The sequence below is a fragment of the Rhinatrema bivittatum genome, chromosome 5 (assembly GCF_901001135.1).
Source record: "Rhinatrema bivittatum chromosome 5, aRhiBiv1.1, whole genome shotgun sequence".
NCBI classification, from domain to species: domain Eukaryota; kingdom Metazoa; phylum Chordata; class Amphibia; order Gymnophiona; family Rhinatrematidae; genus Rhinatrema; species Rhinatrema bivittatum.
The window spans coordinates 50,245,731-50,367,626 of record NC_042619.1 but is presented as its reverse complement, the minus strand read 5'-3'; the positions used below and the strand labels follow the sequence as shown (position 1 = coordinate 50,367,626).

At 44.0% G+C, this 121,896-nt stretch overlaps 1 protein-coding gene across 1 annotated transcript; it reads right to left on the bottom strand.

Annotated features, from left to right (window-relative positions):
* Window positions 1-1,010: 1,010 nt before the first annotated feature.
* MTNR1B (melatonin receptor 1B) lies at window positions 1,011-66,050 on the bottom strand. Its single transcript, XM_029601707.1, has 2 exons — window positions 65,867-66,050; window positions 1,011-1,985 (listed from the first exon to the last, which is right to left on the bottom strand). The coding sequence occupies exons 1-2, from the start codon at window positions 66,048-66,050 to the stop codon at window positions 1,117-1,119; spliced, it is 1,053 nt and encodes a 350-aa protein (XP_029457567.1). The 3' UTR covers window positions 1,011-1,116.
* Window positions 66,051-121,896: the final 55,846 nt, after the last annotated feature.

Sequence of the window (121,896 nt, the reverse complement as noted above, 5' to 3'; positions counted from 1 at the left end):
GCTAAAGTTAATTATATATTATAAATTATATATTATAAATGTATTATGTCCCAATTATTATGTTGTGATTTAGGGGTAGGGCTGTGAGAATTCATCAGAGGTGGGAACACAATAGGATCATTTCAGAAATCAATGCAAATTGTAGCATAGTATTGTGGTTATAAACTGCCATCACTTGGTGGTGTACCATCGGCTCTACCATGGTCAACAGCACTGCAGCAGGTTACCGTAACGACTTATAATAAAGTCATAAAATAACCATGGAGCACTGTGCATAACACAGAATGATGATTCAGGGGGCAATGTCTCTAAATGGGTTTGATTTTCACATAGCTTGACAGGCAAAAATCTCATTCATAATTAGAAATGATCTCAACCTCTCAAATTTATGGCTAATGCCCTTCTTATTATTTGCATTGTGCCAAAGAGAGCCTCTTACTGGAATTCATAGGTGTAATTTTTATAGGCAACCTATTAAGGTGCGCTTGGAAAGTCTTCTTAATCAGGCCAGTGGCACCCAATGTAATTGGCACTATTTCTGTATCTTTCTGTCACATTTTCTTGGTCTCTGATTGCCTCTCTTGGTACTTCAGGATTCTTCCCAAATATGATGCCCAAATTAGTCGCTGGGTACTGTCACCTCTGTCAAGCAATGCCATTCTTGTGTTTTTCTCCTTCATCACGCTGATTTTCTGGCATCGACCTTCCTGTCAGTGGGAATAGGAATGATTCACAGTGAGTAAAAGTCAATGTTCAGATAGGAAACATTAACTTCTAATGGTATCAAATCGCATTTGACAATGGCAGGCTTTGCCCGGAAATAAATTAGTATTGCAGTTAACACAGACTCATGAGCTTAATTGTTAATGTTTTATGTAAAATATTGGTAAAATAAAACTATATTCAAGTTGATCAGTGTATATTTTAACTTTATTGCAGCAGTTTTCTGTCTGAAGCACTTTTGGGGATGACTGTAACCAACTCAATTCATCAAGAAATGCTGACTGGAATAAACTTGAGTCTGTAAATGTAATGAAAAGCAAAGGATGTTAATCATGAAAGATTACCAAACGGCACTTTATAAAGTGGCACACTGCTGTTTGTCTGATATATAATTTACATTGAATCAGTTTTCATTTGGTCATTGTTATTTAAAGCAGGAGAAGGCTTGCTCTTCAGTCCTTCTGTCCCTCCTTTAGATATTTCCTGAAAGAAGAACCTCGGCATCCACAGTAACATTAGGATTCGTTTATATTCGTTGCGGAAATTCTGATTAAGAAGTCCATATATGATCGCATTGAGGCAGCTGTTGAAGTACGCCATGAAGTAGCTGGTGATGAACAGCCACTCAGGAATGTTTGGTGCAATTTCCGAAGGGCTGATAGCCACCGCCAGCCCAATGAGGTTCAGTGGCGCCCAACAAAAAGCAAAGATCACGAAAACCACAAACATTGTGAGAAAGTTTCTGAAATCACTTGGCTTCAGTCGTGGTTTTATTTCAGATTTCACTTTCCTTCTCACTTGAATCACTAAAATCCAGATCCTGAGGTAACAGAAAGTCACAACAGCGATGGGTACTATGAAATGAATGACCACCACAGCAATGGTATAGGAGGAGCTCGCTGTCTGAACAAAGGTACAGGAATAGATCCGCGGATCATATTTTAAGGAGCCAACAAAAAAATTCGGCACAATAGCAACAATTGTTAGTGCCCAAATGAGGCAGACATAAATCATTGTGTTCCGAGTACTATAGAGTTTATCATAGACAAAACTATGGCAAATGTAGCAGTATCTGTTGATTGCAATCCCAGTGATGTTGAAGATGGACCCGATCACACTCAGTCCCATCACAAAGCCACTGACTTTACAATGGATTTCACCCAATGACCATCCATTGCTTGAAATGGCTACAAGCACCAGCGGATATGGGTACAAGGCCACCACCAGGTCTGCAAAGGCCAGGCTGACCACAAATGCATTACCTAAGGAAAGAAAGAAACAAAATATGTGAAACTATGCAGACATTTTCATTCAAAAAGACATCGGTATTTCAGATTCAGAGTTATACATTCATATGGACAGAAGAAAAGTGCAGAATTAGTTATTTGTTTCTAGTTATAGTAATGGAAGCAAAATTGCCTCATACAGTTCCAAACTTTCAAAATGTGTCAAGTGGGCAAACGATGAAACCAAACCATAATGAAAGTGCTTAACTCTTCAAAGAACACAAGTACTACCTTATAGTGAAATACAATGAATTTGCAATACTGGGACAGATGGTTCTATTATAGAAAGTAAACTACACAGATGCCCACATATTTGGTCAAACTGGGCACTTAACTTGGAGATTTGCAAACTTATTTCTTTAAAACTTCATAATTCAAAAGTTGCATGCATTAATAAAATAGTGTGCTTGGAAAACATTAGGCACACTAATATCCCAGGTAAGTGCACAAGTCTGCACACCGTTGGAGAAAATGGTTGGCTTTTTCTTTTGAAAACAGAGACTAGGAAACATGTATACAGGGTAATTTTGTAACACTGCACGAAAGTTATCTGGCAAATATGCAGCTAAGTTATTTTCAAAGTGGACTTAGGCGCACATGTCCACTCTGAAAATTATCGGGAAAATTTTCAAAGGCCTACATGCGTAAAAACCGGGGTTTACGCGCGTGGCCGGGCCTTGCACACGCAGTGCGCATTTTATAATGGGCCCGGCCACGCGCATAAACCCCGGTACGTGCACAAGTGCCGGGCCACTCCAAAGGGGCTAGCCAGGGGTGGGATGGGGCGGGGCAGGACGGAGGCCAGCCGGGACAGTGGCCATTAGGGAAGCGCGCCCTGGCAGCTGGCCGGTGCGTGATTATTGCTGCTCCAGAGGAGCAGTAAGTAACAAAAGAAAGCATTTTGGGAAAGTTAGGATAGGTTTAGGTGGTGGGGAGGAGAGAGGGAAGGAAGGTTAGGCAGTGGGGTAGGGAAGTTCCCTCCCAGTCCGCTCTTTAATTGGAGCAGATTGGGAAGGAACTGGCGGACGCCCGACTGCGTTGGCGTGTGTATTTAGCGAAAATTTGCCCCCCCTGAATGTGCCACCTGCACATGCACGCCGGATTTTAAAATCTGGCACGCATGTGCGTGTGGCCGTCAGATTTTATAACATGCGTGCGCCAGTGCACGCATGTTATAAAATCAGCACGTCCATGTGCACGCACCAGGAACCGTGCACACATGGACATGTGCACATTCCTTTTAAGATTGACCCCTATCCTGGCAAAACTATGGGCACACAATTACACCTGCTATTTGGTGCATGCAGTTTTATTGAGAGAATTTATGTGCATATGTTTTAGAATCAAAAAGTCCCAACAGCATCCAGACTCCCCTCCCTGGAATGCCCCTCCCCTATGTGTATATAAGTGTGGGTATACGTGTACTTTTACGTGTATATTGGTCACCCAATTTTCCAAAGGGCCATTTCCGTGGGTAAAGCACTACTTTACTGCTAGAAGTCCCTTTGAAAATTACCCTCCTTAACCATGCATACAAGTGCTGTCTACTGAAACTATGAGCAATCAAATTTTCTGTAAATACAGGGGAATAAAAATCGGCCCCCTCCTCCCAGATTTATGCTGAGAAAAATAGCCTAATGTAATTGGATGCAGGGTGGTTGATTTTAGTGAGATTCAGGAGTTGCCACAGAAGTGCACATTAACATTTATCGGGGTCAATTTTCAAAGTCATTTACATGCTTAAATAGCAGTTTAGGTGGGTAAATTGCCTTCTTCGGAACCACTAAAATGTTTGACACCAGGGTTCACGATGCTTGTGCTTTTAGCTGCATTGAAAAGGGGCATTCCTCTGGGCACGCTTAAATCAGAAAGGAAAAGACTGTTCAGACCTGCGAACAACAGGGGGAAACCAACATGGCCAGTTTTTAACACATGAATTTTTAAAGGGAAAGTACCCATGTGGTTTTCCTTTGAAAATTTGGGTGGCAGATGCTTATTAGAGCTGCCTGCACAGTTTGCAGCTACATCAACTGTTCAAAAATCATCCCTTTTTAATTTTATTTATTTTATGTTTTTATTCAAAGTTGTTAGTCACCTACCTCCAGCAAAATACAATATAATTCAAAATACAATATGTAAACGTAGTTTTTAAAAATAAAAATATCGAAGGATTTAGTGCAAGTGCCCTTATTATAAAACGTCTTATTAAATAATCATGTTTTGCAAGTTTCCCTAAAAAACAAGATATTCCACCCACAACCGACGGTCCGAGTGCAGGAGGTCGCTCCTGGAACCCTGCTGGACTTTTGGTAAGTCTTGTGGGGGTCAGGAGGGTCCCCCAAGACTTGCCAAAAGCCCCTGGTGGTCCAGCGGGGGTCCGGGAGCGATCTCCTGCTCTCAGGCCATCGGCTGCCAGTAATCAAAATGGAGCCGATAGACTTTGCCCTTACTATGTCACAGGGGCTACCAGTGCCATTGGTCAGCCCCTGTCACATGGTAGGAGCACAAGATGGCGTGGGCCATCCAGTGCTCCTACCATGTGACAGGGTCTGGCCAATGGCACAGATACCCTGTCACATGGTAAGGGCAAAGGACCATCGGCGCCATTTTGATTAGTGGCAGCCGATGGCCCGGGAGCGGGAGATCACTCCAGAGACCCCCACTGGACCACCAGGTACCTGTAAAACGTTTTTTGGGGGGAAGCTAAGGTATTAGTTTTAAAGGGTCGGGGTGGGTTTTTTGTTTATCGGCTCAGGCGCAGCCGATAAACAAAACCGCGATCGGGCCCGATGAAAAAAAACCACATGTGAATCGGAACCGGAATCCGAACCAATTCCGGTTCCGATTCACATCTCTACAATACAACAGGTCACAAAGTTCAATGCTATAAAGTTCAATGTAAAATGTTCAATGTAAAATGTTCAATTAAACTGTCACAAAGTTCAATGTAAAATGTTAAAAATGTTTAATCTTAAACGACACAATGTTCCATTGTAAAACAAGAAGTCTACTCTAACAGACTCCTCTGTTTCCACTGTAAACCGGTGTGATATGTCCGATGAACATCGGGATAGAAAAATAAATAAATAAATAAGTTATATCTTCTGTTTTATTTTACATTCCTTTCCGAATAATATCTAACATTCTATTCAATTCTTGATCGCCGCTTCCGCTAAAGCAAGGATTTCAAAGCATGGTCCACAATGACTCCAAGATCCTTTTCCTGGGTGTTGATGCCTAATATGGAATACAGCATGTGTACCTATAGTTTGGATTATTCTTCCCTATATGCATCACTTTGCAACTGTCCACATTAAATTTCAGCTGCTCTTTAGATGCTCAAGTCCCCAGTCTCACAAGATCATCTCACAATTTCTCAGAATTGGCTCATGATTTAACTACCTTGAATAATCTTGTGTCATCTGCAAATTTGATCTCCTCACTCATTGCTCCCTTTTCCAAATCATTTCTAAATATATTAAAAAAGCACCAGGGATACTTTCTCCATTGAGAGACTTGATCATTCAGTCCTATTTTCTGTTTCCTTTCATCCAATTACCAATCTACAATCGGACATTTCCTCCTATCCCATGACTCTTTAATTTCCTGATGAACCTTTATCAAATACGTTTTGAAAATTCAGATACACTATATCAACAGACTTATTATCCTTGTCCTCATGTTTATTAATCCCTTCAAAAATAATGCAACAGATTTATTTCTATAATTTGTTATACATCTTATACTATAACCAGAGACTCATATATCATAATCATTTTTAATTTACTCACCCAAGGCTTAACATTTCATTAAAAAAAAAGAGATTCAAGATTGTCATTAAACACACTATATACCACTTCTGCACTCCAAAGAGCTTCCATCTAGAGCTAATGATAATTGGCCCCAGTCCAGCAGATAGCAGCAGGAGGAGACTAACACTGACCCAATTTAACATCAGGGCCTCAGCTCTATAATCCACTAGAAAGGGAGAACTCCTGAAGTTTACAAGTTCAAATATTGCTGCCCAGCTGACTGTAAACGGGGACAAGCTATGTTCTCCTCATGATTCAATTTTCCAACTGTTAGTAAGTAATTTCACAGTAATACTAAAAAATGATGAACATTTTGTCACTTCCTTTCTCATCTGTTTGCAAGCTGTCATATGGATCAGACACTAAGAATAGTACATTATTCTTTCTTTCTCAGACCTGGTTTATGCATGTTTAAGGTTGGATTGTTTACTTTATCATTAGATGTGACACGAAAAATAATCCAGAGCCTGTGCACAGTTCTGAATAGGAAATCTACACTTCTACCTTTGCAAGAGCACAGTGTCCTTGATTAGTGGTTTTTCTTTCAAATTCAATACACGGATCTTTATCTAATACAATACCCTGATGATGCATCAAAGGATTGGTGTGAATTTCTTATTTAGCATAAGAACTTGCCCCACACATTACAGAGAAAGAGCGAGAGAGATCAGACACTCACATTTTGAGAGTTGCAATCTGTGTACTCATTTTTTTTAGCAACTAACTGCAAAATATTTGCATACAACAGGATCAGAAACTTTAAATGCACCAAATCATGGGCATATTTTAATGTTACTCGTTTTATCATGGAAGCCAAATTGAGATACAAGCCTTTGCACAATAACCTCACTAGATAATCTCACTTTCCTAGGGCATGCTCAATCAGTGGCAGAGCATGACTTCACACTCCAGCTTCTAATTTCATTCTTCAACCACGATACCATTCTCCCTTTCTCCCACATTATGCTCAAGAATGAAAATGATGATTACCAGAAAGAATGTGTACTGCATGCATCATAAATCAATATTCTTTATGACAAGGCTGTCAAGCTACTCTACTCATGATCTGGTAATATATGCACTGTATGAGCGAAAGCATGGAATTGGTCTCTTCGAGTCACATACCGCATCTCTAACTTTTATATTGCTGTGAATCATGAATATCGGCAAACAAAATGTCATATGAATTTTGCTAATTTACAAATAATCCCCACTTTGGAATGAGAAGGGTTGTCTTATACTTTTTAAAATTATCTTGTTGAAGTGAGTATTTCCCAATATGTGTAGATCATGTTGAACGAATGCTTCTGATAATTATGTTAGGTTAGTGTTATCACGTAACTCTCTCAGTGCAGTTCAAAGTCACAATTTGCTCAATTTGTTTAAGGCACGCTTTAATTCCCAAAGCATAACTGTACAGCAGGCTTCTAAATTTCAGTACCTTCAGGTAGAAGGTCATCCTTATTAGAAAACAGTTTCCTAGTGGAAATACTAGTAATAAGAGACTGATAAAGGCGGATGCACACATCATGTACTTGTGGCATACCAGATTTCATAACACGTGCAATGCACTTTAACATCTGGTGTCTGTTATCTTGGGAACAGTAGGAATGTTCTAAACGTATCCCATGTCCAGGGGTGTGCGATAATAAGCCGCACCGGGTTTTAAAATAGCGCGTAATGGCACACGTGCTATTTTACATGCACGTGTGCTATTTTTCACACACGCATCACTGAAAAATTCCCCTGAAAGTTGCTATAGCACATTGCAAGTATAACATGCTTTTTTTCAAAAATGTGTATTTGTACCATAGAACCAATGGTTAAATCTCACTTAGAGATAATAGAGTTTCTCACCGCACCCATTGTCACCCTGTAAAACAGGGACCACACACACATTGGTGTGTATTAAAACGGGGTGGGCCAGGGGCGATCCAAGGAAGGGACAACATTTATGCTCATAAGTTGCTATTTTAAAAGCTGCCAAGTGACATGCATCAGTCTTTTACTTGCGTATATTTATTTACTTCTCCTCAGTACCTGATGTAAGTGATCGTAAAGATCTTAAAAGTGCAAAAATGTCTGGGTAATATGGGGAGACTTTGGGCTGAAGAGCCAAGAGGGTCTGCATGAGCGGCAGATAGACTGGGCAAACTGGTGGACTAATTGGTAAAACTGGTAATTTCCTTGTCACACACATATTATAACATTAGAAGATTTATGAGCGTAAAAGCCAGCAATTGCTAAGAAAAATATGCAAGCTAAATTTTCTGTGTAAAGGATTAAAATTAGGAGCACAGATATTCACATAGGGGCAGATTTTCAAAGGCTACGTGCGTAACATACGCGCGTAACCCGAGAAAATCTGCCCCTGTGCGCGCTGAGCCTATTTTGCATAGGCTTGGCGGTGTGCACAAGCCCCGGGGTGCGCGTATGTCCCGGGGCTTGAAAAAAAGGGGCATTCCGGGGGTGGGGCTGTAGGTGGGGCACCGGCCCAGGGGCGTGCTGGGGTGGGACGAGGCCTCCGGCACAGCCGCTGTGCCGAGGGATGGTGCACCCCGGTGCGCGCAAGTTACGCCTGCCCAGAGGCAGGCGTTACTTTCAAGATAAAGGTCAGGAGGGGGTTTTAGTTGGGGCTGGGGGGCAGGTTAGATAGGGGAAGGGAGGGGAAGGTGGGGGGGGGGGGGGGGCGGAGGGAATGGGGAAAGCCATCAGGGCTCCCTTAGGGCTCAGCGCGCGCAAGGTGCACAAGTGTGCACCCCCTTGCATGCGCCGACCCTGGATTTTATAACATGTGGTTTATAGCGCTGGTTTTAAAATCTGGCCCAGTGAGCAGATTTGTGCCACTTATCTGGATAAATTTTGTCTTCTTTGAATAAGTGGTGGCTTTGCTGCCACTCAGCCAGATAAGTCTAAAAAGCCACTACATAAGAACATAAGAACATAAGAAAATGCCATACTGGGTCAGACCAAGGGTCCATCAAGCCCAGCATCCTTTTTCCAACAGTGGCCAATCCAGGCCATAAGAACCTGGCAAGTACCCAAAAACTAAGTCTGTGCCATGTAACCATTGCTAATGGCAGTGGCTATTCTCTAAGTGAACTTAATAGCAGGTAATGGACTTCTCCTCCAAGAACTTATCCAATCCTTTTTTAAACACAGCTATACTAACTGCACTAACCACATCCTCTGGCAACAAATTCCAGAGTTTAATTGTGCATTGAGTAAAAAAGAACTTTCTCCGATTAGTTTTAAATGTGCCACATGCTAACTTCATGGAGTGCCCCTAGTCTTTCTACTATCCGAAAGAGTAAATAACCGATTCACATCTACCCGTTCTAGACCTCTCATGATTTTAAACACCTCTATCATATCCCCCCTCAGTCGTCTCTTCTCCAAGCTGAAAAGTCCTAACCTCTTTTACTGAAATCCAAGTAGATTACATTAAGTGTTCTTCCTCAATCCAATTTTCTAGTCACCCATAGGTCTCAGTGTTTAAATATTAACTATCATCTGTTTTATGCTCAGTTCCGATTTGCTGTTGGAGTAGAGGTGGATATTTGGTGTAGGACGTTACAACTGTCATCAGTGATTTATATGCTCTGTCTGTAGTGAACTGAGTTTTCTTATCTTTTGACTTCCAATAAGTATACATGCACTCCAGTATGCACCTGCAGTCCAGTCCCCTGGTCTGACCATTCACTTATAAAAACCAATCTTTCCATAAAGAAAACTACTAGCCCCCAACCCACACACAACAATATTATACATTTCAGAAAACCCTGCTCCAAAGATGACCTAATGCTCTCCTTCACTAACGCCCTTGATAAACTAGACCTCTCAAATGCAGACTCTGCCCTCTCCTCTTGGAATAATATTACCAGCAACATTGCCGACAAAATCTGCTCTTTAATGTCTAAAGAACTAAATCCTGCTCGCAAAAACAAAAAACCTTGGTACTCGTCGGGACTAAAAAACCTGAAACACGAACTAAGAACTAAAGAAAAGAAATGGCGCAAAGATCCCTCCCCTACCCTGAAGGCCTCTTACAAATCTGCCCTCCACACCTACAGAACTACCATCCTTAAAACTAAAAGAGACTTCTACGCCCTCAAAATCCACAATTTTCAATATAATGCCAAAGCCCTCTTCTCATATGTCTCTGATCTCATGAAAACTGCTCCACCTCCCATCTCTGATAATGACACCAAAAGCAAATGCGACGAACTTGCTGACTTTTTCCATGACAAAATCTCCAAGCTTATGTTACGTTTTGCATCTTACATCCCTCACCTCAATACCAAATCTAAAAACTCTAACGCTACTCTGGACTCCTTCGAAACCACTTCGTCCTCTGAAATAGAATCTCTCTTAAAAAAAATGAAACACTCTTCACACCCATCTGACACCATCCCCACAAAATCACTATTGACCATCCCAAACATAATAGCTAAACCCCTAGCGGAAATAATCAACTGCTCCCTCTCCCTCGGATATGTTCCCGCCTCATTGAAACAAGCAATTCTCAAATGCATACTGAATAAACCTAATCTGGACCCCTCAGATCCTGCAAACTTTCGGTCATTTTCAAACCTTTCATTTTTAGCAAAACTCATTGAAAGGGTAGTCAACCTCCAACTCTCTGATCATCTGGAAAAACATAATATTCTATTCCCATCCCAGTTTGACTTCCGTAAATTCTTCAACACTGAAATCCTCCTAATATCCCTCACAGACACTCTCCTCAAAGGATTAGATAAGGGACAATCTTACATTCTTGCAATGCTTGATATCTCCTCCGCATTTGACACCATCAGCCACAACATTCTACTAAATTGACTCACTGAAATTGGCATCACAGGAACTGCCCTTCGCTGGTTTGAATCCTTCCTCAATAATAGACACTACAAGGTCAGAATAGGTAACAATGAATCCAGCCCCATTAACTTAACTCGTGGCATCCCCCAAGGCTCATCTCTCTCTCCAACTCTTACCCCTATGCCAACTCCTTGCTGACCTAGGTCTCACCCACTTTATCTACACTGACGACCTCCAAATCCTTATTCCCATACAGATTCTATCTCCAAATCTCTTCAGACCTAGGGGTGTGCATTCGTTTCCTATGTATTTGTAATCTGCAACGTATAGGGCCATATTCGTTGTATTTATGGGGAAGCGAAACGTATCGCGATTCCCCACGAATACAATGAATCTTCACTGAATTATTCGGCCGTCTAAAGAGGCGAATTTAAACAAACTCCCCCACCCTCCTGACCCCCCCAAAACTTACCAAAACTCCCTGGTGGTCCAGCAGGTGTCCGGGAGTCATCTCCTTCACTCACACCCTCGGCTGCTGGTATTCAAAATGGCACTGATAGCCTTTGCCCTCACTATGTCACAGGGGCTACCGGTGCCATTGGTCAGCCCCTGTCACATGGTAGGAGCAATGGATGGCCAGCGCTGTCGTAGCCCCTGTGACATAGTGAAGGCAAAGGCTGTCGGCGCCATTTTTAATAGTGGCAGCCGACGGCCCGAGTGCAGGAGGTCACTCCCGGACCCCCGCTGGACCACCAGGGACTTTTGGCAAGTCTTGTGGGGGTTAGGAGGGTCCCCAAGACTTGCCAAAAGTCCCTGGTGGTCCAGTGGGGGTCTGGGAGCGATCTCCTGCACTTGGGCCTTCGGCTGCCAGTAATCAAAATGGCGCCGATAGCCTTTGCCCTCACTATGTCACAGGGGCTGCCGGTGCCATTGGTCAGCCCCTGTCATATGGTAGGAGCACAAGATGGTGCCGGCCATCCATTGCTCCTACCATGTGACAGGGGCTGACCAATGGCACCGGTAGGCCCTGTGACATAGAAGGTCAAAGGCTATCGGCGCCATTTTGAATACCGGCAGCCGAGGGCGTGAGTGCAGGAGATGGCTCCCGGACCCCCCACTGGACCACCAGGGAGTTTTGGTAAGTCTTGGGGGGGGGGGGTCAGGAGGGTGGGGGGTTGTACTTAATTCAATTTTAGCTGGGAAACGAATAAGAATTAACGCATGTACATATCAGGGGCCCCCCTTGCCGAATATAACGTATCTGCCCCCCGACGAATACGAATCCTGAATGCAACGTATGGCAACCCTCTGCACATCCCTATGGGACAACTGTCTCACATCGATTAACACCTCCTCACAAATCTCAATCACACTCTTAACACGTCCAAAACCGAGCTCCTTGTCATCTCACCTGACCTTAACAACCCTACCCCCCATCGACCCTTCCGTAACTATTTCCCATCTGTGAGAGACCCTAGATGTCATTCTAGATAGCCAACTGAACCTAAAAAAATTCATCAACACCACCATGAAGGATTGCTATTACTGCAACATCCTTCTCCTAGGCCTCCCCACATCTTCCATCAAACCTCTCCAAACGCTACAAAATGCTGCAGCCAGAATCTCTCTAATACCCCGCAGAAAAGATCATATTACGCCTTTCCTCAAAGACCTCCACTGGCTCCCAATCCCCTTCAGAATTCCTCCATAAGAGTCTCACAATCATTCACAAGACACTTCACAACCAGAATGTTCACTGGCTAACGATCTTACTACACTTCCATACCTCGAATAGACCCACCAGATCCGCTTACAAAGGATCCCTTTACACACCCTATCCCAAACTTTACCCATCACATTTCCACAAAAGAATGGGCTCTATCCATAGCTGGACCTTCAATCTGGAACTCTATGCCCCCCAACCTTCGCCAAGAACACTGCACCCAAACTTTCAAGAAAAAATAAAACCTTGGCTATTCAAACAGGCCTTTACACAATCACCTCCTCTCCCCCTCTGCACTCACCATTGTACATATTCCCTCTCCACCCAATTGTACTCGCCACCGTACTACATTCCTTCCTTTAGTCAACCCTTATTCACCGTTCTTCCTCTCCCACTCTCCCCTCCAGCCCCCAGCTCCATACCCTCTCCCTTATTTCACTTAACCACCAAGTTTATTTACGCCTTAAGTTTTAATTGTTAACACCTTATTATAACCTTCTAGACGTTCGCTTTACCTTCTCTTCTTATACAACCAATGTTCCTTTAACTCCCTGTTCCATGTAACTTCCTTTTCTTGTCTTCCCAATGTTATTTTATTCCCGTTCTATGTAACCGATGTGATGTGCAAGCGAATGTCGGTATAGAAAAGTTTTAAATAAATAAATAAAATAAATACATTATAAGGTGAATTATCAAAGGATCTAGCCGGCTAAGTAAGGACTTAACTTACCGGAATAAAGCTGTTAAAAACCGTCAGGGCTAACCAGCTAAATTTAGCCTCCAAAGTTTCACTAAGTGGCTGACTTTAGCAGACTAAATTCTGGGTGGGTCTAGGAGTGGTGTTAGGTCAGTGAGAAGAAGCGAAGACTGCTGGCACTGAATTTAAGCGCCAGCCATCCAGCTTGACCTGCCAAATTTTAGGTGCTGCAAGAGCAAGCCAATTATTTTCCCATTCACTATTCCTTCTTACCTTACTTAGGAAAAAAAAACCCCCAAGCAGGACTGTCTGATCTTCCCTCCCAACTGTACTTAAACAATAAAAGAGTTATCTGTGGCTGCTCCCCTCCCTCCCTCTCTCTTGACTTGCTGTCATGAAAGAAAACAGGTTACCTGCAGGGGATCCCCTCCCTCTCTCCCTGCTGTGCAAAAAAGGAGGGTGCAGCTTGTGGATCGTCTTGCCTCTGTTCTGTAGAGAGCCATTGTGTGTGAGATTGTGTGTGTGTGTGTGCGAGATTGTATGTTTGTGTGTGTGTGTGTGTGCGAGATTGTATGTTTGTGTGTGAGATTGTGTGTGTGTGCGAGATTGTATGTGTGTGTGCGTGCGAGATTGTATGTTTGTGTGTGTGTGTGAGATTGTATGTGTGTGTGTGTGAGTGTGTGTGTGAGATTGCGTGCGTGTGTGTGTGTGTGTGTGTGTGTGTGTGAGAGATGGAACTGTTATTTCATCAGGAGTGATGTGGAATAGCGAGGTGGAAAATGCACTTCCTAATTCCTGTTGCTATGGTAGAATTCATGCCTTGGGATTACTCGGTAGGAGAATTGTCACTCTACAGCCTCCCCCCCCCCCCCTCACCGCGTATTTCTATTGTCCCACGTGATCAGGAAAACAGCAAAACAATTGCAACGTGAATTCCAAATTATCAGTGACAGGAGGAAAGTATTTCACAGTTGCTGCCACGGTTCCTTTATTTTTCTGTCACTCAGCCCGTGCAGGCAGTTATAAAGGGGTTTGCTCTCTTCTAAGGGACTCTGGAAATTGCTGGTTTATTGTATCTTTCAAGGTAGAAATATAATTTCATCCATTACCGAAGAAAAAAACAAGCAGGAGAAGAAAATATCCATAGTGAAAACAGCCAAAAGTTCAGGCGTAGCCAGTTCCAGTCCTCAAGAGCTACAAACAGGTTTGGTTTCCAGGACATTCATAATGAATATGCATGAGATATATTTACCTACAGTGGAGGTAGCGCATGCAAATCTTTTTTTATGCATATTTATCATGGATATCCTGAAATCCTTTTGAGGCTTGAAGTTGGTCACACCTGCAATATTTCAATCTTAATAAGTACTTTACATTTCCTTTAGCTGCACCATTTCTGTTCATTTACATTTTATATCGCAGTAGCAGCAAGAGAAACTCTGAAATAAACACTATAGTTAGAATAATTGACTGATAGGGATTTTTTATTTTTTTTTAAATAATTATGAGCGATGTGTCTGGTTGTGCTCGGGATGTTCAGATATAGCATGGCATATCCAGGGATTTTTTTGCATCTCCCCTTGCATATTTGGAAAAGCGTGTTCTAAATTCGATAAGTAAAATACAAATTGAGAAGTAAAATGCCATAATGCTGGACATTACCGCTCCAGTGCTTCTTCTCAGGTACTGCCCTGATGCAGTCTGTCAGACTTCATCTTTAAAATCATTCACTTTCATTCTAGGTTATTAGTGGCTGAATCATATCGTGCAAACCAGAACAGCCAATTGTCAGCTCTTCTGGCAAATGGAGCTACAGTACAGAACTCTGCTGTAAGATAGCCACGATCTGTGACAACTAGGGATATGTAGGGGGCGTGAGGGAGATTAATTGCTTCCTTTTTCATGTAGGGGCAGGGAGTTGTTTCGTTCCTTTATTTAAATATTTTTTCAATTTGGCAGAACCCAAATAATAAACTGGAACACAAATACCTTAAAACTTTTTCCTCTAAAATTGGATGCACCCTAAGGATCTCTGCTGCCACCCATCCTATTCAATAAGAACATAAGAACATGCCATACTGGGTCAGACCAAGGGTCCATCAAGCCCAGCATCCTGTTTCCAACAGTGGCCAAACCTGGCAAGTACCCAAAAACTAAGTCTATTCCATGTTACCGTTGCTAGTAATAGCAGTGGCTATTTTCTAAGTCAACTCAATTAATAGCAGGTAATGGACTTCTCCTCCAAGAACTTAACCAATCCTTTTTTAAACACAGCTATACTAACTGCACTAACCACATACTCTGGCAACAAATTCCAGAGTTTAATTGTGCGTTGAGTAAAAAAGAACTTTCTCCGATTAGTTTTAAATGTGCCACATGCTAACTTCATGGAGTGCCCCCTAGTCTTTCTATTATCCGAAAGAGTAAATAACCGATTCACATCTACCCGTTCTAGACCTCTCATGATTTTAAACACCTCATGCCACTTACAATTATCATAAGACAACAGAGCTTCAAAGTGAACATCCACACTGAGGAATTCCAAATTCTTATGCCAACATTAGACACCTGGGAACAACCAACAGCAGTCCTGGAGATATGCCTTATGAAAATACAAAGCTGGAAGTCCAACAATAGACTTTTTATAAAACAGGGACAAAACAGAAATCCTATAGATAAGTAATGCACTGAGACCTGATAAGCCCCCACTTATCCTAGACAATGTCACCTTACATCCTCAATGCAAAAGAAAGAACCTAGGAGTCATCCTAACATAGAAATCCAAATAGCAACAGTGACTAAGAAAGTATTCTCATGAGTCTGAATGGGGAAACAACAATGCCCCTTTCTACAACCAGATGACCTCAAACCATACATGCAAGCAGTGGCACTCAACAACCTAGACTACTGCAATCAATGTCACCTACAGGTTCTTATGGCCTGGATTGGCCTCTGTTGGAAACAGGATGCTGGGCTTGATGGACCCTTGGTCTGACCCAGTATGGCAATTTCTTATGTTCTTATGTTCTTACACAAGACTACTTAAAAAGACAATAAACAAACTACAGATAATCCAAAATGCAGCCTCCAGAACTAACACAGGTAGCAAGAAATGGGATCAAGCCTCCTCCATCTTAATTTTCTACACTGGCTGCCCATATCCCTGTGCATTCAAGATTCTAACCTGACATTCAGGGCACTTAACATTGGCCCCATGTACCTAACTGAGAAGGTAAAATGATATCATGCAAGCCAAGCCAAAAACAACTAACTGCTCCACCCCATAAAACTCTCTGACTGAAAAAAACACAAGGACCAGAACCTTCACAGAAGGAGCACCAGAACTATGGAACACATTTCTTCCTAACTGCAAGGAATCAATGAGTAGTTTTGAGTACATGGATTTTTGACACCAACTAAATGAAGGATTTGACACCAATCAATGGTGGATTTTTGACACCAACTAAAAACCTGGCTATTTACCCAGCAGACTTAACTCCCCATAGGACAGCATATCACACTTGTCTTCTTGTCAATTCAATAATCTATACTTTGTAAATAATTGTAGAATTAATTGAATAAGCTATCCTTTCTAAACCTTTGCTGTCAACTACTGTTCTTTGTAAATCATAACTATCATCTATTACAGAGGATGCTCAGATCAGTCCTTTGGGCCCCCAGCAGTCGGGTTTTTAGGAAACCTCTAATGACTATGCATGAGATTTAGCTGCATGCACTACCTCTTATGTATGCAGATATTTCTCATGCATATTCATCAGGGATATCCTGAAGACCTGACTGACTGTGGGGGTAGGGGTGGGGGTACCTAAGGACAGGTTTAAGCACCCCTGATCTTTTCTATGAACATATCATTGTTGCTCTGGAGGTGGACCCTTGGCCTGGTGCAGGATTGGTACGGCCCTCTGGTTGGACCCAGAGAGCGGCTGCCACCAGGAGGTGGAGCACACAAGGAGACAGAGGCTAACTGGAGCTTCACCAATAACAGTCCGGGGTTTCCGCAGGTTGAGCCCTTGGGTACCCGGACCGCCTGGACTTAGGTGGGCCTCAGGTGGTCTCCCGGAGAGGTAGCGGAGGGGTGTGCCCACCACAAGCAAGGGTGCGCAGCTGATGTACAGTGGATGGACTAGACCCGAACTAGAAGCTCCAGATACCTCAGGGAGGTACGGTTCAGGAAGGTTCTCCGGGCGAGGCAGGCAGCACCTGCGGATCTAGTCAGGTGGAAGCCGCGGTTAGTTTCCAAGCAGGTTGGTCTGGTAGTCACAGTAGGCCAGAAGAGAGTGTCCGAGTGAAGCTCAAGGGTCAGAGTCAGAGTATCAGTCCAGGAGTAGTCAGCCAAAGTAGGGGCCAATACCAGAGTCAGTCCGAGCATAGTCAAGGCAAGCGAGGGTCGGTTCCAGGTGGAAGACAAGAGAATGGTCAGGGAGGCAGTGGTCAGTTCCAGGCGGCAGGCAGGAGATTGGTCAGGCAGGCAGAGGTCAGTACCAGAGGACAGTCTGAGAAGGATACAGGAATACATGGAGACACTGGGAACAAGGAGACGCTAGAACAAAATAACACTGGAACACAAGAAGGCAAACTAGTACACCAACGGTGTCGACCCGATTGCCAAGACGAGGTCCTGGGGACAGGGGCCTCGCTCTAAATAGGGTTAAGCAGTGATGTTATCACTTTGCGGCTTGTTTGGGTCTCCCGCGCTCGGCCCTTTAAATACAGAGACGTCGGCGTGCGTGCGCCTAGGGGTGGGACCGAGGTGGCCGAAGACGCAGAACCCCAGCGGGAGCTCCGCTGCGAGGCCTGGAGCGAGAAGGAAGACGAGGCAGGCTGCAGTGAGCGTTGGGGACGCCGGGAGCTAGCGGCAATGGCAGTGGCGAGGCCGGCACAGGTTGAGGGCAGCGCAAGGTGAGCAGGCCCGGTCGCAGCACCCACGCGGCCGGATGCGCAACAATCATGGTACATGCAAACTACCTATAATATAATGCCTCCCATTGTTTCTTAACCAGTAATATAATGCATTAATTTTTTTTAACACACTTTATTTAGCAAATGATCTACACACCCAGAAACATAGACTTCATACATAATAATGTGCCCAGTTATATAAAATTAAAACTACCAGAATGTTTATATACACAAGACAATTTCCAGTTCCTTCTTAAGATAGTAGCCATCCCCACCAAAGTACCTCAATGAAACAACACCAATCAGGTTCGTAAATACTGCCAGTCCTTCCCCCAAATTTGATCATATTTATCCAATTTCCCCTGAAGGGAATACGTAATCTTTTTAATGAAAGCAATATCAGTTAACATTTAAAGAGATTAGAACTCCTCTTCCAGAATAATGCTAACGTGTGTCGGGCAGCATAGATACAATGATTAATCAAAGTCATATCTTTATCTCCCAAATTTACATTTACAGTCCGCCAATAACCTAACAATCTCAAACAAGGTGACTAATCAAACACTATGTAATCTGTTAGTGGCTGATCAGCTACGAAAAGATGGAATTAAAATGTGAATATAAATTAAATTAAAAGTGTAAGTTGCTGTCAATAATAAACTTTGAGATTGAGAGCTCCTAAATAATCCTCCCTTAGGCCTTGAAATTCTGCCGTTGTGCAGCTCTAGTCTTGTAATAGCCTATACCTCACACTGATGCCCTCATGTCTTCGGCTGCAACGGCAGAGTTTCCTGGCCGAGCCGGGATTATGTGATACTGTCCTGGCAGAATTAAAGCACCCAACACAGAGAGACCTTTGCGACCATGAAGAGAGGAGCAGGCCATTTAGGAAATATCATAGAAATTGTGCCTACAGTAAGAAAGTAGTGAAACGGAGCACTTTTCCTCCTCCTAAAGACTGGAAATGGAGACCTGCAAGCATTAAATAAGACTTCCAGAGGGGCAGCCGTGTTAGCCTGTAGCAGGAAGAAGAAAACCGCAAAGAGACTGGCGGCACCTTATAGATGAACAGATTTATTGGAGTAATCAGATGCTCGTAGATTATAATGGCAACTACATGGGCGCAGCTGTGTTTTTGCCAGAATATACGAGTTGCGAGAAGAAGTAAATATATTTGGGTGTGACAGGTGCTGGGGGAAGCCCATATGTATAAGTCTGAATGTCTATTTGTAGGCAACTCTGTAGTCCAAATGGAGTGAATTAATGGAACAATTAGGGTGGCTTCTCTGCTTATATCTCCCAAGTATCTGTTGTTGTTGTTGCTGCATTTTTGGGTTTTTGTTTTACGACAGTTGCTGTTTACGACAGTTGCCCTCCAGAGGCCAAAGGAAATGGAGGGAATGGAGACCTGAATGACCATCTGCTAACGAAGCATGTTTGTAGATGTGTTGCTGAGCTATTTATGGAATGATGATGATGTAATGGTTGTTTTCTTTAAATGCATTCCATGCACCTTTCTGTTTCCTGAGACCCAGCTCCAAAAGAAGGAGGTAATTTTCAAAAGGATTTGCCCGTGTAAAGCTGGGTCTTACGCTTGTAAATGGACTTTTGAAAATTGCTATTTTTATATGCGTGACTCCTTTGAAATTTCACTGAATTTTCGCAAGGGTTTACATGTGTAAATGGACTTTAAGCATGTAACTGGGCTTTTGGAAATTGCGATGATATATGCAACTTTTACGCCCGTGAACCCTTTTGAAAATTACCATCTATGCTTTTGTTGTAACCTGGCCTTTCTAGTCAATACGTTTTAAAGAATAATAAATAGAGAAAACCATTGAGTATAATAACTTACATAATGGAAAAGTAATGGTACATTGCCTATCTCCCTCTGCAGTTGATCCGCATAACAGTACGGTTCAATAACTGTAAGAAAAGTTTTAGAAAGTGCCAAGTTCAGAGTTTCTCCTGAGTACTGAAGAATATCTATCTGTATGCACTGTGTAGATAAAGCCTGAGTTACTGGAAGTTGCTTTCTTTGTTCAGTGACTCCTGATCCAGATGTGCAGATTAGGGCAAGGCACCAAAAAATACACACACTAACAGCTGTCAAAAAAGGTCAGACCAATAGCTCATCATGCAGCCTCAGAGGGAAAGCTGAGCTCAAAGCTAAAATCTGGATGTCATAGCATGTCCAGGGGGGATTTCATGCATTACCAGAGATGCTTTTAACCACTAGGACAGTGGTTGCCAAAATGTGTTCCTAGGACAACTGGGAAGATTTCCCAAGAGTTATGTAGGAGTCCTCACCTTGAGCTGGTGCCAGTCTCACCCTGGAAGAAGCGAAACTGGAAATGAAGTCAAAAGAAGAAGGTGAGAAACAGGTTTAGGGAAAGCCACGCTGCATTTTCTGGGACATACGATAGAACCAGAAATCACATTGCACTCACCAATATGCTTAACTTGCAGAAAACTGCAAGCAATGAAGAAAGCCGAAGAGACCTGACAACAGTGCAAGCATGGCAGATTTTTTTTAACCCCCTTATTGTTGTTGCAGAAGGACTACCAACAATTGTTGGCACTTCTCAGCACCAGAAAACATTGACAGAAATGTCCTCCTCCTGTTCTTTGCTGATCCCAGGGTGAGTAAAAACCCTAGGCATTCTGCTGGGCCTGAGAGAGGGCATGGGCTGAGCCTGCAAGGTTTGAAAGGTCCAGGAAATGTAATCAAATGAGAGAGTGGTCCTTGTCAGAATGAAGTCGCAGTAGAAGAAGGGTGAAAGCTTGAAACAGACCCAGCAGCTCCAGCATCTAGAAAGCTAGGGACAGACATCAGACTCACTGGTCTTTAGTTTCCTGGATCACCTCGGATTCCTTTCTAAAAATTCCTTTGGCAACCCTCCAGTCTTCAGGTACCATAGATGATTTTAATGATAGTCTACAAATTACTAACAACAGGTCTACAGTTTCATTTTTCAATTCTTTCAGCACTCTGAGATGTATACCATCTGGTTAAGGTGATTTGCTACTCTTTAGTTTGTCATTTTGCCTTTTTACATTCTCCAGGCACACTGAGATTTGATTAATTTCTGCTGAATCATTACTTTTGAATATAATTTCTTCCTCAGTGAAGAACAAAGCAAAGAATTTGTTTAGTCGCTCTGCTATGGCTTTTGTCATCCCTAAGTGCCCCTTTTACCCCTTGATTGTCTAATGGTCCAACCGACTCCTTCGCAGGCTTTCTACTTTGAATGTACTTGAAAATGTTTTTATTATGAGGTTTTGCTTCCATAGCAAGCTTCTTTTCAAATTCTTTCTTTGTCTTTTTTATCAATGCTTTGCTTCTAACTTGCCAGTGCTTATGCTGTTTCCTGTTTTCTTCATTTGTATCTCTTTTCCATTCTTTAAAGATGTTCTTTTAGCTATTATAGGCTAACTCACCTCACCTTTTAACCATGCTGGTAGACATTTAGCTTTCCTTCCAACTTTTCTAATGCATGGAATACATCTGGTCTGGGCTTCCAAGATGGTATTTTTAAACAACCTCCATGTCTGATGTAAACCTTTAACCTTTGCAGCTGCTCCTTTCAGTTTTTTCTTAACCATTTTCCTTATTTTATCATAGTTACCTTTTTGAAAGTTAAATGCTGTTACAGTAGATTTTTTAGTGTCCTCCCTCCAGTTATTAAATAAAATTTGATCATATTGCAAGTACTATTGCCAAGTGGCTCCAACACTGTTATCTCTTGCACCAAATCCTGTATTCCACTAAGGACTAGGTCTAAAATAGATTCTTCTCTTGCTGGTTCTTGTACCAGCTGCTCTATGAAGCAGTCATTTATTTTATCTAGGAACTTTACTTCTCTAGCATGTCCTGAGGTGACATTCACCCATTCATTGCTGGGGTAATTGAAATCACCCATCATTACTGTGCTGCTGATTTTGTTAGCTCCCTAATTTCTTTTGGCATTTCATTTTCTGTTCATTCTGGCTAGGTGGACAGTAATATACCCCCACTGCTATTTTATTCCCCTTTCCACCTGGAATTTCTATCCATAAAGATTCAACATTGCATTTTGTTTCTTGGTAGAACTTTTTTCATGTTTGACACAATGTTCTCTCTAACATATAGTGCCATCCCTCCATCCAATTTTATCCATCCTATAATTTCGATATAATTTCTACCACGGTGTTCTCGAAGCAGAAGGCGGACCTCCTACCACCTCTTCAGAGATTTGATTGTCCCATCGATCCTCTACCTTGGACCTCGCCCCCCCCCCCCGAGGGCGTATCTATCCTCTGTCTCTTCCCAAGACCAAGGCCATGATGGAATACATCCTTCCACCCTTCCACATCCCCTGCTGGCGCAGGGTTCTTTTTCATCACAAAAAAGGACTGATCTTTAAGACCGTATATCGATTACCGTGGTCTGAATGCGATCACTCTCAAGGACAAGTACCCTCTGCCCTTGATATCTGAATTGTTTGATCGGCTACATGGAGCTTCTGTCTTCACCAAGTTAGACTTATGTGGAGCCTACAACTTGGTGCGTATTCGCCCTAATGATATCTGGAAGACTGCTTTCAATATCAGAGATAGGCATTACGAATATTTAATGATGCTCTTCAGCCTTTGTAACACACCCGAAGTTTTCCAGTGAATGATTAATGAAATCTTCAGGGATCTCTTGTACATCTTGTACCTGGATGACATTCTTGTCTTCTCCAAGGACCTGGCTACGCACCATACCGATGTTCATACTGTATTTCAATGTCTTCAGGAGAACCATCTGTTCGTGAAATTGGACAAATGCCTGTTTGAAAAATCCAGCTTGCCCTTTCTGGGGTACATAATTTCCCAAAAAGGGTTCTCGATGGATCCTGTGAAACTCAAAGGAATCCAAGACTGGCCACAACCCATGGGCCTGAAGGCACTTCAGCGTATCCTAGGATTCACAAATTACTACCGCCACTTTATACCGCACTACTCTACGCTGGCGGCTCCTCTTACAGTTTTAACCCGTAAGGGTCAAGACACCCGAAACTGGACCCTGGAGGCTATCTCTGCCTTTCATCATCTCAAAGAGGCTTTCTTAACAGGATCCTGTCTCCATCATCCAAATCCTGACCACCCCTTCCTGGTTGAGGAAGATGCCTCCACAATTGGAGTGGGGGAGGTCCTGAACCAATGTTCTGCTTCTGGATCCGTGGTCCCGTGTTCCTTCTACTCGCGCAAATTCTCCACTGCAGAACAAAATCACAGCATTGGAGACCACGAGTTACTCGCCATCAAGCTGACCTTGGAGGAATGGCGCCCATGTCTAGAGGGCACTCAACATAAATTTATAGTGTTCACAGATCATAAAAATCTGGAACACTTGTGCCAAGCCCAATGTCTCAATGCCCGTCAAGCCCGATGGACTCTGTTCTTTTCCAGATTTAACTTCGAGCTTCGCTACCGCCTGGCAGAGAAAAATCTCCGGGCAGATGCCCTATCACGTTCATTTGAACCTGAAGACAAACCCAATGAACCCGGTCATATTATTGACCCAGCCTGCATTAGTCTTTCGGCTACTCATCCTGTTCCTTCCGGGAAAACTGTAGTGCCCCTTCGTCTCCGTGAAAGAGTCCTCCAGTGGGCACATGACTCTAAGTTTGCCGGTCACCCAGGGTGAGCGTGAACCTTATCGCTGCTCCAGCGATTCTTCTGGTGGCCCACTATGGTCTCTGACACTAAAGTGTATGTCGATTCCTGCAGTACCTGTGCGCAACAGAAACCCCTGGTTGGGCAACCTTGGGGTTTACTCCAGCCACTTCCAGCTCCAGAAGAACCGTGGACACATCTTTCCACAGATTTCATCATGGATTTTCCACCATCTAAAGGCCACATGGTCATATGGATTACAATTGTGTTGTGAACTAGCTCCTATGGGAGGAGGAGTTAGCAATCTGTAATGAACTACTCTTCCAGAAGGGAGGAGTTAGCAATCTTGTTATGAACTGGTTCCTATGGGAGGAGGAGTTAGCAATCTGTTATGAAATGGCTCCTGAAGAAGGAGGAGTTAGCAATCTGTTAGGATATCCGTGAGGAGTTAGCAATCTTGTTATGCTTCGGCTCCTGTGGAGAGAGGAGTTAGCAAACTGTATGGGTTTAGAGTGCGGAGTAGCAATCTGATATGAGTCTGTTGCTGAAGACTCCTGATGGAGAAGAAGTAGCCATCTGTTACCAGCGGAGTGCTTGGAGAGGGCATTCAGCTGTAGAGGAATGTAGATAGGTGGATCCTCGGGCTGATGGCAGATGACTGCGACCCCAGGAAGATATTCTGAGAGGGACCACCGGCTAGGCTTGAGTACGGAAACAGACACAGATAATTCTTTTATTAGACAGGTTAGTAGAACTACCAGAGGTGGCAGTAGTGAGCTGATATGCCCGGCAGGGCTGAAGTCCCTCAGGTACTGGAACAGCGATCCCAGGATTGAGCTGTAGAGAAACTATAGATAGTGAGTAGACAGGGTATGCTGTGTTCATAGCCAGAACTGGATGACAAACTCACATAAGGTCTTTAAGAAGCTCAGTAGAGAATCTTCAGAGTGTTCAGGAACATGGGCCTCGAGGAACGAGTACCGGTTCCTATCTTCAATTTGAAATAACGATAACTCACAAATATCTGTATCTGCAATAGCTTCCAGGCAGTAGAGAATTTTCAGAGTGTTCAGGAACATGGGCCCTCGAGGAGTAGGTACCGGTTCCTATCGGCAATCTGAAATAAAGATAACTCACAAATGTCTGTATCTGCGATCACTTCCAGGCAGTAGAGAATCTTCAGAGTGTTCAGGAACATAGGCCCTCGAGGAGCGAGTACCGGTTCCTATCGGCAATCTGAAATAAAGAAAAGAAAGTGAGGCCCCCGAGGAGCGAGTACCCCTGGTAAGTCCGAGGAGGCAGAGTAGCTTAAGTATAGTAACACCCTTGCTAATTCGATGTACTAGTAAATACTGAGACCTTTTATATTGGAAGTGGATGACGTCATCTCAGGGGGACGCCCCCGAGGTTTGCACCCTTGCTGGTACATCAATCAGAGCGCGCGCGCGCCCTATGTCATCAGGAACATGGTGGATCTGCAGCGTCGTGCCGGTCTGGAGACGCCGGAGGGGAGACGGCAAGAAGACGCCACGGCAGCTAACCATCCATCAGACCCGGAGGGAGTCGCCACAGAGGTAAAGAGGGCGGAGTGAGGGCGTTGAGCAGCGATGGACGCAACAAATTGACAGATTCTCCAAAATGGCCCATTTTGTTCCACTACCGGGCCTACCATCTGCACCCGAATTGGCACGCCTGTTCTTTTCGACACATCTTCTGACTACATGGCTTACTCAAGGACACTGTTTCTGACAGAGGCCCACAATTCATCACCAGATATTGGCACGCTCTTTGTAAAAAGTTTGGCATTAACATTAGTTTAACAACAGCATACCATCCTCAAGCCAATGGACAAGCTGAGTGTACAAACCGCTCCTTGAAGGCCTTCCTCTGCGCATATACAAACGATCATCAGGACAATTGGTCTGAGCTTCTTCCTTGGGCGGATTTCTCCCACAACTCCCACATTGCCGCTGCCACAGGTACTTAGCTTACACCAAGCCGCTTCCCGAGCCAAGAGATCTGCTGACAGCCATCGACGCTCGGCTCCTGAGTTCCTTTCTGGCCAGAAAATCTGGTTAAGCACCTGTTATATTCGACTCAAGATACCTTCTCAGAGGTTTGCACCAAGGTATATTGGACCTTTTCCAATCATTCGTCATGTCGGACTTACCAACTCTGGCTGCTGCCTACTTTGGTAATCCACTATAAGTTTCACGTATTACTCTTAAAGCCTGTGGTCCTATCTTGGCCTTCACGAAAGGCTCCTGCACCTCCTCCACTAGTCACGGAGACCGACACCACTTATAAGGTCCACAAAGTCCTTGACGTCCACCAAAGGCGCTGCCAGTGGGAATACCTCCTTTCCTGGGAGGGTTACGGCCCTGAGGAAAATTCGTGGGAGCCAGCCGGTAACATCCTGGATAAGAAACTCCTCCTCCAGTTTCATCATGCCCATCTGGGCAAACCTAGACCTCTAAGGGGGGGGCATAGAAGGGGGTACTGTTATGCGTGCCGGCTGCAGCAGACCCATGGCTCGGCCCCCTATCTCTTTCAAAGTACTCCAGCATCTGGTCCCTTGTCTCTGGCGGCTGTGGGCCGCTGGCTCCGTCCTCAGTCCACCCCGGTGCCTCCATGTCGGGGTTCTGATGCTCCATGTCGGGCCTCTCCGCGTGGCCTGCGGAGAGACGCTGTCCCAACCAGCACCACACCCCTCCCTAGGCGTGCTCGCTCACAGCTAGTCGCGGGAACCTGGCCACGGGCCAGAATGATGATGTCGGCAGAGCTCCGGTATATAAGCCCGGGCTCCACTCTCTTAAATTGCCTTTGCAACAGGTCCCATCGCTAGTCGAGTACTCGTTGCATCTTCGGTCCCTGGTTCCCGATCCTGATTCTTGTTCCTTCATTTCTCCTTCGGATTGCTGACATGGTTTGACCTCTGCATCGCCTGATGACTCTGTTGCCTCTCTCCAGCCCTGGACCTCTGCATCGCCTGACTACTCATTGCCTCTCTCCAGACCCGGAACTCTGCATCGCCTGACTACGCCATTGCTTCTCTCCAGCCCTGGACTTCTGCTTTGCCTGACCATCCTTTGACTCTCTCCTCGTCTAGACTTCAGCCTTGCTTGCCACTGCTCCCAGATTGCCGCCAGCCCTGATTCCATCTTGCTTAAAGACGCCTCTTCAGCCCTTGTTCTGGACGTGGCTTATTCAGGCTTCGGCCTGCTCTTGCTCAGACGCCCCCGTCTGACTGTGTTCCTATTGGCGCCCAAGTCTCTGGGACTCTGCCTCGTCCAGTACAGACTGATACCTATACTAGTTGCTGCCTCTGGGCTGACCTCGATCCACCCATCGACAACTACTGACGGAGGCCACCTAAGTCCAGCCGGCCCCGGCACCCAAAGGCTCAACCTACAGGGAACGAGAGCTGGTACTGGTGAAGCACCAGCTAGCCTCCGTTCATCAGCCCACTCTGCCTGCCAACGTGGGGACCCATAGGATCCCTCCTATGGGTAGTGTCAACCCCACCTCGGCCCAAGAGTTCACCTCCGGCACAACACCTTTCTACAGTTACTCTTATAATATTTCAACCTCTGGGATTAGGCAGAGGAAATGATCTGAACTTATCATATTGTTACTGTGATTTAAGCTCAAACAGTAGGGCAAGAAGCTGAAACAGCTTCAGCTATAAAAACACCTCCTTTAATTATTCTCAAGTCACTACAAATGACTATAGGGGCTTCTATCAAGTTTGCTATAGCTACAGACTTGAAGAAGGACCCAACTGGGGAAAAAACAAGCACATGCAAAAGGAATATCTTTATTTGATAACCGTGCCAAGAGCTGGAATTGTGCCAAGGGGCTGGAAGACAGATTTGAGAGTCATCCAGGTAAGAGGCAAACTTTTGTAGAGCAATATATTTCTCTATGATGACAGTCACATATAGGTATCACACCAAGGCTACACGTAAATCAGCAAGTTATAAGGTGGTTAGAAAGAATAACTATATGGTATTAGAAAACCCACTCAGACAATAAACTTTAAATTTTAACTAGTATGAATCGTTGTAAACTTTCTTTTGAGAATCTTGGCAAAAGTTGGCAAACCTTTCTTAAGGAGTTCACAAAATATAGGACAATTCAAGGCAGAATATATGAAATTCAACATTTTCTCTAAGGAGAGTTGGAGAAGAAAGGGAGATTGCCTTCCCTTTCTAAGATGGAGAATAGGACAAGAGCCCACTTGTCCTATGACACAGAAGAAGTTTGCAGATGTGTTTACTGAGGTATCTGCAACTGCATTCCATGGAGGTATCCATTCCAGATGAGAGGATAGGGCAACCAATCCAAGGAGCTGCAAGGGTAGGCAACTCCGGTCCTGGAGTGCAACAAACAGGTCTGGTTTTCAGGATATCTGCAATAAATATGCATGAGGCATATTTGCATGCACTGCCTCCATTGTATGCAAATATACCTTGTGCATATTCATTGTGGATGTCCTGAAAACCAGACCTGTTTGTGCCATTCCAGAACCAGAGTTATCTACCCCGTATTAGAGGGAGAGTCTGTAAAAGCAACAGTGATCTTTTCTTAAAGATGTCTTGGAAGGCAAGAAAGGTCAAAGGGACTTTAGGAGCACTAAGTGCTGGATATTTGTAAGGTTTTCATGGTGACTGCAAAGCCTAACATTTTTTAACTGTTACTCTGGAAGAGAAGAGTTTGTTATCACTACCATTTCTTGCAACAGTAAACTTTCTTTTATTTTCCACAACGGTCTTGGTGCGAGTGAGGACTTTTTATTTGAATGACTGGGCTGGGGCAGCTCAAGGCAATCTGCTGCCTGAGGCGAGGAATAGCACTCCCTCCCCTCCCCCCGCCAAATTACAGCACAAGTCAAATCATCGAGAGGGTCAAAGGGGAGGGGTCTCCTTGGAGTTTGGCCCTTTTGATGAATTGAAATGCTACAGAAGGGAGAAAGCAGGGGTTAAAGTTTCCAGAGGAGGGGCAGATAGTAATAATATTTCTAGGAAGCTGGCAAACCTGCCACACACTCCCAGGAACCCTACAGCCTACGTCCATTTCCCCAGCATTTGCCCCTGTGTGTGGCGGTGCCCTAATGAACTTTATTACTTTGCACCCCTTTCCTCCCAGTCCTCACCATACATAATAAAAAAGTTACACATTTATAACAGATTTTACACGGAAAAGAATATTCGTGATTTTGAGGTACAATATCACAACAGTGTGCATTATTTTTACATCCACTGCTATCGTGCCAACCAGAAAATACTGCAAAAAAGACATTTTGAATGCATATGGTATTAAGCGTATTGTAAAGTGAGTCTGATGATGAATGGCCCTCAGAATCCATATGTAAACTAAATTACAATGATAATTTAATAAACCTCCCATACCAAAACTGAATTAAATGCCAGCACTCAAACAGTAGCAACCCTACCTATGAAAAGGCAACACTGCAAATATTCCAGCAGGCCTTAAACCATCAATAGACCTCGTATTAGGAAAACAAAGCAAGCCAGGCTGCTCTAGATCCCTACACAGAAACTACATGCCAGCAGAATACCTCACCTTGGTCACTCATGCAGAACACAGTCGGACCCAAACCAAATACAGAATACAAACACTGAGGTAGATCTTCAAAAGATACGCGAGTGCGTACTTTTGTTCGCGCAGCAGGCGTGAACAAAAGTACGCTGGATTTTATAGGATACGCGTGTAGCCGCGCATATCTTATAAAATCTGGGGTCGGCGCGCGCAAGGCTGCGCAAAATCGGCAGCCTGCGCGCGCCGAGCCGCGCAGCCTGCCTCCGTTCCCTCCGAGGCCGCTCCGATTTCGGAGCGGCCTCGGAGGGAACTTTCCTTCGTCCTCCCCCCACCTTCCCCTCCCTAACCCACCCCCCGGCCCTATCTAAACCCCCCCCTTACCTTTGCTGAAAGCAGGCGTAACTTTGCGCGTGTCGGCCGGCAGCCCCGCTCCGTCCTCCGGTCCCAGGGGCTGGTCCGGAGGCCTCGACCACGCCCCTGGGCCGGCACCACGCCCCCGGGCCCGCCCCCGAAACTCCGCGGCACACCCCTGAAACGCCGCGTCGTTTCGGGAATGCCCCTGGACACGCCCCCTCCCACCCCTTTTCGAAAGCCCCGGGACTTATGCGCGTCCCGGGGCTTTACGCGCGCCGGCGGCCTATGCAAAATAGGTGCGCCGGCGCGCAGGCCTTTTAAAATCCGCCCCACTGTAAAGTAAAAATAGAAATATGCAAAGAAAAAGTGAACTGGAAGCCACAAGACATCAAAAAGTATGCAGCATAACAATGGAAAAACAAAACAATCATCTATCCTCTTAAAACAATAATAACATCTTACTAGATAAACGAAGCTTGACCGACGTGCCGCAAATGCGCAGTAGAGACCAGCTCTACCGCGCATGTGCGGGCGAGCACGTCGGTCTGAGCAGCGTCAGAAAGAAAAAAAAATGGCGGCGTCCAGTGGCAGCAGCGGGCGGCGACGGCGGTAGCGAGCGGCGGCGGTACGGGCAGCGGGCGGTAGCGAGCGGCGGCGGCGGTAGCGACGGCGGTAGCGGCGACGGCGGTAGCGGGCGGCGTCCAGTGGCAGCAGCGGGCGGCGACGGCGGTAGCGAGCGGCGGCGGTACCGGCGGCGGTACCAGCGGCGGTAGCGGGCGGCGACGGCGGTAGCGGGCGGCGGTAGCGGCCAGTAGCGAGGGAGGGAGAAGAGAGAGAGAGGGAGGGGACGGACTGAGTGGGAGGGAGGGACGGAGAGAGAGAGTGAGAGGAGGGACTGAGTGAGAGGGAGGGACTGAGGGGGAGGGACTGAGTGAGAGGGAGGGAGTGGGACTGAGTGAGGAGGTAGAGGGGGGGACTGAGTGAGAGGGAGTGGGGACTGAGGGAGGGAGTGGGACTGGGAGAGAGAGGGAGGGAGTGGTACTGAGTGAGTGAGAGGGAGGAGAGAGGGGGGAGGGCGTGACTGAGTGAGAGGGAGGGACTGAGTGGGAGGGAGGGGATTGAGTGAGGGGGAGGGGACTGAGTGAGGGAGTGGGACTGAGGGAGAGGACGGAGTGAGTGGGACTGAGTGAGAGTGAGTGGGACTGAGTGAGTGAGAGGGAGGGAGAGAGGGGGGAGGGAGTGAGTGAGACTGAGTGGGAGGGAGGGACTGAGTGAGAGGAGAGGGAGGGTGGGGAGGAGTGGTTGAGGGAGGGAGGGAGGGAGGGAGGTAGGGGGTGGTGAAGAGTGAGGGGAGAGAGAATGAGGGGGAGGTGAGAGACAGAGGGATGTAGCCCATTTTAACGGGCTTAACGGCTTGTATTGAAATATAACACACCAATCATAATGGTAAAACTATAAAAAAATATTTCAATAAGAGCCAATGAACAGATCATCATTCAATAAATAAAACTCAAAAAAGTTTTAAAATGTTTTCAAAACCCAATAAAATGTTTCAGAACAAACACATCAAATAACATCCAACAATTAAAACTATAAGAAAAAACATTCTCCACTTCATGCCTGGGATCTTTTGATTTCCAGTCACCATGAGATTGTCATGGATTGAGGAGGGGGGGGGGGGGGGTACACAAACTTTATTCTCGCTCTCTCACATACACACACACACACTCACAGATATACACATAAACTCTCTCTCACACACACACAAACTGCCTTCTCTCTCACACACAGCACACACACAAATTATCTCTCTCTCTCTCTCACACACACACACACACACACACATACACACACAAGAAAGCTGCTTGTCCCTCCCACACACACACATGCAAGCTACTCTTCACACACACAAGCAAGCTTCTCCTCACACACACACACACACACACACAAGCAAGCTGCTTCTCTCTCACACAAGCAAGCTGCTTCTCTCACATGAACACACACAAGCTGCTTTCTCAAACACACACAAGCACGCTGCTTCTCTCTCTCACACACACATGAAATCAAGCTGCTTCTCATACACACTCACAAGCAAGCTGCTTTTCACACACACACACAAACTGCTTCTCTCTCTCTCTCTCACACACATACAGGCAAGCTGCCACTTTCACACAGACACAAACAAGCTGCCGCTCTCTCACACATACACAAGCTGCCTCTTCCCCCCCACACAAGCTGCCTCTTCTCTCCCCCCCACACAAGCTGCCTCTCCCCCATACACACATACAAGCTGCCGCTCTCTCATACACACACACACACACACACACACACACACACTTATGCAAGCTGTCTCTCCCACACATCTACAAGCAAACTGTTTTTTCTCACACATACACACAAGAAAGCTGCCTCTATCCCCCACACACAGGCTTACTCTCCATCTCAGACTCATACACACGGCCTCACCCTTTGCCAGGCTGAAATGAGATCCCCTGCAGGGTTGTCTTCCAACTAGCAGGAACTTCATCCATTGGCATCCACAAGGTTGTCTTCTTGCTGGCGGGGAGTGGGAACCCCCAGTAGCACATCAACCCATGGCATAGGGTCCTTTGCTGGTAGGGTGTGGGAACCCCCACCAGCGCAACATCCCGAGGCACCCACAGGGTCTTTTCATTGCTGGCAGAGAATGGGGACCCTGCCAGCACCTCATCCTGCACAGCCATGATCTTCCTGCTAGCGGGGTGTGGAAATCCCGCTGGCATTAGCATCCCGAATATACATGGAGGATGAAGTGGCCATAGCAGGGGTATTTTGAGGGATACTTGTTGCTGCTCCCAAAATTTTCCCTTCCTCATTATAGAACTGCCCTTGGACTGGACTATTGATCATCTTGGGTCTAAGAGCAAGTTGTTCTCCCCTATTTGGAAGAACTCCCAAGACTGTATTATGTTTGTCAAAACCTGTGCAGTGTCCAAAAGTGTGACTTTTATTCTTAGTAAATACCCTGAAAAGGGGTTACAAACATGTAATAAGAATCCTAAACAATGCCATCCTGCAATGTGCTGTGAGTAGACAAAGAAAATGAGAAAGGACAAGCTATGCCACCATTATTAAAATTAGATGGTATTAAAATTAACTATGTTTTATTCTTTTTTACAGAAGGATTATAAAAGACTAATTAGAATGGAGGAAAATGGTTGCTACATCAACGTTGACCCAATAGTCAGCCATGGGACTAAGAGATAAAAGTAACATCTTTCAATAGTTGTGTCCCAATGTATCTTCATAATTTTAAGGTCAGGAGGACCTTAAAATCTAATTCCCTAAAACAGAAGAACGCCTGATGGATCATAATGCTCTTTGAAAGCTCCTTCGAATATGAGAGAAAACTGTGCCCAAACAGCGATTGTCCCTTTTATTGAGGCCAATTTCAACCATGACCCATATATCCAGGGATGCACATTTTCTCTCATGCTGACACAAAGACACAATAAGGCACAACAACAAAAATAATGGGTGTACTTTTAAACTTGCACAAACCAACCTGGTCTTCAAACACAAACAACCTACATGCTAGTTGTGGTATGCAGATAACATTGTGAAAAGCTTTAATATGTGTGTGTGTGTAGTTTACTCCCTCACCCAAGCCATGCCTGTTCAGAACACCTCCTTTTACTGCAGCTAAAATTAGGCATATTCTACCCATGCACCCCTGATTTTATCTCAATGGGTCCCAATTAAGGCTTTGAAAATGTACCCTATAATTTATTTTACTTGCCCACATCTTAAGTAAAGGTTGCAGTTCTCCTCTTTCTTCTCTGCCACCGTGGAATGTCTTATTTATTTATTTAGATTTTTTTTTTTTATATTCCGCTTTTTGCCACTTCAAAGTGTACATCAAAGTGGATTATATTCAGGTACTGTAGGTATTTCTCTATCCCCACAGGGCTTACAATCTAATTTTTGTACCTGGCTATGCTGCTGAATATACGCATATAATTGAGTGCTTACTTATGTGGCTAAGTCTGAATATTGGTAGTTAGCCGCATAAGTAGAATGGCTAACTCGCTCCACCCTGATCTGCCCACTGCCTACCCACAACTTATGCAGCTAACTTTTTAGCCATATAAGGGACTTATACAGCTAAGCAGCAGCCACAGAACGTGGGCACATATTCAGCGGCCGCTACTTTGCTGCATAAGATCCACTTATCTGGCTGAATATGCTTTGAATATCGGGGCCTAGATTATTATAAGGTTTATGTTTGATATATTATTCAAATTATAATGTATCTTAGGCTACAATCCCTAAAGTGAAAACAGTCAAATACATCATGACTCTCTGTTGCCACCTAGTGTTCAATATAAAAAATACATCCACTGCTCTAAAAACTATAGGCAAAAAAATGTCATTTTGATCAGGGAACAGTTTTAGAACAGGCAATCGATAGACACATATGTAATCTTCAAGTCCAGTATGAAAATGTTTGCTTTTAAAATTATGCAATGTCTATCAGGTACAATTATGTGCATTAACAACCTGATAATTTCTATTCATCTTCAAACAGCTCCATGTTTTTTTTGTGTTCAGTATGGTCCTATTTCCTGCTGCCTGGACTTGTTATTTGTTTACCAGAGCTACACAACAGCTGCTGATCATACCAGGCGATAAGTAATGGGACAGCATCCTCAAATGCTAGACCTATGAATGCAAATTTTCCAGGAGACAAATGGAGCTGATAGCTAATTGGATAAATAGCACAAAACAATTTTAATCAAGAGCCAGGAGGTGTAGAAATGTAAAAAAGACATAGGCAGGTCTAATAGCAAAGTTCAATAATCTGCCATTTACTGTATGTTTCTGCAGAAAAGGAAATGGTTAGTGCATCCAAATGCAATTTTCCACGAATCCTTACAAAAGCACTTTTGTTTCCGTACTCTACTGCTGGAAATTCAGTAAAAGAAGCTTTTCACATTGGTTTCTAGCAGACAGCAAATGAAACACAAAAGTTTCATTCTGCGATTTGTCCTAAAAGCTAGCTATGTGGGGATGCACCAAGGCACTGTCCACCGCCCCTCAGAAGAGGGGTCCTAGCTGTCACCCTGCAGCCAAACCCATTGCTAATACAGAACGGATTCATACTGGTCTCCAAAGAGGCTCTCTGTCTGTGTCTCTAAGTCAACTACCAAGGCTATGAAAGCTAGGCCCCGGGGGTGGCAATAAAAACAGGAAAACTTAGAGTTGTGGGGGAGGGCTGCCAGGACACTGAACAGCAGGAAACTGCAGGGCAGTACATAAACCGGAGGGGCTGGGGGGAAGAGGAAGACGAGGAGAGGGAAAAATATTAATGTTATTTGAGGGCAGAGTCTTAAAGCAGCAGCGTTACCTAGGCAGATGGAAATATCAGTTTACCTGTTTTTGTTTTTCCTTGTATTGCTTTCTCGGACACCTTCATTTCCACTAAACATTACAGGGATGAACAGACCAAAGTGAGGTCTGCACTGGTCTGAGGGCTTCAGTAAATTCTTGGAGGCTATCAGGGAAGCAGGAGATGGTATCAGCCAGGAAAGAGAGGACTTGATGCTTAACTTCACAACATGGTCTAGCACTCAAAGAGAAAAAAGAAAAATCCAGTGAAAGCAAGAACAGTATGTGACAGAAAGCTGAAGACACCGGCAAGGCAATGCTCAGAATTAATGCAGCCGCAGAAGAAAAACCAGAAAGGGCCCAGGGGCTAAACAAAAGGAACATTCATAACCTCGTCCTTCCCGACAGGGATTTTCCTCCAGGCAAAACCCGAGGATATTCCCCTAGTAAAAGGGAAAGGTTAGGTTTTAAAGTTTCTTCTGTATATCTCTGAACTCTTCTTTTCAGTATTGGTCTCCTCCTTTCAGCTTTGTGAGCTGTTTGCGTTGCGTTTTACATTTAGATGAAGATTCTCTCAGCTAGAAATTTCAGCAGTGAAGTTTATGATGTGTATTCAATATGAAATCCATTTTGGGTTTAGTCAAAAAATACTATGGAGCCGAAAGTCCTTATGACTCATTGCTTAATGCATTTTATTTGTTATTGATTGTGCATTTTTATCACTATATAAATTACTTTTTAATAAGCAAAATAAAATACAGAATGTCTTTAAGTATGATGGCATTCTGCTCATGATGAATTCGTAGAGGTTTGAAAAAGTAGTGTTCTCCACTAAATTAGCTCTGAGGCACTTGAGAGTCCCTTTTCAATGAGCTGCAGGGCAGATAAGATCATTCAATAATTTTATTCCTTTATCTTTGGGCCAGGTAGGTTTTCAGCAGAAAATGTACTTAAATCTAGTCAGACTGCTAGCCAGTTTGTGCTCTCCAGCAGTGAGATGGGGGCCTTCTAGTCTTTTACACTGAGTGCCACTTGCATGATTATCTGCCAGTTGGTAAGAAGTTGTATGTGTGCACTCAGTGGGAAAAGCTCCTGACTGGAGGCTAGAGTGACAGATTTGAAGGAGCTGGGGAGGATAAGGAGGGGTATATAGAGGAGACCTTCAGGGACATTGTAGCCAAGTCCCGACTCTAGTCTGGCAGCCCCTGTGCTGCTTTGGAGGAAGAAGGTCACCTGGTCAGAGAACATTACCCAGGTAGCAAGAAATGATCCTGTAGCAAGAACCTGCTCTCCAAATGATGCATTATCCTCTTGTACCAAGGATGAGTCTCCAAGGCCTGGTGCCCAGGAAGGAAGGGTTAGTTCGGCCGCCATAGTTAGTAATTTGATTATTAGGAATGTAGATAGCTGAGTGACTGGTGGACATGAGGATCACTTGGTAACTTGTCTGCCTGGTGTGAAGGTGGTGGAGCTCATGTATCACCTAGATAAGACTTTAGACAGTGCTGGGGAGGAGCCGGCTGACATGGTCCATGTGGGCACCAACAACATAGGAAGGTGTGAGAGGGAATTTCTGGAAGCCAAATATGGGAACTTAGGTAGAAAGTTGAAATCCAGACCTTCCAGGGTAGCATTCTCTGAAATGCTCCCTGTTCCATGTATAGGACCCCAGAAACAGCAGAGCTCTAAAGTCTCAATACATGGATGAGACAATGGTGAAGGGATGAGAGCTTTAGTTTTATTAGGAACTGGGCAACATTATGGGAAAGGGGGTGCCTTTTCCAAAGGGTTGGACTCCACCTTATCCACGGTGGAACCAGTCTTGTGCTAACCTTCACAAAGGAGATAGAGCAGCTTTTAAACTAGAACAAGGGGGAAAGCTGACAATGCATGATTCAGAGGGAGGATACTTCAAAGGATACTAAAATAGTAGAGGGCATCCCAATAGAGAGGTTCCAAAAAAACCAATAGAAGCCCATGTGTCTATAAGAAAAAAAAACACCTGAGTTAAAAGAATCCAAAATATTCCCGTCAAGTGATAAGCAGGTTGTTAACACCAACAAAAAACATACTTGGAAATGTCTGTATGCTAATTCCAGAAGTCTAAAAAGCAAAATAGGAGAGTTAGAAATGCATTGAATGAAGAGGTAGAGACAATTAGCATCTCAGAGACCTGGAGGAAGGAGTAAAATCAATGGGCACTGCTATTAAGGGTACAAATGATTTCACAATGATAGGGTGGATCAACCTGGTGTGGCGGGTGGGGCACCTTATGTTAGGGATGGCAGAGAATCCAACAGGATAAAAATCCTGAAGGAGAACAAATGCACAGTAGAATCCTTATGGATGGAAATTCCATGTGTGATGGGGAAGAGTGCAGCGGTGGGGCCAAAAATGAACGGATGGATGATGAAATACTAACAGAGATTAGGGAAGCTAATAAATTTGGCAGCACAGTAAAAATAAGAGGATTTCAAATACCCAGTTATTGACTGGGTAAATGCAACATCAGGATATGCTAGGGAGGCAAAGTTTCTAGATGAAATAAATGACTGCTACATGGAGCAGTTGGTCTGGGAACTAATGAGAGGGAGAACCATTTTAGACCTAATTCTTAGCGGATCACGGGATTTGGTGCAAGAAGTAACAGTGGTGGGGCTACTCGGCAACTGTGATCATAGTGAGGTCAAATTTGACTTAATGACTGGGAGGACATTAAGTAACTCTACAACTCTAGCATTAAACTTTCAAAGGAGACTTTGATAAAATGAGGAAAATAGAAAAAACTGAAAGGTGCAGCTTCAAAGGTTAAGAGTTTAGATCAGTGTGCTCATTGTTTAAAAATATGATCTTAGAAGCCCAGTCCAGATGTATTCCACCCATTAAAAAAGTAAAAGGAAGGCCAAACAACTGCTGGCATGGTTAAAAGGTGAGGTGAAAGAGGCTATTTTAGCTAAATGAGCTTCTTTCAAAAATTGGAAAAAGGATCCATCTGAGGAAAGTAGGAAAAAGAATAAGCATTGGAAAGTTAGATATAAAACATTGATAAGGCAGGCTAAAAGAGTATTTGAAAAGAAGCTGACTGTAGAGAGGAAAACCTCATAATACAATCTTTTAAAAAATATATCCAAAGCAGAAAGCCTGTGAGGGAGTCGGTTGCACCGTTAGATGGTCAATTGGTTAAAGAGCATTTAGGGAAGATAAGGCCATCACAGAAAGACTGAATGGATTCTTTGCTCCACTGTTTGTTGAAGAGGATTTTGGAGAGATACCTGTGCCAGAAATGGTATTTAATGATGATCATTTGGAAGAACTGAAACAAATCATGTTGAACATGGATGATAATAATAAGGCAGCTTGGCAAACTAAAGAGTAGCAAATTGCCTGGACCAGATGGTTTATACCCCAGAGTCTGAAAGAATTCAAAAATGAAATTTCATATCTATTACTAGTAATTCAAACCTTCCTGCTTCAGATATATTGAAAAAAAAGATTTTATTATGATTTTTTGCCTCTACAGCAAGCTTCTTTTCAAATTCTATTTACATGCCTTATCAGTATTTTACATCTAATATGCCAATGCTTATGCTTTTTCCTATTTTCTTCAGTTGAAACCCCTATAAATTAAATGAATGAAGGTAAATTTCATTTAGATATTATTATTTCACCTTTTATATGTTACTTTGATCAGCCTGCCCTTACAATAATGATAGCAAGTATAAAGAGGTACAGAGGTACATGATAGGTAGAAAAACAATTTGGCAATTGCTTTCCATCACTAGCATCCTTATCAAGGCCTTCTTTGATAAAAGTATCACACCCCGTGCCTAAAGATGGCATACAGCTGTTGTACATGATAACAGCTGCTCAAACCCATGGCTGTTTCCTCCTGCTCCTTTGGGCTTCCACATCAATTGTAATTGGCCACTACTGGGGCTGCAGTTCCATTTAGAACCAATCAGGGGTTACCCTTCACTCCTATTGTTAACTCTTGATCCTCCCCTTCTATTTAGGCCAGCCATTTTTGGCCAATGGGCCCGGGTAGACATGTACCCTGAGTTTACACTGTCTCCTCAAGATGATCTGCCAGGACAACCTAAGGAAAAGAAGCTGAGCTCAGGAATCACACCCTCATTCATTTCTTGGCCATATGCAGCTCTTACATTCAGTCATTCCGAAAGTCCATTTTACGTATTATATCTGTAACTACCTAAAAGAATGCTGATGGGCAATCTGGAAATTTGCACAATATTTTAAAATATGAGGTCAAGAGCATGGCAGTCAATCCACTGGTCTGACTGGCTGATCACCCCCTAACGATACTAACAGAGATTAGGAAACTATTACATTAACTTAGTCTGTTCTTGATGGGTACTGAAGGACTGGCTAAAAAGTACATTTTAAATGCATCACTGTCTACTCATTCATTTAAATGACCAAGTATGTATTAACAAAGTTAGACTATGGAAATGTACAGTAGGACTGTAAAAAGCAAAATATGTATGAGACACCAATCAAGTTCATCCCTTGGCAATCTTTCAAGCTTTGGTGCCTTGGATACCCATGATAGCTTTAGTTTAAACCCTATTTCCTCCAGACATTTCCAGAGTTGTTGTACCATAAATACTGCAAGTAAAAACATTTTGGGTTGCTCTACTTTGATATTAGAGGATCAGCTTCTTGACAAATTCAGCAAATACAAGGACAAATTAAAGCAAAAAATAAAACGGTGCTAATACCAAACTGATTGCAAAATGTCTTCAGAGCAAATTATTTATTCAAAGGTTCTGTGAGATGTTAGTGGATAAAGTATATGGCAAAGCTCCTTTCTGCTTAGGAAAGATACAGTGCGATGAAGCTGCTCAATAAACTCATTCCTCTAAGTGAATGGAGGTCTCAGGTCAATAGCATGGAAGATAATATCACTTACAGCTTGCTGGGAAAGAAACAGCTTTGTGCTCCTTGAGTTTCCACTTCTTCAGAGAATTACAAACATTTACCAAAAAAATGACATCCAGAGAGCATGGGATTGCAATAGCTAAGTATTTCCTTCAAAGGTTCAGTGCGTCTCTGTCTACCTCTTTCCTCCATTTCTCACTCTGCTATGTTTACCCCAGGTTTACTTGTCTCTTTTACTTCGCAAAAGCAGCCAGAAGTGAGGTGTGCTAGGCAGGCAATCAAAATCCTGCAAGACCGGGGCTTCTCATGATTTTAAATAAAACCCAAACATCTTTTCATCCAGCGGTTTCAGGTGTATGGGATGGAAAAAAGAATCCAGGCGGGACAAATTTTGGGGAGTTTGTACACATTGAAATGCCCCTCTAATGGTTCCCACATGCTTGGGTCAACCTCACTGATATTTTAGAGCAGTGTTTTAATTATTTTTTTTTTATCAAGTTTCCTTTTGCTACTTTGGATTTCCAGCTTAGTCAAAATTGGCCTCTATGTCACCTTTTTCCCTTAAATTTCCCTGTAAATGTTTAATTACCTATCAGAAGAATAGGTTTTGTTTTATCTGACCCATTACATCTAAAAATCTTTACTAATGATAAGGAAGTGGTGGTGCATTTTGCACAAATTGTGGGAGATATTTTCCATTTATAGGTTAATTGGGTAGTAGGTGTAATTAGAGTTAGCTTGCCTTGCACCTATTTTTTTTTTTCCTTTTAGTTGTTCCTTATTCCTCTCCCCCTATTCCTTGAACATGAGGGCCAGCCATGATATTTTCATTTTGGGTTTGAGTGTTTATAATCTTGTTTGAGATTATTTTTCTTGCATTATCATGATTCTTGGGTGTTTATTTATTTGATGTAAATGATTTAAATACCAATACAAATTAAAAAAAAAATAACTGGGACCTATGAACTTTGGTTTGCAAGTACCAAGGGTTTTTCCTCCTATTTCATAACTTCCCACCCAACCCAGCTATTGAGGTAATGCTCCTTAACTGAAGGCCACAGGGCACAGTTCCCTTTGGAACCTGATGTGTGAGATCCCTGAGTCCAGCCACTAGGTGTCACAGTTAAGTAATGGCTGGAATTATCTCTCACTTTCATGGCTGTGAACGCAGCCTCTGAGACATCATCAGCTCCAGCTGGCCTGAGAAATTGAATTGAACTCGGGTCCTCTGCACGCCAGCGCTAATCACTGCCACTGAGCCACCAGGCTGGAACCGTTGGAGCAGCTTTCAGTAGCGGAAGCCTCTTCAAAGCTTTAAAAGCAAACATTTCCACGCCACCTCAATGATGCAACATGAAATGTACTTGTATATTTCAGCAACATCATCTGTAGCTCATTCTGCATTGACCTGATGCAAATCTGTGGGGTGTGTGGATTGCCAAGTAACTTTCTTAGGCTAGAGGCCCAGAAAAATCAGACTCCAGCCTTTCTTCATGCAGCTTTCAACTTTATTACATACGTCTCAGCATATACAATGTAGAATGCCTCTTAGCAGGGTACTCACAGCATAACTTCTACCAGAGGTGGTTCAGGATCTGGCCTCTTGTGGAGCTGCGGTGGCCTCCTGTTTCCAGCTGGGCTGTGCCTCTCACCCTGCCCAGCAGAGTCCCACCAACAGAGCCCTCTCCATCTAGCCTGGTCCTGCACAAGTTAAGGAGGGGTTGTAGGGCCTTTCCTTTACTGGTGTACTTTAGGACCATTGACAGTACTACCAAACAACAGATCTGGAAACAAGACCTGAGTAGGGTTGCCAATTGGCTCCAGATTTTCAGGACAGGTTGATCCAGTGCTGAGATCTGGTGCCAGGAGCCTTCATTCACAATTTGCTAAGGATTTTTCCCCTATTTTATATTCCCTCCAACCCAACTCCCAATGTATCTAATCTGGTCATTGCAGTGATAGTCCTGGGTTATGGACGATACACCAGAGCTCCTTCCAGAACCTTGAAATCATGGGCCCTGAATCTGATCACCCTTAGCAATGACTATGACTACCTCCCTCCTATTCCTTTTCCAGGGGCTATAAACAGTGCCTCTGCAGCATCTCCAGCCCCAGCCAACCCAGGGAACAGAAAACCCAACTCAAGATTGAACTGGGAACCTTCTATATGGTAATGCACAGCACTCACTACCTGAGTCACCAAGTCAGTCCAGAAAGGACTTCCCTGTTAGATGATATTGGGACAAAACTACAGGACAAAGACAAAATAATTGCTGAACTGAAAAGGGACTTCAAAGATGCAAATAGAAGTCAGACAAACAATCTGAGAATTTTGGAGATTCTAGAAGTAATTGTAAATGATGGTCCAGAATATATTTTATGATATACAGAAGATACAATATTTCAACTTTTTAATCAAAATAAAAAATGCAAAATACAAAATATATAATCCAAATATACACTCCCACATACAATCACAAATAAACAATCAACATACTATAAACATGTTTAAAAAAACATAAAAAGATAAAACAGAAATATTCAAACACATTTACTCCCTCTCTAAAGCATCCCCAAATAGCATCCCAACCTACAGTATATAGCATCCCCTATCATAATTTAATCATCATAAATCATCCCAACATGTTTTGCTAATCAAAGCTTCTTCGGGACAAAATAAATGTTAACATTCATCAAACAGAAAGAATGCAGTCACATATTGCATAGATTGTAAGTCCTTCAACAGAAGAAGACAACAATCATAAACCAAAGGAATGCAGTTCCAAAATCTTATGTGTTGTGATGTTGCCATCAAGCCCTCAAACAAATCAAAGGCCACCGAACTAGCTCCATTTGTCTCTTCATCTATAGGAGCATCATCAAGATGTAATACACATCCAGCCATACACAAGCGAAGAGCAGTGAACATTATGTTGCAATCTTTTCTCAACCCCTCAAAATCAGCGCATGAATAAATTAAACACACAGCAAATGCTATTTTCAAAATGTATTCACATGCTGAATTTGAAATGTGATTGTATGTGTGTGTGTGTGTGTGTGTGTGTGTATGTGGGGGGGATATGTGGATTTTATATTGTGCTATATTGTGTTTGTTTTATATTGTGTTATTTTGCATTTTGTATTTTTGATTAAAATGTTGAAGTAGTGTAGCTAAAGCTGGAAGAATGCTGGGCTACATAGATAAAGGAATATCTAATAAGAAAAAGGAAGTGATAATCCCCTTGTACAGGTCCTTGGTGAGGCCTCACCTAGAATACTATGTTCTGTTCTGGAGACAGTATCTCAAAAGGGATAGAGACAGGTTGGAGGTGGTCAGGAAAAGGGTGATCAAAATGGTGGGAAGTCTCCTTTAAATGACCTATGAGGAGAGGTTGAAGGACCTATATATGTATACCCTGGAGTAGAGGAGGAGAGGAGGAGCAGAGGAGATATGATACAGACCTTCAGATACTTGAAAGGTTTTAATGACGCACGATCAACATCAACGACTCAGAATCAATGTCAGGAAATATTTCTTCACAGAGAGGGTGGTGGACGCCTGGAATGCCCATCCAGAGGAGGTGGTGAAGACAAAAACGGTGAAAGATTTCAAAAGGGCATGAGATAAACACTGTGGATCCCTAAAGGCAAGAGGAGGGAAATGAAGTAAGAGGCATGGGAGTAGCTAGCTGGTTGGGCGGCTAATACCCTAAACCAATAAACCTTCATACTGATGATGCAACTCCATCTTTGCTCTCTGCTTCAATGGCAGGGGGTAAAGAGGAAAAGAGAAATTAGATTCAGACAACAACCAACAAGGACATTGAACTGTACAGTCGGTGAAAACAAATAAGCATGGAGGTAACTTGCTCGATGTGGCAGTTACTACCCTTAACCTGTAAGCCTGATACTACACTTCTGATGCAACTCCAACATTGCTCTCTGCTTCAACAACAGGGGATGGAGGGAAAATTGGACTCAAACTTTAACCAACCAGAGCCCTGACCTTGGCAATCTAGGATACTGATAAGTATGGGAGACTGATAAGTATGAGAGCTTGCTGGGCAGTCTGGATGGGCTGTTCGGTCCTTTTCTGCCATCATTTCTAGGTTTCTGTGTTTCTATGTTTCAATATCATTGATAGTATATTGATTGCATATTCTATTTTTGCGTGCTATATCTGGGGGTCTTTTTGATTATATAAGTGCCACATGATGATGCAGTGAAATTTATGGAGACATGTCTGGCAAAAGTACAGGAAAAATGAAGGACTTTAAGAATGAAAGCATGCATAGGGCGACTTTCTCATAAAATCAGTAACAAAAAATATCAGCGCCTAAAGGTGATTTTGACTCCCTCAATTAGTGTTAATACCAGAAAAAAAAAGTCAGGGTGCCAGGTCTCTATACTTAGAGAAGGAAAGAAAATTCCGATTCTCATGGATCTAAATAAAGAAATAGCAAAGGAGAGAAAGAAGTTTATAACAATGTGAGAGAAACTAAGAAATACGAAAGCAAAGTTGAGATTGTTCTGCCTAGCAAGGATGGAAGTCACTGGGAGTGTCAGGCTGAACTTCCAAAGCCATTTATACCCATTAAACCCAGGTATGTGCATGCAAATGAATGTTATACAATAGACCTGCTGCTCTTTGCATGTAAAATTAAGCACATAGGTTGGTTTCACGCATATTTTTTCCCGAACAGCTGGGAGGCATGCCAGGGGGCTGAGTTGGGGGTGGAGTCAGCACCTACGGGCGTCCTTTTTGATCTTGTAAAATATGCGTGTAAGTTATGCCCTCCAAAGAGACATTGTAACTTTACATGAGTGAATCTGTGCATGAACTCATACACTTAACATGCACATTTTCAAAGCAAACACATGGGCAGAATTCCCGGTAAAATCAGCACTTACAGGCAGACTTCATTCCTGTGCTAGGCTCTTCGAAAATTTCCCCCATTAAGACCAAAACATTTGAGCATCCTGAAACATGACAAGGTTATATGAATTCTTTTTAGGAAAGCAAAATGCAGATTCTGTGATTTGTATGTGCAGAAGGACACAGAGTGCACCAGAGGGAGGCAATGAGTGCTGCTGGGTGCCATTTTCAGCTTCTGTGAGCCTACAAGTCAGTTTTAAAAGAAAAGCTTCCTATGGAATTAAAATGTAATTATGGAAGATATTTGTGTCTTTAGTAAGAATAAAACGGATAAATCTTTTACTTTCTCATCCTTAATAACTGGAAGAATAGATTCTTCCCAGGTATGCCATAGTCTGAAGAATACTTAATATTTAACATGCCAATATTAAGCTGCTGAAACCAAAAAATGTAGTCAGCTTAGAAAATTTCAGGAAATCAGGAAACCTGTAGCTCAATTATGTATCCCGGGTGCCATGATTGCAATCTTTTTGTTGTATATTTATATATAAATGTGTTATCCAACATGGTATTTATAGCCTCCCAGATGAATCCATGCCATTGTTCACTAAGTGGAACTTGTATAGCACAAATTATTGTGAATTTAGTCAAAAGATATAAAAACATAAATCAAAATCTAGTTTGGATTAAAAAAACAAAACAGAAAGCAGGCGTATTCAAAGTGATCTCTAATTAGCATAGTAAATATAAGTAACACATTTACACATCTGAACTGGATTGGAAAATCGCTCATCCATAACCTGAGATAGTACTGTATACATTTTAACAGTGAAAGGTAAGTACAGATGCTTTAGGAGTCCTTCACATAGCTGTATTATTATTCAGCTAGTTATTCAGGGTCAACTGCTGCCTGCTATTGGTGGGCAATAATTGCTAAGATCGGTCTCATTGCAAATGTGACCGACTCTGCTGGCCATGCCTCCATCGCTATCCGAAGAACAGCAGCATGCTTTCCAATACTGTACCTTGGTATGGGTGGCACCCCTATCGGGTCTGGCCACTAGATGCCACTATCCCTGTATCCCTGTCCTTACAACACACTTAGAAAGGGAGCCATCCATATCCTTTAGACCCTCCCCCCACCTGGAGATCCTGATTGGATGACTCAGTGCTATTTAGCCCGGCCATTTTAACACTCAGGGGGTTCAGTTAGAGAGAGCAGCTGCAGAGACACCGTGTCATTTTTCCACTCTAGCAGGGCCTCCCAGGCTTGCCCAGAGGAGTTTCTTTTAGAAGAGACACCTCATCGTGCATTCCCTGCCAGAGGGTCCTTCTTGTAATTTACAGTGAGATAGATTTTTAAGCCCGATACCCCTTTGGGGCAAGCGGCTCTCTTCAGGGGACCAAAGATCTGAGGCCTACTCTACTGCCTAGGTAGCAAGCACCAGTGACGGATCCTGCTGCAGAAAAGCTCTCCAGATTAGGAGTTAAAGTATTTTTTGGACTAAAAAGAGTAGGGGGGGGGGTTTGGATCCCCTTCCCCACTGGGAGTGCAGTGCTGTGAATAGCCTGGTCCCCAGATTTTTCCACCAGATAAATCCTGTAAAGTAACAGAAGGAGAACAAACAACTTAAATCCAAGGAAGAATGCGAGAAGGAGAGCCCATCTGGATTTCCTCCCAAGGAATCAGGGCAGGCTGGGTGTCCACGGGAGAGAAGATCTCTAAAGTTAGGATTTTTGCAAAGCAAAGGGGACCCCTCCACTTGGATTCCCACAGCACAGCCGCTGGGAGAATAAGTGCATTTCTACCCAGAGGTCTGTAATAAGGACACCTACCTACACAGAAAGAAACCCTGTAACTATAGTCAGATGCACACTCATCATTTTGGACAATGGATGTTAACATTTATTGATTCTTAAAGTCAAAATAACACCCAGACCTGGTCCTGTCTAATTCTTACAGCCTCTCACCTCATGGGAAGCACTTAAAGCACAGCAGACACACTGGTGACCTTCTTTTTGTTATGCTTGCCTCCCGTGGGAGGCCCGCAGCACGGCCCTCTCTCCTTCCCAAACGGACCTCAGTTGCCTGCCAGCTCTGACCTCGGGCCCCTGCTAGTGTCCCTGGTCCTACCGTGCTGCCCGGGACCTCCAGCCAGGATTCCGCCTCTGGACAGGCCTCTCCGCTTGCTCCGCGGAGAGACGATGCCGATCGCGCCACGCCCCCTCCTAGGCACACGCGCATCCTTGATCCTTTTAAAGGGCCCGCAGCGGGAACCTGGCCATGGACCTGGATGCTGACGTCACCACTCTCAGCGTACTTAAACTCAGGCAGCGCTCCTAAGCATTGCCTTTGCAACAGGTCTCCTCGGTTCCCTGTTAATCGAGTGCTCGTTGCCTTTAGAGATTCATCTCAGCCTTGTGTTCCTGATTCCTTGTTGTTCCTGGTTCCTGTCTCTTCGTTCCTACCCTGCTCCTTGCCTCGGATTGACTTCACAAACTCTAACCTTGCTTTGCCTGACACTGCCTTGTGACTATCTCCAAGCCCGACCTCCAGTACGTCTGGCCTCGCCTGCCTTCTCCAAGCCTGACCACTGCTACATCTGACCACGCCTGCCTTCTCCTTGCCTTGACCATTGCTATGTCTGACCTTGCCTGCCTTCTCCAAGCCTGACCATTGCTATGTCTGACCTTGCCTGCCTTCTCCAAGCCTGACCTCCGGTACATCTGACCTCGCCTGCCTTCTCCAAGGCTGACTATTGCTACGCCTGACCACGTCTGCCTTCTCTGTGCCTTGCCCATTGCTATGCCTGACCATGCCTGCCTTCTCCGTGCCTTGACCTTTGCTACGCCTGACCACATCTGCCTTCTCCGTGCCTTGACCATTGCTACGCCTGACCATGCCTGCCTACTCCGTGCCTTGACCATTGCTACGCCTGACCATGCCTGCCTTCTCTGTGCCCTGATCATTGCTATGGATAACCTTGCTATAGACTCTCTCTTGTCCAGAGTTCCATGTTGCTTGCTACAGTCTCCTCTGGCCGCCAGCTTCTATCCGAGTCTATCAGTGACTTTTCTGCCTCTGTCCTCTGGACGTGGATTTACAAGGCTTCGGCTTTCCTTTGCCCAAGCACCCTCACTCTTTCCTTGGTGCTTGGGTTCCAGTTCCGTAATCTGTCTTGGATAGACTTACGCCATCTGCTGGCTGCTGTCTCTGGGCTGAACCATCTACCTTCATTATCTATCTCGAGACCCGCCTAAGTCCTGCCGGCCCTGGCACCCAAAGGCTCAACCCAAGGAAAACGAGGGCTGGTATAGGTGAAGCTCCAGTGGCCTCTAGCTTCAGCCCACTCCACCTGCTGATGGTGGGGGCCCGTAGGTCCTTGCCTACGGGTTGCGTCAACCCCACCTATGGGTTGCGTCAACCCTACCTCAACCCAAGAATCCACCTCCTGTGCAACACTTTTATTGTCTGGGCCATAAGCGAGAGCTTCCCCCCATAAAAAGAATTCCCCCCCCCCCCCCCCCGAGATTAAGAGACAGTGTAGTTGGCCGGAGCTGTCTTTGGGACTTAACACATCCCGCTAAGGGTTACATATGTAACCAGAAATTACTTGTCACTGAGGCAAGATCTACTATCTTTGATGGATGGGGAGAGGTGCAGGGGTGGTTGTCTTTTCATTACTTTTAAAATGATAATCCAAGATGTTAAAATGATATTTGATGCTCCTGTCTCAATTGAAATTACACTCATGGAATTTTTCCTAAGCTTTTCACTTGTAACATGAGTTTTTATTGCATTTCCTATGCATTGACATATTCTCGGTAAAATGCTATGACAGATAAACTACATTAAAGTAACAGGCCACTTCTGGCCTGTGGACGGTAGTTTGGCCACCCCTGCACTATACAGAGCCAGGTGCTAGGGCTAACACATGGATAGAATGGTTTGGCCCAATATGGCATGAACAACCTGTCACATTTTAAAAGGAAGGTAATAGAAGAGAAATTTGCAGCTGCAGTGGGACAGAAGTATTACTTTAGATAAATCATTTTTTGTGCAACTCCCAGGCTCAAAATGTATTAACTGTTTTATGAAGGCTACTCACTTTTATATCTCAGAATTAGAAGAGCTTCGTTTATCCCTTATGGACTATACTTCAATCAGATAAGAGAACAACCCAGATAACCGTAGAAAATGCATTATGCATTCCTGTAGACATGATATTTGTGTCTAGTTTACTTAGCTTAACAGGGGGGCAGAATGAGATGAGAAAGCAGACATATCCCAGCAACCGAATAAGATGCAGTTCATGTTGTATAAGCAGAAATTTTGCTTTGTGCTATTAAGGATGCGCATTGATAGCAAAACTGTTTTCATATTGTTTTTTCCTTTTGTCCCAAAATGGTAATCCGGGAATCCGTCTTATGTGTGAACAATCATAATTGTTTTGACAGAGATCTCATTAAATATATCACTGTTGTCTTTTTTTTAGTAAAAACACTAGATTTGCCTCTTTTCCTGTACATCTCTGCTGATATTTTGAGTATTAGAGTAGGTTTGTAAATTCTACTACTCGTGATCCATACGTGAACTATTAGTGATTCTAAGCAAAGGCTAAGACAACATAGGAGATCCCAGTCTAGGCAACGGAGAGGCTGCTGGCACCTTATAGTCTCAGCCAATGTATTGGGCTCTGAGCTTTCAAGGACAGGAGTCCATTTCATCAGATACATGAAGTGTGCTTGAGAGGCTGGGGTATGCATCCACGAGGATGGAGCAGGTACTTCTCTCTGGGCTTCATATTGCCTTCTCTGTGCTTTCTATCTCTCCATCCCGTCATCTGCTTCATCTTCCTGTATGCACATAGCCACCTCCTCAGCCATACTTCATGCATTGCACGGAGCGGGCTCTTGTTCTCAAAAGCTCAGGCCTCCAGAAATCCTTCTAGTCTGTAAGGTGCCACCAACCTCTTATGTTTCTGCTGCCACTGACGAACTCGACTTCTCTGCTGGAGGTAGGGAATTTCAAGCACCTAGCGTTTTCTGTTTGCAAGAGGAGAAGAAATACCAATATTACAAAAGCAATCAAGTTTACTTCTCTTAACCCTATAACTCTAAATAATGCTTTGACATTTCTAGCTTCCTATTGTAAAGCTTTGTGCTTTTCCAGTTAAATAGCGAGAGTTTTGTCTGGCTCTGCAGAATTACATTTTCTCTTGCTCAGCATTTTCCTTTCACTCTTCGACTGGTAACAGTTTTAGTAGGCATTTTGTCATTTACCACAATAATTACTGCAAGGTTCTTAGAAGGTTTATTTTGTTAAAGCTGAGTGCTTTGAATAAAATAATAGATGGTAATCAGGTGGCCCAGTTTTCATTTTAAAAGATCACAGGCATTTCAAGTTATTTATTTTATTTTGGGGGAAATGCAAGGAGTTGGACCTCATATACAATGACGTACGTGGCACCTTGAACCATATAAATCCACTTTGCAGGTGGCAAGATGGAAAGAGGTGGAGTACATCGCCAAATAATCTTTTTTATGGTAACTTGAAATATTCTGGTGAATATTATTATGTTCATTGGCAGCCTCGCTCAGGATGTTTTTCTGGAAAAAAAAATGCTTTTTCTCTTAAATAACCATAGATGGCAGCAGTGAGAAAATCACAGTTCATATGGTGATTTGTAAAAAGGAGATTTCAGATAATTAGTTACAAATAACTTTAAGCACTTCCACACATCAACATGGGGCAGCTCAGCGAGGGGCACCATAGAAGGACCCCATCACTGCATCATCTGTCCTGCATCCCCAGCAATTGGGATAAAATAAAGGGAACAGGGGAAATCAACTTTCATGCACCCCATCCCTGCCAGCTCCCTACCACCTTCTACATCCCCCATCATCACACATACTGGGGCGGTGTCATCTAGGATGTTAGGTACACCTCCTGCTGCTGTTGCTGCTTTGCATAAGCATGCATGCCTGTGCAAATGTCTGTAACCATATCACGTTCGCACAGATTGACATATCTGGGGAAGAGAGGCTGTTGTTACCACTACTAGCCATTATTTTTAAATCACTATCAGACATATGAAGCGCTGTGCAGATACATATAAAAGAGAGTCCCTGCTCAATGGAGCTTACAGTCTAAGTCAAGACAAACATACACGACAAACAAGAGTCTGTGGGAAGTGTATTTATTGTATAGACGTGTTCGGGATTCTAAAAGAGCTTCAAAAAGGTGTGCTTTAGGACTGAACTTGAGTATGGCCAGCGAGGAAGCATGACACACTGGGTCAGGAAGTCTGTTGCAAGTATATGGCACAGCCAGGTGGAACACAGATTATCAAATCACAGACAATGCCCAACCTCCCGGATTCCAGCAGACAATATCAAGACAATCCAAGGTGGAAAGCATGGTCAGGAATTGGCAGTGAAGGAGAAGGGCACAGACAGAAGTAACTTGCCTGATTAACGGAGTTCATGAGGAAGAGTGTAGAGAAGAGCCAATGTAGTGACTTGAGAAGAGAAGCTACATGGTCATAACAATTTTGAAGGAAGATAAGTTGTGTGGCTGAATTTTGAACAGATTGCAGAAAAATGGAGGAGGCCCTCCAAGAGCAAGTTGCAGTAGTCTAAGCAGGAGGCGATAAGATTCTTTCTGATTAGAATTGGTAAGCTGCTACTGATCTCTGATTGCATGATGCCATCCTAATAAGTTGGACCCCTAGCTTGGGCGAATTTTTCTTATTTACACAGGCAGGTAATAAATCCAAATAATGTAATCATTGATTGATTAATTAATTAAATAATCGATAAGGTATAGTGAATGAGCATTTTGGTAGCATGCTCAGAAAGGAAAGGATGGATTTTAGCAATGTTGTTGAGGAAGAAATGATATCCTTTAGCAGTGGTTTGGATGTGCATAGAAAAGGAAAGAGGCAGTGAAGATGATCCCAAGGTTACTGAGGGAACCGGGAGGATGAGAGCCCCATCCAGAGAGACAGAAGAAGAGGGAAGAAGAGAAGCAGGATTGGGGGTGGGAACAAGAAATTCTGTCTTGGCCATGTTAAGTGTGGGCCATCTAGGCAGTGATGTCAAACAAGTAAGCTGAGATTCGTCACTTACTCTTCCCCTGTCTCTAAATGCTACTGTGTACAGTCACAAAAACGCATAGCAAGGCAAGGCAGCACAAACAGACATGATTCCTTTAAATACTGGTAATGTACTGCCCTCGAGGTGGCACTGGAGACAGTATGAACAAGCAGGCTTCACATGCTCATGCTCCCTTTCTGACGGAGAGAAAACATGGCTAGCACCTTGGCTGGCAGTTTAGTCACCACCAGCTTCCTGTTAGCCTTCCTTCAGCTGGACCCTCAGTTCTGATACTGGCAGGTTCTGACAGGTCCTCCTCCCAGGTCCGGTAAGTATGGCATGCATTGTCTACTACCTTCCTTGTCCCCACATATTATTGATCCATTCAGAGGAGCCAGGACCTGGGTACATAGCAAGGTCTACAGCATGACATGGCTGTGGCACTCAACATCCCTGCTCCAGCCTGAAATGATCAGTGCCTCATGGCCTGCACTGTCTGGCTCCAACATCTCCTGTTGATGACTCTTCTTTCCTTGGCACCTCCCCCCCCCCCCCCCCCCCACACACACTCTTATACTCTCATAGGAGGCACCAAGAGGAGAAGAGGGTCTAGAATTCCCTACTATTAATTGGAACAATTGGCAGCAGGTTAGTGGGGGTAGACTGACAATCCGAGTCACACCAGCTGCCCCCTGCCATCTTCTGCTTCCCAGGCCAAGCTCTTCACTCTGCTGATATCCACAAGAAGTGGCCTCGATTGTCTGATCACGCTCCTCTTCCTTATCTGTTTCCCCCAGACATGGTCACTGCCTTCCACATAGGCTTTTCAAACAAATGGTTTCTTTTCGACCCTTATTTCTATGCATTCAAATGGGCTTGATATGGCAACCACAATACTTCAAACAATAAACAAAAAGGAGAAACAGAAGGTGGAGGCCCTTGTAGCAGGACTGTGCCTCTGGCCACTGATGTTAGCAATTCAATACGATTCACTTCTCCCCCAGCTGAACTTTTTGAACTTTATTATGATAGGAAGCTACTTTCTCCTGCCTTCTCTCTGCCTGGCTTCTTTGTGACTCGCCAGTCTCCCACCTACTCCACTCTGCAAAGGGCAGACATTCAATCCTCTGGCAGCTGGTGGTGGTAACTATTAAAAAAAAAAAAAAAAAGAAATCCATGTAGTCCTATTGCCTGCGCTGTTGAAGCCCGCAGGACCATTTTTTCCTATGGTTCCTAATGCTTGCTGTGTGTAGGGTTAATTCTAGGCCTGGCCACTGATTTTCTTAGTAGCATCATTTCCCAGATCTTTCTGTGATATTTTCCAATGATATTTTCTCAATGACCCGATGAGAAATCAGGCCAAGCAACAGAGTAAAGTGTGGATATAGAACCCCAGACCAGACCACTGTCCATGAGCAAGAAAAAAAGCACCTGCAGAAAAAGTGAAGATCAACATCTATGCGGAGTGAGGGCAGAGTCCCATGGTCAAGAAGGAAGCATGTAAGGCAGGGCTTCTCAAACCTGTCCTGGGGACCCCACAGCCAGACGGGTTTTCAGAATATACACAATGAATATGCATGAGATAAATTTGCATATACTGAGTCTCCACGGTATGCAAATATATCTCATGCACTATTTAACTATTAATCAAATAATGGTCCATGGTCGGTTTCTATCACCGAGGCCCAAGCCTAGGCCTAGGTCAAATGCTGGGGCCTGTCCTGAGGCCAGTTACCATCACTGAGGCCCAAGCCTGGGCACAGTCTCAATGCAAGAACCCATTCCATCTTGGAAGCCTGGGCCCAACACCAGAACCCAGCTCAAAGTTGGGTGCTGATGCATAACCCCGGGCCTAAGCTCAGGCCTTTGCCTGGGCCCAGTTCAAGGCCGGATCCAGTCTCCAAAGCCCTAGCAAAGATTGGGTCCAAGATTGGGTTCAAGGCTGGGTCCAGTTACTGAGGCCTAGGCCTGGGCCAGGCCTGACACCAGGGCCCAGTCCAAGGCTAGGTCCCATCACCAAGGCCTAGGCTTGACACCAGGGTCTGTCCCAAGGCTGGGTCCTGTTGACAAGGCCTAGGTTTGATGCTGGGACCAAGCCTTGGCTTGGACCCAATCTTAGGTATCTCCCCACACTTGCTTTACAACTGTAAAACATAAGGGCATAAAACAAAAAGGACCAGCTGGTGCCATTTTATTGCACAGCCTTATGTTTGTACTGCCGCACAACAAAATGGCACCAACTTGAGGCCTTGCCAGCACCATTGTGCATTGGGAGATGGCAGTGGTAGGTGGTAGGATCACCCCATAGACCCCATAGAAGGGTTAAGTGGGGGCCAGGAAGGGAGAGGGGTGGGAAGGTTTGGGGAAGTCCCCTTTTTTTGTTAATGAACAATGAATGGATATTTTTGAGTAAGTCAATTTTTGGATTGTTCCATTTGTAAGGAACCAAAAATTGACTGTTTTGTTATGAAAAGTTAATTCCTTTTCAACAAATGCACATTCTAGTAGATAATAAGTTGGTGACAACGCTTGCTTACACAACAGTGTGCTAGCATAACCTAGGGAGATTGTAGATCTGATACTCCAGGCAGTTTGCTTGTGAAGGATAGGTGCCAGGAAACAATAGCTGTTTTGGACCTAAGGGGAGGATGTGCTAGAAATGTCTGCAGATTACCTATCCCAAGAAAGGCATAATTTGAACTGGTTTTGTTTGAAGAAGTACTTTTTTTTTAGTTGGGACTAAGTTGAGAATGTGTTTATTTACTTATATCTGTTCCCCTTTTTTGACAACACCCAAAGTGGATAACAAATTCAAAAACACAAAAGCATAGATAGAAAACAATAAATACAAAGGCATAAAAACAAGGTATATAGTCATTCTGTAACAACAAAAAACAAACCAAGCAAAACAAAAGTAAGACACAGATAAATCAAAAACCTAAAATCCCAGTTTTCATTCTCAAAATATTAAAACATCAGATAATGTATAAGGACAGATCAACACACCCGCAAACAACAATCCTTGGGTATAAAACCTAAAAAATATAAGCAAAAATTATAATAACTGATGGTGTGATAAAGTTAAAAACTGATATCATTAAAGAAATCTTTACTATGAAACAAAGATGCAAGCACTTACTCAAAGCAAGTTTGCAAAGCCAAGTTTTCACCTGACATGTGAAGACTAGATAGTTGGTCTCCAGATGGATTTCTTTAGGCACACATCCTAGAATACCAGCACTGCACACAAAAAGGGCCAAGGAGAACAAAATGGATAAACAATAAGACATAGGGTGAATGTTTTCAAAACAGGATATTCAGTGTAAAGAGAGGCACACCCAGAGTGCCAGTCAACAGGGACACAAAGGAGGATCAGCAAAGTAAGCAAAGGAGATCAATCACTTCTCCAGTGTTTCGTTAGATGATCATTAAGCAGGCAGTTTTCAAAGGGATCCTCTATGGATAAATGAGCTTTTACTTGTGGAGAAGGCCTCTTTGAAAGCCGCCACCCCCCTCTGTGGGAAAAAGGAGTGGCACTTGGGGTGAGGGGGGGGGGGGGAGGCTTGACAATGTACACATAAGGAGTTTATTTCTAACTCTCTTCACATGCTTCCCGGCGGGGAGTTTGCAGCCTGCAAGCCCTGCCAGTACATTTGTACCTATGGACCCTACTGGACCACCTATTTTCAAAGGGAAACTCTGCAGAGAGACTGAAAATTGCCCTCCCCATATAAGCAGTGTGTACAGAAAGAGTCGAAGGCTGATTTGCAGCGCATCAGTCCTATGAGATTTCTTTTTTTAAGGCATTCAAATTGCATTGCTTAGGCTCTGTTCCAGCCCTGAAAGCCATGTTATATTTAAGCAAACTCCCAAACATGTTTTAGAAAGCAGTTGGAATCCAGGTGGCAGTACAGACTGGGGGATGGGGGTGGTAGGCATGGGCAGCAGCTGCTAGTGATTAGGCGGGGACAAACGAGGCATCACTGACTTTGATGTTGTTGAGGGGAGTGGGGTAGGATCCTCCCCCAGGCTTAGCCTAAGGACAAATCTCAGTGAGTGGCCTTGATCAATGACCCAAGTACCATCTTGGCTTTCAGTGGCGCCACTGATGGCATTTATGGGTGGCCAATGAAGACCAAGTTATTGAGGGTGAGTGTACATGACTTAGTGGTGCCGGATTCTTTCAGAAGCCTACTGCCAAGGAATCAACCAAGTCACGGTGGCAAACCTACTGTAGCTGCATTCGTACAGCAGGCTCTCAAGATGAAGTAGCAGTAGTATTTCCAGATGGACCGCAGGTACAGTATCTTTAAAATGACATTATTTGCGCTGTGCGAGGGATGCGTTTGCCCAGCCACCTTCCATCTATTCTAATCAAGCTCTCTGTTCTGCCGTGCTTTGCTTTGCTATTTTGTGTCGTGCAGCTGTATCAAGGTATGAACAAAGAAAGCTGCAGCTTATTGCTTCCACCAGGTACTGTCTCCTGAGGCCTGGGATCGTGGGGAGGCGGGGGAAGGATGAGAATGGTCAGAGCATGCATGTGGCTTCTCTCCATGTTACTGGTCATCTAATTTCCTCTTTGGTTTAAATAGCTCAACTAAGGCAGTGGTTTTCTGGAGAAATTAGTGTGAGCAAGTGTTGGGCTGCAGATTCACAAGGCAGTTCTCGCGGAAGCAGGACTGCACTTACAATATGGCCAAACATCAGAATACAAGGTTAGACTGTTTCACGGATCAACTGCTGCTCTAATGAGCCGACGAAGCTGCAACAATTCCTTTTCTTCCGTTCTTTCTTTCTGCTCAGTGTCACAAAGATTGCTAATGCTTTCTCTCTTACTGCTTTGTTTTAATCCACTACTGAGGAGGATCTATGGGTATCTGTGACCCGGACTGGCCTTGGTTGGAGACCCAGCGCTTGGCTCGATGGACCTTGGTCTGTCCCAGCACATGGCACTTCTCATGTTCTTATTGTAACAATTTAATGTAGTGAAACCACTGACACTGGAACTGTAGGCTCGTGCTCCTAAACAGGGTCCTAATTTGAGACAGTTTCAGCTTCACCTCCACGTTTATTACAACCCGCCTAGGGTTGACATCTTATTCCTACTCCAAGTTGACTCTATTGCTTGCTTCAGGTGACAATCCATGATTTCCGTTTTTCCATTAATATTGCACCAGGAGTTCCTTTTCCTGCATCTACCTGCCATGATCTTTTAAGTCAAAGAATACATGGTATCTTTGACTTGAAAATATGGAAGACAATTTTCAGAAAGATCCAGGTGCCTAATCAGGGAGTTGGGCACTTAGATCCCTGGGTGTGAATGTTACCTTGGGCATTGCAGCCAAATTCACGTGGTTTCATTACGGGGGAGTGTTTAGGTCAAAGGAGAAAAGTGCGAACAAAGAATTACATTTTTTAATTCTGCGTGCATCATTTCTCCCTTAGAACCCCACCAATTGCACAGCTTGCAGATGCATAATATGTGGGTAATTTTATTTACACATATCTTTAGGAAAGTTTCAAAGTGAAACTCCCTAAAACTGACTAAAGGTTTACAGGTACTGAAGATCATCTGCAGTTTGCCACTTTGCCACTGGGTGGCTTAAGACCGAATTTTAAACGGCCTATGCACCTGAAAACTGGGAAATGTGTGTGTGGCCGGGCTGCGTGCGCGCCACTGGGATTTTCAAAGTCCCGCAGCTACGAGCATATATCCTGGTATGTGCCGAAGAACCAGAATCGAAAAAAGGGGCAGCCCGGGGGAGGGCCGGAGCGGGATCTGGGGCGGGGCATGAGTAGGCCCGGGCAGTGTATTAAGGCACTGTCCCATTGCCGCACATGCCGGGAATGCCGAATCTGCGCAACTTGCTCCTGCTCTGGAAGAATTGAAACAAAAAAAAACCAGATAGTGGGGTTTCAGGGGTCGAGGCAGATAGGGGAAAAGGGAGGTAGGTTAGCTAGGGGGTTTAGGAATTTCCCTCCCAGTCCGTTCCTTCCCAGTCCACTCCTTGGAGCGGACTGGGAAGGAACTGGGGAAAGGGCCTATCGTGTCACCGCTTGCATCTACCAAAATCCTCCCCCCCCTTACGCGGACGAGTCGGCATTTCTTCACAGCCAATATAAAATCGGGCACATATGTGCACACGGGTAGCAGATTTTGTACTTTGCGTGTTACCACGCACATGCTATAAAACCAGTGGGTCCATGTGCGCATGCTGGGAACCACGCAAACATGGACGCCCGCACGCAGATTAAAAAATCTACCCTTTAGTGAATATTGCTGTCATGATTCAAAACCTATAGCTTTTTATGTCAAGTTGCTCCCAACTCTTAAAAACTAATTTGAAAAAAGTCTTTCAAAAAACGTTTATTCATGGTGCACTCAGTGCTGGAAATGGAAACTAGTCACAACAGGAATATGTTTCTTGTGACTTACCAATACTCTGGTCCCTCTTTGCCCCATCATTCAGTCTTACATAGACACCAAACATTGCACACAGCAAGATTCACTCCTGTCCATGTATGCAGAAATTTAACCTACGTGGCGACATTACCCTGGAGGGTAATTGTATAACCTAAAGTCTGTGGGTATACATGTGCATAAATTTGCATACGTTTGCTTTGAAAATGCTCAGGTAATCATGTGATAAGGGTATAAGTTGAATAGCGGCCAACCTAGAGGCTAGGGGGGTGGTCCAACCGCACTAGCCCATCAGGGATGCAATGGTAAGACTGGGAGGGAGGTCCAATGGGGTGGGCTAGGATGGGGGGTTTTGTGGCCTGGGGGCGTTTAAAGGCGGGTGCATATTATTTTACACAGGGGCAAGGTTGAAAATGGGAGGGGAAGGGCCAGTGCAGTACAATTTTAAACATTTTTGAAAATGTGTATCTATTGTGGCAGCCTCTAGAGGCTGTGGGATGGAGGGGGTCTCACAAGACTCCTGTTTTTTGGGTTTTTTTTTTACAGTTTGGAGGGGGCTTTGTTCAGACTCTTTAACTAAATGGTGGCTTTGGGTGGAAGTGCTGCCATCACAGGACAATTGTAGGCCACCTAACCCATGGTATCTTACCACTAGGAAAAATGCAGTGCAGTATCCTAAGCTACAGTATTGAAACCCGCCGCTTAGTAAACCCCATGTTATCTTCCTCCTCTAGGGGAAAGTACCACAGCCTAGCAAATGACCCCCTAAGTTTGTGCCTGACGCAATGGAAGATAAAGTGACTTCCCAAGGTCCCAAGGAGCAAGCACTAGGATTTTAATCCTGGCTCCCCTGGGTCAGAGCCTGTTGCTATAACCACTAGGCTACTCCTCCACCTGTGGGGAATCCCAGTTTGTGTTCATTCAATTTAAACCCATGATTGCTATGGAGGGAGAGCGAGGGAACCTGAGTTTTATCTCTGTCCAACATCCTCATTTTTCTCCTGCATGGTTGCATTGCTTCTGCCTCCTCATTTCCCAGAACAGTCTGAGGCTGTTTTCATAGCTATCGGAACCCCAGTCTAGCTCATTTTAAACATTTGGTATCCTATTTTTAATTCAGCGTAACAAAACATATGAAACAGTATCTATCATTACCTCAGTACAAAATACAGACAATGAAGACAATTTTCCAAGTGATTTGCATGGGTAAAATGCATTTTATTCCTGTTAATTGGTTAAAAAGCCATGTATTGAACTGGAGGGGAGGGTGTGTGTGTGTAGAGGTAGGCAAGGGGAGGAAAAGTGTGTATACAAAGATGACATTTTTATATTTTTACACATTGAGAATTGTTATAAAACCCACAGGTAAAAAGCATATGTGATTTTGCCTCAGTGAGGACAGTTTGAGAATGATAAGAGTACATACATGGCCATACACTACACTACTTAAAGGATTCTGCTTGCAACTTAATTGCTAACAGTGGGAAGGTAGCACAGAGGCATGTTTTATATAAATGCTTCTTCTACATAAATGCTTTAGCAAGCATTTATGTAGAAGAGTAAATGCTTGCTAAAAGCAGGGGAACCTCCAGAACTCTGTTGTCTTTTTCAAGGGCTTTCAAATGAAACAATAAACAGCTTGGAGAAGAGACAGTTTAGAGGGGATTATGACAGAGGCCTACAAAATCATGAAAAGGACTTGAACAGGTTAATGTAAATCAGTTATTTCCTCTCTCAGATAATAGAAGGACCAGGGGGCACTCCATGAAGTTAGCAAGTAGCTCATTTAAAATAAATTGAAGAAAATTTGTTTTCACTCAGCGCATAGTTAAGCTCTGGAATTCATTGCCAGAGTATGTGGTTACGACAGTTAATGTAACGGGTTAAAAACGGTTTCAATAAGTTCCTAGAGGAAAAGTCTATAAATTGCTATTAATCAAGTATTGCTGGCAGTAGTAGAATGGGATCTACTTAGTGTTTGGGTATTTGCCAGGAACTTGCAACCTGGATTGGCCACTGTTGGAAACAGGATGCTGGGCTTGATGGACCCTTGGTCTGACCCAGTATGGCAACTTCTTATGTTCACATTTATCCATTCTACACCTCTTCTGATTTTATACACCTCTATCATATCCCCCCTCAGCTGTCTCTTCTCCAAGCTGAACAGCCCTAACCTCTTCAGCCTTTCCTCATAGGGGAGCTGTTCCATCCCCTTTATCATTTTGGTTGCCTTCTCTGTATCTTCTCTAGTGCAATTATATTTTTTCTGAGATCCGACAACCAGAATTATGCACTGTATTCAAGGTATGGTTTCCCCATAGAGCGAAACATTTGCATTATATCATTTTCCATTTTATTCACCATTCCCTTCCTAATAATTCCTAACATTCTGTTTGCTTTTTTGACTGCTGCAGCACATTGAGTCGACGACTTCAGTGTATTAGCCACTATGATGCCTAGATCTTTTTCCTGGGTGCTAACTCCTAATATGGAACCTAACATTATGTAACTACAGCAAGGGTTATTTTTCCCTATATGCATCACCTTGCACTTGTCCACATTAAATTTCATCTGCCATTTGGATGCCCAATCTTCCAGTCTCAAAAAATCCTCCTACAATTTATCACAATCCACTTGTGATTTAACTACTCTGGATAATTTTGTATCATCTGCAAATTTGATTACCTCATTTGTCGTATTAATCCGATTTTCAGATGATACAAAATTATTCATTTTGTCTGAACATTTCATATTTGTGGTCACTTGTTCTGTATTTGGTGAATTTCTATACATGTTGTGCACGTGTGACCGAGGTGAGGGATTCGCCTAACATGTGGTTTCTGTGTAGGGATCTGTCACAGTCTGGCATGATACTTTTTCTAAGTAGGAGGTTGTGAGGGAATGTATAGGAAACTCCCTCAGGCTACCTTAAAGGACTGGGCACAGCTATCCTGCCCAGTCCTCCTTAAGATACGGAGCCACAGGGAATCCTGGGTAAAGGAAGGAGCCCTTCCTCAGAGGAGAAGACCTCAGGCCCTAGAAGGGTTAGACAGGTCTTGGGTTGCTGATGGAGTCCTAGTGTATATTAAGACTTCCCTGTGTAATGACGGAGGTACCTGAGGCTAACAGGGGAACTCTTGAAGTGTTTTGCTGTCATTTGCTGCCTGTTTTGAAGTGGTGAACTGCTGAAGCGTTTCGTTTTCCTTTGCTGCCATTTTGTTTGAGTTTACTACCACTGTAAGTAAAGAGCACTGAAGCACAGTCAGAGTGTAACTGTGATTTCCTCTGACTGTTCCTAACCCACTGAATACTCAAGCTACCACAGAGGTGTATTAGTGTTCTAGGCCCAGTGTCATTTTGCTGTTCTTCCTTTTCCTAGGGAGGGTTTTGTTGTTTTGATATGGCAGGTTTGTTATGTATGTGCTTGGGTGTTTTTGTGAACATGATTTTGCATTTCAGAGTACCTGGAAGTGAAGGGAGTTTGATTATTGGGAACTATTTTATCTGACAGAAAATGTTAATAATTCATCAGTGTAAAATATTGTGGAACTTAGTTCAAAATCTCAGGACCAGGACATTGAATTTACATGTTGGGAACAGCAGAATTTCGTCTGATTTGACTCTTCTAGTGCATAATTCATTCTTTTTTTTTAATGCAGGACGTATCTGCCATCCTCAGATTTTTGCATTGGATCTGAAATATTTTGTGTTAAAACTTTGACTGTGATGCCTATTTTCAAAGGGGCGGATTTTAAAACGAGCGCGAATAGCCTACTTTTGTTTGCGCTCCAGGCGCAAACAAAAGTACGCTGGATTTTAGTAGATACGCGTGGAGCCGCGCGTATCCGCTAAAATCCTGGATCGGCGCGCGCAAGGCTATCGATTTCGTATAGCCGGCGAGCGCCGAGCCGCGCTGCCTACCCCCGTTCCCTCCAAGGCCGCTCCGAAATCGGAGCGGCCTCGGAGGGAACTTTCCTTTGCCCTACCCTCACCTTCCCCTCCCTTCCCCTACCTAACCCACCCGCCCGGCCCTGTCTAAACCCCCCCCTTACCTTTGTCGGGGGATTTACGCCTCCCTCTGGGAGGCGTAAATCCCCGCGCGCGAGCGGGCCTCCTGCGCGCCGGGCCGCGACCTGGGGGCGGGTACGGAGGATGCGGCCACGCCCCCGGACCGCCCCGGGCCGTAGCCACGCCCCGTACCCGTCCCCAAAACGCTGCCGACACGCCCCCGAAACGCCGCGACGACCAGGCCCGCCCCGACACGCCCCCGACACGCCCCCTCGGAGAACCCCGGGACTTACGCGAGTCCCGGGGCTCTGCGCGCGCCGGGAGGCCTATGTAAAATAGGCTTCCCGGCGCGCAGGGCCCTGCTCGCGTAAATCCGCCCGGTTTTGGGCGGATTTACGCGAGCAGGGCTCTGAAAATCCGCCCCAAAGTGTTTAGGCTCTTAACTTTTGGAGTTAGGCTCCTAAATTGGTCCTTATGAAAATTAACTAGGGCTGCTTTCTATCTTTAAGGTCCTAGTTTCATTAGGATCCTAAATTTAGGAGCTTAAAATGTGGGTGGCTACAGGGGCGGGGTTCAGGTAGGCAAAATGAGTTAGGGGCTTAGCTCTGATTTTTCAGCACCTAAATGACCCCTAGATTCATTAAGCAGCGATGTTTATTGCAGAAGGGGGTCCCACTGTCATGGGTGGGGGTCACCGTGAGAAAGGGGCCCCCTTCCCCCAAAAAACATCGCGACTGATTGGGGTGTGTTCGTCTTGTCTCATGGCCAAACCCCGCGGAGCAAAAGAACGCACCTAGCAGCCCTTTAATGCGATGGTAGCCCCATCCTGAAGGGATCACCATGGCCTTAAAAGGCTATTGGCCCCCCCAAAAAAATGTGTTCCCAAGTGGGGGGTCAGGGCTGACCCCCTTCTCAACCACCACTCAAGACGGCCCTGATTCACACAAAGTATTAAAAAAAAAAAAAGCCCGCATGCGACAGTGCCAGCCCTCCATCCCTCAGTCCATCAAATAAAAAGGTTGTCCTGCTCCTGGCCCCCCACCCCCCCTAGAGTTAAAACCATAAAAATGAGGATCCTGGCTCTCTTCCCGTACTCATCCGCCACCCCTGAGAGGAAAAAAAAAAAAAGTAAAGTAGGGTCCCAGCCCCATATCCATACCCACCCCCAGCCCCAATTCTAAATTACAGTCCAGGCCCCTGGCATCCCCCCCTCCCTCCCCACTCCATCAAATAAACATCTAGACCAGGCCCCAGCCCCCTTTACCATACCCACCCCCCTCTCCAAAAGGTTAATTAAAAAACAGGGTCCCGGGCCTTGCCCCCCCTTCAGCCACCCTCCCTCTGAACCTTAAAAAGGATCCTCTGACAGGGCTGGTGCCATTTTCCAAAATATCTCCGACTGGACCTTTTCCCCAGCATTATGACCGGGGTAAGGTCCGGGGTGGGCAACAACTGATCTCTTCACCTCTCCTCTGGGTTTTAAGAACTGTGCTGGTAAGCAGAGAGCATAAGAAATTGCCAATCTGGGTCAGACCAAGGGTCCATCAAGCCCAGCATCCTGTTCCAACAGAGGCCAAACCAGGCCACAAGAACCTGGCAATTACCCAAACACTAAGAAGATCCCATGCCACTGATGCAATTAATAGCAGTGGCTATTTTCTAAGTCAACTTAATTAATACCAGGTAATGGACTTCTCCAAGAACTTATCCAAACCTTTTTTAAACCCAGCTACACTAACTGCACTAACCACCTCCTCTGGCAACAAATGATCATTTGCACAGGGCAGCAAAACAGATAGCACCAGCCCTGCCCCACCTGACCTACACCTGCCTATGGGAATGTGTTTTTTTAACCCAGCCAAAAGTGCACATAATACAGAGGTCCCATGCATACTTTCAGCAGGAAAGAGAAGGGTAATTTTCACACATCCAGTTTACCCTTGTAAATACCCATTTACCTGCTTAAATGGCTTTACAGGTTGTCCTCCCGCATGTTTAAATAAGATAAGATGCATAATGAATATAAAATTTTAAAAAAACCCCTTCTAGTTGTAGCAAGAAATCAAATTAAATTGTTTAAGAATCAATGTATAATTCCACTTACAAAATGCAGTTGAAACTTTCCAAGAATGCTACTTACTCATGATACAGTCATATCACATCTTTAAGTGGTTTATTACTGAACTGTGACTTTACAAGTTTCAAATACATGATACCTAACCATGTGCCATGTACCATTAAATCTGTACAATTTATTTGACAGTAGAGTCATTAGAGAGCTACAGATACCCAGCATCAAACTTGGTTTTGGATTTCAGAAAGCTTAGTTTGTGGGCATCACAAGGCATTGCATTTTAGTGCTCCACTTCGTCCACTCTTTCAACATCCCGATGTTGGCCTGATAGTCACAAGTATTACCAGGAATGCTTGCTGGTTTATGAATACTTAAATTACTTTGCTTCTGTCCTTTGCAGTGAACTAAAAGTGGCTGCCAATAATTAAAACTGAAATACAATGAAAAGAGAAAATTTTTAACCCTTTTAAGAGCATATCAGACAGAGTTTGCGTTTCTCAGTCACATTTATACAGTAAAACAATGTTGTAAAATATGCCTATGCACCTTACGTGATGGTCAGACTCTACACAACAGTGCAGAAATCACAGATATATATGCTGGAGAAAAAATAATAATGATAATTTGAATTTGTACAGTATGTCAACTTTCATCAATGCACTTTATTTTAGAGACATTAAGGTAGCCATTTCTGGAATTAATGGCCTGGTAGCACATTTTTTGAGGTCTGGACTGCATGTAAGCCTCCAAGGGAGACATGTGAAAAGGAAACCCTGTTGATATTGTTATTATTATTATTACTACTACACAATTACAGTTTGTAGACTGAGGTACATGAGGATTAGGGCCTGTAGACATGGAGGGGGTAATTTTGTAACACTGAGCATTCAAAGTCAGCAAATATGTGCATAAGCTACACCAGTTTTCAAAGCAAAACTGCCTAAGTCTGCTCTTAAAATTATGCCACCAAATCTTCCCACACAAGTTACAGCTGCTGAAATATCTGCACGCATATTTTCCTGAAAATGTGCGTGCATGCTTGTTGAAATCCACAAGTATGCAATTAAATCCAAACCACTTCCCAACTTTGTCCCCCAGAAAAGCCTCTTCCCAGCGGAGGTAAAATTGTGCACTAACAGGACATGGGCTGGACGATTTTCTGAAAGGTCATTTTCTGCCTTTAAAGAGCTGTTTTACCCACAGAAGACCGTTTGAAAATTACCCTCAAAGTGGGGAAACCCCTTTAGTAGATCGGGCCCTATGCGAGTTGGGTTAGGATGTCAGTGACAGAGAGGGACCGTTTTAGGTGACCAAATAGCCTTTTTGTCAAGTCGATCGCATGCTTAAAGAGGGCTTTTTTTTCTTGTGTGTCCACGTTGTTAGACCGAGCTAGTTATTCCTCGACCTCAAATCATATTCAGAATAGTTAATTGCTGCATACATTTGTTACCCAGACTGAAAGATCGTTAGGAAAGATTGTTCTAAACTTTGACAAAAGAACATTTCCAGCCGTGTAAACCTAAGGAAAGGCCACCCTCTGCCAACTGTGAGGTGCAGGATCCCTTCCCCCCTTGCCCGGTCTTACCTGAGTTTCTCAGCTTCTTATTTCGGAGGACGGAGACGATGACCAGCAGGCTGCCTACAATGTCCACCACGGTGATGAAGATCAGCACGCTGGACAGCGCCGTGACCGTCCCGACAGCCCGCGGAGCCTCGGGCCGGCCGTCCGGCTGGCAGCAGTTCCGCGGGTAGGACGCGTTCTCCAGCATCGCGGAGGCTTCCGCTCCTCTTTTCCTCTCCTAATCCCCCCCTCCCCCCTCCCCCTAGAGCATTTAATTCAAATCTACCGCCAGCAACTTTGGAGCCCGAGCTCTTGCCATGCTGCCGCCGCCGCCGCTGCTCTCCCTCAGCCCTTCCCTCCGGCTCTCCCAGGCAGAGCTGCGGAGCCCCGGCGGCAGGCGGACCGGCAGCCAGGGCTCACTGCAAGGCGCTGATGGTTTTATTGCCTTGCCTGATCCCCGTCAGTTTAGAATTCACTTTCATGTTTTCCAGGGAGGGGGATCCGGAGGAGCGGGTCGGATAGAGAGAGAGAGAATGATAGTGCAAAAGAGCAAGAGCAGCAGAGAAGAAACTGGAAGAGAAACAGATGATAGCGGGGGGGGAGACAGTGAGGGGGGGGGGGCTAAATCAGAGAAACAAATTGAGTGAGAGCTCGAGAGCTCCGGCCATCTGCTCTTCCTCTCTGACGACTGGCGATGAGCCAGAATCCAGGAAACAAAGACGCCTGACCTGTCCTTCTCCTAAAGATCCAGCGATCAGCAAGGGGGGACGCTCCAGCCCAGGAGCCTGAAGGGAGACAGAAGTAAGCGCCGCCCGACAGACTCATACACCCAGGTTCTGGCTGCCCCTGACCAGCGGATCACCTGAGCCTTATATGAAATAAAAAAAACAAACTGCTAAAGAATTCTGGGGCTGGGGGAAACGTCAAGACTGCCCTAGTGAAAGCTGAGTTCGCAGTACTCTCCTCGCTGTCAGGAACCGTGGCCGGGCTGCTGTTAGGCGTGAGTTGAATGCACTTCTTAGGAACTGTTTCAACCAAATGGAAACTGCAGTGAAGAAGTGAAAACGTGGATCAAAGAGTTCTCCCTCAGATTACTCTTCAATTAATGAGTAACTACCAAGGGTGGCTAAAATGTTTGCAAGACTTGGTAATGGAATCTAGATAACAGTATTAAGGAGATCTAGAAGTAATCAATCACTGGTAATGTCATGTTGGGAGCTGGCAATTGGTATAGGAATGTACTATTTTATTATTTTGAATGTTACATTGTATTTTGTGTTATAATTGTACACCGATGAATAAATAAATACATGTTTAGTGAAATTACCTAATATCATAGTCTTGTTTAACTTTAATAGAAAAAAAAAAAAAGTCCTCTGGACCACCAATCAAAACATATTCATATACCAACAACCAAATCAAACGTGAAAAAAATGAACGAGAAAAAAGTTATGTTCATACCAATCTGTCGCAACCCTAAGGTGAGGATTTTCAAAGGGGCGTACCCCCCCGTGCGTACCCCCCGAAAACCTACCCCAAACCCCCCCTGCACATGCCGAGCCTATCTTGCATAGGCTGCCGGCGCGAGTAAAGCCCCGGGACACGCGTAAGTCCCGGGGCTTTCCTGGGGGCGTGTCGGGGGGGGGGGGGGGGGCATGTCACGGCTTCCGCGTCATCGGGGGAGTGTCGGGGGTGTGGTCATGGCCTCCGGACCAGCCCCTGGACTGGACCATGGTGCGCCGGTGGCCGGCCCGGCGCACGCAAGTTAGGCAGGCGTAACTTGTGCAACAAAGGTGTGTGTGTGTGTGGGGGGGGGGGTGTTAGGTAGGGGAAGGAAGGGGAAGGTGCGGGGGGGGGGGGGGGTGGAAGGAAAGTTCCCTCCAAGGCCGCTCTGATTTCGGAGCGGCATCGGAGAGAATGGAGGCCAGCTGCGCGGCTCGGCACGCACCGGCTGCCGATTTTGGGCAGCCTTGCATGTGCAGACCCCGGATTTTAACAGATACGAGCGGCTACACGTGTTATCTATTGAAATCCAGCGTACTTTTGTTTGCGCCTGTGCGCGTACTTTTATAACATCTACCCCTAAGCTTTTTACAGGAAAAGTGAATTTTTTTAATGGTTTAACGGTTTTTATTATTTTCCAACAAAAACAACCAAATAAGCCGGAGGTAGGTGTGTCCTTGAGCCCACCCCCAGCATCCAAGTACAAGCAGAACAACAACAAACGGAACCCCCAACCCCCCCCCCCCAGATTCTTCCAAAAAACAGCATCATCAAGAACTCGAAACAGCATTCAGTCTGTAGGGTCCACATTACTTGCAATGCACCAAACAGCGAAGGTGCCACTCGCTCAAGCATTTAGAATCAAACTTCAAGTGCAATGTGGAAGCGACTGGATGTATGGTTGCCACACCGAGAGGAATCGCCGTCTCGCGGTAGGAGATTGCCTCGCCATCATGTTCTCCATGTTCATCATCGAGTGGAAACTGTTCCTCCAGGCCCAATAAGATGGATCATCTGCTGCCCTCCACTTGGAAAGAATGATTCGCTTACCAACAACACAAGCCTTCGCCAGGAGCAAGCGTGAGCCAAGATCTCGGATTCGTATCGGCGATATACAGCCAAATAATAGCCACAATGGGGTGACAGGGATGACCACATTCAATAAATCCGCCAAATAGTCCGCAATAAGTCCCCAGAAACGTTTAATCGGTGGACAGGTCCAAAAGACATGCGAGAGGGTGCCCAAGGCATGACCACACCGAGGGCACCCTGCCGCAGACGCCAATTTAAAATGGTAGGCTATCTGAGGTGACACATACGCCCGACTCAAAAATTTATACTGCATTTCTCTATAATATTGGTTAACCGAGACCTTGGCTACACGACAGAAACAAACCTTGACAATAGTCGGCGTAAGGACAAAGTCGCCATCAGTTGTCCAACGGGAGGCCAAAAGTGCAAACAGATCTCCTCCCGCTTCCCGCCGCAGTCAGACATAATAAGCAGACAAAGAGGGGGTCACACGGCCCTCCATTTGAAACAGACGTTTCATGGACTCGAAGGTGGCCGAGCTCTTAAGGTCTTCAAGGAGGGACCTTAAGTAATGCGTCAATTGTAGATAGGAAAATGTATGCTTGGCCCCCAACCCATAGGTCTCCTTGGCCTCCCGGAACGAGAAAATCCTCCCATCCGCAGCAAACAGGTGCCCCAAGTGTGTGATACCCTTCGCCTGCCAGGTCTGAAAGTCTGCGGATTGCATTCCCGGGGTAAACTCCGCATTCCCCCGAACCGGAAGGAAGTAGGCACATTGAGGCAAGATATTCAACTTCCCTGCCACCCGCCGCCAAGACATGCGTAGGGGGCGGACCAACGGGGCACCCACCAAAAACGAGGGGAGCTTCACCGAGGGCACTTGTAACTTATTGGATGGGGTGTATGGCGCCTGTAATGCATGTTCAGCATCAATGGAAGTAAAGGTTCCCGTATCCAACACCCAGTCCCTAATAACCCGCAAATTACACGCTAGATTGTATGCTCCCAGGTCCGGGACCCCCAGCCCTCCCCGTCCCCACTTCAATTTTAACCAGGATAGGGGAACACGCGACTTCCCCCCTCGCCAAAGAAATTTCCGTATCATTCTATCTAGAAGACATAAATCGACCCGTTTTAATAGGACTGGGACATTTTGAAGAAAGTAGAGCCACCGAGGCAATATGCACATTTTAAAAAGGTTTATCCGACCGCTCAAGGAAAGTGGTAGGGTCGTCCATCGGGTCAGACTGTCGGATGTGCTCCGCAAAAGCCCTGGGATATTGGCCTGATAGACTTTATCCGGGTCGACAGGAATATGCACCCCCAAGTACCGCAGTGGGCCAGGATTCCAACGTAACGGAAATTCCCCATGCCAAGTGTCCGAGAGGGTCTCCGGGTAAGCCAGCACGGAGGATTTATGGTCATTCATCTTCAAACCGGAAAAAACCCCAAAAGACCCAATCAAGGACAATAAGCGAGGGACGGAGTCGTGGGGATTTGTGACAAGGACCAGCAGATCGTCGGCGAAGGCCACTCCCTTGAATATCTTAGGGCCGAAACAAACACCACGTATCCCCCGCTCCTGGTGCAGCGCTACCAAAAGAGGCTCCAATTGGAGTATAAACAACAGCGGGGACAGTGGACACCCCTGTCGTGTACCCCTCGTCACCTGGAACGCCTCGGAACGAGCGCCGTTCAATAAAATCACCGCCCGTGGATCAGCGTACAATAAGCGGACGGCCTGAAGAAAAAAACCCCCGAACCCCAACCGTTCCAGCAGGTGGAAGAGATAACGCCATTCCACCCGATCGAACATCTTTTCCGCGTCAAAACTGATGACTAAATGCGGTTCCCCCAACCGGCGGCATATGGTCATCGCCGTCAGCACCCGACGAATATTCGCGAGGGCGTACCGCTGGCGGACAAAGCCCACCTGGTGATCGCCTATAAGCGTAGGCAGAACAGCAGCCAATCGATCGGCCAGGATCTTCGCTAAAAGCTTATGGTCCAAATTTAAGAGAGATATTGGGTGGTAAGATTCAGCCAAAAGTGGGTCCTTCCCGGGTTTTGGAATCAGAGTAATGAATGCCATATTTTCCTGAGACGGGAAAGCACCCCGAGAAACCATATCCGAGAAAGCCTCGGCCAGGGGACCCGCCACCTGATCCCTCAGAACTTTAAAAAATTCTGCCGTGTACCCGTCTGGCCCCGGCGCTTTAAAAGCTTGCAACTGCTGTATGGCCAAAAGGACATCCTGGGAGCCGATAGGCTGATTAAGGGCTTCCCGTTGCAGCGCCGTGAGCTGAGGTAGAGGCAACCCTGAGCAAAACCGCGGGCCCTCCTCCCCCCCACTATCCATAGCCGAGTACAAATCGGCATAAAAGGTACGAAATCCCTGGAGAATGGACTTAGTATCCCGAGCAACGTCAACTGGAGAGACCCGCAACGCTGGGACATAGCGGCTCGGACGTGTCGACCGGATCAAATTAGCCATCAATTTTCCGGCCTTGTCACTGTAGCGATATAACTGATATTGGTAGTATACATAGCTCTTTTTAGCCCTTTGGTGAAGTAGGGAATTGAGCGCCATCTGGAGCGTACGAAATTCAAATCGGGTTTCCTCGGCTTCCCTCCTCGCCATCGTCTGCCTGACCTTTCGTAATTGGTTATTAATGGCCACGATCTGCTTGTCCAGCATCTTCCTATGATGGGCAACATAGGAAATAATGTCCCCGCGAATAACCGCTTTAGCAGTATACCAAAACAGGGAGGGCTGCTGTACATGGTCACGATTGTGGGCCAGATAATCTGCCCATTTGCTGCGCAGATATTCATGAAACTTTTTATCGTGAGCTAAAAAGTAAGGGTATCGCCAACTGGGACAGCCCCTCCCCGAGGCAGACAAACAAACGTCAATCCAAACCGGGGTGTGATCAGAAATGACTATGTTGTCAATACCTGCATCCTGCACCCTAGAGAAGGCATGATCACTGATCAAAAAATAATCCAGCCTCGCAAAAGAGGCATGCGCCCGAGATACATGGGTAAAATCTTTCTCCATGGGGTGCAACACCCGCCAGGCGTCCATTACATGTAACATGTGCTCTAAAAGTTGGGGCCCCTTACCCATAGATCTCTCCGGCCGGCGGGTAGTGGAGGCATCTAACTCCGCATCCCGGATGGTATTAAAGTCGCCCCCCAAAATTAAGAGCGCGTGAAGGTAAGGAAGAAGATGGGCGTATAATGCCTTGTAAAAAGCACCATTATAGACATTCGGGGCATAGACATTGCAAAGCACGACAGTCTGACCATGGAACTCAGTAATCAAAATAAGGTACCGGCCCTGGGGATCCGCTATTTCCTTAACAATATGGAGAGGGAGACTTTTATGAATTAAGATTGCTACTCCGGCGGAGCTTGTAGAGCCCGCAGCACCGCGCACCTCCCCCACCCAGTCTCGTCACAGTTTCGCGTGTTCTAGTGAAGTCAGGTGGGTCTCTTGTAAATATGCCACTAATGTCGACTTCCGTTTAAGCCACGTAAGGATTTTAGTGCGTTTAATGGGCGAGTGTATCCCACACACATTCCATGACACAAATCTAGTTGGTTGAGTCATCCCAGCCCTCCTGAAAGAGAATAAACGGATGAAAAACCAGTTATCCCGTGGAGGGGTCTTCCCAGCTGAGACCGCCCCACACTACAGGTTGCAAGAATGGGAACCACAATACACAAAAAGAAGTCATACATATAATGCTGTACAAGGTCCTGAATAGAAACAACCTCCCCTATCTGAACCACCCCCCCTAAATCCCGCCCCCCACCCAATCCCCCCGTCCTCCCCAATATGGCCCCCCCCCAACGTCCATGACCGTCTAACGGTCTTGCACCCATGCTAACCCGAAGAGATAGGAGTACACGTTCTGATGTGCTCCCACCCTAACCCCTAATGAGCACCCCCATAACCAGCTCGTCCATACCGCCTTATGAACACCCAACCAACAAGGAGTTAACCACAACCGCCCCCGTTACCCTAACAACCAACCAGAGAGTTCCTGGGAACAATCTCAAACAAAGCCCGGCTGGTTGCTAATCGCAAAAGAATAGTAAGAAGGATACATTAAAAAAACAAACAAACAAAACAACAAAAAAAACCCCGTGGCCGGGAAGGAGCTCCGGCCATCCCAGTCCTGACTAGAACCAGCCCCTCAGGAGCCGCCATGCAGGCACTGTCATCGCAGGGTGGTGGTAGTGCAGGGAAGGCACCGCACCACCCCGAACCAAGCACTGAACAAGAAATTGGGAGGCTCCACTCCCTCCCCCTAATCAGGTCCATTACGGCAAACCCCAGGTCCCCTTATGCCAGGGAGCCTAACCTTCCCAGTCAAAAAAAAGAAGGGGACAGGTAAAAAGTACGGTTAGAGAAAGAACTATAATAGGAAAGAAACAATAAAAAATAAAGAAGAAAAAAAATGGCCATTAACAAAGCAGCGCCGGCTAAAACTTCGCCAGCCGCCTCGCGGTAAGGAAACAGTTCACGCTCGGGAGCTGGGGCAGTCAATTAGAGAGAGAAAAAAAACAAAAACAAAAAGAGAAAGAAAAAAAAACTGGTCCCAGAGACGAGAACTGGTACAAATGAGGTGCCTCAAAAAAAAAAACCCCTCCCAAGAAATACCGCAGCAGGGCACCGTGTCAGTAAGGAAGAACAAACCACACACACAAAAAAAAACCCCAACGTCTTTGGAGGGTGCTGCAACCAATCGCGCTCATAATACCCTGAGTCCATAAAATCAAAAGTTTGAACAAAAACAAAAAAAAAAAAACCACACCGGGAGGTTCCGCTGTAGGTCCTTGGGGTAATTCCAGGGCCCACGGGTCAAGCCCGGCCACGTGCAGGCAGAGCAACAGTCGTCGCCACTCAGGTGACCATGTGGTCCATGAATTCCTTGGCTAAGGTCACCGAATCGAAGTTATGTACCTTGTCCGCCGCCCAAATCCGCAAGCGTGCGGGAAAAAGTAAGGCGAACTTTACTCCTCAGTTGTGCAAAGTGGTGCAAATCGGGGCGAAACCACGCCGCGCTTCCGAGACCGCTGCTGAAAAGTCCTGGAAGATCCGTATGCGATGCGATTGATATTGCAGATCAGGCGCAGCACGAGAAGCACGCCAAATCTCTGCCTTATGGGCAAAATTGTGAATCTTCGCAATAACGATGCGAGGCCTCCCAGACGCCGCGGTTTTGACCCCCAACCGGTGGGCCCTCTCCACCACGAGCTTACCCTGTAAGTGCGGTAAGTGAAGCGCATCCGGGAGCCAGGTCTCCAGCAATGAGCACAGGGCATTCTCCTCGAGCTGCTCCGGGAACCCAAGAAATCGCAAATTATCGCGGCGGGCCCTATTCTCGAGGTCGTCCACTTTGGCCTGTAGGGCCAGGATGGACTTCTCCTGCGCGGCCATTTTGGTGGTGTGAGTGAGCGCTGCATCCTCGATATCCGATACCCGGGCCTCAACCGAGTCTAGCCGGGGGGGCAGCGCCGCTATCGTCTCCCGGACCGCCGTCAGCTGCGTCGTGAGTAGAGTCCATTTTTCGTTCAAGGCTTCCTTGATCGCGCTTTTAATGTCCGCCAAGGTAAGGGGTAATTCAAGCTGCACGCCCTCACCCTCGGGAGGAGCCGCCATTTTTGGATCCGGTTTGCGTGGTCTCTCCTTCTCTCTCCAGCCCAGTTTAGTCGGGCTCGCGCCGTGGACATAGAGAACCCCTGGGAGAAGCCAGCACCCGAAAAAGATTAATTTTTCGCCGGTAAAATTAGCGCGGTTTGCGGGGTAGAGCAGGAGCTAGGAAGCGACACGACTTCCCAGCTATCACATCACGTGACTCTCTCGTGAATTTTTATATAATCATTACATGCCTATCCCCACCACTCCACTCTCAATGTTCTCTTCCACAAAATGAATTTGTAAACTGCAATATTTCATAATCAAAAACCCACTTAACAAATCTTATAAATAAAGGAAAGTACTTAAATCAAAAATAGGCTGCTGAGGATAAAAGATCCACTTTTCCTGTTAAAAACCTTATGGTCGAGACAGATTTCTATGTACATACTGTACCATATAAAAAGTGAGGAGAATTATCTTTATATATCCAGTCAATAAACATATATACAGATGCTTATTACTGTCAGTCCTTTGCCCACCCAAAAAAGCCTTCAGCAATCCAAACTTTCAAAACTGACATATCCCCTAAATCTATCTTATCCCATCCACAGATCAAAATGCCTAAATTGTGCAGACGTGATCCACAGGTGCGCCTGCCCCACCTACCAGTACGTAGAAATGGTGCCAGCTGGGCCCTGTATCGGTTCCATTTTGTTGTACAGAAAAACATGCAGTTCTGTGGTGCCACCTAGAAAACCCTGCAGAAAAAGACACATGGAACCCATATGGTATTAGGCCTATTTTATTGCATTTTAGGCGTGGTTTTGACCCTCAGAAAGCCATGAGTAAACTTCATGACAATAACGATATAGTAAACTTCCCATATCAAAATAAGACGAATTGCCAGCACTCAAACAGGAACAATCTATCTATGAAAAGTCAACTCTGTAAATATTACACCAGGCCTTAAAACACCTCCCATTAAGAAAACAGAACAAACCAGGCTGCTACAAATCCCTGCTTAGAAACTACACACTAGCCAAATGCCCCACCTCAGTAACACATGCAAAACACAGACAGAGCCTGGCCAAATACAGAACCATAAAATATAAATTGAATTGTGTAGACATTGTAATGTTTTGGCCAGCCTTGGGATGACCCACAACTGGCCATACTTACCCCCGAATGCCGCCAATGCGATCGAGATGCTGCTATGCCCCCAGGTCTCCCTAGGCACTTATGTGTGCGGCACATCAACTCTTAAAGGCCCAACGGTGGGAAACGGAACCACCAGCACTCAGTGACGATGTCATGTGGCTGGGTATTTAAACCCCAGCTGTACTCCAAAATCTTGCTTCAGCAACAGGTCCTCCCGTCTTGCAGTGCATTTTGCTTTCTGTGCATCACCTTACCTTGTCTTGCCTCATTGTTACTTTGCCTTGCCCTGTTGGTGTCTTGGTTCCCAGTGCCTTGTCTTGTCTGTCTGTCTCTCTCTACCTGACTCCTGGTTCTGATCCTTGCTAAGGACTTGGTTACTCTTCTGGACTGCTGCCTGCTCAGTAGAGAGCAGGTTAGCTGGTAGCAGTCTGTAATCCTTGGCGAGGGAGACCCGTCCCACAATGGTGGTGTAAGGCCCCGATGCAGATGTCCAATAAGGCACTTTAGGAGAGACAGACTGGCAGATGTTAAACACACTCCCGTAGCTGAGTAGAGAGAATCCCAATGAGCAGTAGAGAGGTGTTAGCAGTCCGTGGTCCTCGGCAGAGGAGACCCGTTCCACAATGGTGGTGTAGGGCCTGATGCAGAGAGGTAGCGAGGAACTGATGAGAGACAGACTGGTAGAAGTTGTACTCACTCTCTGTAGCTGATAGATGGATTTCCAGCAGGTTGAAGAATGGAGCAGGCACCAGGATAGACACACAGGCCCTCGAGGAGCAAGTACCTGTAAGAGGATAGGCACCTGTAAATAAGCAGAGGGCCCCCGAGGAGCGGGTACCCAGGTTAGAGAACCCTGAAGGGTGAAGATAGCTTCCAGTGGATAGAAGCGGCAGAATAGCTTCAGACAGGGGCATACCGATCCTTGCTAACTTGGCGAGAGCCAGCAAATGGGCAACCTTAAATATGCGGAAGCAGTGATGTCACTCGAGGAGGAAGCCCCCGAGGTTCGCGCCAACACTGCTACAAAGGTAGGGACGCCATGCCAGAGCTGCTCCAGGGAAGCCGGAGGGTGCGGCAGGGAGACGCCACGGACGCCATACTCCCGAGGCTGGTGGAGAAAGCTGAGAGAAAGCTGAGGCATGTCGGGCGAAGTCGTCTGAGCCTGACGGACGCAACAGTGGGTTCCATTACCATTTGTTTGAAGAGATCTCCTTGCAGTACATCCACTATCTCTCTACTTCTGGTAGATTCCACAGAAGGAATTCTCCAATCTATGTCTGGCATATTAAAGTCTCCAACAATCAGCACTTCTCCTTTCTTTCCCACCTTTTGGATGTCTTTGACCAGATCTCTGTCCAGTTCTTCCATTTGAGTTGGAGGCCTGTAAACCACACCAGTAAAAATGGATGAACCATCATCTTTATTTAGGATGGCCCATAATGCTTCTTCTCTATCCCACTTTCCTTGCAATTCAGTTGCTTGGATATTGTTCTTGACATAAAGATCTACTCCTCCCCCTTTTCTGTCCTCTCTGTCCTTCCTTAACAAGTTATAGCCCAGTATGGCCATATCCCAGTCAAGAGAATCCGTGAACCATGTCTCTGTGACAGCAACAATATCCAAGTCCGCCTCAACCATTAGGGCACACACACAGAACCCAGGAATGCTCCCATTCGCACACACACACACACACACACATACACACACACACACACTCCTCAGGCAGGCTCCCATTCACAAAGACACCCCCCCCCCCCCCCCCAGACAGGCTCCCATACACACACACACACACATACTGAATCCAGTTAGGCTCCCATTCTTTCACACACACACATAACCCAGGCAGATTCCCATTCACACACACACACACACCCAACCAGGCAGGCTCCCAATCACATACACACACATACACAGCTTATCTGGTTGCACACCAACGCACACGAGCCAAAGCGTGTCCACACACCAGTTTGAAAGTTACTGTCCCAAGGAATAATTTTCAAAGTTATTTATGCACATACAGTAAAACATGGGTTTATGCATGCAAATGACTTTTTATAAAACTGCCTGGGGACTGTGTACAAAAATGGTATGCCCCATAATCCTATTTCATGCATGCTTTTATGTGTACAAAATAATAGGTGTTCCAAAAAACAGAGTTAGGATTTTCATACATATGTTTGATTTTTAAAAGTTTGTGGTAAATTAAAAAGCACAAAGAGCAGGTGTAGTTTTGTGCAGGTTCATTTGTGCACGTTCTTAAGGATAATTTTCAATGCAAATGTCTGTGCAAGCGGCGGTAACTTTCAAAGTGGTGTGCGGGCACACATGTGTGCACATTTGTCAGCCTACACCGAGGGATGCAGCCATTTTATAACGTATGCGCATATATGCGCGCATGTTATAAAATAGCCTGGCCGCGCGCATATGTATGCTCAAGTTTAAGCGGGCTCGCTCCTGTGTGTGCAAATGTCACTTCTACTATGAAAGTGTGGGAATTTTAAAAGGCACATGCGCCAACGCCATAGCCTGTTTTACCAGTTTATTCCCAGTTCACCCAGTTAAGGGATAGGACTTCCAAACCCCCCTAGTTTTTAATAGCTTTCCTTCCTCCTGTTAGCCCTGACCTTTAAAATCCTGTGGCTTTGCTTAGATTTTTTTTGTTTTATAACTTACACATCATCCGTAGCAGAAGTAAAACTTACACAGCAGAGGACCCCAGTGTGCGCCAGCGCACGTATTTATGCGCAAATTTTAGGTTAAAATCCCAGAATGCCCATACCTTGCCCAGAACACACCCACCCCTGCCCCATTTGAAAACTTTCCATTTGGTGCACAGCTGCATTTCGGTGCATATCCAGGCGGCTTTTAAAATCCGCTCGGCATGTGCCGGCCCAACATATTTGCATATCCTCTAAGTTATTTATTTATTTATCTGATGCACACGTCAGATTTTTAAAATTCACCTTTAAGTGGGCAACACATAACTTATGTAGGCTGCTATAAAATTATGTTTTCTAATTGCCCACATTGGTGCAAAGTCCATGAGTACTTTGTGGTTGCAAATTTGCAAAGGGGAACAATGTGCATTGTCTTCTTTTGAAAATTGAAAGGTGTATGGACTAAAAATGCCCGTATACGCTGATCATACATTTGCCACTTCCAGCTAATGCTGATCAGAGGGAATCTGCTCAATGAAATGAGGGGTCTGATTCATCTAGATTCTTGACTTAAAAAAAAAAAATGTTTCCAGGAAGGATGACATTGATCTCAGCCAATAAACATTTTCCAATTTAATGTAAAAATAAATACTCAGTTCTTGTGTATCTCAGGAATACTGAATGAGCTACCTGATTGTGTCTTATTGACTGGTCCCATTCCAAACTGCAAAGTCTATGATTAGATGTCTTGCAATATGCATGAAACTTGACTATCCCTCTCGGACAGGCCCTGGATCTTCTGACGTCACCAAGGTTTTGAATCCGACAAAGAAAGCATAATGGGTAGGCTCTAAAGTAGGCAAGAAGTCTGAATCTTTCGCTCGCACTTCAGTCGCCACAGCGCTGCCGTTATGTGCACTTTCTACTTCTGAGAGGGTAATTTCGCCCACAAAAATTGGGAGTTTGAAAACAAGGCACACACTTTTGCCCACAGCTTAATAAGGAGTAAGGGGTAGGTCAGGGGAGAGAGAGTGCATGCAGGGATTTAATTTGAAAGCCTTGTGCATTCTTTTTCACAAGTACTTTTCAAAAAGGGATGAGCTGGGATTTTTGATTCATTTCATTTTGATTTAATGCGCCTTAATTTATTTTAGTGCATAGTAAACAACTTAGTGCACACTAAATGGCATTTAGTGTGCACTAAAACAAATCAAAAGTGAAAAAAAATGGTTTGAATAAAAAAAACAAAACAAACTGAAATGAAAAAAAACCCCAAACTGTTTTGGGCTGCACACCCCTATTTCACAAGTGCTTGAAAGCAGGGGCATGGGTAGAAAGTACTTGCTTTCTGGTGACTGGCAGAATTTTCCAAGGGAAACTCTGTGGGGAGTTTACCTTTGAAAATTAGCTTGCAGGCTTGACGATTCAATTTACCTCTTGGACTGCAAGCTCTCCAGGCTGTTTCATTATTGAGAACTGGCAGGGGCAGAGCAGGGGAAGACTGGAGGTAGGAGAACAGGGGAAGAATGGGGACTGGGGGGGTGAGAGAGAACTATGCCTGAACCCTCCTCACCAGTCACTGCTCTCCCTGCAGCCGTCCGATTGATCCAGCATCCTGCATGCAGCACCTGCAGATATCCACCTGCACTCCCGATCAGCTTCTGGCTCTGCTAGGCCCGTGTTGGCTGTAGTGATGTCATCTCTATGCACCATGGGACCTGGAGGAAGACAAGGCCTCTTCGGTTGGCCCCCGCTGAAGGGCCTGCCCCCTTTTTTCCCCCTTAATGGGCCATTGGAGACTGGACATTGGGCGTGGGACTCTGTACACTGATTTTTTATGTTTTTGGGGCTGTTTGAGTGTGTAGACAATAAGAGTGGTTATTTGGTTGCACAGATGCTAGAAGTTTTCATGATGCCACGCTGTATTCCCAGAATTATAAATCAAGGGAGGTATGCTGGGTTATCAAAACACCGAAGAGAATATTGGTTAATATCCCAATGGATCGAGGAGAATATCTAAATGTATATAGGAATAAGGATGGAGATAAGTTAAAAGTAGGTTATGTGAATGCTCGGTCAATTAGGGAAAAAGAAAGTTATATTTTGAATGTAGTCTTGATGTATTATTAATAATGGAGTTCTGGCCCAAAGCTCATGGATTTATTTTTATTAAATCAATTATGTCCACGGGGTGTTTGCTATGTACAATGTGCTCACCCAGTAAAGTGAGGAGGGGGGATGATGATTATATATAAATGACAATTGTCAGCAAAAAGATTGGAGTATGAGTTTCCTTCTCCCACCGAATCAATGATTATTAGAGTACAGAGCTGGACTCTGTCATGTGAATTTTCAAAGAGTTGTGCACAAAAAAATCAGTGCATGTAAGCTGCATATGCGTGCATGTAGGCTGTTTTATAAACCTCAAAATACATATGCATTTAAGGTAAATTTGTGCCTGTAGAAAAAGGGGCAGGGCCAGGGCCATTCTAGGGCAGGGGTCTACATTTATGTGGGTGAGTTGCTATTTTATAAGCAATTTACGCATGTAAATTTGGCAGCTTGCTCTTGTATATTTATACGCCTGATTTGCATAAATTGGAACTGAGCCAGATAAATCAGAATTTATTGGGATAAGTGTAATATGTATTTAAACATTACTTTTACATGTGTGTGCATGCTGCAGGGTGCATTTTATAACCTTCATATATTATATATGCGAAGGTAATAAAATACAAGAATAGATTTTCACTCGTCCATATATGTTCGTATATGAACGCGCGCATGTTTCCAAGTTATCCTCTCTTTGTACCATATTGTGGCCCTGGGTACGCAGATGGTCAGATAAATTCTTTAACTGACTTATTCATTTCTGTTCATTTTAAGTTCTCTAAAGTTTTGCTTATTGGAGACTTCAAATGTGCATGCTGAGGATAAAGCTTCCCCTCATGCTAGTGAGTTGCTGACTTTGATGGCTGCAACAAATTAATATGGAGTTGATAAATCCCCAACACATATGGGAGGTCATATAATTGATCTAACATTCAGCTTGGAAGATTAGATTAGTTTAGTAAGTGAACTTGACTTTAAAAAAAAAGTATTATGGTCAGGTCATGGTTTAATTTTTAGTTTGACTATTGCGCCAAGATATGTCATATGCAATATGATATATTGTCATATGCAATATGAAAAGAAACTTGTGGATCCTCCAGTGTAGACCAAAGAATTTTTATGTCAAATAAAAAAAAGAGCAGGATAGTCAGGCATGATGCAGTTTGCAGGTAGGTGACCTAGTTCACAGATTGTATGACAGTTTGTCATCCACATATGCTAAAGTGTCTATACCATGAGAAGTTATGGTGTGGAAGAACAGCAAAAAATCTAGTTGGTTTAGCCTCAAGACGCTTAGGAAAATAGAGAGAATGTGGCAGAAATATCCTGGGGAACATAACAAGGCATCTTATGAGATTCAATTGCAAGAATATAAAATAAGCTGTAGAAAAGCTAGAGGGGAATATTATGCTTTTAAAATAAAAAAATCAATAATTTGCCCATTAAAACTCTATGCCACTGTAAAGAAAGTAATTGCTTACCAACATGTAATAGTTGTGAACATCCAACATGTGACAAACCAGCATATTATTTTGAAGAAACATTAAGATTAGTTTACAAGTTACTCTGTATATTGACCCTGTATCTGCTGAGGTGGCAGGGGAAGAAAGCTCAATAAAATGGTCTACATTAAGGTTGGTTACTATTTATGAGTTGCCCTCTATGATAAGCCAATTGAAATCTGTTTTCTCTCTATTAGAACCTTGCCTATTTCCATAATACATAAAAGGAAGTCTGAATCATATGAAATCTTGAAGCAAGTTGTTAACGCCTCCATGAAGCTTGCCTGGTTTGAAGAGCACTACAGTAAGACCAGTAGTGAAAGAAGAAAGGTTACCTATGGGAGATCTGACAAATTACAGACCCATATCTAATGCCCCAACTCTTCCTAAGGTGATCGAAAAATTTGTCTTGATGTAGTTGGAAGAGTTTTTAGATGAGCATCAGATTTTGGATGAAAACCAATTTGATTTTTGAAGAAACCATAGAACAGCGCTATTACTGCTATTACTGACAGATAAATTGTACTGGGGAAGTCCAGGATACTTATGCAATTAGATATAGTGTCTGCTTATGACATTATAAAACATGAGACCTTGATTTCCCGATTAAGTAAGATTGTGATGGGGGGGTTCATATAGGAACTGCCCATGCTACTTGGCGAACACTGTCAGTAGGTGTGCCTCAAGGACCAGCACTATCGTCTGTGTTGTTTAACATATATTTGTCACCTTTGGGGTCTCTGCCTCAGTCTTATATATTATACCTTAGCAGATGACATTCAGTTATATATTCCTTGTGCTAATGATGGCACATTGCCATTGATGTTAGTGCAGGAGTTCCTTAATAAGAACAGGGGTTGAATGATAAAAAGTGGGCTTTTGTTGAATGTATAAAAAACAAAAATGTTGGAGGAGAGTAAACAATCACCAAAGGATAATGTAATGAGTATTTCATATTAGAGGATTTCAATTTCCTTGTTAACTGAAGTTCAGAATTTGGATTTGTACCTTGACTCTCCTTTAATGTTAGATCCCATGCTCAATATTTATTTATTTTATTTTTAGATTTTTATATACCGGTGTTCCTGTATTAAAATACAGATCACATCGGTTTACATTGAAACATAAAAATTACGCCAAGAGGCGGTACATATAACAAGGTTATAGAACTTGGAAAACATGGAAAACAGGTTCGAAAAATAACATTGAGAAAATTGTATAGTCTCTTTGAGAAACCAAATCATAAAATAAGGCGTAATTGTCTAAGATAAATGTGATCTGCAGAAGGGATTGCGATGGTGAGAAAATCTTGATAGCTGGAGGTAAAAAATAATCAAAGTTCTGGAAAAGCTTGGCTAAATATGTTGAGATTGTTGAAACCACTCAGATATATTCTGGTCCCTGATTTATTTAGGCCTGTATTACAATCTCTAGTGCTAGGCCATTTAGATTATTGCAGCAATTTACTAGTTGGTCTTCCAACAAATTTATAACATGCATGCAACTAGTGCAACACGCTGCTGCTAAGTTGATAAGTGGAGTTAGATATCATGAACATATTAACCAGTTTTGCACTGTGTCTATACTGGTTACCAGTGATATGAGGTCTCAATTTAGATTGCTGGTTATCATTCACATGTTGCTGTATGCTGATACAAATTGTAATTTAGCCCATACTTTATGTTGGTACAATCCAGTGCATACTTTAAGATCCTCTGGTGTTAGATTATTAGAAATGCCAGCTGCCAGTACATGTAGGTTTCAGAGCACACATGCTAGATCATTCTGTTACACAGGTCCGCAGTTATGGGAATTAAAGGTTGAGTGAGATATTAAAAGGTTTAGAAAGTTTAGGCCAATGTTCTACCTCTAAAAGATATTCCTATCCTGCCAGTGACTCTCGAAGGTAGTCCCCCCATCTTAACACAGCTGGTGCTCTTCAAGACTAGGACCCTGATCTCTGTGTGACCCATCACTACCTTTAAACTTGTAATAAATCACACTCTCTGTTCTCTGGCCATCAGGTGACCACCTACTTCACACTTTTTATTAGTAGCATAAGATAGGCACAAAACAACAGAATAAATATTAACACATCAAACAGGTAGGCCAGAGTTCAAGATAAATGCAGTGGGATACATCCATATGCAGATAAAAATAAGTATATAAAAATGCATCAGTAGGTAAGTCACTGATCCACAACTTATATCTTCCAAATCTTTATGCTGTCACACACCCCATATGTCATTAAATAGCTGATGGATATACACCCAGTTGTAGAAAAAGTGCCAGGGAGTGCGTGCCTGCAGCTGAAGAAGTTCTGCACCAAGAGAGTGGCATTAGGAGCCTTTGCAGTATTGAACCAGAAGAGTGATTTCCCAGGATAAATAACTGGAGTGGGAAGGATCTCATTTTGATGTAGATGATCTGCCTCGTGCTCTCAGACACTTTCAGAGAAGGAGTTTCATTAACCAGTACACAGGCACCACCCCAAAATGGGATTTTCACGAGATGAGCAAGTTCCCTGGGAGTACCTTGAAAGGGGGCTTGTTGTCAGAAGATGTCGCTGATTGCTAATGGACTTCATTTATGACTGTTGACATTTTTGTTCTGCTGTGGGTGTTATCAGAAAAAGCTATTCGTGTTTGTCAAATAATTACCGTTCCACAAGTGCCTCAGAAAACTTTTGTTTGTGGAACAACCCAAACCATTGTTGTTTTTATTACTGGAGGTAAGGAGAATGACCCAGGTCCTAAGGGTCCTCACACAACTTCTTCTCACATCTTTTGGAACAACCCAGGGAGCTACATGGGTTGTAGTTTAGTCCAACAGCTCTCGGATGTGCCCCCTTATTATCATCATTGTTTATTTGTTGCATGCTTTTCCAGCCTGGGAGATCAAAGCGTGTTACAGTCTGATAGATGATTACTCTGTGGAGTCTTACGGAAAAGAGGGCACAATATGCAATGAACATAGGTGTTATAGTAAAAAAGGAAAACATGCAATAACATATATTTACACTCTAAGAGCCGGTTACATCAAAGAGGGCTTAACATGCAATAAACACAAGTCTTACAGAAAAAGAGAGGATGATCTGCAGTAAACACAAGTTAGCATCAGGGATTCTGCAAGAGGGACAGGAGCTAGACCAGGTAGTAATAGTATTAATAGCAACCAATAATTAACAGCCAAGATAATCATTTCAAAAAACTGCTTCAAATAGCCTGGTCTTCCCTACTTTTCTGAAGAAGGAGAGATCCCGGGCTAGTGGTGGAGTGTTCCAAAGAGTAGAGGCAGATCTTGTTCTTTTCCTGGTGTTGGTGAGGCGCATTTCCCTTGGGGAAGATACTGTGAGGTGGTCCTGAATAGTAGAATGAAGGATGCAGGTGAGTACATATGGAGTTAGAGATTTATTTAGGTAGGTGGGTGCCAGGCCATAAAAGGTTTTGTAGGCTAGGGTCAGGAGTTTGAATTTAGTGCTGTATTGTACTGGAAGCCAGTGTAGCAATTTTAGAATGGGTATTATATGTTCAGATTTGTCCATTTCCGTGAGCATGCAGACTGCTGCATTTTGCACCGGTTGTAGGCGGTGGTTCAGGGTGTTAGGTATTCCGCCATACAGTGCATAACAATAGTCCAGGCAGGAGATCACAGTGGCTTGGATGGCTGTTGCAAAAGCTGCCTTGTCCATGTGGGAATGGAGATGTCGAGGAAGGCGGAGTTGGATAAAGGCAGTTCTGGTGACTGATTGCACCTGGGGTTTGATGGTAAGTTGGGAGTCTATTATAACCCCTAGACTCCAAACATGGGTGCTGGGGGCATGCCCTGCGGGAGGAGGTGACTGAGTTATTTCTTTCTTTCCGATCCACAGCATTTCTGTTTTCTTTGGATATAAGCTCAGTTTGGATTGCTAAAGCCAGCCAGCAATTTACAATTTATCTAACCTGGAGGTGGAAAAGGAGGGGGGAGGGGGTTTATACAAATACTGGGTTGATACCAAGTTTTCCCTAAGGGGAGTCACTGTTAATATCTGTAGACTAATGAGGGGCCCATGAGATTCAGCAACCAAGCTACAGGCCCCTGTAAGAGTCACTCTATCATGCTTCAGCAATACTTAGTTCTAAATTCAGCGTCTAAAATCTCCTTCAGAAATGGTTTCAGATAGCTCGCCGCCCGCAATTTATATTTATTTTCCCCATGCACTGAATAAAAATCTCAGAACCTCTGTGACCTAGAGAGAAGAACTGCAGGAGCATAGTGGGATTCTGTTTTCTCTGCAAGGCTATATTTACTTGGTGAAGAAAGCACCGAGGAATTGTCTGTATGATGGAACAACTGTATCAAATATTCTACCCATCAGTCTGAAGGCTTGAGTACTTCACTGTGTCCATTACATCCTGGGGATGAATAAATATATCCCAAGGGATGCAGTTGTGCCACTACATGTTTTCTATTTTTGTTGTCATACAGAGAAATATCTGCAACAAGTAGTCAAAAAGTATAAACTGCCCTGAAAATAAATAGACCTTTCAGAGGACCAGGTTTTGCTGCTCAATCTGCCAATAAAATAGAAGACATTTTCCCTTAGCTAACGTATTACCCTAACCCCTTTCCCTACCAGGTGAATAATAATTAGAGATGGAACGCATTGAGTGGCAGAATATGAAGCCATTTTACTCTTTTCTGCTTTGATAGTTTGGCACTAACTTGTTGATGGTATTTTTCATGACTGGGCTCTAAGACAAGAACTTCAAGGAATGCTTTCATTTGCTATTACATTTTTTACTAAGACAGGTCTAAGGTGACCAGGGACCTGCCGAGACAAGAACAGCAGGAAAAATAGAAAGACGTTCTCTTTTTAAAACTGTGCAGGAAATCTCGCTGTGCTCCTGACTAGAGATTGTTCTTGCATTCCAACGTTGTTGCATTGCATGTGGCTGTTAGCAATCAGTAAAGATATCTGGCATTTAGTAAAAGTAAAAAAAAAAATGACATCTTCTACAATGCAAATAATGGTTTTCATGCTGAGTGTCTTTATGAGTCATGAATACACAGTGTAAGGTAAGACCGATCTATTTGAATGCCAGAAAAATTCATAAGAAAGCAACTCAACCTCACAAGTACATACTACAACTAAATACAACTAATGTAGCAGTAATGAATAGGCATCAGACAGCAGCATTCATGGCAGGCAGGAGGAGGGAAGGCAAAAAAAAGTTTGTCCTCCCGAGCCTCTTCCTTTTATTGTACATTCATACAAAGGCAGATGATGTGTCATTACATGATTGGCTACTTTCCCATAGCAACAGAAGAGTCATTACACCATTGGCTTTGGCTCAGGGGGTGTGCACGGATCATATCATTGGCTGCTGAAATCTATACCTCCTGACTTTGTCCTGCCTCTGACTAGGGAACACCCAGCCCTACTTTCAGGCTATCAGGATTAATTATAAGCCAGAAAATACATGAAGTCAGGTATCCTTTCCTAGGGAGAGACTTAAGCACAAGTGATGCTTTTATTCAGGCAAATGTCAGGGAGAAGGGAAGTTAATGTTTAAACCCTGAAATGGCTTGCTGGCAAGCGCATATTTCCCACATCTCACCCTTTCTGTTTTTGTTTAGGGCAGCTCAGTAAAGCTTTAGACCCTTACTGAAATCTGTTATGTCTTGGTATGGGCTGGAAATAGGGGATGAGGGATTATGGAGAGAAGAAAGCTGATTCGGCGTGGTGTGCCAGCTGCCGATGAGCTTCTGAATCTCCATATCACCCAGAGCAGGTGCAGGTGGTGTGCCAACTCTGCAGGGCTCATGATTCCCCATTAGGCATCTTACAAGACATCTTTATATCCGGGCTGAGAGCAAGGTTTCAATATGGATATGAGGGTTGGGTATGCACTGAATACAGCATCACAGGCAAACAATTAAGATAATTACGCTCATTATAATAGAAATCACCCCTTTTGAGACCAGAAATATCAGGGAGTCAGGACCATAGCCAGTCCCATGGAGAAGTAGGTATTCTGCCTGAAAATGGTGCATCAGCAACCATGGTTTCTATCTGCTCTATGGTATGTGTGAGGTTTGCTTTATAGTCTGATATGTACACACAGCAATGAGATCCAATTAATGCACAAACACCACCCTTTAAGGCTAAGATGGTTTCTAAGATATAGCTGTTCTGTAATGCTACTTCTCTAATCTGAGAGACTTTTGTTGTAAGTAGTTTTAATGCATGGACTGTCTGATTAAATATGGCAGTCGTCCAGTTAGCTAGGATGTTTAAGTCTCTGTAATTCATATCTGTCCCCATTGGGGGAAACTGGCTTCTAGCTATCTGAGTTTCTGTATACTTTTCTATGGGATTATTTATCGCCTCCCTTTTGTTACGGAGCCTTGCTTTGGGTAAATTTTTGACTGCATAGTATGAGGGGAGGATGTAGCCTAAAGTGCATCTGTCTTTCCATCTTGGGGAAATGTACATATATGCTCTACGCCCACATAACATCCATATGTTTCCTAACAGATTAGTGGACATGTCATTGGTTATCATTTGGGCTATATAACTACAAAAGGTAAATCCTTCATCCCCTCTATACTTTCTGTACCTGCTTGGGTCTCCCACTGCACATCCTGAAATCTGCCAATTGCATACATATATGTGGTATAACTATGCAAGTGTTCAGTGATTAATACAAATTTTCGGTTACAATATGGATATTTCCCACCTGAATTCCCTTTCCCATCCCCTGTATCATAGTCCCAACAAAGAGCGGCAGTCTCTTGAATACAGCTACCAATGTGTAGTATGGTATTACCACTGGAGAAGTAATGAAAACCTCTCTGTAAAGGATAATTAGTCCATACTGTAAGGTTAAATGGTACAGCATGCATCAGTAGTTCTCCGCAGGCTTGGGTTGGCATGTGTGTGCAGATCCAACAGTCTGTTCGATTCAACAGGTGTGAAAAGTTCTGATTCGAGGATGTACATGTTGTCCTGTCAGAGTCCTTGTTCTGAAATCGCCATAGCTGGAGAAATAAGGCAAAGGAGGAGGATGCAGAACACAATTGTTAATGAGTTGGCATTCAGGCAAGAAAAAGCGGCTAATAAGTTCTCTGGAGTTTTCTCAAGGCCTTGCTGTTCTAAGAGTTGTGCAGATTGGTTGGATAGGGCCTTGATCTGTCTCCAGGTCATGTGGCGCAGCTTTTTGCAAGGAGTCCAGTCTCTGTCCTTCTGAGGGCTGTGGAGGCTCAGGGAGAAGTTGGGGATCGGGTCCTGTAGACCTGGACACCTTTCCATCTTTCCACGGCTTGATACCTGTGGAAGCAAGCAGAGAAACATATCCTCGTTCCCCATTTTAAGGGAACGGGACCATACCAGACATTAAATATTCTATACAAAACTGATGGCTGTGGGTGACTAACCCTAGTCCCATAATGATTACTCATGGCTGTGGTTTTAAATTTGATATGTTTGGATGATTTAAAGTGATTTAAAACAATACTTTGTTCTTGTTCAGCCAGTCCTTCTTAGGGGGAAGTCCAGGGGCAATTATCCCTCCTTTTTGTTTTTGTTTTCAAGAGCTCTTAAGGGTATGATTGGCTCTCTCCACAATGGCTTGCCCTGTGGTGTTGTAGGGGATGCCAAATAAGTATTTAATGTTCAATTATTGACAAAATTCATGCAAAGGAATGGCTGCAGTAAGCAGAGCCATTTTTCAGAACAGAGGGAACCCCATTATCAAGAAAGTTGTTATGCAGTGATCAATTTTCATTCAATAAATTAGCATAAATGTAAATTAATCGTTTAAAGGAAAAGTCATTTGCAGTAAGCTGAATCAAGACAAGTATATTAGACATTACATTAAACATATGTTACACAAGACTGACATATATTCATTCATCTTGCAAATATTAATTTACACAAAACTGACACATTCATCCATCCTGCAAATATTCCTTGCATCAAGACAGACAACAGATAACACATAATATGAGCTAAAAATCTTATCAAAAAGTTATCAAAAACAAAATTAGATCAAGGATCAAAAGTCAAAAGGTGTTTAGAAAAATGTTAAAATAAACTGCAAAGTGTCCATCTTCACATCTCCTCATGGCAGTGTCAATCTGGAAAATATTAAAAACTGGCATACAGCAAAAAATTACTAAGGTAAGGATTAAAGTGAAATTCTTACTTTTTTAACCTTGAAGAAATCAATTCTATTATTCAATTTAATAAAATCAATTTGGATTTGCAAGAAAAGGTTTGGGAGGGATTGCTTTATATGTAGCAACCTCTATCAGTAAAAATTTTAAGGTTCAGAATTCTGTATAAATTTTTGTGAAAAAGAAAATAAAACTGAAGTGTCCTTAAGACATGAGGACCGCAGATCTGAAAAATAAAAACTATTATACAACAGAATTATTAAAACAATAATATAATATAACTTGTAGAATAACATAGCGCCTCCTAGTGGAGACCCCATCATTACTTTATAGATTGCAACTATTGTGCCAGGTTGCAATCCATAATACTCTGAGCTTAAATTCAATGTGGAGTATCAGAATAGAATTTCTTCATATAATTATTAGAATAGGAAATTAAACACGCTGTTTGCTCAGCTCTGTCTGCAGCATGCTAAAGTTTGAAAGTATTAAAAGATTAAAGACATATAGAAAGTAGAGAGAGAAATTGCAGGACTAAGTCCAGGTTTTTTTCTTTCTTTTCAAAAGTTCTCCCTCCCTCCCCCATGAGTGGTTAGCAAGAGTTACAGAAAAGGGGGGGGAGGAGCAGTGTTTCTCAAAAGAAAAGAACTGCACCCAAGGAATTAATCCTTCAGTCAATAGGAACTTAAAGATAGCATTGTTTAACAAATGACCACAGACAATGGCTGGCCCAGGATTTGCTGATTCTTTGCAGACAGATACTATTTTTTAATTTACTTTAGGGAGAATCACAGTAAGTTCTGTACGCTAGCAATTCAAACTATAAACTTAAATCTCAGAGAAATGGAGTCATTTTAAATGTGAGCCAAATAAACTTTGCAAAAGGGAAACTTTCACATGAAATTTATACAGTATATTATTCAAATTTCAGTACAGTTTTTAACATAAGCTGTGCATACACTTTGTGTGGGAAAATACTCTCAAAGTATGCAGATTTTTTTGTAACTGAATTCAAATACTAATAGAAACCATTTTTTCCAATTCTGTACTGTTAGTTAATAGAAACCATTTTTTTTTCCAAATCTGTACTGTTTGTAAAGAGAAACCATTTTTTTTTCTTTTCATAGTGATATTTTCTTTGCTTGTAACGCATGAGTCTAATTAAATCCTTTTTTTCATATTGATATTTTTTTTGCTTGTAACACAGGAGTGCAGCTGCCTGGCCCAAGGTCTTATACGCTGATTTCTTTGAAGACCTGTGGGCATAGTCACTGCACATGGCACTTACTGCCACACCTAGTTCTTTGTTTCTTTCTGTAATGGGAAAGGCTTGAATCCCTTTCAATAATTCCTCCCTTGTGAGATTTCCATGTTCTAGGTGGAATCCCATGCTGACCGCTGCACATAAATTGTTACCGGGAGCAGTGGTTTGAGATAGTAATTTACCTGCACAAATTGGTGATGCAGAATTAATGACTGTCTCAGGCAATGGCAAATGAATGTTCAGGGAGTGGTTAGTGGGGGAAGGGGTTTGCAGGCAAGATGGAGGAAGGCTAGTTTTTCTGACCTCAGTGTTTTCTATTTCCTGGGGTCTTTTCTCTGAGGTGGATGCAGAGGAAGCCTCAGGAGCCATGTGATTGTGTGTCCCCAGATGTTCTATTTCATTTTCTGTCCCCCTTTGTTCATGGTTCTTTTCTGAGATGGGGAATGCTTGAAGTCCTTCTAATAATTCTGTTTCTGTAAGGTTTTCTTTCTGCAGTTTCTGCTGAAATTCAATGCTAATCGCCCCACCCAGGCCAGGTGGTGGCTCTATTGTTCTCAAGGGTTGCTTTTCTGAAGAGATGGGGAAGGTGTGAATTGCTTGTGCTTTGGGTGTAGGTATGGGGAGCTGAGGATACAAAGAATTTGCTGTCTTTGAGGAAGACTGAGAAGATGGGGGAAGGGTATGTCTGCCTGCTTCTAAAAGCACATGGTTTGAAACTGCTGTTTTTAAACCTTTTTTTTTTTCTGTGCGTTCGATGGCTTCTGTACATTTTTGCCAAATTAATCTTTGCTTTATGGGAGCTCTGGGAGCCGTATGAAGATAATTGCCGATTGAGATCCATTCCTGGGTATTTAGAGTTCCAGACTCCATCGAATACCAAGGGCAACGGCAAGCTATTTCACTTATTAATTTTTCTAAGTCCCCCAGGCTGACTTGCGCTATTTTTCTTCTGGTGATGAAATAATGATTATTGATGATTTGCTGCAGCTTTCTGGCATGTAGCCGCTGCTGTACAGTCAAATCATTACCCATTCTTACGAGTGTGGGGAACAAACTTGCTGAGAAATACTTAAATATACTAAAAAGTACTTTAATATACTTACGATTGCAAATCTGTTGAACGATACGTATCTAGGCTATGACCAGCCAAAATAAGCATGGAGTTTATCATCACTGTCGCGGGTCACCAGATGTAGCAGTAATGAATAGGCATCAGACAGCAGCATTCATGGCAGGCAGGAGGAGGGAAGGCAAAAAAAAGTTTGTCCTCCCGAGCCTCTTCCTTTTATTGTACATTCATACAAAGGCAGATGATGTGTCATTACATGATTGGCTACTTTCCCATAGCAACAGAAGAGTCATTACACCATTGGCTTTGGCTCAGGGGGTGTGCACGGATCATATCATTGGCTGCTGAAATCTATACCTCCTGACTTTGTCCTGCCTCTGACTAGGGAACACCCAGCCCTACTTTCAGGCTATCAGGATTAATTATAAGCCAGAAAATACATGAAGTCAGGTATCCTTTCCTAGGGAGAGACTTAAGCACAAGTGATGCTTTTATTCAGGCAAATGTCAGGGAGAAGGGAAGTTAATGTTTAAACCCTGAAATAGCTTGCTGGCAAGCGCATATTTCCCACAAACTAAAGCACAGAAGAAAAAAGAAAATTGTTTTTACCTCACAACTTTCAGAGAATTTATGTTCCAAAAGACGATTCACTGTGGCATGCATTAGGATAGGCAACTGTTCACAGGCTAGAGACTGTAGAAATGAAAGTTAAGTAGAATAATACAGGAAGGATAAGTGGTCTGTTCACACTTGCAGGAAATATTTGATAGCAAGCTTTGTACTGAAGGGCTGTCCTGCATTTGCTAAAGGTGATTTTCTCCCTGAATAGTAATTCAAGGCATCAATTTGCAGTGAATTTTTTAGGTAAGTCCACGTCAAAAATATGACTTCTTGGTTAGGTTTCAAACCGTGAGCTAGCCTCCTTGGGGGAGACCAGGGCATATATAGGAGGAAGCGAGAACTGCTTGTCTTTTAGCTATCATTTATTTTAAGAAAATCTTACCATGGGTAACACAAGCAGTGATCTAAATCATCATATATATTATGGCTGTTACACCTGTCGGTCGCAGATGGCTGCGACCTCTCATGCTCACCTCCTTTTTCCGTGTACCGTCAATCCTAGGAAAAATGGCAGCCTCCGACAACAAACGCCAACCTCCCCAGCATCCCCGAGATGGTGTGGGCGCTGCCAACCACCGTCTTGACTCCGGAATCACCTAAGGCACGCGTGCGTGCGCAAGGGCCTCCTTTGTACATGTCATGGTGGGAACCTTGGGGCGTCCCCTTCCGATGACGTCAACTCGCTGCTGTACTTAAGCTGACCGGCCCTCTGCTACTATGAGTTAGCAAGGAGTTCCCTCATTGCTGAATCCCTCCATTCTTGGACTTCCAGTTCCAGACTCTTCTCCTGGCGTGAGGACGCTCTGGGTACCCGCTCCTCAGGGGCCTTTCCGCGTTCCTGGCTATCCGCTCCTCGGAGGGCCTTCCAGCTTTGGACTACTACCTGACCCGCTTCTTGGATCGCACTCCTGGAACTACCACTTGTGAGTACCTTACTTCAGACTTCAACGATACTAGCTTTGCTGAAGCTTTTCTGCAGTGTACCCCGTGCCTCAGGTCACTACCGTTCCTCTTCAGTACAAGCTGTTCCAGTATGCCCTGTGCTGCTGGGTATTGCTGTACCAACTACAAGATCCATTTCTGAGTTCCTGAATCTCAGACTATATCATCAGCATCATCTTCAGTACAGTCATCCTCAGCGTAACTCGCTCTGTGGGCCACTACCGGATCTGCACATCTGAGGTAATCTCTACTCGTCTGAAGGAACTACCTGGCGTACTCCGCTCTGCAGGCCACTACCGGATCTTCATATCACTGGTATCCCCCTGGGTATACCCCATTGCTCAGAACTGTACTTATTTGCTTTTCCCACTCCACGGGTTCTGCCTTTCCTTCCTTCATAATAAAATCTCTATCATACAGTTGTGTCCTACGCCTCTGAGACCGCGCCTACCAACGGTGAGGCCCACAGGATTCCTCCCTGAGGACATCTCTCATCTCAGCCCAGGGTTCACATCCTTACAAAAACAACAATGGCATTTTGTAGCAGACCCCAAAGACTTCCTCTATGGAGTCTACATGCAAGGTTTAAGAACCCCTGCCTCACTGAAGTATGTTAAGTCATAATTAATGCACCTCCTAATCTACTACTCTGGTCACCTCATCGAAGAATTCAATCAAGATTGTTTGGCAAAGATCTTCCCCTTGTGAAATGGTTCTGTCTCCACAGCATTTGTATTTTTCTTTAGTAGGCTGCCACCCTGTGTCTTCTTGTGAGATTGTTTGGCTTAGCTTTTCTATAGGATGCAAGCTATTTCTATCTTGACTTGATATTGTTTGAATGTTTCTGAACTTCTTATTGGATCTGTTACTTCTTGTTCTCTCTCTCCCTCTCTGTGACCCTCTTCTCTTCCTATTGGACTTCTGGGACAGTTTACTTCCTGGAGGGTCTTTCAGTTGGAAGAAGGCTCTTGGCAAGCTAACAACTTGTTTTATCCTCTTACAAGCTCTGAGAAACATAATCTTTTCAACATTCATTAACCCACAGCTACTGTCCTCTTTCAGAGAAAATGTATTTACAGCTGTATCAGTCTCCTCAATCTGGGTTGCTACCTTGGGTACATTCTTGAAAACAGTGAGTGTTGAATTGTCCTTCATTCAAATAAATGTTTTTTGGTAACCAAGAAATGAGTTTATCTGATACCTGGGGCAAGGTTAACTGACTGTCTAGGGGGCTCAAGCTAGAGATTATTACTTATTAAACTTTATATACTACCTATACAATCTAAGGTTGTACCTGAGGGTAAAGTGACTTGCCCAAGATCACAGGGACTTGATCCCTGGTCTCCAGGTTCACAGTCCACTGCTCTAACCACTAGGCTACTCCTCCATACCACAGAGGCAACATTCTTTCTCATGTCCATTCTAGGTACACAGTGAGCAAAAGGAGAAAATTTCCAAATTCTTGATACTTAGAAGGGCAGGTACCTCATAGACTCCTTTTATCCTCTGATTCCACAGTCATCCCTGCTTGGAAGGTTCTCCCTTGTAAGTGTTTGCCTCTGGTGCTGACTGGATTACCAGATTGACATTCATGGCCTCACTTCCTTGGTATCGATAATCTCTAACCAAAAGACCTTTCCTTCCACAGTTGAAACAAATTGAGAAGCCTGGTGGCTGTGACCTGGGTATGGAAGCAAGTTGTCCTGATCCTGGGACCATTGTTGGGGTCCTATAGTCTCACTGCCATGACAGGGAGCCTGTGTAGGTTGTCTTTACAGGCTTTGCACCAAATTCTGGCATCAATTGAGCCTGATGAAAGGCATCCGCCACTACTATCACTTTCTCCATGGTAAGCCCTGGGTGCCAGCACACCCAATTCCACATGGACTGGTCTAACCCATGAAGGAATTGCTCAAGGAGGACCTGATTGATCACCTTGAAGCTTGTCTTCACCTCTGAATATAGCCACTTCCACCCAGCATCTTTTAGCAGGTGAAAAAGGCTGCATGAAGTTTCCCTAGGTTATATGGTACTTTTTTGGAACTGTTGCCAGTAGGTTTCTGTCATGTAACCTGCTCTGTTCACAATGGCAGTTTTGACATCAGAATAGTTGACTCTCCCATCAGTATTGGCAGCTTAAAAGACCGTTTGGCTTTTGCTGGTGAGTAAATTTGCCAGATATGTGGTCCAGATGGCTTCTGGTCACCCAGTCATGTGGGTAGTTCTTTCAAACTATTTTAAGAATACATTCAGCTGTTCATTGGCCTTCATCTTAAACAACATTGAAGGCATGGGGTTGTCTGCGTTGTGGTAGTTTGCATTGATTGGAAATTTTCCCTGCTGCTGATTTAACACTCCCAGCTGCTGGCCATACTATTCATATAGGGTTTGAATCAATATCTGGAGTTACTGCTGCCCTTCTGTGAGGGCCGGTAGTAATTTTCCATGTTAGTTAACTAGCTCTGATAGCACAAAAGATTTCTTGACGGGTTCTGTCCTCTTTAGAAGTACATACATCACAAAGCATTCCCTTAAGGAAGAACAAGAAGACCAAAAAAGCCCTGCCTGTTCAGCTCTGACTGACTATATAAGTCCGTTTCTCCAGGCAGAGCTACCCTCCTTAGCCTGCTGTAAAAATAATCTCCAGCCACAGCAGAAGCCAGGCCCCAGGAAAAAAAAAATCCCTTCTTTTCCTTCTCTTTTTTTCTCTTTTTGGTGTGGTTCTCTGCCTGCTCAACGTTTAGTGCAAAAATCCCCAAAACAACCATGAGCAGTCTGTGGGTGACTAGAGAATAGCCCCAGGCTAGACTCTGGCTTATCTTTCATAAATTTGTATTAAAAAAACATCAGAAAAACAGCTCTGCTTACCTTAGCAGTTCTTAAACAAGAAAAACAGCAATGTTGTTTACATATCAGTAATATTGGCCTTTCCTAGGCTTCCTTCTCAACCCTGGGACCTCCTCTCGCTCCTAGGCCTGACTAGTTATACCATCTCCCTAGGGAACCACAGCTGGACCAGGATCCCCTGTTGCTATAGGGCTTAAGGTGGACTTTTAGGGAAAAGACCCCAACAGAGAGCAAACACTTGCTCAAAGAGTATGGAATCTGTCACAGCTGCTGCTCTGCAACAAGCCACCTGTCTAAAGACTGTAAGGCAGTCATTAAGTTTGCAGTGTGTAACAGTAACAGACATGTCACAGCCCTCAATCCAGAAGCTGCAAGCCTAAACCCCCAGAATACCGCTGCCCCCATATTGAAAGACAGCAGGGAAAACAGTTTATCTGAGACATTGGTGCCTGAAATCATACCCGAATGCATTGATCTCTGTAGAGAATGCCATGATAGAAGGTCCTGTTCCAAGATATGCCTAGCTATAGTATACTCCAAGGGATTGCTGGAGAGGTCAGTAAGAATGCATATTGTCAAAGCCACAGATCCATGGCAAGGTCAGTTATTTGACCCGTTTAACATGAAAGAAGACTATTTTCCCCATACGTGCTCAAAATATGTGCAGGAATGGTAGAGAGCAGAGGGATTTGTAACAGAAGCCATGGATGGCAGCATCAGATCACCACTTCCCATGCTCTTAGCAGGTAATTTTCAAATAAGTTGCATGAGTAAAGGTAATATACTATCATAGCAATTTTCAAAAGCCATTTATGCAGGTAAAGTGCACTTACATGTGTAAAACCTATGGACAAATTCAATTGCATATATTATAGCAATTTTCAAAAGCCTATTTACATGGGTAAAGTGCATTTACATGCGTAAAACCCAGTTTTACGCATGTAAATCCTTTTGAAAATTACCCTCTTTGAATGCATCCAATTACTGAATAACAGGAGAGAAATACCTTCACCAGAAGTAGCATGGTATTATCCCCATCTGAGGCCTATAGCTAAAAATCTCCAGCCTTTGAATCCTGATGCTAAAATCCTACTCCTCCTTGTCGGAGATGGCTTGGGGCTACACAATGTTTGTTGGTTGCACAATGGTCCATGCAACACTCCCTATGCTCATCATCTCAACCTAGGATGGGTGATAGTAGGTGACATGTGTATTATCAAACTGCATAAATCTGAAAGCATTAAGACCTTCACCACTAATGTACTGGAGAGTGGAGGCACTTCCTTATTCAAGCTATGCCTAAGCCATTTCTTCATCAGAGAGATACCTGACTATAAAGGGTAACCAAACCACCATCTTCAGACCTATGTAAAATCTCTCACACCGGAAAATTGGGATGATCATCTGGGAAATGCAGTATTCCATACTATGAAGACAATGACAAACCTGCCCTCCCTATGGAGGACAAGGAGTTCCTGAAGGTAATGGTCAAAGATTTCATTAAGATGAGTCAAACATCTGGGTGGCTACCCTACAACCAGACATCAACTTCCCAACAGCAAAAAGCAAGCCCTTTCATGGCTTATCTCACTACATCAGACCCTGGAAAGGAAGCCAGAGACAAGAGCCCACTTTGTATTTACCATCCTCACAAACCAGGTTACATCAGAGGTGTATTTGATTCAAGAGTTCAGTTTCAAGAAGTCTTTCTGAACAATGTGCTCCTCACTGGGCCCAGCTTAATCAACAGTCTTAATTTGTTTCAGGAAAAACCTTATTGCCATCATGGCTGATATCCAACATTTCATTGTTCATGAATACTACAGAAACTATCTAAGGTTCCTGTGGTACCAAGATAGCAACATCAGCAACAACATTGTTGAGTATAGAGTGCATGTATGTGTCTTCTGCAACAGTCTATCTCCTGCAGTGGCTACCTATGGACTCAGGAGAGCAGATGGAGGATGGCACAGACGCCATATAATTAATAGAAAAAGACTTCTATGTAGATGATGGATTGAAGTCCATACCTACAGAAGCAGCAGCTATCAACTTGTTAAAGAGAACACAGTTAATGTTAGTTGAGGCCAATATGAGGCTACATAAGATAACCTCCAATAGTGCAAAGGTAATGAAAGCATTCCCTTCAGAAGACCATGTGAAAGACTTGGAAGAACCTGGATTTTGGAGTTGATACACCACCACTCCAGTGTAATCTTAGACTAAATTGGGGCATGTTCACATTCAAGTCTCAAGCAGTCACCATACAGGGGAGGCCTTTATTTAGAGAACTTTCATCAGAGAGAAAAGAGTGAAATGCCCTGCTGCCTCTGAAGAAAAAACAAGAATGGGAAATGTGGCAGGATTCACTGTGAGATCTTGAGCAGCTCCAGATTCCACCTATGTATACTTCTCTATCTCTCACTGCAGCTCATTAGAAAGAGCTTTGTGTCTTTTCAGGTGCTTCTGAGAAGGCTGTAGCTGCCATAGCCTATGTGAAGATGACAGATGCAGAAGGCAGATACCACATAGGATTTATCCTTGGCAATGCTAAATTAGCACCTCAGCTTAACTACACTATATCACAGCTTGAATTATGTGAAGCAATATTGGCAGTAGAAATAACAGAGCTGATACTAAGTAAAATAGACATTCGGCCACACATGGTCAAACTACACTAACAGCAGGGTAGTAATGGGATACACATACAATCAAACCAGAAAATTCTACATATATGTAAGCAAAAGTGTCAAGCACATCAGAAGTCAACGCAACCAAAGAGAGCATTATCTACCCACCAATCAGAACCCAGCAGACCGTGCCACAAGATCTGTTTCAGCTGCTAACCTGATGCAGAAAACATGGCTAGCTGGACCTCAGTTCCTTACTAAGAACAATGATAGATTCCTAGCTTAGAGTCCTTTGAGCTCAAGAATCCTGGATCGGATGCAGAGATCTCCCCACTTGACACTAATATCATTCCTGAAGGCAAATTGGGAGCGCACAGGTTCAACCATTTTTTGAAACACCTCATCCACATTGTGCTCTCTTTACATCAGATCCCAGACAGTATATCAAATGCTTGTTACCATTTGCATCTTTGTATGAAACTGCACACAGTTGATGAACCCTCGCATTCAGAGAATGTCATCCTGCTTTGTGTACAGCAAGAGGCTAATGCTAAAGAAATCAAGACAGCAGAACAATGAATGGTAAAGACATGCATCAGACCTGTTACCAAGACGGTACTCCTTATGTCTCATGAAAATACTTGAACATTGTGGACCATTGCATGTTTTGGATAATTATTTGATTTGCATAATGTTTGAAAATAGTGGTATCTGAGATAGCAAGTGGGAGAGTATTCTGTCTCCACAGTGAATTTGTATGCTTCTTTAGTAGGCTGCCACCCTGTGTCATCTTGTGAGATTGTGTGGCTTACATTTTCTACAAGGTACAAGCTTTCTCTATCATAATTGTTTATTGTTTGAATGTTTCTGAACTTCTTATTGGATCTGTTCCTGCTTTCTCTCTGTGTCCCTCTTCTCTTCCTATTGGCTCCTTGACCAAAAGCAGCCTGGGACAGTTTACTTCCTGGATGAGGTTTCAGTTGGAACACAGCTGTTGGCAAGCTAACAGCTCATTTCATCCTTTTGCAAACTCTGAGAAACATCTTCTCACCATTCATTATTAACCCACAGCTACTGTCAGCTTTCAGAGAAAAGTTATTATAGCTGTATCAGTCTCTTCAATCTGTGAGGCTACCTTGGGTACCTTCTCATCCATAGGGATGGTTTTCTTAGTAATGGGATATGACTTTATGTAATTGGTACTGAGTTTAGCACAAGGGAGCTTTGTACGTAGATTTGTAGACAACCGGACCTTATTGCAAACCTGAAGCTGGGGTTCACTACTATGATGATCAGCAAAGTTCTTCTACTAGGTCACAGTTTTCTCCAAATTATTGCACACAGGTTTTCTGTAAATGTCACACCATTGGCCGCAGGAATTTCAGTAGCTGAGCAGAAGGAAGTAAACAATCAGGTTTTCGGCCATAGACTTTGAAGAATGGAGAAACCCTCATAGATTCACTAACATGATTGCTATTTATTTCGATTTAGCTCATGTCTTTTTATTGGTAGCTCAAGGTGAGTTACATTCAGATACAGTAGATATTTCCCCTGTCCCTATAGAACTTACAGTCTAAGGGGAACATTTATTAACCCATGGTAATTTTCTGTGGAAGGGGAAAAATTGCGGGAGTTTCCAAGGCTGTAGTACAGGGTACAGCAGCTGTGAAACTAATGTGGTATTTTCCCCTAATGGAAAAATACTGGTGGGAATAAATATTGGGAGAAACTAAAAAAAAAAAAATCACATGATGCAGTCCTGTTCGCCCAGAGTCACCAACTTCTTAAAGGGTCACGATGGCCCTGAAGCCACTCTCCCATATGTAAAAGCCCTCCCTAGGATCTCGAGACCCATCTGCCCCTGGCCTCTAGAGGTGGTCCAGAATTGAAAACACAAAGAAAAATCAATTTAAAAGCTGCACGGCAGCCACCCCTACCCAAAACTTTCTTTTAAAAATAGGCAACCCCCAATCCAAATAAGCTCCCCCCACAGTAGCAGGCTGTCATCTCTCCTAATCCCTGACCCACCCTAGCCCCGCCCCTCGGCAAATCTGGTGGTCTACTGGGGTCTGGAGTGTCCCCTAGGATCCAAGCTGGCCAATTCTGAATCCAAAATGACACTGGACAATTGGCCGGCAAACTAGATACATCACTGTCACATGATAAGGACATTTTGGATCACTATCACATGCTAAGGACATTTTGGATTCAGTGATTGGTCAGCTCAGAGCCTAGGGGATGCTCCAAGTCCCAAAAGACCACCAGAAATGCCTGGGTGAGTGGGCTAGGGTTGGTCGGGAGTTAGCAACCTGCTGCTATGGGGGAGCCTATTTGGATTGGGGGCTTGCCTTTTTTTGGAAAAGGGGGGTTTGGCTAGGGATTGGGGCATTGTCATGCAATTTTTAATTTTCTATATTTGTTTAATTCTGGGCCGCTTCTAGAGGCAGTGGGGGTCTCTCAAGACCCCTGGGGGGCTTTTACACATTGGAAAGTGGCTTTAGGGCCATCATGATCATTTAAGAAATATCCTAGCAGTTGTAGCTAACTTTCTGGAAAATAGCAGAGCCTGCATTTTTTTAATGCAAGCTGTGTCATTTTATTTACATAAAAATAACTAATAATGAGCTGTTTTCATGGATTTGGAAAGGTTCATTAATATATCCACATTATTATAGGTAAAATATCATGTGCAATAAATACCTAGAGAAGCTTAGTAAATATGCCCCTAAGTTTGCCCCTGAGGTAATAGAAGATAAAGTGATTTGCCCAAGATGACAAGGAGCTCCAGTAGGACTGAATCCTGGCTTCCCTGGTTCTCAGTCTGCTGCTCGATGAGGCTACTCTGCCACTGTCAAGGACCTGGTAAGTCACTGATTTCAAGGTTCTGCACTGTTCTTTGCTTCAGGAGCATTTCAGTTACTTTGCTTGCTGCTATTATAAGTCTAACACGTCTATAGTTTCTCACTTCCTCTTTGTTTACAGTCTTGTGGAGCAGTACTGTACGCCTGTAACCTCCCCTGTTTCCAATACAGCTGTGATGGAAACAGTTAGCACTTCCTTGAAATCCATCAGGTCCCACTTTCTTACCTGCATTTAATTTTGCCCGCACCATAAATACTCTCTCCTCAGCAAAAGGTAATGGAAGTAATTTTCAAAATGTTTTATGTGCATAAATGGACTTTAAAAAGTAAATTGAATTTTCAAAGCCCAGTACATACATTAATTAGGGGAGGCGCAAAGAAGTCAGGCCCACACGCACTGACTATTTTAGAAAGTGCCCAGATACACACGTAAAACCCCGCTGCATGCACATCTGAAAAGTTTCTAAAAAGAGGTGGGATGCGATCATAGTCTGGGTGGGGCATAGGCATTATGGGGGTCTGACCAAGAGATGTGCATGTAAATACTTACACGCCTCGGGGCGGATTTTCAGACTCTGCGAATAGGCCTACTTTTGTTTGCACTCCAGGCGCAAACAAAAGTACGCTGGATTTTAGTAGATACGTGCGGAGCCGCGTGTATCTGCTAAAAACCTGGATCGGCGTGCGCAAGGCTATCAATTTTGTATAGCCGGCGCGCGCCGAGCCGCGCAGCCTACCCCCGTTCCCTCCAAGGCCGCTCCGAAATCGGAGCGGCCTTGGAGGGAATCCTCTAACACCCTCCCCTCACCTTCCCCTCCCTTCCTCTACCTAACCCACCCGCCCGGCCCTGTCTACACCCCCCCCTTACCTTTCTCCGGGGATTTACGCCTCCCGGAGGGAGAAGTAAATCCCAGCGCGCGAGCGGGCCTCCTGCGCGCCGGGCCGCGACCTGGGGGTGGGTACGGAGGGCGCGGCCACGCCCCCAGACCGCCTCGGGCCATAGCCACGCCCCCGTACCCGCCCCCAAAACGCTGCCGACACGCCCCCGAAACGCCGCGACAACCGGGCCCGCCCCCCGACACGCCCCCGACACGCCCCCCTCGGAGAACCCCGGGACTTACGCGAGTCCCGGGGCTCTGCGCGCGCCGGTAGGCCTATGTAAAATAGGCTCACCGGCGCGCAGGGCCCTGCTCGCCTAAATCCGCCCGGTTTTGGGCGGATTTAGGCGAGCAGGGCTCTGAAAATCCGCCCCCCCATGCACACCAAAATAAAAGAAATGAACCATTTTTGATGGGTTTAAAGAGTCTGGGGTAATAGGGGGAACATAGGCTATCAAACCAGGGAGGGCTGGAGGACCTAGCTGTTAACTGGGTGAACTGGTAAACTGGCAATGACATGAGTGCGTGCCCCTTTTAAAATCCCTTGACATACTCAGTAGAAGCGGGATTTGCGTGCCCCCTTAAAATTTGGTGCACATGTCCACACGGCCATGCTATTTTATAATATGCATGCATATACGCGAGCAAGTTATAAAATGGCTGAGTCCTCGGGCACGGGCGAATGCACATAAGCCAATTTGAAAGTTACCGTCCCAATGTGTAAATGGACTTTTGAAAATTGCTCTTATTTATGTAGCTCCTTTGACAATTCAATCCATAGGGCTGAATTTTCAAAAGGTCTCACATGCTTCAAAACAGAATTCATGTGCACAAATGGGCTTTTGAAAATTTCTATGATTATGCTAATTTTACGCATGTAACTCCTTTGAAAATTCACTCCAATGTGTTCACTTCACAGTCCCATTTGTCCTTGTCTCTTGCCTTAGACTTTTACTCTCTGTTACACAGGCCGCTGTGTCGGGGCAATCGACCACGCCCCCGGACACGCCCCTGGACTGCTGACATGCCCCCTGGACCATCCATTTTAGCAAGCCCCGGGACTTACGCACGTCCCGGGGCTTTGTGCGTAAGGGCTTTAAAATCTACCCCTAACTGCACTAACCACATCCTCTGGCAACAAATTCCAGAGCTTTATTGTGCGTTGAGTGAAAAAGAATTTTCTCTGATTAGTCTTAAATGTGCTACTTGCTAACTTCATGGAATGCCCCTAGTCCTTCTATTATTCGAAAGTGTAAATAACCGATTCACATCTACCCGTTCAAAGCCTCTCATGATCTTAAAGACCTCTATCATATCCCCCCTTAGCTGTCTCTTCTCCAAGCTGAACAGCCCTAACCTCTTCAGCCTTTCCTCATAAGGGAGCTGTTCCATTCCCTTTATCATTTTGGTTGCTCTTCTTTGTACCTTCTCCATCACAACTATATCTTTTTTGAGATACGGCGACCAGAATTGTACACAGTATTCCAGGTGCGGTCTCACCATGGAGCGATATAGAGGTATTATGTCATTTTCCGATTTATTAACCATTCCCTTCCTACTAATTCCTAACATTCTGTTTGTTTTTTTGACTGCTGCAGCACACTGAGCCGACAATTTTAAAGTACTATCCACTATGATGCCTAGATCTCTTTCCTGGGTGGTAGCTCCTAATATAGAACCTAACATCGTGTAACTACAGCAAGGGTTATTTTTCCCTATATGCAACTAAATATGCTTTGACTGAATGTACTTTAAGTTAAAGCACATTCAGTCAATAATCTGATACTAATTCCCTTGTGAAAAAGATATAAATTTATTAAAGACATTTAAGTGGTTAGAGATTCCTAATTTTTGTAATTGTATTTCAGTATAAACATACATAAAGAGGAAGGATTAGCCTTTATAGTTGGATTATTGGTTTTTCATCATTAATAGCTATTTCATAAGTTCAATAAAGTTGTGATTTTGAGATCATTTCGCTGGTTGCAACAAGTCTACAGTATGTCCTTTTTCACTACATGCAATTTTACAATATAAATTCTAGCACAGGAAATAAAATATTAATTCATCAGTAACAACACAAAATGATATGGCATAAAAAACCCAGATATGAATGATCCCCAGATGATCAATCTGTTTGACTCATATAGATAACATTAATGAATTCACTTTGAATGAATTAGACTGTCATATTAGGTGTCATAAGAGTGAATGTGGTCAAACATTTCATCTATCTTCTGCCTTATATATATAATCATTGGTCTGGAAAAATGTCCCAAATATTTTGCAATTACTTTTATATTACAATTGAAATATATTTTTAAATAAATAGTCCAATAGACTTATCTTTTGAAATGTGTAATACACAACAAGGTAACGCCAACTGGATCGAATATTTCAGCAACTCCTTTCTTCATCTCAGCTCAACACGGGACTGTGTTTCAAACTACCGTTCTTCGTCAGGGTGTAATCTTAGAAATAGGTCTAAAAACAAAAAACTCCCTATTGGTAAAAAATAGAAAACCTTCAGAAAAATATATATTACCTGAACAAGGGCTCACTGGCAAAATGACATAGTAGTATTCCAACCGGAAATGATGTCAAACCAATACTCACTTTGAGCCACTGATTATATTGGTTCCCAACACGTCAATCAAATGACATAACACTTTAAATGGCCACTAAAAACTATACCGATAAGTTACTGTATTATAACAGTGAGTATCAGTCAATCTCATTACCACATTATGGACCAGTATTTTTCGTAAAGCTAGCAAAAGGAATTCTTTTTTACATTTTAACAGCATTCATCCATATTGCCTCAAGATTAATTTACCTATGGGTTAATTTTTGAGGCTTAAACGGACTTGCTCTTCTTCATCTGATTTTTTCCATTAGTCTGAATCCCTTTTTAGGAGGTTTCTTCATCGTGGATATCCGTATAAAATTATCAAACGTTTACTGTTCAGCTGCGACTTGCAGTGTTTACTGTACCTCCCTCAGGAACTAGCCCTGTTTTCTCAACCATTTGGGAGATGGGTCACATGGTTATACCTCTTTTCATTTGCAAATTTAAACTACGTTTTACCAGTAGCTTCTCTGGGATACATATATGTATTCATCCATTTGAACCATAATTCATCTACCCAATTTCCTTGCCTCTTTGTTTTTCCTTAAAATTCCTCTGTTTGCATTTTCTGAAAGCCAGGGATTTTTTTTCTTTTACTATTTCTACTACTTCTTTGATGAAACCATAGTAGTCTTTTTAATTCTCTTCCCCTTATTAACATGTCTGACACAAATTTGCCATTTCGGTGCTTCTACTCCTGATAGGGCTTCCTAAATGTATTCATTGATTCTCTTCCAGTTTCCTACCTTAGGTCATAGACATTTGTGCTAATATTGTTTGATTCTGGTTCCATCTTCCAGTACCTAAAGATCTTCTTTCAATTCTGAGTTGATTAATTTAATTTAAAAGCACATCCAGGCAGGCTAGAATTCAGAATATAAATTTAAGTGTAGAGCATGCATAACAAATATTACTTATTTGTGCATGATGGGGATTCATTTCACAACTTACTGCAAAATAAATTGCTACACCTGCCAAATGTGAACTGACTGCCTATGTTCTTTGGAAGCTTCATCCAGTTTATCCCACTTCCAGAATGGATGGGAAGGTAATTAAATTGGGGAGACAGAGAGCCAAAGAGACTGAAAATAATAAAGAAAAGATAGAAAGCCGGGATGGATAATTATGATCCTGTTCACATCTCAACTTCAGTTCCCCCAGCATTTTATTGATATTTAAACAGAAAAATATTTCAGTCATAGATTTGCATATTTTGTATAGCAGGTTCCATTCCGGCATAAATAAATGAACCTGCATGCAATATTTATTTAAGAGCCAGAGCTGGCTTACAATGATGGTCTCCACAAATATGCCTGCATGTTATAAAATCAGGGGTCGCGCGCGCAAAGGGGTGCACACTAGTGCACCTTGCATGCGCCGAGCCCTCAGGGAGACCATCTGGCTTTCCCCGTTCCCTCCGAGGCCACTCCAAAATTGGTGCGGCCTCGGAGGGAACTTTCCTCAGCCCCCCCCACCTTCCCCTACCTGTCCCGTCCCCAGCCCAAAAAAACCCCCATACCTTTGTCTCGCAAGTTATGCCTGCCAGTTACGCCTGCCAGAGTCAGGCGTATCTTGCACGCACCGGCCAACTGCCAGCGCATGATCCCCTGGCCCAGCGGCTTTGCAGAGGCCTCTGGCCACACCCCCAGACCGCCCTGCCCCTGGACCGCCCATTTTTTCAAGCCCCGGGACTTACATGCGTCCCGGGGCTTTACGCACATCGCTGGGCCTTTTGAAAATAGGCCCAGTGCGCGTAACCCTTTGAAAATCTGCCCCAAAGGATAACTTTCAAACAACTCCATGTGGCCCCATATATGTGTATATATAGCTGTGCGGAGATCTACTGCAGTATTTATAACCGGTGCGTATCTGGTCCACGCAGATTATAAAATACGTGTGTATCTACCCCCCGACATATGCTCATATGTTTGGTTATGTACTAATATCAGCAATACATTGAAAGCATGCACTATTACTACCTATTTTATAAACATATGCGTGTATATTTTACATGCAAAAAAAAAAAACCTTGCTCACATAAAACCCTGGAGATCCATATTCAAAAGCATTTAGCTTGATAACTCAAAAGTTATTTGGCTACATGAAGATTTTGGCACTTATTTGTCTAGGTTCTAGCCAGCTAACTTAGGGCCTCATTTACTAAGCATTTTTCAAGAGACACAGAATGTGAGAAAAGCTTAGTAAATTAGGCCCTTAGGCCTGGATTCATCATTCATTGCAGAATGATGAATCCAGCAAAAACGGGGGGCAGGGGGCGAAGGGGGAGGGCGCGCTGTGGCTGCCGGCATTCACACCGAATAGCACCACCGTGAAAGGTGTTGCTATTCGGTGCGCTACTGCTGACGATAACGTTGGTAATGTTATCACCGGCAGCGAAGACACCGCCAAATCCTCCCTCCACCCGCCCCCAACTCTGCCCCGACTCGAATTTGCATGCTATCGCACGCGATACGGCCGTTTCGCATGCGATAAGCCTTTAGAAAATAACCCTGTTAGTTGGTTAGAAATTAGCCAGATAAGTTAGGGGCATTCCAGGGGCATAACTGGGAGGAGTTGATTTAGGGGGTTATTCTCTAATGCTATCGCCCGTGAAAAGTCCCTTTTCTCATGCGATAGCTAGCTCGGGGCGGAGTCGGGATGGAGTTGGCCCCGGAAGAGGAGGAGTCGGGGTGACACCGGGGCCCATGCTGCGGACATATCGCTGGCGGCGAAAGGTAAGATTCCTTATCGCTGCCAGTTTCACGCCGAATAACTACACCTTTTATGGTCCAGCTATCGCAGGACCGCCCCCTGCTTCGTCCCCCCCCCCCCCACCCCCCCGTTACCGCCAGATTCTCTAAGGTCGCAGACCTTAGAGAATCCAGGACTTAGGCGGTTAAGTTATTCAGCGAATTCCGATATTCAGAGTTAACCAGATAACTTACCCCTAGATTCATCAAAATGCTGTAATATTACAGGCCTAATGCCCATGATAAGAAAAAGGGGTGTGATTAGATTTACTGTACCACATGGTAACATAGTGCTTCACATAGGAATTATTGCATAGTGCAGCAAACTTTTCATGCCCTTTAATACTTCCTATTTCGCATGAGAGAGAGAGAGACAAAGAGAAAGAGAGAGAGACTGACTGTCTATAAGGCCCTCATAGTAGTCAAGTATTTATATCTTTATAGGAGGGGCTGCTACTAGCTCGAGGTGAGGTGTTGGTGTTGCTGTCAAAATTCTTAAATCCCTGAACAGTGCTAGCCTGTGGGTTAAGAAGGAAGGACTTAATGCAAAGCTTGGCTTTATTCAAATGTATTTGACGATCCAAAAGAGCCAGAATTAGCTTTACATGATTGATTTGTGTAAAATAACTGGGTGGCCTGGGCTGTGCCTGGTGTAAAGCAGCTCCCCCAGACTGACAAGGTGTTAGCTCTGGGGTACGATAGCAAGGCACAGTGACAAGGGAACTCCAAGATGAAAGGTCTGGGCATGGAAGCAAGGCTGAGTGGCACAAAGACTCCCATGGTGCAGGGTGGAATTAAGATTTTCTTGTATAATGGGTTTGCCAAATGTGAAGATTCTTATCACAATTAGTACATCACATTGGTTTCTCTAATGATCATGAGGTGGTTTTCCAGGAAAGTAGTGAGGGCTGCTTTATTTAGAGATCATTTCCCACATCATTGCACTGCCCTCAGCCTGTTCCATATCATGATTTTCTGACTTTGCATGAAATCCCTGGTACTACGCTTAGTATTATCACATTCAGAACAGTGAGATGGTTATGCTTGAGCATATTTTCTCTTGTGCCAGTTTTTTCTCCTTCAGAATGAGGGCTTTTTTTGGACAAAAAAATCAGTATATCAAACAGTATAACAGTAAAACCCACCAAGAAAACCCTCTTCAATTTCAGTGCAGGACTACTTTTTGAATTCTTCCTGGCACTGCCAGTGCTAGTGCCAACCTGCCCAGTTTTGGACACATTTTAATTTACATCATCTGCTCTTCCTTTCCCTGTCCTTAACATGATTGTTTTTATGCCACTTGGTTTGTGACGATTACAACAAAGATTTAATATTTTACAGTGGTATTGTAATGCCCACTGCCTAGTGCCCACTGCCCAAACTGTGCCCGCTGACAGGAAAATAGTGGGTGTCACACTTTCTTCTCTGTCTGCTGTATTTCTTTGACACAGACAGGCTTCACAATACAGCCTGTTATGCTGCACTTTCTGCTCTACCTTCACTGCTCACTTATGCTCAGTATTGCCTAGTGTCCATTGCCCACACTGTGTCCATTGCCAGGCAAACAGAGAATGATAATACTAATCTCAAGTGAACAGCAAATCTGCAATGAGACAGAGATATTGTGATGCAGCACTGCCTCACTTTTTTTGTCCTCTCTCGTGTGACAGGCTGTTGATGGGCTGGTACAGTGAGACTTTACCAAGAACTCAGAGAAAGCTCAGAGTTATGCTTTCACACAGACAATGTCTTGAGAAGCACTGCAGAGCGATTCTCAGTCTTCAAGATCAACGTCACTGTACCCGGTCAGTAGCGATAGGACAGACTAGCAAGATGCTTCGCTGTGGTACGCCATTCCTCTCATCTCCTTGACAAAATGCCCATCCTCCCCTTCTCTGCTGATTGCCTGCTCTGCACTGTATCCATTTCTAACTGCACACACGCACCTGATGTTCTCCCTATGACTTCTATGAGTCCATCGACTATAATGGCTTGTAGAAATCATTCTATTTCAAACAAAAAAAGCCAAATAGGATTTGTTTCTTTCATGAGGCCCCTTCAATTTGTTTTGGGGCCCCATGAAACAAATTAGCCCCTATTCATTTCGTTTTTATATTTAGTTTTAAACTAATGCACCTCCCTATTGTATATGCTGTATCTGATCTGTGCAGACTATACAATACGCGTATGTGCGACCCCAACATATGTGAGTATGTTTCAATACGCGCAAAGATTTGAAATTAAACGTATGACCTTTCACTTCCTATTTTATAAACACATGTGCATATATTTTAGGTGCATACAAAGCCTTGTTCATGTAAACCCTGATTTATAAGCAGAAGTAGGTGTAGTTTTTAAAAATGCATGCGTAATTGAAATCACTAGTTTGCCAATTTAGCTGTTTACCCAGTCCATCTCCAGTTCACCAAGACCCTCCATGTACATCACCCTATACTTCCCCCCCCCCAGTTCACCCAGACCTCCCACCCAAAAATAGCAGGTATCTGACGAACCTTACCAACTGTGCTACTTAATTAGTGGGTGTAAAACTTTGCAAATAAATTGGCCTTACCCCAGATGCCCCTAGACCGCCTCTTTTTTGTGCAGGAAAATGTGCACATGAAACCGAAAATAGGCAAGTATTTTCAATATTTATAAAATAGCATGTATGCAAGTGCAGGCTACTTATAAGTATAGACATGCTAATATTTCATGCATAACTCCTTTCAAAATTAACTCATTAGATTGCAAGCTTTTTGGGGCAGGCATTTATTGTACCTGAATTCTAACAATGCTGTAAACTGCCTTGAGCAACATTTAGAAAGGCAGGCCAACACTTTAAGTAAGGGTCACAGGTTGTCTCTGTGGCAGCTGACAGTGCAGTCAAGCCTCTGGAATAAGTGCAGACATTCAAAAAGTAAGTTTCCAAAACTGGTCTGACTTTTATTTACAGGAAAAAAAATGTATTTACAAGTTGCTCCATTTTAACAGTTTACATAGCTCACATTGTTGTGCGTCCCGTCCGCGGCCTCACCGCGGTCGGCCCTGCTTACCTGGCCCGCGCTCCAACAGACCCCAGTCCGGCGTCCCCCGCTTCCGCAGCAAGTTACTGCCGTCCCTGGCGCTCCTCGTCGGCGTCCTCCGCCTCTTCCGAGCCTTCAACCTCCCAGGCCGCCCTGCAGGCATTGCGCAGGGCCTCGGCGTCCTCCCATGCCGAGATCATGCCCCTAGGCGCGCGTGGATCCCACCGCCATTTAAAGGGTCCGCGACGGGAACGCCCTCCGCGGCGCGCCCAGATGACGACACTTGAACTTCCTATTTAAAGCGAGGCCCCGTCCTCAGGACCTCGCCTTGCAATCGGGTCGACACCTCCGGTGTAGCTAGTTGCCGTCCTACGTTCCTTGATCCTGTGTTGTACCTGCGTTCCTTGATCCAGTCTCTGTTCCATTGTTCCTGTGTTGTTCCAGTGCTCCTGCATTCCTGTCTTCCTGTGTTGTTCCAGTGCTCCTGCGTTCCTGTGCTCCCGTGGTCCTCTCTGTGTCCCAGCGTTTGTCTTGATTCCTGCTCCACATTCCTCCTCTCATAGTACCTTCTTGGACTGATTCATGGTACTGACCTCTGCTTGCCTGGCCACGTTGACCGCTGCCTGGACCTGACCTCTGCTTGCCTGACCACGTTTGATCACTGCCTGGAACTGACCTTTGCCTGCCTTTTGTCTATGCTTGACCACTGCCTGGAACTGACGTTTGCTTGCCTTTGACTAAGCTCGGACCGATCTTGGATCTGACCCTTGCTTTGGCTGACCACCCTCGGATGGATACTCTGGCTTTGACCCTTGCGCTCCACTCGAATACTCTGTTCGCTCCTCCTGCGATCACCAGACCGGCCTGCTCGGACGCTGCCCACAGTCTTTGTCAAACTAGACCCCTAGGCGCTGCCTATCTCTCCCAGAGGACTTTCATTTCCTGTTTCCTTCCAGAGGTCTCCGGTGATCCTTGTTCGGGTTTAGTTCATCCTTGCCTCATCAGCCGTGCACCTTTGCTCGTGGTGGGCACACCTCTCCGCTACCTCTCCAGGAGACCCTCAGAGGCCCACCTAAGTCCAGGCAGTCCGGGTACCCAAGAGCTCAACCTGCGGAAACCCCGGACTGTTATTGGCGAAGCTCCAGCTGGCCTCTGTCTCCTCGTGTGCTCCGCCTCCTGGTGGTAGGCGCTCTCTGGGTCCAACCAGAGGGCCGTACCAATCCTGCACCAGGCCAAGGGTCCACCTCCAGCGCTACACACAGAAAGCTGTGCTGAGTTTCTGGTTTCAGATTCACAGGTTCAACATTCAAAGCTCAGATTTCACTTCTCTCCCAGTTCCAGAGTATGCTCTCATATTAAAGCTTAAAGATTTGCAAGCATGTAGCTTCTCCCAGCATTTATGAGGTTACTGCTCTCAACAATCCTTTCTCCTTTCAGGGCTGATCCAATTTTTTGCCTCACCTTAGCCTTTTGGGATCCCAGTTCCCAATCCAATAGAAAAATCACTAGTTTTCCTACTCCAGCTCATTTTATCTATTTGATTTCTATTCTGCTTTTCAGGCACTTCAAAGCGGATTCCGTTCAGGTCCTGTAGGTATTTCCCTTCAGATAAACTACTCAAAAAAAAAAAAAAAATCTCCAGGATTTCTAATCATGCTGATTCTCCCCAGCTTTCCCAAGAATTTGATCTTCTCCCCTCTCACAGGGTATAACTGGGTGAAACTCCATCTATTGCCAGCAGATAGGTTCTCCTTTTACACTCACAGTTCCAAAGGATCGTGTTTTACTGGGATGCAACACTTATACTGTTAGGATTCATGGTTCTCTCTCCTCAGCTCCGGCAGCTCTCTCCTCGTTACTCCTCACAACACACTCTGAACTGCTGCCTCATCTAGAGCACACTCACAACTTTCTGTGGGACTCTTACACAAGGGACTGAACTGCTGTGGAAAATGATGACCATTTTTTTTGGATCTGTGCAGCAGTTACACAAGTTAATATTACCTATTAGCCTCCCCTTACTACTCACTATGCAAAAAAGGAGTATTCCAAGTCTGGTGTCATCTTAGTAGCAGTGACAGAAACTCCTTCCAGTACCAGACACACTGTGAAGTAACATAAAACTTGCAAAAGAAAAAGAAAAAAAGCCAGGAGGAATGGCCTACTGATGAGAGCAATGGGCTGCAAATGATGGCTCAAATCCCACTTTTTCCGCTGACAGTTCTTGTCACCTTGGTCAAGTCACTTTGTGGCCCATTGCCTCAGGTAACCAGTTAGATTGTAAAGATTTATTGTACCTGAAAAAAAATATAAACTGCCTTGATCTAAAATTGGAAAGGCAGTCTAAAAATAAACAGTATTATTTTCATAATTTGTAGCAAATTGCCATACCAAGACAGCACTAAAACCCAGACCTCAAACAGCAACAACCTAACCAATGAAAAGGTGGTACTGCAAGCATTGCAATGTGCCCTAGAACATCTATACACCACCCATTGAGAGGTACATCTCGGAGAGCAACAAGCTGAACTGCAGTCGATCCCTACACAGAACCTACATGCTAGCAGCATTGGGCACGCATGCAAAACACCAGACAATCCCTCAACAAATATAGAATAAGAGACCATAAATGTGCAGAAAATAATATATTGGAAACCCCAAGATACCAGACTCTGCATGCACTGAGTGTAACCACGGAGAAATAGAACTAGAAAGGCACTTCCTCCTGTATTGTGCAAAATACATTAGAGAGGCACATTTTCCCAGACTAACAGAGAAAATCAAAGACTTTCCACAAAAGAATGAACAGATGAGATGGTGCAACATCAGCTATAGCACAAAAATATGTTGTATCTTGCCATTAGGCCAGAAGCGTAATCTGACCAGGGACAATATGGAACAATATCAGAACCTGAAAATTGTCCGCTCTGTACCCTGCAATTTTATCTTAATGTTATTTTTACTATTACGTATATCTTTTTCTATCTTTTAACTACTTTGGGGACAATGATAAAAGCTTTATATGCTGGTAAATAAATAGAAAAGCCTTTTGATTATTGCCTTACCCCCTATGTTCAAGCTCCAAGGGGATGCTCATTATTGTCTCCTTTATGCATTACTTTGACAACACATATACAAATTGTCAGGCCAATAAAGTTCCAGAAGCTGAATCTAACGAGCTATGCATTTAACTTTTATATACCTTTTTGTTTTCTTTAAACAAATCACTAGCACTGTGATTAATAGCAAACCTTTAGTTAGAATAATTACTGAAATTCAAGGCAACACACAACTGACCTATTCAACTGAGGCAGGATAAGCATGTGTACAGTACATTTCTTCAGCCAACAAGAACCAATGCACTCATCTCAAGAGACTATGCCTAAAACAAACAAAAAATGAATCATATGCATAGGGAAGCTAACTCTCAAACAAATGCAAGCGATGGGATATATGCACGTATATGGCCCCGAGCAGATCTACGCTAACATTTTATAACCCGTGCGTATATAAAATACGTGTATCTCTACCCCGCAACATGAGGTGGACTTTAAAAGCCCGCTGTTCGCATCAATTGGGGGATGCGCCAACCAAATTTTAAAAGCTTCCCAGATGTGCACCTATCAACCGCAGCGCGCATATCTCACTCAATTTCAAAAAGGGGCATGGCCTGGTAGAGGTGTTTTGGGGTGTGGCCAAGAGATGGGTGCTTAAATACTTGCACAACCCGGAGTGCTCCCTGCCATGTCAGTTTACTTCTGACATGGAGGAGGTGTAAGTTTAAAAAAAAAAAGCAGACATTTTGGAGGGGTTTAAATGGTCTGGGCTAACTAGGGGATGTACAGGCCATTAAACCAGGAGGGTACCTTAGATTGTAAAGACTTATTATCTCACATCTTGGCCAAAAGAAGATCTCGGGGATCAACGATTGAATCCAAATCTGAACCTAAGAAGAGTTTTTGGAAACGTCAGGAGATAATCACGTAACTACCGGTAATTGTGGGCCACTCTTAGTTTCCTTTGTCCTTTCAGAGGACTGTGACACTGTGTTGAGATTGCTTTTTCAAACAGGTCTTCTGTATTTTATGGTCACAAGATCTGGATCTTTCCAGATATCACTAGAGTGACGCAAGAGCATCGGACAATGTGGCTGAAGACTGTTCTCCTGGCTCTAGGCAGGTGCTGACTTCTAGAATGCACGTAGTTTGAGCCGGATTGAAGGTGGGCAAGTTATTTTCCATCAAGTTTTGCCTACAAAATTTTTGCAAGTACTTTTGGCCAGTGGACCTCGTAGGCAATTTTCAAAAGGGAAACAGAAACCACCCATATTGTTTCCCTTAGAAAATTAGCCAGAAGGATTCATGGACTTTGCAGCTCTGTGGGAGGTGGGAGGGCTCTACAGATGCACATGCCTTCCATGGAATGACTATCTGATGAAAGAATAACTCTCTTGGAAGAGTTTATTTTAACGGGCCATGCAGTAAACTACAGGCAGAGAAAGGATCTGTTCTGCTAAATGAACACCTGTTGGGATATTCCGCATGTAGAAATAAGGGTCAAGAAACAAGTTGCATGTAATGCCCTTTTATTGGCTTAACCCAATACATCCATGGCTAGCTAGGCTCCCTTCATCAGGTTACACTCTGAATCTAAATTGAACGGAGTCACTGCTTTGTTTCTTCACTGACCTACTGAAAGGAGCAAACGATTCTCAGAGGTTTTGAGTTAGTGCAATAGAAAGAAGAGTGACAAGGAAATGTGGCTATGAAACTTTTCTACTCACCTCCCCATACAGGACAAGTCCCAAGCAATCCCTGCGACCGGCACAGGTGCCAGTGTTCTAGAGTGCGCTATTAATGCTTTCACAAGCAATAACTCCTGTTTATTTATATAAAAATGTTTATAGCATTCCAGAAAGGAATGATTTTCTGCCCTGTACCATAGGAAACCAATCCTGGAAGAACTTCATGTGGAACAGAATCAAAAGCGGAAGAATCATCCAATAGCACTATAGTGATTGATTTACCTTTATCAAAATCAGAAAGAATAGCATTCTGAATAGATACAAGCAATGTTTCAGTACTATGGGGGCCTACCCGCAACAAAACAGGTGCTGGTTATGAGCGCGGGTTTTGATCACCGCGCACGGCTAAAGCTGGTGCCTCTGCGGGATGTAAAAAAAGATATTATAAATTACACGCGCAGAAATCCACACGTACCTAAGCACAGTAAGGCCCTATGCGTCTGAGCAGAAACGCCGCAGCGATAATACACGCATAACGGGTCTCCCTTTTCAGCAAAAGGATGACCCTGGAATACATTTCTAATATTTGTTTTCCTGAACCCAACTGATAGGTGTCAAGAACCTCAAATTCATCCTCAAGCTTAGACTAGGGCACATTTTTCTAGCAATTTAGCTTAAAAAAAAAAGGTAGATTTGAAATGGTACAAAAACTGGAGGATTCAGAGGGAGGTAATGTCGGCTTCTCGATAACTGACTGCATTAAGGCACACTTAAGAGCTTCAGGGAATGCTCTGTCAGTAATAGATGCACTGATAATTTTAAGTATGATATCTACAAATAAATGCTTCAAACTACGCAAGATCCAGGATGGGCATTCATCATGGGGACAAGCTGAAGGCATCCCTAGACACATAACAAAACTTCGACCACCTTTCTGGAGTAGTAATTAAAACCGGGAGGGGGGGGGGGATGTCTCATTTGCAAAATGATTAATCGACGAACACAGTGTTGTGATCTTGTTCACAAAGAGGATAACTTTCAAACAGCCATGTGGGCGTACATGTATGCGCGTATGCCAGTTTGTGCCCAAAGACATGGCCATTTTATAGCATACGCAAGTACGTGCGCGCATGATATAAAATCAGTTGTACGCACGTACGTGTGCATGCAGTTTTAAATGGATGTGCGCATGTGCACGCACATGCCAGCTCCACCACATAAGTGGGGGGATTTTATTAGATACGCACGCCTATGCAATTACCAGTTTCCCCAGTCCGTTCCCAGTTCACCCAGGTAAAGGATAGGACTTCCTAACCCCCCCCAGTTAATATGCCTCCCTTTTAGCCCCAACCCTTAAAACCCGCAAACTATTCTCATTTTTGTTTTTATTTTGTCGTTGTTCTTTCATTCCAAGTTACATGCAAACCACAGCAGAAATAAAGTTATGCGGTAGGGGACCCCGGCACGCATGCATTTTATGTTATATTCCCGGATGGCCCGCGTCCCGCCCAGACCCCTTCCCACCCCTTGTTTTTGCCTTTCCCACTTGTGCGTGTACCAGGAGCTTCGTGCGTACTCGGGCACATCTTCAAATCCAGTCCCGAGATACTTGCGTATCTCCCGGCTTTGGCGGGTGTAGGGCTTTTAAAATTCGCCTTTCTGAATAATGCAGATGAGGCTTCTTCAAGCAGGCTAAGTACTCGAACTAGCACTTGTGATATATTCAAAGAGGCTTTTAAGTGATCAGAGTAAAAAAAAAAAATCTTAGCAATATTAATTCAAAACGGACAGTTTCAACATTTCTACTCTTTCACCAAATACATCTGTACTGACGCACGGCGCGCTTTAAAGTAACCAACCTTGCGGTATAACAGGGAATTCTAGGAGCAGCCCCACATGTTTCTGGATGTTTCAGTGGTGCCACAGCACAAAGACATTTCAGCAGATTGGAAGAAAAGGAATCAAAGAACAGAAGCATTACTATAATCTAAAGGAAGTGTATCCCAGTCAGAGGGTAGCATCCTCTAGTTCCTTGGCTACACAAAACCATTAAAAGTGTTGTTAATGCGGGCAATCTAGTTTAAGTACATTAGCAGTGCAAATAAAGCCTGTTAATGACCTTGCAAAAAGAAAAACCTACGCTAAGGTAATGAGATGCAAAGCAATGCAAAACAACTCATTATCTATTAGTGCATAGAAAAATAATATACGTTAAAAAGCGCAAAAGAGATCACAGACATTTTTTAAAAAATTAAGTACACCTCAGAGAGCTGTAATTAAGATTTTGCAATAATGTCTGGGTAAAAAGACTAATGGATGCTAGTAAATTAATTAAAAAAATCATTTGCATGCTGTTAATATGGAGAGTTAAAGGCAGTTAATTAATGTGCATTAATGACCAGTGTTAACACAATTTAGTACATTTGCTTCAGAGTGTCAAGGGCTACTTTCCCTTTGAAAACTGTCCATGGTACAAACGGCCTTGCAACCTGCTATGTCTGTGAGCAGATTTTGGCTGGGGAATACCCTGCATAGATTGGAAAATTAAATCTACTTGCATTGTTTCCCATCCCCACCCAAAACGTGCCACTGGGAAATGCCTCCCCCAAAAGTAGCTATATGTACCCATTTTGCAGAACAATGTGCATACTTTCACCTGCATTGAGCTGGGCAGTTTTCAAAGAAGGCAATTTAGCTGTATTCATTCTTTTTAATACATCTAGATTGCTTTGAAAATTGTCCTCATAGCTATTATATGAACTGCTAAAATTAAAGCCATGCTTTTGCTCAGGATGACATCCTTAATTGTGGCTCTCTCTGTACAATTCAATTCTGCTTCGATAAGTCTCCGTGATGGCTAGGTTCAGGTTCAGGCTAAAGGGGACCAAGCAAAATGTAGGATGAAAGTGACCAGAGAAGCGTTTAGCATGTCAGAGACGGCAGCTTAAGGAGTCTGAGCAGGAGAAGAACCCAAACCTGTAAAGCAAGGTATGGTCAAAAGACAAAGCAAAGGTCACAGCTCCACGAGTGGCAGAAGTTTTCCAACATACCTGTGCCTATCCTAGTCAACCTACCCTGCCCTACTCCCCCAAACCCAATCATCTGACAAGGATTTCCATAAATTATATCATTTTTATTGTAAAATCTATGGCCATATTATAAAAAGAATCCCAAAAGTAGTAATACTACAGCATATTAATACCAAATTCTACTACAACATATCTATTATCTACGTCTCTTTGAAAGATTTAACTGTAAAAACTGGAAAGTGCTTAATAAATTTTATAAACAAATAAATAATAAATCTGTTGACAAATCATAGCAATTTACGCAGTAGCTCTGCAACAGAGTATTTATTTTTTAACTTATATTCTGCATTTGGGCACTTCAGAGCTGATTATATTTGGGTACTATAGATTTTCCCTATCCCCAGAGGGCTTCTATCTAAGGCCTAGATGCACTTAGCCATAACGTTTTTTTTGGCGGGAGGGCTCCCACTATCATGGGGGGGTGTCACCGCGATAGTGGCCCATCCTCCGACAAAACATTACTGCTGTATGGCACATTGTTTTGTTTCACAGCAAAACAGCACAGGTCAAAACAACGCAGCAACAGCTTTTTAGGTGAGATAGTGGTGCCAATTTCATGGGACTGCTATCTCCTTAAAGAGCCAATTCCAAAAAAGTGCCCAAAAAAGAACAGTTGAGCGGGAATCAAGGCTGCCCCCCTGTTCTCCGTGGGGCCGCTATTTGAGGTGGTCTCAACACCCAAAAGTAAAAAAAAAAAAAAAAAAAAGAATAAAATAATTGTGCAGCAATGGCACCCCCACCCCATCTTCAATAAATAGATAGTCCCCCCCCCCCATGCCCCTGTCTATCAAAATAAGGCCTGACATGGTCCCAACACCCCAATAGTCAACCAAAATCATTGGGAGTATGGTGCCCCCCAATGCTTCCCCCTCCCCCACATCCCCCAACATGTTCCAAAAAGTCATTGGGTTTCAGTGGAACCCCCACCTTCTGATCCCACTCCCGCACACCTAAATCTCAAGCAATGGAAGAGAATCCCATTATGGGGCCCATGGCACACCCTGGCCTTGGGCCTAAAACAGCACCAATCTGACCTCGTCCAATCACATGATGGGGCAAGGTCCAGGAATCGAATCTCAGTCATGTGGCTTAGGTCCGATTCCTGGACCTTGCTTCAGTCATGTGACTGGGACAAGAACAGGTCCAGTGCCAGATCGAGCCCGAGTCTATGAGGCACCATTATCCTCTGCCATTTTTTGACCTATGGGGGTGGGAGTCGCACTTAAATGCAATGTCATTTTGGAACATTTGGAAGATGGTGGGGAGGGGGGAGGTAGAGGTATGGGGGGGCACTATGCCCCCAATGATTTTGGTTGATTGTTGGGGTGTGGGGTTATTTCGATGCAAGGGGAGTATGGGGGAACAATTTATTTATTGAAGACAGGATTGGGGGCTGCCCATCGCCACTCAACTACTTTCTTCTTTTTTTTTTTTTACTTTCTTGTATCGGGGCCGCCTTGAGTGATGGCCCCTGGGTGAGCAGGGGGGTTAGCCTTCAACCCCATTACATTTTTATTTTTGCCACAGCAATTGTTTTTTCCAGCACAGCCCTTTAAATCTAATATGGGGGCCTCTGGATCCACACTAAGGTCCTGGGTCTCCAACATTAGATTTAACAATTCCCCTGGACGTGTTGTTAATTTATCACAGCTGACCACTTTCTAAGTTGGCCATGATAAAATCTTAACATGGAATTGCCTATTAATGAACTGCTTTACATAGATTTACAAATTCATGCATGCAAATCACATGCAAAGCAGCTCATTGTAATAGGGAAGGAAATCTGGGCAGGGCCATGCAAAATATCACATTTTCAAATGATAAACAGCGTCTATCACATGATACACACTGTTTAACACACGTTAGAGCTTCATCATGGCTTGATGCATCTCCCAGTAAATTTGTACCTGAGGAAATGGAGAGTAAAGTAACTTGCCCAAGGTCACAAGGAGCGCAATGGGATTTGAACTCTGGTTTCCCTGTTTTGCAGCCTGCAGTCTAACCTATAATCAAGTCCTTACAGAGTAATTTTAAAAGGAATGTGCATGCACCCATAAATGTGCGTATCGGTGAGCGAGCAGAGAGATGCTGCAATTTTAAATTATGCTCGCAAATACATGTGTGTCAATTAAAGTACCCCACACATGCATATTTCGGTTAGGGCTTTAGCAGCTTTTATGCGTGTATGCAGGTGAATTTTAAAACATGCTAGTGTGAGGGAAAACAGTTTTTCCAAGTAGTCTACCAGTTTGCCCAGTTCATATCAAGGTCTTCAAAACACCTTTGGTTCTTTATCCTGTAAGCCCCTCACTTGTCCCCGAACCCTCACGCTGTGCTAAACATCCTAAAACTCAAGACCTCCAGACTTGCTCCTCAGCAGGACTAGAAGTAAAGATATACAGATAAGAAGCCAATGGGTGCCATGGTCAGCTTTTTTAAAATGTGGACTTATGTGTGCCAGTCTTGGCCCCACCCTGGAATGCCCATGCCCTGCCCCCTTTCCATTCCCTTCTTCTTGACACACACATGGGTATGTCCAAATATACTTCACGGCTTCTTAAAATGCACGTTGCTCGTGTGAGGTCCGCATATATGCATATTTGGCCATTTTTGTGCGAGCATAGCTTTTAAAATTAATCTGTTATTTTGTTCAGCATCCCCTTCTTCTTGACACACACATGGGTATGTCTGAATATACTTCACAGATTCTTAAAATGCACGTTGCTCGTGTGAGGTCTGCATATACGCATATTTGGCCATTTTTGTGCGAGCATCGCTTTTAAAATCAATCTGTTAAAGCAAAGAAATAGTAATATCATAAATATGTTCAAGATTGCTACAAATCTCTGCAATGGAATTGAAATCCCACTTATCCACAGCAGGGGAAGGCAATAGATGCATGACTCCTTTGAAAACCCATTTCTGTA

Excerpts from the sequence above, each read along its gene's own strand:
- MTNR1B (XM_029601707.1), bottom strand. The coding sequence starts at position 66,050 with ATGCTGGAGAACGCGTCCTACCCGCGGAACTGCTGCCAGCCGGACGGC. Across the intron at positions 1,986-65,866 it reads TAAGAAGCTGAGAAACTCAG|GTAATGCATTTGTGGTCAGC; the intron begins GTAAGACCGGGC and ends TTCTTTCCTTAG.